A 101,808-nucleotide genomic window follows, 5' to 3' on the forward strand; every position below is an offset into this window, starting at 1 on the left:
TGTTAAATCGATGATTCTACGATATCATAGCGAAGCTCGTGAGTTTGGCTTGAGGCATCGTCGTGTCAAGAGGAGACGAGATGAGAGTGGTACAAAAATATAACATCGTCGCGCCTCTTTTCGCCGGCATTAATGCCTTCGGCCAATATTCCTAAACGATCCCGAGCCAATTCAGCGTAGTCGGGTTTCGTACGTGGTTGAAAAGTACACCTCCGGACCGCGCAACACGCGCCTCGCGACGAGAGTCGGCGCTTGATAAAAATTCCAAGTCAATGGTAATTTTATCGCTGAGCTTATACCCGCCTCATCCACCGCAATGTGTTTGCCTTGTTCCCGGCGACGATACGCGCCGTCCCCGTCCCCGTGTGCGTTCCTCACACCGTCAAAAGTTTCGTCAGCTCTCTCGCACCGCGCGCGCACTATCACTATTCAATGTAAAACGTTAAAAAGACGACGCGCGCGCGCGCGTACACGCACGGCGCCCGAGAGCCAAGTTTTACAACGTGTCCCACATATCCGAGAGAGAAATTGTGTGCACTCGGATAACGTTGTTCCCGCGAAACCCCCGCCAAGTCCGGCAAGAAAAATGCACAAGAGTCGAAGCGCATCGCACGGCGCGGTAGGCCGAATCCCATTGCGGTAAAGATGATCACGAATAATGCGATCCGATCACACAAAATCCTGAAGAGCCTTCGCGACGCTTTTACTTCGAAGGCACCGTTCGCGGGGGGGGGGGGGGGGGGGGGGGGCGATTCATCGGTGAAGCGAATCCGATGTAATCCGATAAGTCGCGAGAGTAGAAAAACTACAGGAAACTTTCGGCTTTGGATTCGCTCGACTCGCGCCGCCGATGAGCGCCACTCTTAGGACACTCGGTATTCGATCTACCGTGGATCTTTCGTGAACGTTGCGCGTGTGTAAAATACGATTGTAAAGTCTGCTGGGACCCATTGAGGAGGTCGATGCTGCGTGCAAAAGTCGGGAGAGCAATCGTGCGCGTATACCTGAAGCACGCACGATTTATCTCGCAGTGTAACGCGAACGCACGTTCATCGCGGTTATCTTTGAATTCTGATAGCCAGTTGAGCGTTGTAGACCCGAGTTGTGGAGCAGCTACGAAAAAACTGCGGCAAGGAATCCCCGTAAGCCGATATTTGCGAGGATTTTCGCCGAGAATTGTGAGGGAAAAAATGACAATTTGGTTTCCGGTTAAGTCCAGTTACGTTGGTCAGTAACGCGAGATTTTTTAGCTTCACCCGAGTCGACGGCTCTCGTGTGGGCTTTTCTAAGACTTTGCTCACGCACGTTACAATGATCCGGGCCGCAGCTGATCAAATACGCTGGAATTTGAAAAATGCTTTTCCCTCCGACTGCTGACTAAAAATCATTCGAATCGTCTTCAGAGATCGTCGTGGTAATTATACATTTTTTTTATTATCCGATCGTTGTTGTGCAATATTTTCACGGATTCACGAATTTGAAGTTCTTGCGAAGCCCGCGAGGACTGAAGAACTCGCGGAGAAAGTAAGAGGACCAAAAGAAAATCTTCTGTCTTTCTCCTGCTCGCGCGCTCGACCCTTACGTCCGACTATTACGTCGTAAGGCGAGCCTAAACTCTTGTTATCGGTCCCTCGCCTTCTCGCTCCCTCTCACTCTCGCCGTACTCCGACTCTATTATCAGTGACGTGGTCCCTTCGCGCTCCAGGAATCTCAGCGACGCTGGTTTTCGTTCCATCAGCATGTGTTTCAAATTCTATTCTACATTTAATGAAGAAAAATGCCGAGATTCGTGTGCCTTTTCTCGGAGCGTTCGACCATAAAAATTCATGAGATCGATCGATTTCGTGGGAAAGAAATTTTCTGCTGTCATTAAATATTCTCCGCTCAATTTCACTGCTAATTGAAGAGTTTTGAGGTGTATAACGACCTTTTCGAACGTTCCTGTACAAAATAATTCAGTAATTTCTTAATGAGAACGGTAAAATTACAACTTTCTTGAAGTTTCAGCGCGTTGCATAGATTTCGAGGGGTTTCGGAGTCAAATTTATCGATTCGAATGGAAAAATCAAAATTTTATGGACGATGATTAAAATTAATGAAAACGAATTTGTTTCCGAGGGAGCCGGCGCCTCGCGTTACGGTCCCGAAAATGCGATGCTATGGACGAATCGAAAAAAAGATTTTTTTACTAATTACACGTTTTGAGTAACGCAGAAATTTATATTTTGTTTGAGACCTTATATTTGTGGTGGGCGGAAAAATCGAAATTTTTTTATTCGATATCCTTCAAGTACAGTGTCCGAAGAATATTTTCACCAAATTTTATAAAGATCGGAGCATGAGATTCGTACTAAATTTATACCACTCATTTATCATGATAATAATTAGGACCTGGACGAGGGGTTTCGTATTTTCTTGGAGAAACAAAAATTCTAACAAAAAAACCGAAAATTGAGCACGTCGAGAAATGAATTTTTTGTTTAAACTGTCGCCATTTTTTTTTGAATCCAAATTTTTACAAATCCTTCGTCCAGGCCCAAGCTTTTGTTATAATAAATAAGTGGTATAAATTTGGTATGGATCGGATTAATAGTTTTTTAGTAATCGTGTTCACCGTAACTTGAAAAAAGGTGCTACTGGAATACAGCTGGAGTTGCGCCATTTTGAGAAATTTATTGATGAAAAAATGGTACACAAGTGCATGAACATCACAGTTTTTCAATAAACATTTATTTTCTTGTCGAAAAAAAATCAAGAAAATGACGCTTTGCGTTGGGAAGGTCGTTGCGTTTTAAAGTTGGCGGTATGAAAACTGCTCGCAAGGAGGCAACATGGGGGACAGAGTGTAGTTGGCAAGCCTCATTGGAATGGAGGTTCGTCGACACGCAGGCGCGACTGGCGCGATTCACGCGCAGTGCACACCGAAGCTAGCCGTGGCGGTGTGCTTGGCCCGTGTTGAAAAAAAAGAGGAAAAAAGAAACGGCTGGCCCGGAGTAGTTGTTTTGCGTGTAGGAACTTGGTGTGGGCCGTGTCAGGTGTAAGGTTATGTCGTTTCACGGCGACAATGATCGGATGGTGGATCGAGAAGTGATCAGGCCGTAGCGGTCGTGAAGAGTGAGTGGAAGAAAAACAGAGAGAGAGGCGAGAGAGAGGGAAAGAGATCCGTAAGTTCAGCCGGGAGAGTTCTAAGACGATTCCGTGTGTGAATTTTTTTCGTTGGTATTTCGTTGGTGTGTATGCGCGAGGTTGCGCGCACAGGTGTGTCACGCTCCCCCCGTGAGTGTTGCTGCTGTGTGTTTGCTGCATCAACCCTCTGCAGCGCAGTGCAAGCCCTTCGCGTTTCGATATCGTGGAAATATCGCAAATGCGATTGAGCGTGTCGCTCGTGACTCGCGGGAGCGAATTCGCGTGAGTTTTCACTCATTCAGCGGCGGCGTCGTCGTCGTCTCACGAGAAAATTGGTTCAAGGAAGGCCGGTTCCTTATAAACCTCTAGGCCGATGAAGAAATGTCGGTTCTCGCGCGTTCACGAAGCGCCATGGCATCTCGGTGTACAGCTTATGGTAAAAGTCTTTTTTTTTTTTTTTCATTTCCTCAGTGTTTCGATCCCTCACGGTGCTACGCGATTCGTCGAGTTGTCATAGGGCAGGTGTACCCGAGTGATGTGTGCTTTACGAGCGAGTCAGTAAAGGACAACGATAATGTTTATCCTCGTACTTTTTATCGATTGTCCAATAGCCATTTGTTATTATACCGCGAATAGGTGCGCGGGTTTGTTTAGCAATGGCCGCAGTAGCTGGCGGGCTCAAATCCTTCGTCTTTCTCCTCGACGTGTGTGCAGTTTCACGCAAATTCGTAGACGCCCCTCGCACGTATTTCGTCGCGTTCCACGGGGGCAAGTGTCGCTTTCAAAGATAGAATCCCCCGTCTCGTTTTCTTCGCGTTTGAATTCCTAGGATACGCTCCCCGACGTATTCGAGTTCACCACTCGACACACTATTCTCGTATGTATCCGAGTGTGAGCGCAGGCGATCAAGTTCGTACGATGTTTCTTCCTCCCGATCTATCGCACACATTCCAATTTCACTCTTGTATTTAAACCGCACTGATTAATTATTCACTTCGCTCTTCTCCGTCCGTGAATCATCAGCGGATCCCTCAAGTTTATTCTACCGAAAGGTACAACACACTCACGTCTGAAGCATTTCCTTCTCTTGAACTATTTCTAGTTATCCCGTGACTCGGTGCACGAGCCTCCTCACCGCATTTGATGCCTCTCCGACTTGTTTATTTGCGAGTGTGCGCGCGCGCGTGTGCTCTCGAGAACGAATTCTCTTGCATATAAATCATCGAACACAATGGAACAATAAAATCGACTGATTATTGTACAATTAGAGGCGATTAATAACGAGCTTATTTTCTTACAGGAGCAACAGCCAATCTAAAAATGTCACGACCGGGATAACGTACTTGGACGATGAATATGGAACGAATTATTATTAACAATCGTAAGTGGAAAAGCTTTGTTCGTCCGTGTGTGTGTGTGTGCGTGCGTCCAGCGCTCGTAACTTAACCTCACTTTGTTGAATTTTCATTAATCGTTTATGTTTTTCGAGACTAAGCTTCGGAATTGGGACTTTGATCTGCTGGGAGAGTATTGTTAGTTGGCTTGACTGAAACCTCAATAGAAACTGAGCCTCGTGCGCACTGTTAATCCTGTAACGCTACGCTTTTTTCTTGCAAACGAAAGAAAAAAAAAAAAAAAAAACGACAATTGGCTTGGGAAGCTATTATCCGCGTGCGGTTTAATTATAAACCCTTAACCTCCGGTACCTAAACTCAAAGTTCTAGAAATAGACTGGATCTCAAATAGGCCTTTCCAGGCGATCGGAAAACTTGAAACTTCGTGGCTAAGGCCGAGTGAAAGGTAATTAGATGGAGCTTCAAAAATCAACAATTCTAGTTATCTAACTGCGACTTGGTGAAACGTTCGTTCGTTTCAAATGTTTACAAAGCGTCGCGTGCTGTTCGAGGGGGCTCGGAGAGAGCCGATTGTGCGACATTAAACAACGGTACGCGTTTGCTGTATGTTATGTAATGCGGGGAAGACTCGTGCATTCATGAAATTCGAAGGTAAACAATGATTTATTCATGATTCAACTGCTAGCGTACGAGGCTAGCAGTTGTATCAGAATGCAATTAAAACTCGTGCGAAGTGTTCCGCGAGAGAAGGGCCACGCGGTTGAGATGCTCAGGATCGTACGGGGCGATGGGGAAAACGCCGGAACAACACTGGCCGATCGAGTATGAAACTTGTGCTCGAACCAAACGAATTTGCTCTAGTTTCAGGCCCTTCCAAAGCAATGAAGATGAGTTTCTCGTGTTCCTCGCTGCAACGCTCTAGCGACAGTCTAGAGGGTCCCGAGCATGCGAGGATGAGAGTAGACCGGCCGTACAACAGTCTGACGAAAAAAAGGTTCGATTTTAGTGGCTCAGCGAGGTCCGTTCGATTCCGGGGTTCGGTGGCCCAGCGATCGACGACGAGAACTAATCAGCTTCGCGTTGATTACAGGAAAGAACCGAAGCAGGAACACTGTCAACGGACGTGGGGAAGTCGCGATGATTGCAGAGATGATTTCTGGGCAGCGATACGCTCGAATTATCACTACATTATGGATACCGACCTCATTGACAGCTGCAAGGTGGGCGAAAAAAAACGTGGAACGAGAGCGAGTGAAGCACGCTTGCCTCAGGCCAGAAGAGTCAAATAACAGTAAGATTTTTGAGCAGGAAGCCAATGGAGAACTCGTTTGGGACGAGGGAGATGTGTCGACTCTATCCTGGGGCATAAAGGAAGTCAGTTGTCAGTTTTCCGAACTCTATTCTTGGCTCGGAGTACTTCAAGAAATGGTCTACTCGAAGGAAGAAAATTTGCTGGATAAAAGTCTTCGCGCGGTACGCGATAATTTGGTACCGATGAGAGACAGAGAGAGAGAGAGAGAGCTTAAAATAGCACGCGATGTTGCAACCGAGTCTCGACTTGGTCCTTCGGCAACTCGTTTCCATGAACCTTAGCGACGCGAGTTGCACGATTACGGCTATTTTCAAGCCATGCCTCCTCAAGCGTTGCCTGATTAGGCTCATTAATTTAGAATCTTGTTATCCTTTCTCGTTAATCCAGCACCTTCCAACTGTAATTTATCTGCACACAGGCTCACATGGAGGAGCTCCGTCGTAAGGCATACAGGAGAAGATTGTTCAACGAGCAGGCTGGCAAACTGGTATCCCGTGCACCATCATTGAAAGACGAAGTTGCATGGCGAGTTGATCATCTAAACGCTAAATGGGAACTGGTCGAGCAGATAATGGCACCGGTGGCACAGCCAACGTCCGATCAGCAGGACGTTTCCGCAGGTAATTCAATAACGCATTCGTCTCGCGTAGCGGGAGAAAAAAAACTCGAGATCCTGCGGGACGTTAGTCAACTTACCGATTGAGATGTTGGAGAAAACTTTGTGATCGACGCCCGTCGAGAGCGTGGCTAAAGACGCTCGTCTTGAGATCGGCCGTCGGTACAGAAGCTCCCTCGATCAGAGCTCGCGATAAATCCAATTTTTTTATTTCCCATTAGATTTCGAGCACGAAGTAAAATGCTTGCGAAAGTGGCTCCGCGAAATGGAATCCCGACTGCAGCCTCTCAGCTTTCGCGTTGACTGGACGAGATCCGAGCTCGAGGAAAAGGCTACCGAGCACATGGTAAGTTAGAATCAACGATAATTCTATTAATCGTCGACCAAGAGATTTCCAAAGCCCGCAGACAGGATTCAGCAGCATTTCGGTTGAGAATAACTCGCGCGATCAAGGGAGGGGGCTTGTAATGATGCTGTAAAGAAAGCACGACTCGGCTCTACGAGCGCAGAGAATCTCCGGGAGGCCGTTAGCTAAATGGCTTCCAAGGAGTTTCTATTCCAAAGATTTATACCCAATCGCTCGCGACTGACAAGCCTACATCTGTTAAATCCAAGTATCGAACAAAGAAACGTCAAAGTAGTAGCCGCGTGGAATAGAGCTCGATGGGCTGTTGTATCGCGAGTAGAATGTTATTTGATCGCTAACGTCGGACTTCAAGTACGTGCTCGGTGAGTTATCAAGGAGTCACGATCGTTTTCCCCATTTTTTGTTGTCCCCCCGTGTCCATACTTCGCGTCGCTTTTGTTTTTCGTACTCGTTGCGTCTATCGCGGTTACCGTAGATTAAGTACACTTCGAGAAAGTTGTACGAAGCTCGTTTGACGCGCGGGGCGAGGCTGGGAGCTCCTCCGTCCCTCGAGTTCCTCGTAGCGCCGAACAATACCGGGCCTGCCTTCTTGTCTACGGCGCAGGGGTTCCCTCGGATACGGCTCCCAAGCTCCCCGGAGCATTAGACGCCGTTGCAACGCGCGCGTACATCAAGCGAGAAAGCGCGCCCGGACGCTTTTAAGGCCCATTTTTCAACCTCCGAAGCAGCTTTCTTTCGTTGGAAATTTTTACAAACCCGCGCTCTCACTACCGAGCACAACCGCCAACGCTCCTAATCGAGCAAAAACTTGAATCGAATATGCGCCTACCTCGTCTGATATACCAAGTGCAGACGTATCATTATGAGAGGCGTTGTAAAAATGTCGAGAACATCGGAGCCGAGAGGCGTGTGTCTGTATAAATTCATTAGGAACGTATGCACACCGCATTATTTATAGTGGACCACCCCGGCGGTGTACAAACGAAGCAACATTTTCTTCGTGCGGCTGCTGCTCGCTACCGCGTACGTACTTGGAAAAGCGTGCAAAAAATATTGTTTACTTTGCATCCGTAACGCCGGGAGAACGGCGAATCTTTGCTGGCTCTGTTTACTTTGATCGTGACTGCATTTGTGCGAAGCGGACATTCGTACGGGCCCGGAGGGCAAAATCGTAAAACAGAAATCTTCGGAGTGCCACTTGGAATCGATCGTTGAATGTGACGAGAGCACTTTCGCCATGGAAGTAATAGAGGGACTCGTGACACGGATAAAAAATGATCCGTCAAGCTGTGTATCAATAATTTTCAAGCTGGCCAACTCTCGCGGTAGTTGGAGAGCATAACAGTCGTTCCATTGTTACCGCAGTCATCGATCACTTCCCTCTTCGCATTAGCATTCTTGGGTCAATGCCTGGTTTTGCATCGAATCTCAATCGACCTATCAGTTTGCCCAATATTTTTAATGCCCGATCTAATAATACGATTGTTGCGTAGTGCACGGTGTTTCCGGTGGAATTGCAAATGCCGAAGGATCCATGTTGTAACACGAGGCAGGAGAACAACGCAATAGGAAATTGAGGCTAACGCGATCGAAGCGTCGGGCGATTTGCGGTTTTATATTAGCTGCTGCGAAGGTTCGCTCGCGAATCAATTTCACAGAAGGAACATGCGAGGATAAATTCGTTACAACGAGGGACGTATGATTGCGCGTTGGCTCGGCCGAGAAAAGGAAAGAAAAGGAACGACGCTGCTGGAGAAGAAGCCGATGAGCGATCGCAGACTTCCTAGACACTTGGGATTTATTATCGCAAAAACAGGGAGATCCTCTCTCTCTCTCTCTCTCTCTCTCTCTCTTTTCCCTCGACGATGCGTGTCTCCCTCGCAGCTGAAGCTCTTACGAGTGCTATCGTTGTACGTGATGACGATGATCGCGTTCATAACTCTGCGAAAGGAGCTGCTCCGCGGGCACGCATTCGCGCATCATGCCAGGGGGGCAACGGTAGTTGCAACATCTGGGCCAGGCCGCGAGTCTAATTGTTTACTGAGAAGCAGACGGCGCGCGCGCCTGCCTTCGTCCTCCTTGAGTACGAGAACGCCCGCAGCGAAAACTTACTCTTAACGTCGCTTCGCAGTCGTCGTCGTCGTCGTCGTCGTCGTCGTCCTGTGGGGACGAATGAGACGAGGAATAACCTCGCGGCGGTACAACCTTAAAACGCCGTATCTCTTACGCGCGTGCTTCCTCTCTGTCTGTTGGTACCGCTACTCTCTCTCTCTCTCTGTGCAAAATCGTTATTCATCCGGCGGGTAGTGGGTCACAACGCGACTTTTCTCATCGCACGTGAATGCTTGTTACACGCACTTAATAAACTCGCGAGGATTAACGCCTCGCGCTACCGCTCGGCAAACTGGCCGACGACCTCTGGCCGTTTCCCTTGCCTTTTCCCCGCGTTCCTTACTTCGGTCATCTCGATCCTGATCCTATCTGACGAACGAGCTCATTTTCGAAATTACCCTCGCTGAGGAAGTCGGCTGTGTAACTACGGACAATTATTCTAACGAGTCTCGAGCATTCTAACTGTTTCTACAACATTTCAAATAATTCTTCTACCGATTACTTTTGATAATGATTGGGAAGGCTCCGCTGTGGACCCACTATTCATAATCGTTTGAGAAAATTATGCTCAAAGCTTTCTCATTCCGAGCGAGCACTTGGACTCTTTGTCCGTGCTTGATATGGATCTTGGCTGTCCGAGGCTCCCCGTCCGGATCGACAGATGAAATCGACGTCTTGCGTGCCTCGTAACAAAGACTCGACCCAAATCGAAGTTAGAAAAAACATCCTTGCTACGTAGGTTCTCGCACAAAATGATTGTCCAGGGGCGGGGGGACGTTGGGACGACGATCGAAGTCGAGTGCGGAGCAAGAAAATTTATAGCTTCGTTCCCCCCTTCCCGCTCGGGATTTCGTGGCAAGCCGCCGTAGCATTCGCACCGGAACACAAAGCATTTTTGAGCCTCGATTTCTTTTCGCTTCTCCGCCGTTATACAGCGCTCTCGATTAATTTTTACGAAAAAAACAACATTCGTTGGGGAGAATCTTCTTCCCGCGGGGGATTTCATGCTCGATAAGAAGCGCTCGAAATAACAATAATAAATATCTCGTTTAATTAAGCAGGACTGTCCACAAATCATCCGAGCCCCAGTAACGTTAGTGCGAGAAAACATTTCTGGGTCATAGCGCGACCAATCGTTAATTACCGAAATATCAATCACTCGATGGCTCTGCGTCGCTGGAATTAGCGCACGGGGAGCGTTAAATCGGCGTGTACCAACGTAGATTCCGAACGAGGGCTGGAGAAGAAGAGGGAGAAGCGCGGCAGCGAGTCAAATAAAAGACTGTGATCCAGCGAGTTGCAGGGGTCAAAGTTCACGGCGTGTGTTCCACGCTGAATCGCGAAGATCGCGTCCTTCCAACGGCACATATCCGATCGAGCACGAAATTAGTGTTGCCATTCGCAGTGTACGAGAAGTCAAAGGATTACAGTACAGCAAGGAGTGCGCGCACGCGCGGGTTTGTGTGCATATCCGAGATATGAAATAACGAAGGAGCGAGAGCCAGGACTACGATCGTTTCGACCATTCCAAGTGGCTTTATTCAAGAGAGACGACGCACAATACGACGAGCGGGTTTTGTACCCCGGCGTGGATGTTGTTGCGGTACTACACAACGCCGATTCTACAGATGTATGTTAATTATAGTGGAAGCTCATGCCGAGCGAGGACTCTTGTTCCGAACTCTCGCGCAGGCCCCTCGCCGTAACGATACTCAGTGCCATGGAACACAATCCTCTCGACACCCACACTTGCAGACACACGTACGCACACACCGGTTTCACCGATCGTTAATTTCGTTGGAAGACATAGACCTTCTATGAACATGGCGTCTAAGCAAGCTTGCGCTTATAATGCCATAGCGCTCGGGCCTGTGCCATTATTGTCTGGGTAAATACGTTCATCTTTACACTGCGGGTGTTCTGCTCCGAGGAAACCGTTTTATGTGCTTAAAGGTTCGAACTTGTTTGTAGAAATAGAAATAGACGAAAGTGAATCGGTCCTTTAGACGAATCGGGCCTCTTCTTCTGCCATTCTGAGACCCTTCGAGCAACGGCTAATTAATAGTTTTAGAATAATCGACGCTGACTTTGGAGCAGCGATTGACGGATTCCGAGGACGCGCATCGGTCCCTCGGCTGGCGGAATATTCTCAGGAAATTCGGGTACGTTCGGCGTGGAAAGTCCCGTGCTTATAATAAAGTTTGCCTCTCTCTTGTCCTTTTGTTCGTGAGCATACGAACGTAATGTCCGCTAAAACATGCTACGAGAATTTTGTCCCTTTGCGCTCGGTAACTTCGAACATCTTAAGATCTGCCAGGATAATTTCTCTTGGCTCTGCGCCCGTACGAGCTCTTAATACATTCGATTTTACACGTAGACGATCGAGACGTCGATATTTTCGATGTCACCGGACAAGAGCATTGCGGCACGGTTTATCGTACTGATACTCGATGAAAGTGCAGCAACAATGTACGCGGTGAAAATGTGCCTAACTTCTGAGAAGTCGCGGTTGTACAGGAAAAGCTTCTGCTTCTGCCATTTGTCCAACTTCTATGAGTTCGATAGCCCTTTATTTTAATCGTTGCTACGGATTCCTTAAATTTTTTTCTACCTGTGAGACACTTTGTACCAGGAATTTAGAATTATTTAGTACATGAATTATTGAATAGAAATGTTTCAATTCTTCATTAAATGTTCGATAGCCTGACTTGAAATTTGGCCAATCTATTCGCACGCACTTTAACTCGGCTGTTATTTAAAATCATTTGTTTGTAGAATATTCGGGTTCGTGAAAGGAGTACCTCAAGTTTTTGATCTATCGAAACGATCTTCGACGCAACGTTGCGTTTCGCGGTATCACCCTGAATGTTTCGTTGTTTTTAATACTCATCGAGTTTTCTTTCCAAGCAATATATTTAACGTTGCAATGAGTTATACGAGCCTGTGTTGTTATATACGAGCATCCTGTACGAGAGCGATGACTGCGTCCTCGGCGAGTATATAGAGAGATACAGGATCGTTGGAGGGCGAGATATCGATGGGCGATAAGGAGGCCCGATGTGTGTATTCCGCTCTATCGATCGATATCGTTCTCCTGTGCAGCAGCTTTGTCGTGCTGTTGCATAAGAGAGTCTGGGCTTCTTTGGTGCGTGTTAGATCGGGGCCTCAATCCCGCGTCGATGCCCGATCCTGCTCGTGTGCAGCTAGAAGAGTGAAAGTTTCGAGACTCGAAGCTAGCGGGCAATTCTTACGGAGGCGCAAACCCGAGGAGATGGCTACGTGACTCACGAAGAGACGAGAGGAAAAAATAGAGGGAGGGGAGGTGGAGTAACACAATGGGTGTAGAAGAATCCGTTAAAGGACCGGGGGCCTCTTGTGGCGACTCTGCGAGAGGAAGCGAGACGCGTGGAGAAAGGGGGGACCGCGCGCGGAGGGACAACCAATTGAAACAATTACCGGAGTTGCGAGAGTGGTGGATGCTGTGTGTCAAGAGTCGAGCTCAGGGAGACAAGAGAAAGATGAATTATTCACGTTGGATCGTTCATCCTTGTTCGCGTCCATGTGGATTTTTATTTCTTCTCGTTTACAGATCGAAGATGACGATTAATTTTCCATGAACGTATATCTCCCGGTAGATCTGATTTATCGCGCGTTCTCGCGAACCACGAGATTTTTATAGTTGCCTTTTGGTTGCAATTACGATTAGATAGTCACGCGATAGCGATGTATCCGACCTCGTACCTTGCGCTAGTGCAGCTCTGGTTCACCGGTGGCTCTTGTCAACTGATTTTCTTGAGTTTTACGATGCGACGACTGCTCCTACTTTGCCGCGGTCTTATGCAACCGGCAAACAGCGTTCAGTCTCCGTCTGAAACAGCAAAGACAAAGAAATGTGAAACTCACGGTCTAATGGCACGGGCATACGCGCACAGGCCTGAAGACAAATTCGCAGTACTGAGAGAGAAGCGCAGGCGAGTGAAAAAGAGGCACGCGATTGGTGAGAATCGACAGAATGAACGACGCGATAAGTATACAGAGGTTGGGAATGCTGGCGGGAGGAGAGAGGGAGACGGGAGATCTTGAGAGCAGCGGGGCATGGTCGGAGCTCGCGATTATTAGCTCGCGGAGAAGGGCTCCCTGCGGAACAGGCTAACCCCTTGAATAATGCGAAAGATATTACGACGAAATATTCAACGCGAAGTAACTCAATCTCGCTCCGTTTTGATGGCTCATTGAGCGTTGGTTAAAAGCTTTGTGAATATTGATTTAAATAGCTCAATGAACTTTGCTATTTGAAATACCTGGGATAAAGTTGATGAAGTCAACAATGCGAAACATTCCGAAGGAGTCAAACAAGAATTTATGGTTTCTTTGTGAAGGAGGCACACCACGCTCGGGAGGCGTCTTGTCGAGTAATCCAAGATAAGAATATACGAGTTTTCGTCGTGCTCGTTTTTCTCTTTCACTTGCGAAACTCTTAGACCATATGTAAAGCTAGATTTCCAGGAGAGGAAAGGTCCCTCACACGCGCGCAAACGTCCAATGGATTCTCGTACTCTTGGCCTTGACTCTCCGCTGACCCCGGAGCAGGAGAAGCGCGAGTCTCCTTGCGGCACGGTGCAACGTAAGATCGTCTATAACCGCCGCTAGACCTTGCGTTAAACTTGCACTAGGATGTCGAGAGCCACCCGCATAGCGTGCCAACGACATCAACGGGAGAGATGAGAAACCGAGGGAACATTAACGGTCGAGTGAAAGAAGCGAAAGAAGGAGAATATACCGTGCGGTAGAAAGAGGGCATCAGCGTCACTCAAGTCCGTGAATCTTCGGGCTGTCGCATTCGCGTTCCTTACAGTGGAGAGATACCGGCGTCTCTGTCGTCCGGTGAAAAGTATCGTCGACTCGGCCGGAACAGATAACATTCGACTAGCAACGAAGAGCATAGTGACTGCGTGATACCAACCCCATACAGTCGAGAGTCAAGTTGAACGTCAAAGACGATCAACGAGCCTTGCGGACTCGATGTAGTCAGCGAATATGTTGTTGGCAATCTAGCATGGAAAAGAGAGAGAAATCGTCGAGCAGAGGACTGAAACGTGGGCGTTTTTTGTCGGCGTCTATACTCGCAGACGAGACGCTCTCGTTGCGCTACTGTGGGAGAACGAACGAAGCGCGGCTGATGAGACTTCTCCGGTCTGTGCGCACCGAGCACATGCTAAACTGGCTCGGGTTGTCTCTTTGCGGTCCGTTCCAATCGCCCTTAGCATCTCTGCTTCTTTCCCCCCTCGCTCTTTCTCTCTCCTCGCCGCCCTTTTTCTCGCTGTACCGTTTCTTTAGGATCCTCCGGAGTTTCGTTCGTGTATCGAAGAGCGGCGTTGAGAAAGCCACGATGATAAAAACACGGGGACGTTGCGTTACTCTCGTTCTTGTCTAAGATCACATTCCGCCTGTGTGGGAACGTCAAAAAACGGTTTTTCAGCGGGTGCGATTCGGTGCAGGAAAAAACTCGAAGCAATTACAAGCCTTTCAGCTGTGTTCGTCGCGCGACGAGAAAAGTATATATTCAAGCATCGTTGGAGTTCGAGGCTTCGATTCACGTGTGAGAACACACGTGGCTCAGCCCCCGTCGAACATCTGCATTCGAATGAAGCAAAAAAGGTCGGGCATTTTTTTCCGAACGCCGCAACATCGAGGCGGTTATGATCAGCGAGCTGTTCGAGGCTGTCACGAAGACCAGAACTCTGTGTATGGCAATTGGCATGCAACTCGATCAACGTCCGCGCTCGGTCCGATGGGTTCGAGAAACGCAGAGCTTCATTGGAAAGTAGTTCTCTATGACGGGCTTTGAGCGAGACGGCAAAAGTTGACTGATGTCGAACTTGCACCGCACAAGCGCGTTTCCGACGATCCGCTCTCTCGTTGAGAGCAAGTGAGTCAAGATTCCGTGAACCACTTGCGGCCAAGTTTTTTTTCATCTTCTCCCCCATCGTCGGTACGAGCACACGCTGATTATCGAGGATGCGAGAGTTCAAGAGACTAATTAGAGCGTCGAGGGAACTGGGCTAGTGTCCAGGTCACGCGGTCGATCTGCTTCGCGTCTGGATCGTCGAGACACGTAAACGGATCTCTTCCGATAGATGTCCTTCGATCAGATAATACGTTACTCAATCGCGTTTGCACGAGCCTGTCACAGATCCTTTTGTAAATACGCATGCCCTAGAGATGTTTTCCCCGCTCTTTGCTACGAATTTCCAAGAAACCTCGGAGCGTATTGTTTCGCTGGCATAGATGCGGTCCCTGGGCGGAGTGCCACAAGGATAAAACGACCGCACACGTGTGTGTATATCAAAACGCGGCTCCTCGATCACCGTACACTTCTCCGTGCGTATCAACTTCGGGCGATCTCAGCTTGGTTCTCTCGGCACCGAGGCTAGAGCCGAGCGGAGTGAACGTCTGCGCGAATCCCGTTTTTCATAGTACGCGGCTTTTTTTTCTCTCGGAGTTTTGAAAACACAGCGCTTGAACGGAGCGCCCTTTGAAATTCGTTCTACAGGTGACTCAAGCTCCCAGAGTCCTTCGCGGAGTGTCCGTGTGTGCTGCTGCCCGTGCCACGGGTTTAATTCTTTAGCTGGTGTGCAAAGCGAGCACCCGACACAGGCCAGGCGAGTCCGAGGAGAAGGAACGATCGTGGCGCAAGGGACGTATATTCGCGTGTGCTGGCAGTTAACAGCCGACGAAACTATACTGTAGTTTGGCCCCGAAGGATCTCGTGTGGACAGGCAGCGCAAAAGATTCGGGGCTCGGGCAAGAGTCGCTGCTTGGCCACCACCGCATACGTCGCTCCGATTTAGCTGAGCTTTGTCTTTGAGGCAGCCCACTCCGGAGAGTATCACAATGTACATATGTCGAGTTGGCGCGTACGGTATTTCGAATGCGAACTGTACCAAACAAACCAGGACCTCGGAGGTTCGCTGAAGCGATGACAGAACCAGCGTGTGTAGAAAACTTTACCGCACCCACGCTCAGAAAAGGAGAATAAAAAAACAGAGAGCCGGTCCAGCCTAGTATCTATTGGTACACATTAATTTCACTCTCCTTTTCTTTCTCTCTCTCTCTCTCTCTCTCTCTCCACGACGTTCGCCGAGTTCTGTCTACCCACTGCTCCAGATCCTTGGCACATAGAGATTCTCGACAACGAGATACATCTTCGGACACGTTGAAAGAGAAAGATTCTCTCAACATAATGTTTGTAGTCCGTTGAAAAGGCTGTTTCCCAGCTGGCTACGGAGATCCGTGGAGATGTTTTTCGAGACGTGCCTCTTTTGTTTTCATAAACTGAATATAAAGAAATAGAAAGCCTCGCTCGTAGAGCAGCATAGCTCGCTGGCAATAATCTCCCTGCTTTTATCACTTGCCTCGTGTTGGGTTTAACCGCGCGGCGAAGAGAATATTCTCTTCGGCCACGGGAGAATGGCGAGGGGGAGCGAGGAGCAGCATGTGTCGAGGGTTCGGAGGCAAAGGGCCCAGCGATCGGACGAGCGTACGGTAACGGCCCTGCACCAAGTTTCTCCGCTTCGATCTCGCAAGCCAGTTGGCGATTGTAGCAGCCGAAGGGGGCTGCTGCTGCTGCTGTATACCGAGCGGAAGCTGCCGCGGATCGTCGTCGGGGTTGTCGGAGCAAAGTCTCCTTCGGAGCAAACGACGACTGCGCGAGTTCTTCGCGGCAAAGGGGAGAACAAGAGGAAGCGGAGAAACGATCATCACCACCACACGCCTCTTCTGGCCTCACCGATCTACAGACACTCGCATACGCGCGTATGAGGATACAGATATCCACGTATGCGCGCCAGTCTCTCTTACGTAGCAGTGCGAGCCCCGTGATCCGAGAAAACCGAAGTCCGCCGAACTCGAGCCTCGGCAAGGTTCGACTCGCTCGAGCGCGATTGTCGAGTTTGTGCAGGGCTGCCTCGCGCCTACCGGCCAGCCAGCCGGCTTGCCAGAGTTAGCCGTTCCACGGCCGTTGGTGGATCTAACCGACGCAGCCGTTCTCGATTCACCGACCGATACGCCGAGACTCGTTTCTTTTCTTTATCATTCCGCGCGCGCTAACTACACACGCAGCACGTAAATACAGCGGTGTGTATATGGCGTTTAATAAGTACGCGAACTCGACGCGACCGCAGCGATTACTTTGAGCGTGCCGAGCACACCGGTCCAGTGGTCCCCCTTTCAATCCTGTTTCTCCGATTTCGATGAGGAATTTGATTTTTTCTTGATCGACATCTCCCTCTCCGTCCGCAAAGCCCCGGGATGTGTGCTGCAAAAGCTGCGAATTTGGTGCCGTCATCGGAGAATAAATGTGGTCGAATCGTGATGAACGCGTTTCGACGAGCGGAGTAAAAAGGGCTTTGGAATCCGGCGGGCCTCGTCGAGTTTGTTTGGTTAAACAATCGGCCGATCGCGTTTAAATGTTGGTTAAATTAGTCACGATTTTCTCCATGTATTTTGCCCGTTACGGTTTTGTCGTCGGAGTAGCAAATTCGCTACGTGAAATCGTGATGCCGGCTGGACGCGTGTGTAAACGGGGGGCGATGACGGTGCGAGCTTAGAATTCTAGATCTCATCGTACATGCCGGGCCTCGAATCCTTCGCTCCCTGTGAGCTCTGAGCGATCTTGGCAAAAGCGGAGTGCGCGAACCACACTCGTACGAATAACAGCGATAAATAAAAGAGCGGCGCTCCGAGTTGTGCACCACCTCGGCCTCCACTTTCGTGATCACTTTCTTAGAAAACTTATCCAATGCCATCCTCGTACCATTGCCACCGACGCACTTGCTCCAGCGCAACTAGAAGAGGCTGCTGCAAACACTCGGCTTTCCACGAAAAACGAGAGGAATCTTCTCTTTTTCTCTCCTTCGCGTTCATTCGCTCGTTCTATTCTTGATTCACGGCGTTTTGCCGGCGCTGCTGCCGCTGCTAGTTCTGCGTACTACCGGAAGCTCTTCACTTCCTGCAACGGTGAAAAGGAATCTTTTGTCCGCCTCGACGGATTTGTGTGTACCTCGCGAGGAAAACAACATAATTGAGCAGTTTTCGTTCTCTGAAATATTTGTGCCTCTACGATCCTCGTATAATTCATCGTCTTTTCTTCAAGTGGATGAACACGATTCGATCGAATGGCACTTCACGCCTGTTGTCAAAACGCGCAATAAATTTTCTCTCTCTCTCTCTCTTCTGCTCCTTTGTCACAAGTGGGACTCGATTTTTTGTCTTGCTTCCCCGCTCTTTTTATTCGTTTCTTATCTCGCAACGATTACAACCGGAAAGTGCAGTCGAGCAACAACTTTTATCGATATCCTCATCGAGTTCTCCCCGCGCGGCTCCATGCTAAGCGATTTAACGCTCGCTGATCTCGCGCAATCTTCTCGCAAAAGAAGATAAATTCGATATTGCGTGCACGTAAGCTGATACGGTGCTAAATACGTATTTTAGTCGTCGCTATTGAGCGCCGCTGCAACCGATTCGTCCGAGAAGAAGAGACGGGCCGCGAAGAACCGTGCAGGGAGGAGAAAAACAAACACGAATCTACATATCTATATATACACTCGTGAAATTGCCGGCTTGTGTGTTTTCGGCATGCCGGCGGCATCGAATCTCAACGATCAAGTGCCACGATGACGTCTCCTATTCGCTGATTCTTTCACGACGAATTTTCCACTCGAAAGACGACAAGTGTCTCGTAAGCTGCGACATTTGCGGCAATTTAATTCGCAATTATTGGTTGGATTCTTGTGCGCGTTGTTTCGAGTGTATACGCTCATTATCTGGTGAATACGGTGCCGTCGTTTCTCGTGTAACGACGCTCAATGGACAACACATTTTGGTGAGTCACTCCATGTTCCATTTCGCTATAAAACAATCGTATTCACGCGATTCGTATTAGCGAACCTTGGCTCTAAGCGTAGCAATTGTCGCCCAATTGTCTCCGTGAGAACCTGACAGTCGGGCGGCGTGCTTATCTATCGATAGCGTAACTATTAGCTCGTGAGATGTAATGGCAATAATAGCTCTGGCAACGTGTCATCGGGGGGCCTCGTCGCACCGGGAAACATTGAAAGAAACAGGTGCGTTGAGAGCAGAGGACGGTGCAAAAAATCAAAGAACATCGTTACGATAAATATCGTTGAGTCGATACGAAAAAGAGTGAAAAAGGAATGAGGTGAACGGCCAGAAGTAACGAAACGTTCAAATAAGTCGGGCAACAACGAAAACTCCGCAGGGCCACCGAATAACCGCAGAGCCTGTAAAATAGAGGCACGACAAAGGGAAAACGAGTCATGTAGGAAAAAAATGGAAAAAGTATACACGAGCCGAAGAGCAGGGCATCGAAGTGTCAGGAACAATTCATTCGAGACCGTGTTCGCTGTCACATTATTTTTCCCCGTTTGATATATCCGCCGTAGAATCGATCGGCGTTCGGCATGATTGGACTATTGTGTAACTTCTTCTCCAACAAAGGATCGAATTTCCGGAAATATATTTGTGGCCGCGTGTACATTAATGTTTTGAGCAGCAGCACGAGGCGGAGACGCCATATTCATTAGATAGTTTACAAGCAGGTAATTTCGGCAGGCGATTTATCTCCGTCTGCTTAACGAGCGACGTTAGTGGGCAGTAAAATGGATTTTTCGAAAGTATGTTGATCGCGAGAGGCGCTCTAGTGCGAGAGCGGAAGGTGAGCGCGAGATCGTTCGTCAAACTTTTCCATCACGAGTCATCGCGTATATCATATTTAACGAATTACTTGATTACGGGAGGCTCTCGTCCGGGTCGAAAGGCGCGAGGGGGAAGCACACGAGCGGGTCTTCTTTCCATCACGCGCTCCTCTCTCGCGTCGGCTCATCCGGGATAAATGTCACGCAGTGCTCTTCGAGTCGTCTCTTTCTTTAGCTTACGGCACAGGCGCGCCGATGAGAAAGATCCGTAGCAAGGATATCGAGGTTGATCGCTCGTGCAGGGCGCACACACACGCGCCCGCGCGCCAGCGAGCAAGTGAAGATATACAAGCACGTGGAGTGGCGCGTTCTCTCTGTTGCGGGAAGAACTCGCGCGCGAGTCGTGCGACATTCGCGGTCGTTGAAGTCGGTCGCTCGAGGTCGAGCGAGTTCACGCGCGCGCATGCTGCGACAACCGAGACGATGACGACGACGCCGCCTCGTACATCGAGACATTGGCAAGACCGTGTACGAAGAGAAACGAGGGCTCTCCTGAGCTCTGCGCTCGCTCCGTCGTTCAAACGAGCGAGCATCCTGATGGAGCGCTCGAGTGAGCCTTTTTCGGGCTCACTTTTAAACTCACTGTGAATAACAGTCCGCGCGAGCCATTCTTCAATCCCCCATTCTTTAACTTCTCGCCTCCCCCCGCTCTGTTCTCGGTATTATGAGAAATTGAACTTGGAGAAATTGACCCTGAGACTTCTCGTGTCACGTATCCCCCCGCGGGAAAAGCGATTATTTCTACATGTTAAATTCCCGCAATGAATCTTCCCCCGCCGCGGTGACACATTTACGCCGAGCAAATCCCAAAGAGCGACACATACCGTTACAAAAGTAGGAGGAAAAAACAAGCGGCGAACCCATCGCAGCGCGCTTCTCGCGTCTCATTCCGTTGGCCATTATTAATAGCGATGCTCGCTGAATTTGTCACGTTCGGGCCTAAGTCTCGCCAATTTTATTCCTTAATTTCTGGAGCAAGTGGACGATTCCTCCGCGAGTGCCGAGCAGCTATGCACAATTTGCGAAATACATACCAATACAAACGAATTAAGTGCAATTTATATCTGCAAAGTGCCTTTCTCTCCGTTACCTCCGTCTCTGCAAACGTTTCTCTCATCCAGTTATGTATGCATGTATCTGTACGCATACATATTTACTCGCTTTACCGATGAATGTTATTTTTTATATATTTTTTTTAAAAACCGCACGGATCCGTTATAGGAGTATAAGCTTAATCCGTAAAACAGCTCACGATGCTGCTGCTGCTGCTGCTGCTGCTGTCGTTGATGCTGCTGTGGGGCGCATAAGTATTCTCTTGATGGAACGCGCTTGCTTATATCCTCAAGTCAGTCAAGTCAGTCCTTTTCCGCCTACGGACCTCCTGCGCTCCTGTCGCCCTTTCTCGTTCGACTCGCCTCTTCTTTCTCGCTTCATCGTTTTCTCGCTTCGTCTTGCGAGAGCTGCCTTGAATTATACGAGAAAGAAGAGAGTCTGCCACGAAGTCACGTGGGTCACGGGTCGACCACCCGCATAAATTACGTTCCCGGTACCCTTCTGCTGCTCCCTTATATACCATGCTCCACCACTTTTGTATATATAAACACACTTTTTTCGATTCCCATCTATCCTGGTACAGTATTAGTCGTTCCGATCGCTCTTGCACTCTCATAGTCTTGAACGCGCCCGCGCGTATCCTTCGTAGATGAAGAGAATTTCTAACAGTTTAACATCGTCGATTTCTCCGCACCTCTTTCTCTCGAAGGTTATCCGCGCCTCTGTCGTTTATTGCCTCGCGCATATCCGGCTCTATTTTCATCCGGCAACAGTCCGAAAGCCCATTACCAACAGTTTTACATGAAAAAGAGCTTGCACCGCCTCCGCGGGGTTCCTATCTCGGAGTTTCTCCTTTTTCTTCGAAATTTTCCATCTCCGGAGGGTCGTCGTTTCTCCAAGATAATCGATGGATTATCCCTCCAAATTTATCCTTCGTATCGCTTTTCTTGTTTTTCTTTCCAGAGAAAAAGGCATGCGGAGAGAGAGAGAGAGAGGCGCCGTTGTAAAGGGCGCTTCGTCCTCTCGTCAGTTTTTCACGCTCCGAATATGAAAGGAATTCGAAAATAAACGATACTTTTTTCACCGCAGGAACAAACGGACGAATTTATGTTTGTATCCGTACATACAACTCCGCATATTACACGTTAATATGGACACAAGCAAGCCCAATCGTACGATTCCTCGGTGCGACGTCTTTTCCAAAAATATCCGTCGCTTCGTGGGGTATGCGGGCAGCAGAGACGAGCACGCGTTGAACCGTCGACGACGTTCGTTGTCCTCGTAGAACATACTTCTTCGTACGATGTGACGACGAACCGAACGAGAGTTCTTTCCGCACGCGGAACTACTCGCCTGCTCCGCTCAACGAAATCTCGTAAAATCGCTCGTACGCTATTTCAACCGCGGCATATGATAATACTTGAGCATAGTTTTCGGACACCTGGCCGGGAGGAAATACTTGGCCGACAGGTTTTGAAGGAACGGGACCAGGCCAGCCGGCTTATTTTGGCTACCGCCTCGGATCTTTTTACACTACTGCTTGCTCCATTTTCCCCTTAATCCTGAGACTTTGTTCGGTCTCGTCGCGATTCATCGTTCGAGAAATCGCGTGGTTATGGCACTTTGAGAATGGAAAATACGAAATGGTCGTTGAAATGGAAAGTGAACGAAATGGTTCGTTTGCAAAGTCCAATTATATTTTTAATTGCGTTTCTTCCTTCTTCCATTACACCGACTGAAAGCTCTTGATAAAACTTCATCTTCGTATGGTACATGACGCCGCTCCGAATCCGGAAATCAATCAACTTTTTTTCGAGTTACGAGTTAGACAACCTGCTGCCACGGTTTTTCATACATTCTGGGCGTCGTGCGAATGCTCCGCTCCAGTGATAATGAGTTTGTACAAAAAACAAGTTCGCTGAATAAAGGTTTCATACTTCCCTCGAAATTCAATTATTCTCGGTCCATACGTGATGGCGATTAATGACGCATCATTTTGTAGAAACACGATTCCTTGCTCTGTTATATTGAAACCATGTCAATCCGAGGAATCGCCAGTTTTCTTCAGATCCTAACGAACACTCCTCCGGAGCGAATGAAAGTTTGAAAATTACCGTTAAGGCAATAGGTTCGATCTCGAATGTTTGGAATTTTTACAGTGCAAAGTCTAAATAAACGTGAAAAGAAAATAAAATTTTTGTTACTATGCGAAGAAGATTATACTTTTATTAAATTTTACACCCCTTACTCTAAAAATTCCAAACATTCGACTTCTGTTCTCGATTCTTATTGAAGTAACGGTAATTTTGATTTTTAGTACCCCCGAAAATAACGTACGAGATTCTAACGATGCTTATTTATCGAAGAGAAGTCTTTATTTATCAGGTCTCTTTTTCTCTCTCGATGATTACTCGGCTACTCGAGATCGAGCGCGTGCCATCGCCGCGAGGGACTCGTGTGCGTGTCTCTGGTAAACTCACTTCGGAGTAAGGTGAAGAAAGATGGAGAGAGAGAGAGAGAGGTTCATGGGTGCGTTACGTTTTCTCGATGCGCTCTGTATGTCGCGTGCCCACCGGGAATACAGGAGAGGCACACGAGTTACGAGATTGCCGTAGAATCTCTCGTACGAGGAACGACGAGGGAAGAGACGAGGACGGAGTAGCAGAAGTAGCAAGTAGCTCGTCATCGCCGCGCGTCTCGAGGCTCTTTTCTCGTATGTGAGTGCCCACTCATGAGCCAAAGACTCTCGCGTCACTATAAGTACTTTGCGAGCTCCCGACGAGAGAGAAAGAGAGAGAGAGGCTGCGTGCGGAAATTCCCTCCGAGTAAATTCAACGGGCGATGCAATGGGCTCGGTATTCGGTATACTTAGACTAGGGGAATAAACGATGCTGGCACAGACGCTTCCTATAAACTGCTTAAGGTATAAACCCGATACACGATCACAGTCGTCGAATCAAATTTATTTATTACCAATTCACTATTTTTTTCGACCTCTTCGACTTTTATGATTTGTTCCATCTTTAGGTCTACGGTCAGATGTTGGAACGAGCTGTAGAATAAAATTGAACGTTTGAAAGTCTAGTCTCTTCGTGTACGATTCTTTCAGGGCAGCAAAACATGTGTGATAAGCGTTTAAGAAATTTGAATTTTGCCCCTTTTTCGTGTTTATCAAGAGCATACAAGGGAAAAAAGGGACTCTTCAATAGCTCAAAAGAAAGAAAGATACTGTTCTCTATTAATTTTACGAAGACAAGTTATTTGAATTCGATGAAACATGATTATGTCCCGATCCTTTTTCGCATCGTGTCATTGCTAATCGAGACATTTGGACACCAATAAAATTCGTTCATAAAAATTTTGATGGTTAATAAAAATAATTGAAAGACTTGAAATTTCTCTTGTACGAAAGTCTAAAATACGTCGCGATGAGACACACGAGAATGCTAGATTTCCTCGATCGATTATTTGATTACACAAAATTATGGATATTCGTAATTGCGACTACTTCGAAAAAAATCGTTTCCTGCTACCTAATTTTCGCTCCCGCGAATCGATTTATGGTTCCAAAGAAAATGAGAGTTGTAGCCGTGATTGTTTTCACGAGTGATCATATACGAATCGAATTTTCTCTGATTCAGCCCACATCGAGCCAAATGCAAATAAAATGAGAGATAAAAAGTCGAGTGAGTGATAAAAAAAGCATTGGGAGAAAGACGCGGCGTGTGTGACTCACGCATCTTCGATAAGTAAAAGGTTTCTGGCGAGGAGAGTGCAGCTGCAGGTTGCACCGGTGCATAATGACGGTTTGCGCAAGTTCGCGGTGGCAAAAGAGGCAAAAGCGTGTGTGCGTTTGTGTGTTGGGCGAGTAACGTCGGTGTCTGCTGCTGGGATAGGTAAAAAAAAAAGAAATAAAGCCCTATGCAACGTTAAGTTATCTGCACGTGTATATAAAGTACACGTATTACATGCTATACACGGGAGTTGTGTATACCGATGTATGTGGCCGCTGCAGTTTGCACGTGGAGTGCGTGCACGTTGAATGCTCTTGGTAAAATGAATTGCAATGCTGGATTCTCCCAGCGGGAGAATGGCTTCCTACTTAGCAGGAAGAAGAAGTTCCCTGTTATTGCTCTCGGTGATTTTTCTTCGAGGTTTTTTCTTCTTCTTTCCTTCCATCTAATACCACGTGTGTACGAAGATTCGAATGATTGAGGGACAGCGAATCGAATGCAATTATTACAGGTTTATATGATTTTTCCTTCAATTTTCTAGCATCACTCCTATATTTTCCAGATTGAATTAAATCTTTTTTATTTCTTTTTATCGTTGCTGAATCATTACTCTCGATGGAGAGTGAATTCATATTATGCGATTATGAACGGTGCGATATTATGAGCGAATACAAACGCGTGTGTGAAAATTTGTTCCCAGGCACGCGCAATACAAATAAATTGAAACTGAAGGAAACAATTTTTGTAAAGCACCCATGAATACTGCGCGTTCGAGTCGATCAGTATCGATTTTTTGTCTTCGGAAACCCTAATTTTTTTCGTCCCCCCCCCCGCCACAAAGCCTTATCGCAAGAGCCATACGCGGCCGATTTTAAATGTTTTTTTCTCAGCTACTTTTAATCGCGTATCGAATTGCCTCGAACGATAAGACGAGTGAGCCTTCTGTTCGCGAGACCGTCACGAACGTCGATACGCATTTATTACGTAGATGGAGGTTAATACAAAAGCCACATCACCAAGTTATATGGCATGCTGCTGGCATTTGGCATACACAGGTATACACATTTATGGGAATGCGTATAGCTTTGGGAACGGTAGAGTGCACGTAATAATGTGAGCACATGCAACGTGCGGAACACCACGTCGGTCGGTGCGTAACGAATGTAAGCCACAGAACAGAAGTTGGAGAGGAAGAGAGAGAAACGACGAAAGGGCGGATCCCGTAACAATCTCTGGTTGTCATCGCAACATCATGCGTTTTCCGACTCCCCGTTCTCTATTCGCATGTTAGAAAGGGATTTCTCTTGATATCGTCGTTTTTTCGCTGTGCCCCCCCTCCTGCTTCTCCACTTAACAATTTCTCGGTTTCTCTCCAACTCCCCGAAGTATGTCTGGAAATAATTTCGCTCAGGTTGCGCACAAGTCCTTTTTTACAGAGTGCACGAAGCCTGCGGTGGCGCTACGTTTTCACATCGAAAAAACTACGAATTTGCCAAAAGGAGGGTAAACTTATTCGTTTCTTTGACAATCATAATTTCACTGATGACAGTGTTTATTCAGAAAAAAATTCGATTTATTCGTCGAGCGGAAATGAGCCCGGAAGTTCTTGAAAAGACACGATAAAGCAGACTGTACTTTTTGTCGTCAAGTATCGCTTCGAGCGTTACGGTTTAAAACGTCGGGACACGTCGCGTTCGAACGGCGAGTAGTGTTCGAGGGTCAGAGTTGCCAGAGATTGATGTCGGGCGGGATCGCTGGTTTAGGGTTATCACGAGCCTAGATAGCGTTCGAACAAGGCATGTCGGAGTGGAGCGCACTTTCTCCGCGCGCGCGCGAGCGCGCAGGGGGAAATGCTTTGATAAAGAAAAGGGAGATAGAAGTAAAGAAGGACACGGAAAGATTCTAGCGGCTTCCTACTGTTGAGATATATACATTCGTATATTTTTAAACTGCGTTTGTACGTACGGTGTTGGCATTTATAAATTTGTATCTGTGTCTACACTACGGGTATATGTGAATATGTGTGTAGTAGCTGCGCAGTAGGAGGTACAACGTCCAGAGTATGTACATCGGTAGATTTTAATCGGTAAATTTATCGAACAACGGAGAGAGAGAGAGAGAGAGAGAGAGAGAGAGAGAGGGAACGAGGGTTTGTACTCTCTCGAATCGAAATATCGCGCGGCTCACAAAAAGCCTCTCTAATTCGCGATCCGAGCGCAGTAAACTATTACCGTTTGTGCGGCTTACAGTGAAATCCTATTTATGGTAAATAAATGCTAATAAACGTTCAAGTGCGGATCGAGATTGTTCTCCGGTTAATTGCGCGCGCGCGCGGTGAGAGAAAAAGGAAAAATAGTTGTGCGGATGGGAAAAAATGTGCGTGTATATTCGTCGTGTACACGTGTATAAACGTATTCGGAGGGAAGCCGATTGAAATCGTTCGGACGTTTTAATAAATTAATGTCCGTGGGTATAATAAATTAGCGCGGAAATCAACGCTCCGTTTTGTTTAATTAATCGTTTTTTCCGGTGTTGTTATGGTCGCGGCTGCGGCAGGAGAGTCCCCCCCGCTCCCGTGAGCAGCCCACCTCGAATGTGTGCGGAAATTAATGTGTTTCGTTAATTGGAGAACGAGGCCGTTTCGTACGATTGTAGTGTGCTGCGGCAAACGCTCCGATCTTGTCTTCGGCCGTGCAACGCGGTGAAAGTAACGAGAAACTTGAGGAAGAAGCGAGGAAAACTCGCAAATGCGTTTGTGCTTAAAGAATATTAGGCGATAACGAGCTCCTCGTCTTCCGAGGCTCAGCAGCGTCACTTCGCTCCTCATTGTCTGCTCATTTTTTTCCTCATTTCGCACAGAGAAAACGGTCGTCCAATTCGCTCCAATCGAATCCTACAATCTCCCGGTAAATACTCTGCATAAAATTATCGTCCCGCAAGACGCTTTCGTGTTCGGAAAACTACCATGCTCGCTTCGCGCGCACGTCCAAACTTCGCGATATACAGAAACAAGCGAAAAAGGCACGAGGTGCGAGAGGTAAATCTATAATTGATCGCGCGAATAATACCGGATAATCGCTCGTTTGTTGAGGCTGCGCTGCGTTATCGTAGCAGTTTAATAAAATCCTCCGACGTTTCAGAGATGGTGTCGGCAATAACGAAACGAACGGGAGGAATATTTCTTAATCGTGATTAGGTGTCGCGTTGCACTTATTAACGCCAGTTTTCATTATCGTTTTACGAGATCCCGATGGAGAGGCTCGAGATTATAACACTGCTATATTTAATGACGATAAATAAAGTAACGTGAGAGTTACTCCAGCGATGTAGTGAGATACAGAGGCGAGATAATAACCGAACTGTATTGCGAATATGTACAATATAATACACTTCGGGAGCAGCTACGTGTATATACATCTCGCCGTTAGAGGATTAATACGACTCGAGAAAAGAGTTTGTGGACGTGGTGAGAAGACCAACGAGGAGCGTAGTTCGCGTCTCTTTTGCCGCGCGGCCACGAGAGCTGAGATAATTGTTGCTTTAATTAACGTCGTGCCGCGCTCCCGATGAGAGAGTGTTGCTCTCTTGTTGATTGTGGCCAGCAGTGAAAGTATAGGCATATATCACGCGAATAAAGCGAAAACGAAGCCAATTCCCTTGGCGTATTGCTATGTATGTATATACGCGAGACACGTCAAACTGTGCGAAAGTCGAAAATCCAGGGCAACGGGGGGACAGTTGAGTCGAAGGGACGAGCAAAGGGCCCGAGTCGTCGAGAAGAGCAGCTCGTAAAAAGGGGCAACCGAGAGAGTTAAACTTTCGAAAATAAATATATCGCTCGCTCTCTAGACGAGAAATTCTTTATGCAAATTTCAACATCGTTTTGAAAACTTGTGTTCTCGCGGTGTGATTAATTTATTGCGACTGCTGTGAATGAATAGCTGTTTACGGAGGAATTATATTGCCATCTCGAAACCGTCCAAATACAAATCGACTCCGAAATATCGACACGTGAGTCGAATTTAATGAGTTTTCAAGCCCAATCTCCACGAGCCGCAAAGGAAAGCCGTTTGTTCATCAACTTCGATGTTCCTACGATTCGCCTCCAGGTTTTTCCGGGTTCGAATAAATCCCGAGGAAAATTTATCGGCGGATGTTTTTTATCCTCGTAAATCTAGAAGGCTGCGGAGAAAGTGTGAGGGGCGCGCACCAAACGAAGCAAAAGAAACGGAGACTTTGACAATTCTGCGGGCAGATAAAGGCGACGCGGAGACACTGGCACGAAACCGCGTACAGGACTTCTGTCCATGTCCGCCTCTGTGTGTATTGAGAAAAAGCAATTACCCGGTTAAAGTTGCACAATGGAGGAAAGGCAGCGGAATAGAACTAACCGACGAGCTGCTCGTTAGAAGGCCGAAAGCGAACGAGAGAGACGAAACAACGTCGACTCACTAATACGCACGGAGGACGAAGTGAGTGAGAAAAAACGAGCAGAACTGTACACTAAATTACTGATAGCATGGCACTGATGCGAGAAGAGTTGTTCCCTCTATTACTCGATAGCAAGAATAAATTTCCTGTATACGAGGGAGTTTAACCTTGCATGACCCATTCACGGGCTCTCCACACACTGGCGCAACTTACCGACCGCGGCGAACGCCGCACTCTTTTCCCATGCGAGTCTCTCTGCTGTGTATACACCGACGAGCAGCAATGAGAGAGCAATATCCAGTAACAGCCGATTCTCTGTAATTGCGAGCACTCCGACAGTCCTGTAGCCCGGTTTAACGAGCTTACCGAACATCCAGTCGGTATCCTCGGAGCCCATTGAAATCCTAACAAAATTCATGATTCAACCACAATTATATGCTTTCGAAGTTCTTACGGATTTCAACGTAATTGATCATTTGTTTCGTTTTATTTGCACCTCACCAATTATACCACGAGGGATATGGGTTAATTACAGGCTTTATTATTCTGGTTTCACTCACGATTCATTTACATACGTCTTCTGAAACGCTCTATTTTTATAATATCGAAATGAAAACACTAAATTTGTTGTTTTACCGATTATTTTCATAGGCACGAACGAAATATATTCGTTTCTGTCTGCAATATTGGCTTGAAAATGCAGCCCGCGCAGGGTTTATATAACCAGAGTTTATTGCTGAGAGTTTAACAGTTGACGGCGTCGGAGATTTCATTGAATTACTTTGAAATCCAATGAAAACAATGATTTATTAATTCGATAAGATATTGCGGAGAACGGCGGAGAAGGAATTGGCGTCTCGATTAACTCGATGACATTATTTCGTACAGCTTAATCAGATTTTAATCGCGGTGTTACACGCGCGGAGAACGCTTTGAATAAACATGATTAAGGAAAAGCGTTCCCGGGTTCGGGCGGGCGGCGTCGGAGGGAGAGTAATTAGAGTTCGGTATGTGGCATCGTGAGCTAATTATGATGCTGTTTTTGCAGCAAGTATCGCACCGCCAAGTGAAATAATTGATTATCAGGTGCGTGTGCGCGCGCAGTGAAAGAAACAAAAGTTTATCACCGCGCCGCCGTCCTGAATACCGACGCGGTATCCCATAAATATTTCTGTTTTACACCCGCGGGGTGCGCGAATACGTCCACGCTCGAAGTAACGAAGTTTTGTGTCCGTTTGGCCGTGGTTCGCTAGCGCGCTGCAAACCGGCATGATTAAAGAGTTATCGAGTACGATATTAGTCTTATCTTTTATCTGAACGGAGGTCTGAACGCGTAAGTGTTCCATGAAGGCAGATCGTAGAGATCGCTCTTCCCCCGGCCCTGCGGAAGATGCTGCATCGACCCGTCGGTCTATTTTGCGGTTAAGCTGGGCTGGACGAGCTTCTCAATACTTCTGATGCTCTCCTTTTTCCCTCCTTCCCGACGCGATCTTCTCTTTTTCAAATCCATTTTCTGTATTTATTTCTAACCGATCACCGATAGTACTTATTACGAGAAGGCTATTAATCGTTCGAGAAAACCAGATCAAGAAAATTATTGCGTACGAGGCAAAAACCGAGAGCAATAAAAAATTGGAAGAACTGAAATTGTGGCGAGTGAGGAGTGACTGACAGGCTATATATTTGTCTCACTGGCCCACAAGACACCGAGCCTTTCGGCCCTTTCGCTTGTACTTTCTTCTCAGTCCTCGACTCCACCCATAACCAACGTTTCTTTTTTTCAACCTTTTATTCTCCTTATTTCTCTCTGTAATAACACGACGAGGACTAATGGCCCCTGAAGGCGTTTTCGTTCACCTTCTACTCCGAACTGTAATATACACATCAGGATATTCCTCGGAGGCACTTATTCCTGTCGCGCATTAATAGAGGCTAAAAAATGCGATAACGAATCGAGCATAAGCCATATTTTGTAGAGAAAATACCTCAGACAACGTGTCGTACAACAAAGTAGGCTTGTCATACTCCCCGAGAGAAACGGTAGGCTCAACTTTTGTTAGAAAGGACACAATGCCTCTTACGTCTGTATAATAATATAGTGTTGAAGATTGTGACCACGCTTTTCGTGTTCTTCCTGCACAGATTCAATCGTTTTCTCATGCGCAGAAGCTCCGGCGCGATGGTGAAAGCGGCAAACCCATCGGATATGGGCAATGATTTAGCAGGTGTTTTACTGTACCGGTGAACTTCGATGTGCAACGCGCTTCCATACGAACGTTATTATGCGCTCGAAGTCATTCGCTCGGAAAATCATTTTCAATGTGCAATAAGTATAAACCTGCTGAGCCCTTTTTTCTTATGCATTATTAGCCTGATTCGGTGAGGCTCGTCGTAAATGTTTCTGGACGAGTGTCATGAAGTTTATCGTCGGCTCGTTGCAATCGTCCTGTTAGAAAACGACTTTTCTTGTTCTACGTATTTCATGCACCTCTTCCAATGAATTCACATTCGTCTCCTGTTCGAATCGACCACCAGCTCACGGACAAAGATTCAATTTAATTGTTTTGTTTTCTTGAATCTCGTGTGCCTACTTATAGCAAGTAAACCTATATAATAAGCAGGCTAATATATCTATAATTTCTCGTAGACTATGTGCGGTTTCACCTCGATACTTTACCGCTAATCGCCAAAGGAAAATGTAATCCTTGGTGTTCCCGAGAACTCCAGTCATCTCGCGCTGCTCTCTTGCAATTTCATTCTCATTTGAGCCCCGCCGTGCTGATCGCGAGTGCGATGAAGAAATCACTCGGAATCGCGTTTCCATTGGGATTCAAAAATTCCGTATTAAATTTTTAAGGATTTCGGAGAAAATAATTTACGGTTTTACCGACGGTTACGTTACTCGTATTTTCGTGACGGAACACACTTTGAGAGGTAAATAAATCTGGAGTCGAACGAGAGTTACCTTATCAATAAAAGTCTTGTACGGTTTCCGGCACGTTCCCGACGATTTCAAATCTCACGGAATTATTCTCGAGTCAAATTTTTCCCACTCGACGTACTCTTACTTCGACTGAGGAAAGTGACGTGAAAAAACGAGCAGTAAAATAACCCGAGTAAAGAATTGTTGTCTATAAAATTCGAGAAAGTAAGTTGACCCAAGAAATTTCATTTTGCCGGGTCATTGGAGCAGTGATAAATAAAAGTGAATAATTTGCCTCCTGCTAATTCTCGAGCCTGGTATATATTTGCCAACGCGAAAAAGTCGTTCAACATCTTGAGAATAAAAACGTTGGTAGATTCAAGTTTTTATGGCTCGTTTGATATGAGCGAACGGTGAAAATTTCGCTAAACGTACGTGGTTTCACGAAGCATAAATTCTATATTCTGTATGCTCTCAGGTACTTCCTACTCAAGCAAGAAAAAAGGGATACACGTCTCCGTCAAATAGCCGGCTCTAGTTGGTGGTAACGTTAACCTCTGCGCTCGCGTGTGCACGCGAGCAGTCGAGGACGAAGTTTTCCGGTATAATATCCTCACGTCATTCACCCGAAGCGGCTCTTTTCCTCCCTCTGTGTTTAGCTTAAACGCCAATTCCGTAGGGAATTTCGCGAGCTCTTCGATCATTGATAAAAAAGAGATTGTGCGCGCGGTAGGTTGTATAAGAATTGGCACAAGGCGAGAGAGCGCCGCCGCGCGCGGCCAATGATTTTGAGCTCAAGCTTAAAGTTCACTCGACGAATAAGTGGAACGGTGATGAGCGGTGTTAAATTTTCACGAATCCATACACACTTTTACATATTCTTGTGTGTTGCTCGATCCTTTGAACGCGTGTGCGCGCCGCGGGGCGCACCTATGAGCCTCTCGTCTACTCGCGCGGTTGAAGAAATCCGCCCTCGCGAGAAAATCACCGGGAGATAGAAAGAAGCGTGAATTATCTTTCATCATTTGCCATTCTCTTCCTCTGATTCACGTCTTTCCTTCAACTTATACATTCGTTTCCTTCGTACATAGAGACACACATTCAAATGAAAAATCCAGCATCTATCCGCGGATACCTCAAGGTACACGCTGCTATACTCGAGCGTATGGAACTCCTTCGCTCGGTATAGCATGATATTACGAATGTAGGCTGTATTTATGTGTGCCCCAATGATTGATTAATAGGTCTCTCGGCGTAGAGATCGAGAAAGAGAGAAAAGTGCACTCGTGCAAGACGCGATATATCGAAGCGCCTTTTCTGTTGTACGTTCCACGCCCTGGCCTCTAACACGACGCTATCATTTTTGCCCCACATACATATACGCTTCTAAACATGCATTATAATACACGCGTACGTGTATAATAAACGGATAAAGTACCTTTTTATTTTCATCTATATGGCGCGATTAATCGCTCGAAATTCATTTATTCCAGGGCATTACCGTCTCGACCGTACCGTTCTTTCGAGCAGCCGAACACCGGTTTTTTACGATCCCAATTAATCGGCAATTCGTCGTTTAATCGAAATTGGACGGGGAGAATTATTGAAAAATCAAAAATAACGTTGGAGCGATGCAAACGGAGATTTCGGATGTTGGCAGTTTTTGCACGGAGAGAAAACAACATTTTTTTAATGCAAAAAATGTTATTGTATTCACGCCGCAAGTTTCCACTTCCATCGGTTTAACGGTAGCTTTGAACTTCGATTATCTCCGTGTGCAGTTTTAGGGAAAATAAAAATGTCCAATTACCTTTCCGGAGGGCAGTTCGATGCCGCATCTAATAAACTTAGGCTGTTACGAATAAGCGGGTGCTCATATGAGGATTGAAAGTCATGAATTTTAAGGGTTATTGACTGACGAGTTGCACTCGCATAAAAACTATGATTAGCGTTGAAAAAAAATAAAGTCTATAGTAAAATGTTGATTACTATGATTGCTCGATCAAAGTTTTTGTGTAACGATGCAATTGAATTTTTGTGAGTTCATAGAGGAGCCGTTATAACGGAATTGAATACGCCTCGATCACAATTGTTCGAGATACTCTGTGAATCGGCGTGGGGATTGAAAATGACTGTTGGAAGTTTCAATAAAAGGGGACGAACGTGCCCCGCTTTTATCAGTCCTTTTATCGCGAATCCCTCAAGTTCCTCATGCCAGACGACACGTTTGATCGATGCAAATAAATATGAGCGTTCCTCTCTTGCGCCGTTGAAATAGCTCGATGGGGGAGGAATCTCGGAATGATACAGGCGCGGGAGATGCGGGAAACCGCGGAATCGGCACGCGACTGACGAGACTCCGACACACGCTACGAGCTTTTGCTGAACGTGTGCTCGCTCGCCTTCTTTTCTTGTTTAATCGACATGGAAGACTCTTGTCGGGGGTCGCAAATCCGAGAGAGTTCACCAACTAGTACGATCCTCGTTCGACGTGAAAGTTCGCGATTGTTCAGGTTCTTATGGAAATCCATATCGGCCCGTGTACATTTTCGTATAATGAAATGAGCTAAACAAATTCAAAACCTTCAAATCGATGCTCGCGACAGCGCGATTGATTTGCACAAGATTTTCTTTATCATCGCGAACATCTTTTTCCCCCCGAGGTTTCTTCGCTTTTTTTCTCCTCTTGAGATAAGTAATCAGTGCCGCAGATAAGGCGAGAGACAGCTGTGCCAATCACCAAATTTTTCTTTCCTTTTGGCCTCTCTGCTTATGTAGGTGACCAATCACTGATACCGTTTATCGGTAAATCTACAGCACGCGGAGAGGCACTCGCTTAGATTGAATTACGGACGTGCGACCAGAGCGAGACGAGTTTTATGGGGAACGAGAGAGAGAGAGAGAGAGAAATAGAGATTAAAGTTAATAGACGAGCTTGAGGAGAGCTGCGGAGCGAGCGAAAGAGAAAGGTTGAGAGAGAGAGACATTAGGATCCCGATCAGAAGGAGATTCTTGATTACACGGCTCACACGGGAAAATCGTAGATCCTGCTGCTGCCGTTACCGCTGCTGCTGCTGCTGTGGAGTCTCTCGTCACGGCGAAGAGAAGCAGATCAGAAGCAAAGTAGATCCACTTGGCGAGTAAACCTATCCGATACGTAGTCAGGTTTTATCGATTTAATGTCGCTCACTCTCGATTCCACCATTTTCTCAAGAAAGCTCCTTTAATTACCTTTTTATTTGTTTATTTTCTTATCTCTTTATTTATATATCCATTTAATTTACTCATTCATCATTTTCTTCGGAGATTTATAGACTCGTTATATCAGTCGTTTCGCGTCTATTTAATGCGTTTCTCATCCATTTTTTTCGAGCCTGCAGAGTTGGAGGTGAAAAATCAGTGGCAGATTGCGAGTGCTGTTAGTTTGAGTTAGTCTTTAAGGAGGGAGGATCGCGACGATACAATGTTGCCATGCTAAACCATGTTAAAAATATTAAGAATTTCGAAATGATAAGAATTTCATAAAACTTGGTAAATGTATTCTTTAAAAATATAGAAGACAATATAAATTTTTTTAGATCTTTCTATCACATAGCTCTCGAGTAATTGAACACTAAAGTTCACGTGTATAAGCACAGAGTTTACATATATACAGTTATACATCTCGTGCATAAGAACTTCGATTTAACGCTCAATTATGGATAACCATGTGGCAAAAAAAGATTGGAAAAAAATGATATTTGTACACAAGATTCCACCAAAGAATGTTGTCACCAAATTATATAAAATTATGATTATTTTGATTTCGTGATCCACCCTCCTTAATCCTGTGTGGACGATGCGACTTTTTATCTTTTTAATGTTCGTTAAATGTATCGGGTCACGTGCCCAAGTGACCTGAGAATCATTGCTTTAAAAAAATGCACAAAATAAATAGCTGCACGTACGAGGAGTACCGAGAAAATGATGGTGCAAAATTTGCATCGGTCGTTAGCATAGGCACACACCGGGCTATCGTATTGCATCGACATCGACCTGGCCTGAGCACGAAGCCGAGATAGTGTGGGAGTGAAAAATTGGCAAACGTTCGTGAGGGAGAGAGAATATAAAATAAGGGAATAAAAGCAGAGAGGAGGCGAATGATCCCTATCCGGTTTGGCCAATCGCTCGTATCTTCGCGACCCTTTCTTTTCCATCATCCTCTCTCCCGCTCCTTTTTTTGATGCAATTCGCAATGTAGATTTGAGAGTGTATTCGCGAATAATATTTTCTTTGGGATAGTCTTGTTAGCGATGTGATTTGAATATAAACGATAGCGACGCTCGAATCGATAGTGGGAAACGATAACATTATTATCATAAAAGTTCGCTCCTCGCGTCGTGACATCTCAATTTGAATACGATTAACAAACATGAAGGGATACCGGAAACGAAGGGAAAGAAAATTTCTCTGCGATTAATCATATTGAGGTAGATCTTGCCCGAAGGATCGTATTTTATGGGTGTCTAAATTGGATCGATTTCTACTCCCTAATTTAAGATACAATTACTTTGAATTAATGTCAGAGTTATTAATTCGAAAGTGTAAAGAAATTTTTTCAACTTATTTTTTGACGAATTAAATTACAAGCCATTCATTAATCGGGGATCGATCACTGCGACCGAACCCGAAATTTCATTCGTCCCTGGCGAAAATACTATATAGTTTTTTGTGTTAAAAATCGCATTATAGAGAACGCAAAGAGAAAACATAAAAGCTGAATTTGTTCTACCTTAATTTGTTTTTACCACGAATGAAAACATCGAATAAAATTCGTTTACTAAATTAGTATCTTTCCGTTAGAATTTCCTTTGAATAAGGCAAAGTTTTTCAATCGATATTTTGATTGATTTTTTTCCCCTTCCTTACGCTTCTTCGAATATCCGATAACGAAAAATCGTCTCATTATTAGTCGAGTAATGACGTAAATTTCATTGGCACACACATAACGAGACAATGACATTTATCAAACGCCTGAGTGCGCCGGGTCTTAATCGACTGGCTAAAACTCGTAAGAAATTTCATTACAGATAAATGGTCACGAAGTCCATCGAAAAAATGTCAACTCTGCGAAACTCGTTCTCGATGAAAAAAATTGTAATGACCGATACGCGATCAAATGGTAATTATCATCAGTGTCCTTGCTCGTGAGGATTAGAGCTGAGAAAATTCATCGAGGATATTATTGTGATCGTTAATCGAGATAGTTAGAGAAGTCGTTAACGGAATTGTAAACGGTGGATCGATTATTGAATGTAACTTGTCTCTATATGAGTGTAATTACCGTGAATTAATCGTTACCTCATATAATTATGCGGAAGATATTATGAATCATGCATCGAATCCTACGGTCTAATGGAACGAGATATTCATTTGCACGTACATACGAGCCAAGTTACTTTCTTTGTTTGGCAGTCGCACGAATGAAAGTAACCCACACATTTGGAAGCTCGCGGAATGATGAGGGTTACGCCCTTCGGTTTTCTAGCAATCAGGCTCCGCGGTTTCATTCCTAGGAAACGAAAGAGCACAATGAATATGTACGTATTTATGCGAGGACAGCAGTTGGTGTGAATTTGAACCAGCAATTAAGTTTTCGTAAGATCTACCAAAGTGCGGATGATCCTCGCCTCGAAATGATTTAACGACGCACTCCGTGTGTTGTTACTTTCTAGACGTATTCAATGTGTTTTCTCACCCGAATCTCTTTGAGCCTCCGCGCACAAGACTTGAAAATAGGTGGAATGTTTCTTTCATTGCAAATGATTTTACATTCGGAGAATCTATCCGCATCCGCGGTGGTTACTTCATAAGGACACAAATAGAAAGCAACTCGGAATAAATGAAGCAATAAATATTTATCGTCGGATCGCAACGTGGAAGCAGCAGCGAGTGGTTCAAATTTGCACCCACTTTTCAGCGGCGATGGACATGAGACCGGGTACAATTGAGTTGATTAATTCATTCGCAGCAGCAGCAGCAGCAGCATCATCGATGAATCAGCTCGTCCGGTGAGAGAATTGTGAATGCCCCGTGGGGCGATCGCATCTTGAGAACATAGAGGAAGTGCGCGCGGAGAGAATAAAAAATTGTATGTCTATCTTTAGACGTAGACGTTCGAGGAAAGTCTCGTTACGAAGGAAAGTCGTTGTCGAGGTTTTCGAACATCTCGATTCGCTTCGCAGTATACTCAGCAACAATAACGATCTCATAGAAATTACATGAAAAATGATAATCTCGCGTTCCGCCTTGCAACTTTGTGCCGCACACTCGCTCTCGGAGTCATTTGTACCGACGAATTTTCCCATGTTGTTCGATGTGCGAATTTGAGACGTTAGAAAGTCGAATTTGTTTTAACGCGCCTCGAGCCATTCTGAAACGTCGTTGTCGTTAGCGCTCCGCAGCGGCGGAGTCTCTTTAATCACGTTATTTTATTCGCTCTGCCGAGAGAGACCTCTCAATATTTTTCCCGTACATTTTCAATTTCACTATTTCGCGCTCGCACATTTTCTCGATACCGCGTGGTACATGTCGTTCCCGAAGGCATGAACGAGACCAAACCGCGCGTGTACGAGTTCGTGTCGAGGTCGTCAGGCGCTCGCTGAATTCACTCAACTTGAACGAATTCAATCGCGAGATACTCGAGGCTATAATATATCTTTCTGTTTCTAACGTACGAGCACGCGAATATAGATGCACGTGTTTAAACGCAGATTTATTTATTCACGAAATATCGCTCGTTCTCGCTTCCTTTTTCCCCCTCGATCTCGCCTTACTTCCTTCGCGCTTTCGACGTGTATTTTCTCAGACAACCGGACTCTCGCTCAATTTTCGAGGTCTCTGCTTCGGGTGCAAATTAACTCGAACGTAAAATCGTCGCTACGTTTCGATGCTCATTGAGTTTCGGTCACCAAAAGGACGTAACTCTCGAAATTTTTGCACACCAAACTGACCAAACTGGTCTCTCTTCTGCTCAGCGTTGATACGTGGCTAAGCCGAGATCCCTGTGAATAACACATAATGGACGGTAAAAATGGCCGGCAGGTCGGCCAGCCTGTGTAGAATCGTTGGAAAAGAACCAGAAATTCCATGACGTCACACGAGCATATTTCGGAGCGAAAAAAAGCACGCGAAAAAGTGAATGGCCTCATAATTCTTTTTCGTCGTCTCTACTCCTTCGGCCCATTACATTTGTACGCAGATTTCACCGAATACTTTATTTTGTTATCGTCCCGAAAACGAGTCGGTCGAAACGCATGTATTATTAGCGCATCATTTGCGGAGCCAAGTGCCCCCGCAGGCGATTCTTGACATTTTTCTCCGTAGTTTCTTTTGTCTACCCGTACGAAACGTCTTCTATACCGAAAAGCATATTATTACATCTATAAAATTACACGCACTATAGAACATTGTGAGAACTCAAATATGATCTTCCGGCTCGCGCGGGGGGAAAAAAATTTCGGTCATTTCGTGTACTGCAGCGCACGCACACGCGTACGATGCCACCAAGTGCGATCAGCAGATCAGAACAAAGCAAACGAGACGTAATTTCACGTTGCCGGGAAATCGTCATTAAAGAAGCATAACAATGATTTCTAATTCTCAACGAATACGAATACACTATTTTTCAGCGTCCAATTACTCAACGCCTAGCGCCGCAACTTTTGCTTTGTTTTGTTTCATTGAAGTGGTGCGACGTGTCCTGCTGGAGTTAATATCTTTCAATGACTGTGCTCGTGAAGTTTTGTTGATTCATCAAAGGGATTTATCATCTTGATGAACTATTGTTGTCGAATTATATTTCGTTATTATTATCCAGAGTATTGTGAGGATTCGCATCGAATAATCGGGAGACGAGGACAGGGGTTCAGTCGTATGCATATAAAGACGTTTGGAAAGTTGCATGGGGTGAAAGTGTCGCATTTTTATGCCGGAATTATGTATATCTTTACGCTGCCTGAGTATTTATATACGTGAAGTGATTGTGCGTGAAGTACAGAGTGAGGGAACATTACTAGCAAAGAATCGACGAGATTTCAGAAGTTCCTTTGGTCTCGGCTATCCGCGAGGATTAATCGCTCGTCAGCAGTCCCTGAGAAGATATATCAAAGCGAGTGCCTGTCCGCGAGCCGATGAAAAAGCTTTTCATCCTGCACTCTCAAGAATGTCTACAGCAGCGTTCTAATACACCTGGCACAACAAATTTTCTAACGTCTTCAAAAGATCGCGCGTGATAATTATCAAACGCACTGTGCGGAGATGAGATTTCTCGATGTCGGTGGGCTCTCGTGAATTAATTAATCGAAGCTGCTTCGACTATCAAACGTCGCTTCTGCCATAACACCAATTACTTTCCATTGATCTTCGGCCTTTTTACCTCAGATATCGGCTGAGCTATCCTAGCGTGAAATCTCCGATAAAACTTTCGATTCGATCGCCTTGAGCTACGAGAGATTACAAACAAAAAAAAACAATCAGAGAAAAAGTTTATTCGGAGATCGATCATCGATGATTGTTCCACTCGCTCGTCTTCGGGAGGCGATTTTTTCGCTCGAAAAGATTTATTTCTATCAACGGTTACAAGTTTTTAACGACCTTTTCATTTTTTGACATTTCGAGCCTCCGCGCAACGGCCTTTATTTAGAAGAGGGAAATTTTCCGCGCTTTCGAAAACTCCGCGAGATACTCGCACGCCGGAGAGTATCTCTATTCTTAGTTCATCGTCCATCTCGAAAACTGGTCTCGCGTTCGAGAGCCTCGATCACAAGTATAATAAACTAAATCGGTGGGTAAAAAATGTGGGTCATGGCGAGCTGAATTCTGAAGCTGCACGGGGTCTCTGATCTCTCCGGAACTTTCGGAATCCTCGCCAACTCGTGTAGATTTCAATATTTTTTTTATTTCCAGATAACGCAGCATATAATTAATGTATCAGACAAAAGTATAAATAAGTCGGAATAGAATTTTTAATTTGAAAACCTTCCAGACCGTTTAAAATTCCACTGCGATGCTCTGTTTTAATTTATGCAAGATTCTCTGTTTCAATATTTCTCGGTGTCTAGATATTCAGGCAATAAAAAGTTCGTTTTCTATCATAACAAAATGTCCGCGTTAAATTGAGCTCGCCGGCTGTTGGAAAAATATTTTCTGAACGGCATTTTTATGGACGTGCGCTATGGAGCCCAATTTCCATGAAGTTGAAACGAAAAATCGAGCCTGTTCGAGTTCTTCAGCTCGCAGCGGAAAGTAAGTAACTGATTGATTCATCAACGTCTGTCTTCCCAGCAGGCGGCGAGAGAGGTTCACGAGTGACTCTGAATAAATAGGAGTGTGTATAATAAGTAAATTTGTTACAAAGTGACGTAGAAAATGAAACGGTTTTCACCGAGGCCTGAGAAAAAGAGAGATAGCAAGGGAGGGGAAAAAATGTGCGTAGATCTGACGCAGGGTTCGAGTTTGCTTTTCCCAGTGACAGAAAGAGCGACGGAAAAGAAATTGGAGTCAGGAAGAGAGAAGAGAACGAACGTCGCCTCGAGCGACACCGAGAATGAATAAACCGCGCGCGCGCGCGCGTCCGTACACTTTACCGAGAGGCGCGATATGTGCCGGACAACTCGAGGGCATACACGACGGCGGCTTGCTGTCTAGGAGTTACTCCCGCAACGTCGTCCGCGATCGTCATGAATATTCATGCTCGCCGGAGTGAGAAATTCACCGAGAAATCCTCGAGCAACGTCTTTCTGTGTATTACAAACGTTACGAATGGCATGTATACGACAATTTTATTGTATATATATCGCTCGTATATTTAACGGGTGTCTGAAAAAACGTGTTTTTAAATAGTGCTCCACTGCACGTTGTAAAATTGTAGGGAGGAAAGTCACTGGCCGTTAGTTTCTATGATGCGTGGTTTACGAGACGTTAAAAAACGACCGATGATGGTCAATTCGGAGCGGAATGAGCAGAGACACGAAGCGAGAGAGGCAGTGAAGCACGCCCCAGGAGCAGCAGAGATCGGCCTCGAGTTCTTTCGTTAAAAAATCTAATTAAGCGTCGCCCATAAAAGAAAAAGCTTCGGAAGAATCGTCTTCGATATTTCATAAACAAATAACTCTCCGAAGTTCCTGCATGACTTTTGCCATGCCCCATAGAAGTGCGTGCGCGACTTGCCCGTTGATTTACGATTGCATTGAACGTACACGTACGCACTAGTCGCGGGACGGCCGCCGCATGCACCAGGAGAAAGAGCAATAGAAGGAAGATTGCTCGAAGGCATTGAAGTCTGCGATATTGCTATGGTTTTGCCCCCGCCGGGCGAATACACATCGAGCCTCGTCACCTTATCAGCGCGAAAGTGTCGCTCTCACAAATAGCATTGACGCATGCCTCGCATCGTACAACTGGCTCGCGCGCTAATACAAGCTCGTTAATATCCAATATGTAACTCACCTTCCGATGTGTATTCGATACATTTTAATAAGGATATGTCAAAGCATCATTTTCCGCGTGATTTTAATCACCAATTAATATGGATTTATTGCTAAACCGGTTGTCCGCATTCGATCTCTCACCGAGCACACTCGATATTTTACTCTATTGCTCAGTGCGTCTGTTTGTTTTATTGATGATTTATCTACTCCTCGCACCATCCGCCTTCGTTTTGTGGCTCACGTGCGCGTACGTATCTTTGGTCAAATAAGTGGTGCATTCCTTGAATCGATTTCACTAATAGAGATCGATTAACCGACGGGCCATAAATAATGATCGTCTCGAGTGCGTGGGCTCCTGACATCGAAAACTATTGATTCGTTATCGAATGACCAATCAATTATGTTAATTCGTCTGAAAGCCTTATCCGTGAGGTGTCGTTTAAAAATGACCGAAATATCAAAGCTTTCTAAAAGTCGTTCGACTCGAGAGACAGTAATAAAAACACTGTTTTTATGCATTAATTAGCGATTCAGCCACTTCGACAACGACACTTCGGCAAGCACTTGAGCTACGAAGCAGGTTATCGATTTTGAGAGTTGCTCATTGAGCAGTTTTTCATTGAAGCACGGTGGTAAACACTCTCAGGTGGAAATAATCGACACCAAAGTGTTTCTTAGTTTCCGACGCTCGCGCGTCGAATTTTCCTCGGTTACGTCGTCCGGTTTTCGAACCCCCTGCGCGATGACGCGACAAATAAGCAGCGGGAGTTCAACGTCCCTCGGAGCAATGCTTTTGATTTTCTATCGATAAGAAAAAACAGGCGATAGAGATCTCGAGGGCCGACGCACACAAACGCAACTGGAAAGACTCGCGTATTATTTCGATCGACATGTTCGCGTACAACGAAAGTACGTGTTCCGCGCGTGACACTCTAAGACACGAAGATCCGTGATCTCCGGTGCGTTCACCCGAGCTCCACCGATCAGAGGCTACAAAAAAGTAATGGATACATAGACAAAAGTTCCTCGGCCAAGAGCAGAGCGCGCGCGCGCGATGAAAAACGTAGGCGTTAAAAAGGAATAAATAGTGTTTCGAAGAGCATGGCTTTTGTGGAGTGTGCGATAGCGCGGTTGAAGACTTTACAGCTAGGGAGTCTGGGACTCGAGGCGAGATGGTTGCTTCGTCGAAACGATTTAGAAGATCGAACGAGAGAGACAGAGGTGAAGTAACAGTGGCACGATCGCGTTCGCGTTTTGCGATATCGGAGCCGGGTCTCTTGCGGAATCCTTTCCTCCTTTTGTTTTGTCGGTTTTTTCGTTTTACCGCGTCGAGAAAGAACGGAGGGGAAGAAGCTGAAAAAATGAGAAGATGGAGAAAAAGTAGGGAATATACACGCCACGTCTCATCTGCACGGTTCATCTCTCGTCTCCCGCAACACCGCAAGAAGCAGAAGCTCCGTCTCGAAGCACACCATCGCGTTCCGTATCACCTTCGTCCTTTTTTCTTTCCGTCGCTTCTTTCTTTCCCTCAGCAATTTCTCGCTCGTGCCTGCGCGCGCCTTACGAATGCGAAAGAACCGCGGTGATATCTGGAGCTTGCCATAGCGGACGAGAGTCAACCCCCTCGATATGCCTGCACACGCTACACGCCATACATTCGATCACGTTTTCCTCTGCGCCCGCCGTTATATTCCACCACGACTATTATACCGCACAAATGCTTCTCTATGTGCTCGCATATATATATTTTGTATTGTAGTTCATTTACAAGGCCACAACTCGGACCTACATAAATTATAAAGCTTTGAAAGTCGATCCCCGATGGCTGTTTCTCCGATACACAAACCGAGCCTCCTCAAAAAGGAATTTTTTCTCGTGAATCACCTTCCAGCGTCAACTCAAAACCGATTAATTCTCTCGTCTGTGCTCTTCTCATCACGAAATTGCGTCGAGTTCCGCCCTCCCCTCGCGCATTAATCGGTTGCGCAATCTCCGAGGCAATAAAGGCCGCACACGGGAGATTTGAGAATCGGACGAGGCTGAAAAAACCCATGCCCGTCCATGTTCGTCTCTCTCCGTCGGCTGACATTGGCAGCTATTTTTATCCGTCGCGGAATAAAGAGAACCTGGAAGCTTTGAATAGGGACAACGATCTGTTGGAATATCGCAGCGTCCTCCCTCTCGAAATGGCCGGCGCAGCAGCCGAGGCTGGGAATGATTGACAAATGATAAAGAGCGTGTATTTCATGGCAATTTAACAGACGATGTCGTCGTTACGTCGCTTTACACGCTCCAATCTTTTCACTGTACACACTGCATTGGTGCGTACGCACCTGCTAGTGGCAAGTACATAATATCAATAGAGTAATTACGTCTCGTTGGACAATCAGAAGCTGTATAATGGCTCCGGTGCTAGCAGCCGCGGCGGAGAGACGAAAAGAGAGAAACGTCCGCGTAAATAGACGCGTTTACGGACGGTGTGTGTTCGTGAAAGACGAGGACGCGAATTCTCCGCGTTCACGTGTATCACTATACACATCGGAATACGACGGAGGACGTCGTGCAGCGCGAGAGCTAGCAAATCTCGCACCTGCTCTCGAATCACGCGAGCTCGTACGATACAAGTATACATAGCGAGAGATGCATGTTAATATACGTACAGAGAGAGCGAAACTTGGTCGAACTGCTAAAGGAGCGATCGCCGTTAATGCCGTACGTAGCTTTTATCGTTTGTACGCGTATGGGTCCAACAAGAGCAGCTTTTATACAGCGACACTGTTGCCACCGCGAGGGAGAGAGAGAGAGAGAGAGGGGCAAGTATCGCGAACAATGAATCGATAAATCAACGATCGAGCACTCGGGAGACTCTCTCATTGATCTCCGCGCATGTAGAGTCGTTCTCGGTCTATTCCTCGCTTTTCTTATATCTGTACGCATCAATATTTCTGAGCACAACCTCTCGGCGCATAGAGATTTCCGATCGTGCTCTCTCTCGCTGTTTCGCTGCGCGCAGATAAGACGCTTTGCTTACGGGGAATCTCGTTTCCCTTTGCTCTTTATTTGAAGAGTGCGTTTCTATGGTATCTCGTAAACTCGAATGAAGCCACAAAGTGGTTTATTATATTTTTCAGCTGTACGTATACCCACTTAATACACATGCGCGCGTGTATAAATTCAAAGAGCCATCTATACAGCCGTGTGTTTCTATTCGCATATATTTATAAGTTTGTAAAACAGAAATCACAGGGAGTACAAATCCCACGCTATATCCGTAATTCTCGAGTGAATTCAAGCGTGAATTATGTACTACTTAATGCGCGGACGGATAGGGGCCCTCCGCGCTCCTCGTAATCTTTTACTGGGAGAGCTCCATTCTCGCGTATATATACTTGCGCTAGGCCCGCACGCTTTTGTACCACCAACTATTGCATCTCGGTGCACGCCGAGGGATCGAAAGCTTTTACATTCTCTAACCGATATCAGGATTCAAGCACGTACGTAAAACGTGCTGTCTTCTGTTTCAACTCCGCACCGTTCGCGTACACACGATTTTTTTACGAGTGCGATCGTGCGTGCAGCATTTATATTTAGACTCGCACGGGGTTGTTTCCGATGAAATGGAAACCGCAATTTTATTTCTAGAAAGCGAGAATCGCCGCGAGTATCCGGGCGAGGCAATCATCACACCTGGGCTCATTAAATATTGATTCGTTCTCAAACGCGTTCGACTCGTCGAACTCTTCTCGTCGGAGGACGTCGAATTTTCATGGTTTTCTTATCCTCTGTTGCGCAATAAATACTCGTAGTCGATGGAAAAATAGTGATTCATTATCGGTGTGATCCGTCGATTTTCATTTCCCCAGAAACTCTCTCAAAAGCCATACTTTTCATGGCTCAATTACGGCCGCGCTCGTTTCCAATATTGTTTCTCCAATAAAACTATTTGAATTTCTAATTCTATCGAGCCACCGCGGTACTTCGTGCAAGGAAAGGCTTGAAAGATGCAGTTTGATACGAATCGACAGAAGCGATCGTGCCTCGATGTCAAGGAGCTTAAACTTATGCTTATTTGTTGTTATTTTTCGTATACACTCAACGACTCTTCTACGTGTAGAACGGTGTACGCGTGTTCATTCGGATGTAATACATGAACGCACATCGGTGTATCTATGATCGCTCGACTTTCTCACGAGATCGAGTCATCGCGCGTTGCTTTTCACGACGGGAGACATACTCGTGTATTTACGCACGAATGGCACAACCGTACGAGCGGGATAAAAGGCTCACACATTTATTAATCGAGAATCTCGAAACGAGAAGTCGCGCGCGCGCGCACGCGAGAGCACGCGCGCGGCGCTTGTTCGATTATCAAAGGAAAGTATCTGCGGTCTCTCGTCGATCGTTTATACATACGCATTCGTACCAACCTCCGCACTCGTATCTTGTATTCCAGAATACACGGAAATCAGTCATCATGCGTGTTTTCCATTATTATACTTTTACTCGTACAATCTCAACGCCACGGGGCGTGATTCCCAGGCATGCATTCGAACCAGCCAGTTTTCCCTACGTTATATCCCGTTTTCGTATCGAAATAAACGGGTTTATTAAACACCGCGCTGTGCTCGGGCTAAACGGTGCAAGTTGAGGAATTACAAGCACGAGCACTTATCAACGTATTATTTTACTCGCTACTATTTGTTCCATTTTTAAAATGCCTCGTGTACTCTTCTCTTTGAGGAATAAACGATTCTCGTTACGAGTGGTCCGATCGGTCTTCTTGAAATTCACAGGAAAGCGGAAACCGTTGAACGAGTGATTGACGAACAGGGGAAAAAATATTGCTTGCAATCACGAGAATTAAGGAGTTTCAGTACCCTCGATATAATGTCGTCATGCTAAGCCATGCAAAGAACAACAAATTTTAAAAAGTTCAGAATTTTATAAAAGTTTGGTGATCATTTTCTTTAATACCAAACTCGACGGGTACATATTTTTTTGAGATTTTTCTTCTGCGCAGTTATCGAGTAATTGAACACGAAAGATCACGTGCATAAAATTTTGAAAAAATGTGCTTTTGCGTTTTATGTTGAAGAACGTTATCACCAAATTTTTTCAATATCTTAACATTAATTAACATGTACCGAAATCTCTTAATTTGATTTATTTGAAACTCTCTAAATTCTACTCGTTCGCCAATCACTTTTCTCCCCAATCGCGGATTTTTTTCTGTCGAAACTGCTCAAATAGAGTGAGAATTTAAAAGATTTGTTCTCTCCCTCAATTATTTAATGAGGCGAAAGAAAGTTCGCGGCACGAGTTAAATAACAGACGGCGGAGAACGAGAAGCGTCAGTGAGGCTGAAACGTTTAGTTTTTTGTTTTCTCTGCACTCACACACTTCACTTTTCACCGCGGATTCAAGGAGGCATGGACACGTTTATATCACGCGCGCATATTTTCTAATTACGAACACGCGCTGTTACCACTCTCGATAATTGCGCCGCGCAGGATGTCTGCACGTGAGAAACGCGATTATTATGATCGGAGACGTTGATGAGGAAGAGTTCGGATTATTGTACTGAATAATAATCAGGAGATCAATCAACTCGGTCACTGAGATGCGGGAGATCGCCGAGTCGGTCGGGAAATTAGAAGACTCTGTATAAGCGTATAGCGAGCACCTTTGCTCTTGTTGAAGAAACACTGAACCTAATTATATACACATAAATATAGTCGTGGATTTATCATTTTAAACAATCGCCCGTCCTTCGACTCTCCGCACTCTCACTATCGCTTTTTTATATATTCTTTTATATTTTCGAGAGAAACAATATACCGAAAGCCGGTTGCACAACCACCAGCTAACAAGCTACTTTTTCAAGACAGACGACAGAGCTTATATTTAGAAAGGTAAAACTCATTAAAGCCTGTCATTAATGAGTTCTAACTTCATCGGGTCCAGAATGCTTCTGTAAATGCTGGTTAGGCGGACAACCCTTGTGCCGAGTGTTTTTCACCGCATCTCTTATTTTTCTTTTCGAATATGGAATTGTCCCGCGGATGTCGAATGAACGGAGAGCCGAGAAGAAATTCGATCGATGTACTCCGGTTAGGAGGAGGGGAATTACGTGCTTGAAGGAGCAAAAAATAGTGGAAATTTCGTCGGATCTCTCATGAGTGATGATTTACGACTGGAAAAGTTGGCGATCAGGCTTCAGGTATAGCCTCAACAAAATATCAATTAAGGAGAACTCTGGACTTTGAGGTTCGAAAAGATGGAATGTTCGATCTGGTGGAACGTTTCCGGCGTCCTCGAACGATTAAAACGGTTAGCATCGCTCCCTGATGTTATCCAGGATTAGCGTCTTTATGACTCCAGCCATATTTGAGGGTACTGCATACGTACGAGAGCGTTGAAAATATTTTTCCGGCTGTTGGGCCAGCCGATGGGTTTTTACGACTCGTCAATAGTGTTTTATTGGCCGCGCAATAAAATATTTATCGTTGATACGGAAGTGAGAACAAGTTGGAAAGTTTTCTTCCTTCTTTCTCTCGTTGACACAAAGGCGCCCTGCGCGACGGGTTAATGGGGGATTCTTATCGGCTCGGGAGAACATACGCGTCATCGTACATCAAGGGTACAAGTGCATGTTACCTTCGGAATATCCCTCCGAGCATTCTCCCCTGAGCTCTCGATTTTTAACTCTTGTTTCGCCGCGATGTTGTTTTCTCAACCTCGTTTTGCCGCTTCGAATAAGCTTCCGCGAAGGAAAGTGCTATCTGTCCATCTATCCTGTATCCCGTCGAGGTACAAAGAGACAGAGAGAGAGAGAGAAAGAGCGATGGAAAAATAGATAGAGAACGGCAGATATTACCGAGCGCAGAATAGATCGGAGCGCATATCACAAGTGGGGGACGCCGGCTGTTTCCGTGGTGGCGCATGTCGAATCGCTTGACCCTTTGCACTCGTGCCACGTTTATGCCACTTCTGTGAGCTCCCGCGGCTCGTTCATACGTTGACTCTTTCCTCGTGAGCGTTCGCGAGTCACCTCTCCGGGGGGTCTTCCATTCGGTAAAAAGCCTCTTCGTGATAGATAAAAACTTTCTCTCGTCCGACGCGGGTCGAGCGAGATGTAAAAAGAGGAGGGACACGAGAAAAAACCAAACTCTTTTATCACGCGTTTGAATGGCGCGAACAATCGCGCAAGGCTCGGTGTGTCATCGGGAGAAAAACATTACGAAACGACTCGTTTTTTCTCCCATTCCATAGTTCCCGCGGGCGCCCGATGTTTTTATCCCAATCGATCCACCACACCACCTGCGAGCGTGAATGCACGTACGAAACTTTTACGCTCTCATGGTGTTTCGATACGCCACGCGCGGAAAGCTTACGGACACTTTTATCGGTAGAAAAAACGAGATGCCGAATGGCCAACTCTCATTTCCGTGAAACACGCGTCTCTGAACCGGGGATAATGAAGCACGGCGATCAATACACGCCGCGCGCGCGAGAGTCGCCTTCTTTCTCGCCCGATACTTTTCCTCCGTGGTAAACGTATTAGTCAATGCCCTCTCGTTTAAATTCACCGAGATATCGAGAAACGCTGCACCGGAGAAAGAGTGAAAAGCTTCGATAATTATCCATCGAAATATCGAGGAGGAAATCGCTTCGCGGATAGAAGAGTTTCGGCCTCGTGCGTTACAGTCCCTCGAGATTTACACTTCGTACGAGCATATCCCCCACGTGAGATCCGCTTCATCCGGTAGATCGACGAAGAAGGAGCGAAAACCTAACGGGACTCTTGATTGAGCATTCTTCCTTTTTTGTTTTCCTTTCTTTTCATTTTGTCGTTATGTATTATTTATTTTCTTTATTCTCGCTCTCGATAAAACGTGGGTAGTCGCGATACTCGAAAGTTTGTGTACAGCGATACGTGTATAAGTATATTAAGAGGACGGATCGAAAGACTTGCGCACGCTTTCTGCTGCGTCATCTTACAATACTCTGTATATCCGTTACATTTAACGTGTACGTTATGTACACGATTCTTATGCATCTCTCCCGTGGATTTGTCTACATGTACGAAGATGATTTATCTTTGTCATTTTCTTACTTTTTTTCATCGCGGTACACAGATCTTTGTGACTCAGGTTTTAATAATTAACTGCGTCATTGCGACATCCTGCTCTTTCTTTATTCCCCGCGATTCGTTTCACCTTTCCGATCGTTTTTGTTACATCATGAAAGTCTCGGAAGGGTGGTGGGTAGTTGGAAAGAAATTGTCCCTCGCGTAATAACGTGCCTCGAGACACTTTTCGATTGATTCTATAATTTCTTTGATTTTTCGTCCCTCGTTGCGTGGCTCCATCGTACAAGTGCGAGTTTCGCCATTAGTAATCTAAAAATGGTGGGTTCGTCCACAAAGTAGGTTTTGCTGACGACGAATAATTGACGCTACAAAGTAGGAAAAAAGGGAAGAAGGATCGTTCGAGCTGGAGTTAAAAGTGGCAAAATTTATTTTACGGTTTGATTTGCGTTTCTGCAAAACATATAATCGGTGAAAATCTGTACCGGCGAGAAATCGCGAAGGAGAAAAAAGAAGAGACGAAGAAGAAAGGGGCAATAAAAGAATGAAACGGTCGAGCGCAAAGAGCAGCGGGGACTCGTCGTGATTTGCGGGTGTATCGTTCGTTTATCGGGCCATTTATCCGGCACTGTGAACACTTGAACTCTTCCATTCCTGGTACCGCGAGGTATCGGTAAAAAAGGCGCTAGACTCGTGTAGCTTCGCCCAACCAATAAACGTCCTACTTCTCACGCCTTTTGCAACGACGAAGCGAAGAATTCACGGGCGCAAAACTCGCTTCTGACTTATCCCAACGACTCGAGTTCAGGTTCGTAGATTTTTCCGGGCCCACTTATTCTTTTCGTTTATTAGACTAAAACGAGAGACAAAAGCTGGAGCACAAGTTTCGCGGCTAATCTCACTCGCGGCTTTTATATACACCGGATAACTTAATTGCCCGAGTCGCGCGCGGCGCAATGTCGCCGCGCACGGAGAACTCTCTCGCGATTATCCGCCACACGACATTTTCTTCAACGCGCTTCGTTTCTCCGAGCAATTTTAATTAAAATCATCGACTGGTGAAACAGGACGGGTACATTCGGAGATATCGCGTTGGTATCTGATGAAAAAACGCGGCGAAACTCGTCGCTGCTGCGATATCCGGAGCGCTCCGCGTTAACGTTAATCCCAACAATAAACCCTCATTACGATCGTTTGAATTTAGCTCGAAAAAGTTTTGAGAACCCTTCGCGGCACTTCGCGGAATTATTCACTATGAATCAACAGGATTGCTCGATCGTTTGGAGCGGAAGCAGGCTTTCAATTGTAGCTATTTAATTTCCACCGGAAAAAAACGGTCTCTCGGGGGGAAAAAGTGAAAACCATCGAGACAAATTAGGATTTATCGCTTTTCTTATTGAAACAAGGCTTCCTTATTGGAAATATTTTCCAAGAATATTTGTAATCTGCTTTACGGAGAGTTTTGTTTGTATACGGAGTGACTTTCCAAGTCTGTGAGATATCTCGAGCGCATTATTTACCCTCTTGTATTGTTTCACGCGATAACTTTGTTCCTTGGGTTTTTATTCCGCGATGGCGAAGCCTCGTGGAAGCATCGAGGACCTTAGAAATATTACCAGGACGTCTTTCGCTCGCTGCTGTTTCTTTGCGGTTGCTGCTGCGCGCGCGCGCGCAGTGGGTATATTTTTCTTTTTCATTTATTGACTAAGAAGGAGCGCGTGAAGCCACCGGTGTATTCGCTGCCAGGCGAAACGCAACTACGATAAATAAATCAAGATGTGCACGTGTTCAGCTCGGGCATATATGCATTTACCAACGAATATTTATCGCGACACCCGCAATTCGTTGCGCACGAGAAAGACCAATATCATGGGCATGTGAACGCGTGTATATACCTACATTTAAAATGCCCACTACGGTGAACCCCGCGTGCATATATTTTGCTCAAACATTAAAGGTAGTTCGCCTGCCAGCACCATCCACCGCAGTTAAATTACATCCTTATTTTTGTGCTACACAAACGCGCATTAGAGACGATTGTATCAAACGCTGCTTTTGATTTACTACCGAACTTTCCTGTCAGATAATTGATTTGTGTACAACAACATCATAACTTGAACAAAAACTGGAAATTTCATGGAAATTGTGGATGGGGAATCCCGGGCCTTGGATATGAGGAGTCGGTGGCAATTGACTGTCACGAATGTTCAAACTGCGGTGTCAGAATAGTGAAAAACAAAGGTCACCACTGATAGTTAACAATTTTTTTGTCGGGTCTCCATATAATTTTTATTCTATTTGGAGAGAAGTGAAGTTTGCAGGTTTCATTGTAGCGATTCAAAGTTAGAAAATGCAGAATATAGACATTTTCTCGGTTCAATTATCTCTGATATATAAAAACATTTTGGACATTGATAGTATTTTGGATGCGGTAAAAAATGTCTTTAGTACCAGGACCCTTTGAGCAGGCTAACTCAAGTGGGTACAGAAATCGTACTTCGAGGGAGTATTTTCGTCGAATTTTCGCGGAATGGCTCTCCCGCATGATCGTTTTCGCGAGTGTGTGGCACAGCAGCAAGAGCGCAGGAGCAGCTGAAAGTTCTTATGCATGCAAGGAGTGTGCGAGGTTTTGCGGGCGGCCAATCGATCCATTATAATCGCGATGAACCGTTCGAGGATATAATTCCACCAGGTCGTATTTCGCAAGAGATCTCCCGGCGATCACTCTCGATATATACACTATTCCTCTCGTCTTGGCGTCGACGAACGCGGCGAACCGAGGCCGAGGGATCTCTCGCTCACGACGTGCTCGTTAAAACGCCCAGATGCCTTTGCAATCGAGCGTAATAAAGCGCAAAAGAACGGTAAAGACGCCCGCGGCTTTCCTTACGCCCTTATATTTTCTCTCTCGCTCCCTCCCTCTTTCTCTCGGTACATCGCTTGCGCCTATATTTACAAGTTTCTATGATGTAAACATATATATGCGTGCACCGGACGCTCCCTGATTTCCGTGAAACTGATTCGCAGGTACCTTTTTACGCCAGGTGCGCCACAAGCCGGTAGATTGTATTCCCAGACTTTTTCTTCCCTCCCTCCCCGGCCGTCTCTCCCGCTTCTTTTTTGTTATATCAATTTTTTTAACTCAACCGCAAATCGATGTGCCCTCGTCCTGACACGAAAAATTTACTCACGTACACATCCGTCGGAGATCTCTCGTGCGTAATGACCGAGGAAAAACAAGTTATTATTAGCCAATAATAAAAAGGGGAGATCGGAAACCGAGAGATCGCGAATCAACGTGAAATATATCAACCGCGAAACATAACTGTTCACCAATTTCTCGACTTATCGACTTTTTCGCAGCTCGTGCATAGCCACTTCTCTATCGAAATACTTTTTGTAGGGCTCTTTATGAAAGGCGACAGCTTTATGAAACTTATTTATCAATGGTAAAATATATCAATGGTCTTGATAGAGTGCAGTCAATTTAGACTGGAAAAGAAAATCTCAAATTGATACTTTTTCGAATAATAAAAAAACTTCGCCGCATTTCTAGCGTGCGTACATATTATCGATGACGTGGCAAATCGACCTCCTGCTGTAACCCTCGGTGCCTATTGCGGTTTCCCTTTACTCCATGTACTACTTGAATCATCGTTATGTTTCTTTGAATTCATATCTTGTATTCCGAAGAGAGATGGAGAACAATCGCAGACCTGTTTGGAAAGACGAAAAAATTGCTGAGACGGTGGTCGGAAATAACGAGCCGATATTTAAGATTAGCGTTTGAAGTGGGCACGTTTCGTAAAGCGGATCGTCGAGATAGTGCGATTGCTGTTTCTCATTCCGTACGAACCGTGCGCTGTGTAATGATATTCTGAATAATTAAACGTTTCCGTTGTTCCTTTTCGAGGAAAAACGAGACGCGGAGAGACCGAGATAGACGAAGGTGAGAAAGAAATCTCGCGAACCGGAAGTGAGGTGGAATTAGTGCGAGACCGTTTTGTCCCGAGGCATTTCGGTGACATTAATTCCCATTTTATTTCCCTAAACTTTGCACTCGACTCGGGGCATTAAAAATTGTACAGTTTCACTAGTAAATTTGTGGCGGACTGTGACGAATGGCGAACGAGCGCGAACGGAAGTGAGAGTTGCTGGAAGTTTGTATAATTCAGCGCACAGAGAGAAAGACCGAGAGAAGCAATGGAATTGGGAGAACAAGAGCTCGCGAGAACTCCGGCCGGTCGTTGCCACCGAACAGCGACAGAAGCAAAATATACAATATCGCTTATATATAGCACACACATGTGCTACGTTCATACGCCACGCGAATATGCTCCTATCAACGTATGCCTGTACGAAGCCACATACATGAGTTGAAATGTTGGCTTTAGACCTTTTACTGAGGCTATAAATATTATATCATTCCGAGTGTGGGATGTGTACTTCGCTGGCCACGTGGACTCGCTCCGTTTATTCACCAAGTCCAGCGAATTTTCAGGAACGCGCGAGAGTGAACTTTGTGAATCGCTACGAAGTATCAAAACTGCGTGCGAATAATTCTTGTCTCTTTTATACGTATGGACGGATGGAATTTTTTTGGTTTTCAAACTCTCGAATGGTTGGAAAAGTCAGTGCGTCACATACAGGATACCAATGAGAATATCATTTTGTATATATGATAAGCCTGTGGAACGAGAAATGTGACGAAAATAGACGAGGTATTAGAAAATAGACGTAAAAGCGAGCTCGAAACGGCGGAGGCCGATCTCGTCCTGCTCGTTGTGTGTGTTCGACACGAATGATTCTTATCCACGATATTCATACGCGCAGACTTTGTTTTTCTCATCTCTTATTCTTCCTCTTTTTCTCTATCTTCATTTCCATCGCACCGCACACGTTGCATGCGTGCAATGAAGTTCTCGAGCGCTCGTTGCTTTCGGATCTATTCGAGGAAAAAGTCACAAGGATTTTTATACGTACGACCTTTCAAGATGCGTGATATTCGACTCGATACTTTTTCCCCCATCTCAAAAGTCCAAATTCACTATAAAATCAAATTCTTCATTTGTGATATCGTCAAAATCTTTTCTTCCGATGGACTGTTGATCTTTGCTCAAAATTTTCACCAATTTTCGTAGCCCCCGAAACTTCACACTTGTACTAGAATTGCTAACGAGAAAAGTTCGTTGCATTAAACCGATGTGAAATTCAACACCGTAAAGCCGCGAGCAGCGCAGTTGCCGTAGCCTGACGCCCCGACTATTTTTTCCATTTATTCGTCTTTTTTGCCTGACGAATGAAAGAATTATTTTCAATTTTCCCGTTGGCCAATAAACTCCTGTTTTCTTCCCCATTCTTTTTATATTTACTCGTTTTTGTTCAACGATCCTTAAAAACATGAATAAATAAGCAATGAGCGTTGATCGATGGAATAAAAGTATTCTCGGAGTTGTAATTTGATTAAATTGTCATAGAATGCCCCTTGCACAGTACACGGAATACGCGTCTATTATAATATACCTAATAGTTATTCTACGTCGTCCCACTCTCGACGTTAGCTGATCTCGAGTCTGCCGGAAGCATTATTCTCATTCTGCTGGCTCTCTTATCGCAGATCCCTCGTCGTCCCTGCATCTTTTCATTTCTCTCTATCTCGCGTCCTGCTCGTTCATGCTGCACATCCCAACAGTTCGTATACTCGCGTTCGTAAGAGAAATTTAACGTTGGAGAGTATTCTCTCTCCTAGAGAGAAACACGCACGCACACATGGACGCAGGTGATGTTTAGATGCATGTGTGTGCGGAGGTTTTTGTACGAGCGAGATGATCCTCCGCCCGCGACCGGCGAGAAAACGTTTAAACACGTCTTGTCGTCCGGTGTGCGAGAGGAACGTGTTGTACGTTGCACGTGGATCCATGCACGGGTAAAGAGGCTTCGGGCGTAGGCCAGCACCGAGAGCTCTTCGTTGCAATCACGAGGATGTATCTTGGCTTGAGCTAAATTGATCTCTATGGCTGTACCGAGACAGAAGGATGTTGAGAGACAGAGAAAGAGAGAGAGCGTACACGGTTCTAATCTCAAATTCTCATAAGCCAGAAATTGCTTGGGCACTATCGTCGAGTAGTTTTTGTAGTTTGCGCGGCGACGCGAGTCGTGCGGGCGGGGAGGGCAAATAAAAAGATAAATCCATGAATGGTATTGGCAACCCGGCGACTTAGCCTGCCCACGCGATCGGCTTGAATTTTCACTTCGGACTTTGTTGATATCTTTTCACTTTAATCCTAGATTGTGTCGTGCACGTAGACGTTCTCGCGGAGTCGTAATGTGCTTGATACGTTCGGGCGCACTGATCTATCAAAAAGGTTAGCACGATAATAATCGTATTAACATATTTATTAGAGAGAAATTGCGAGCGAGGGTTGTGCGCGGGAGCGAGAAAAATCACAGTCGTCTGACGACCCTGCGTGCGAGTGCGCCGGGACAAAGACAAAGAAACGGGGTCTATTTAGCACGAGTCGGACACGAGTTTGCGCGAGAAAGTGTGAGGATTTTTATCGGGAGATTGCGATTAAATGTATCGATCGCAAGACGATCGTCCGGCTCTCTTCACGCTTGGCTTAATGTTTACGCGATTTTTCTACTTTTTCACACACTCTTTCGCCTCCAGCCGGAAGTACTATCGCCGATTCTTCGTCTTTTCGAAGTATTATCTTACAGTATCTCAAATTTCAGTTATCTATTTCCTCGTGCTAATGCGCGAGCTTATTAGACTGTGCGAACCAACGCTAACGAGAGTCTTAATCCGCGTGTTTCAGGTCCTGCAACGAGACATCGAGGCGCACGGCCGTATCGTCAATTCAGTCGTGAAATTGGGTGAGAGGTTGGCCAGACAACAGCGCCAGCAGCAGAAGCAACAGGAGGATGAGCAGCCCCGCGATCGAGATAATAACCTTGAAAAACTCGCGTCCCAATTGACAGGTGAAAAAGAATTGGACGTTCCACCTGCCGGTCGAGTCGCCAGCTCCCTCGAGCGACGTTGGCATCTCTTGTTTCTCCGGGCTCTCGAGTGGCAGTGTCACATCGAGACTCTTGCGACTCGACTCTGCAACAAGGTGAGTTTCGTCGAGAGGCGGCAAATGGTTTGAAAGGTCCGAACGAAAGCTGCGCGAACACTTGAATCATGTCGGCAAGCTCCAAAGTTACTTTCTACTCGAAATTGTGTGAAAAAAATCTCTTGAAACCTGTGCATGTGATAAGAACGCGCCGCTGATCCGATAAGGTAGAACGAAAGCCGGAGAAGTGGGCGCGGAGCGACCGAAACTCGAAGGAAAGAATCGACGGAATGATAAACGTCGGAAAAAGACGGTTCATCCGTTCCATTCCGGGACGAAATCACAGCGCGTATCTCTTCGACAAATATTTTCGTGTCGGACTAGCGCCGCGGCGGGGATTAGCGAGGTGTTAGTTTTCCGATGAAGGATCATCGCGCGTCGCGGCTAAGCGGTTCAGCATCGAGCGGAAGAGATCAATAAAGCGTTGTTATAATTATTCCTAAATTTATAGTCGCGGCGTATTATGTCGGTGAAAAATATTTCACGTCGCCGATGCCGGATCTATAAATAGATCGATCCGCGTATGTGCATGCAGCGTGTTGTTGGGTACGGTTATGCTATCGGTTACTCGAGGGAGCCCTAAGGGCATCGTACCTTGCACCGTTCACTCGTTTACGAGTGTGCACTCGCATACGCCACGAGAGCCAACGAGATGGACGAGTTAGTTATGTGAGGGCGGCGATAGGAGAAAGAGAGAAAGCTACGTAATGAGAGAGAGAGAGAGAGAGAGAGAGAAAAATAGAAAGAGAAAGAGCAGAATGAAAAGTAAAAATTTCGAGGGAGAGAAAACGTGGGAGAGCAAAACTAAGGGAGTGTGTGTGCGTGCGTCTGCGTGTGTTTCGATGACACATTAAGTACATGCAATGTAGTCTGTACAGCATTAGCTATAAGTATGGAGTTGAGACACACATAAAGATTCACCACTCGTCATCGCGTATAGCCGTGTCTTTGCTGGAGTGCAGCGATCGTCGAGGCGAGAGGCTCGTTAACTTTGCTACTCTTGATAATAACGATGATCATAATCTCCGGGCAATAATAATAATAATAATAATAAAGTATCTGAGAGGGCTGGCACACTTGTATACAGACATAGAAACGTGGTAGGGGAAAAAGATTCGTTTGAATTATATACGTGTACGCATGTGACACGTAACTCTCGTTGTCAGTCATGAATCATGAATCGTATCAACTCACTCGTTAATCCTGCCGGGCTGTGTTCAATGTGAAAAACACACGAGCTTTCAAATTGGTCGTTAAAAGTTTTTGTTTGGCAATATTTAGTTGCTTTCATTGGATGGTGAAGCGGTATACGAGAATTATTGGCGTTTTTCCTCGTTTTTAAATGTTGCTGGAAAGTGTTACGGCCGGATTTATTGGGGATCTATCGCTCATTCGGTTCGACTCGCACCCACCGCGCGGAGTTCACATGCATCCTCTGTGAACTCTCGCGGTCAGGGTTAACGCGCGCAAACGTTTATAATCTTTACTCTCGCCTCTCTATTTTTATCGGTATCTCCAGTGCGGAGTTCTCTCTCAACGCGCGGTGGAAGACACTCGGGGAATATGGCGGTTCCACGCGGCAGCGACTGACCTGTCTGTAAATGCTTCCATCCGTGTGTAGGAAGCGAACAACACCCCTGCAATTAGCACCGGTTTACTCGGCAAATTCTCGAACCCCGATGCAATTTTCTTCTTATCTATCTCCCCCCTCTCTTTCACTAATCTTTTCGTCCTTTTTTCTGATAAATTTTTATCTTTTTTCGTATTTTTCCTCACGTACCGCCTCTAGCCGTTTTTTCTTTCTCTCTCCGGCTCACCTCTTCGGTTGTTTTTTACTCAATTACGTAGGTACTAATCACGGATGCGTGAGCAAGCTCTTCCTTCCTCTCTTTCATCCTTTTTTTCTTTCTCGCTCAACATTCCGATATATTTCTTCTGAGAATTTAAACTCTCCTACGGTTCACGTAATTCTCGACTCCCACCCTTTCAAATTAAATGGTAATCCTGCAAATTGATGCAGAAAGCCTTCCGGTCATGCGGGCCAAACGAACAAATCGTTTTTGAGACTTTGATCTCGAGGTGCACTAGCTCGCGGTTGCTTGTAATTCTGCCGAAAGCTCGCACTTAAACACGCGAATCGTCCGGAATCTGAGAGAATTTGAGTACCTTAAAATTGCATATTTTCACGCGATAAAAATGATCGGAGTTGGTGGAATTCTAGCCACGAAAAGTACGAAGACTTTCGATCGTCTCTCCTGTCATTAAACTCCTTCGATTTCTATAAATTTTGTCGTAACCCTCGGCGAAATTAATTCTAACAAATTTCATTTAATATCGTTCGTTGACGTAGATCAAAATTTACACAACTAAAATGGTGAACTCTGCTGCTGAAATGGAGTCTCGGCTTGCTTGATTTACGTTCGATCGTTAGCTTCGACAATATTTTCACAGACTCGTGTACGGATTGGTATATGCATTGAAAAGCAAACGCTCGATGGTAATTTTTTAGGCAGTTCTGTTCGATTGCCGTCACGCGATCGTGATTTATATTGGATTTTAACGTTTCGAATAAACGAGTCTTTCTCCCTCCAACCTCTCGTGTAAAGTTCACTTGTGTTTACCGTACTTGCAGAGCTCATAGAATCGAATTATTATTTTGCAGTCTCCCGTCGCGTGTTTTTTGCCCACTGTGAATATATAATGAATTAGTAAGGCGCGAGCGTTCGCTCAACGTTTCTATGCACTGAGCTCGCGCGGTGGCGCCTTTTATATTCCTGCTTTCGATCAAGTTGCGGAATTGCGTGCTGCTAATGCTTGCAAGAATGAAAATTGTGTTTGTCGTCACGTCGTCTACATGGGAAAAAATTGTGTTGATTTTGAAAGGCGTACGGAGCACGTTTAATAATTGTTTTATCGCGTGGATCAAATTTCTTTTTCATTCTCCGCGTGTCGTACCGCCCTCCGTGCGTCCGGTAAATTTGAATTTCGTACGCGAGCCTCCCCGTTAATTTATTGTCGAAATATCTCGAGAGTTTTGCGACAAAATTGTGCAGTTTACCGAAAAATTCTCGTTTTTAAATAAAAAAACTAAGTTATCTCTCCGCATTTAAGCGTTTAAGCATTTCAGAAGCAATTAAAGTGTCGCGTGAGAAAAGTCGGAAGTTTGACGTCTCGTCGGTGCCGTTTGAAATCGTTTGCGGAAGTGCAAGCTTCTATTTTTTTCCTAGTAAACGCGCGAGCAGATGGGCCGAGGTGGCATCGACTAGGCGCTCCTCGTTGGCCGCACGTCGATTGACCCTTTTGCCTTCGGTTATTACTTCTACCCTGGGCCGGCGAAGCCCTTGCGCTCACGCTGGGCTTTCACACGATAAACGAGGGACTATATTTTCCGGGAAGGAAAAAAGTTTGCACCGAGCTAGACTCGAGCTTTAAAAAGAATGCGCACGGCCTGAAAGAACCTCGATTATCGAGCTGTTAATCACTCGAACTGCACGTTCGAGCTTCACACGTTGACTCTTTTTCCCCATGGCAACACACATTCGTTGCTTCGACTGTCCGCGAGCTCACTGTTACCAGCACTGATGGACACAATATAAAGCTCCTCGCTCTCGGTGCACCATTGAAACGAGTCAACAACGAGGCGAACAAAGAGCCGACGAGCTTCCGGAAGCCGATTAGATTCTCGCTGCGGAGTCAACACACAACTGCAAGTTTTCATCGTCCCGGTCACGCGCGTCCGGAATGAATGAAAATGAAGAGTCTCTCTCGTTTTTCTTTTTATGTACGTTTAATATACTGCTCGGAAGCACGTGGTCGTTATCTGCAGCAAAGGAATCACCACCAGGGAACGAAAACGTTTCGAAAGACATTACGAAATTTGCATCAACTTTCTTATCCTATGAGCATTGCTGATATTTTTAACGGCGCTTTAACTTTACGAGAATCGATTTTCTTGCCGCGTAATGCCCTGAAATTTAGGCTGAACCGATAATAAAAAATTGACAGTACTCCTGAAATCGAGACCCACCGGTATTTTGTTTCATCGCGAAGGTTTACGACGACGTTCCCGAAGAACCAGAGCGTGACGTGACGAATAATGCTTTCTGCGAATTATGGAGCATCGCGCGACAGAGATTATTGGCCATTAATCGTGTCGAGTTTCGTCGAAAGAACGAGAATATAGTCTCCTGAATAATGTGGAGCAAGGGGTACAAACCGGTGAAAAAAAGCGCTGCAATATTGCGGAATTCGAGCGCAGGTATTTCGTTTCATTGGGGGTTTTATGGAGTTATCAGAGAATCAGAACGCGTGTCGGCGCGTGCGAATTCGACACCTCGTCACACATACACTTTTTGCTCTCTCACTCCCATGGCTCTCCTTCCCTATTTGCACTGAAAACCATCACCGTCTTCAAGTAGATGCGCGGCCTGGCCCTTTCCGAAACCTTTCAAGTTTACGTTCACGTGCTCTCGCACACACGCAAGAATTCTCGCCGTCATCCGCAGCGACTCGACGCACTTGCTCGCGGCCAGGAGCACATCAGCATAATAAAAGAAAAAATGCAAAATACCACCGCACAGGGTATATTACTTTCCATGAATGTTTCGCGGAGCAACTCGAGCCTGACGATCGCAAAAACGAGCGCGGCGCGGCATGTTAAATTTTCTCTCCGCCTGCTCCTTTTTTTACTCCCATGTTTCACGTTCCTCCAATGTCCCCCTTTTTTTTTATCCTCTCCCTGTTGACCTCATTTTCATCGAATATCGGATTCGCCATGGGGGTCAGAACTGAAAAATCTTGAAAAAAAAACGAGTCGAACCACGAGACATCCGATGGGACGAATGACACAGAAATTCGTCGAACAAAATCGAGCCGGTGTGAGCTGTTATCGTCGAAGGGGAAAAGAGAGTTTACTGAACTCTGAGAAAATTTGTTGTCGCACATGAACATTGAAGAAAGTTGGCTCGGTCCAAGCGACAAATTTTCGCTCGCTTTCTACGTCATTTTCTCTCGCTGCTTTTGCAATGTCGAAACACTCTCGAGGGTCGATATTTTTTCATTTATTTTCCCTTTTGTAGCACAGTCTTCGTACGAACGTTTTCAGTCGCAATGCCCTCGGTGTCGCACCGACCGAACGTGTTTATAAAATACTGAAAGTAAAATGGCGCTCGGTAACCCTATCGTTAAACGCATTAGTCCCGGTGCATGGTGCTTTTTGTTTTGTCGTGTGTGGCCTTCGAGCGTGTCCCGCCGCGTGCACATGCTCATCTGAATGTGGAGTCGAGGGGTGTGCTTTGTACATAAGGGCGCTCGTCGCTCTTACAAAATAGGGAGAGAAGGAAACTCGATGCAGTATCGCAGGCTCGGCAACACTCCCGAGGCAAGCTGCTCGCTGGGAGCAAAAAACCCAACAAAAATTTCCTCATTTTCGTTGCATCGTAATAATACGAAAATAATCACGTCACGTATACGAAGGGTCGTGAACAGGTGCTTATTTACATGTCACGTGTGCGCGCCCGTGTGCTCGAGCCTCCAATCCGAAAATTGTCGCGAGGGCGCCTCGAAAATCGAACCCCCATTTTCTCGTCGTTTTTCCTTTCTCTCCTTTTATAGAATTTCTATTTATCTTATATTTTTTCCTCGAAGCAGCACAGTCATTTTATCGTTTGTATCCAAACAGAATGCTCGCGGACGTATTCGGTCGTTTTCATTAATTATTCAAAAGGCTTTCTGACGTTCGACATTAATATATAATTTAGGGAATGGACTAGAATTAATTTAGAAACTCATTTCATCATTTTTAAATCGATGCCGTCAAGTTTTCATTAGAATCGATTATAAAATAAAGGTGTGGAAATTTTTGTGTTTCTCACCTTCATTTATCGTGTGCCCCTTTTCCAAGATTTGTTTTGTTCAAACAAGAGATAAATAATGAAATATAATTGCCGATTAGCCCTTCGGTATATATGACGTTTCAAAACACGGAGGGCTGTACACAAAGAAGCCTGGAGTATGTACATGCGGAGAATGTCCTTTTAGTGTCCACGAGGGAATCCGCCATTGAAAATAAATTGTTCCGCTTTGTTGTCGGAAGATCGCTTTGTACTTGCGAAAAAGGTCGGAACGAGCCGAGTGCGTATAGGTAATTTAAGTCATTTCGTTTCGGCTTTGTCGATGTTGGCCCCCGATAAGCTAGCTTCGGGGCGTATTCCTTATGGTCGAAAATATGAAATTGCACGGTGTGATCCGACCTTGTGAGTATGATGCACGGCTCCTGACTTTATGGATATTATGTTTTTTTGTGGCATTATGAAAAAGCGTTTTTCACTTTCGTAAAACTGCGATCGCTCCTCGTTTTTTGAAAAACAAGTTCTTAGAGGCTTGCTCCAATCTACTACCAGTTCGTTTAGTTCATCGCTGAAGAATTCTTTCGGGAGATAAATCGATGAAAGTGGCCAATGACTGGATCTCGCAAATCGAGCGCGACGATGAAAATTCTCTACACGCGAACATACAAAAAAATTGATGACATTGAACTTTCCGGAATGTCCCTCCGGGTGGTGGATATTCAAGAGGAAAATCGTCCGATCCGATGGCACTGTAAAGTTTGGACGGATGCGGAGCGAGTTCGCTTCGCTCCAATTTCGCATGAATAACGGGCACACCCGTTTTTCCTTGCTAAAATGACTCGATAAATGTGTTGCACGCTCCCATTGGGAATTAAAGACGAGAAAGATGCGTCGAAAAGTGGATCGGGAACGCGCACGCAACTTGTTAAAGACTCCGCGGTATGGAAGTTCCTCGAAGAAGGGAGACGGCGCCAGAGGAGCGGTGGAAAAACTGTAACCGAAAAACGTCCGATCATTCATACACTTCGCCAACTGTTATACTGCTTTATAAACGCCTGTGTGTATTTCACTGCGCATTAAGCCACGTGCGGTTTGTAACGAACATCTGCTCCCGATCTATTGTATTGTATATACACACACTCGGACAAAACGTTTGTACCATTGAGTCAAGGTGCAGACCGCCTCGTTTGTCAGTATAGAGAAACGAATGAAAAATATTTTCAGAGTGCGAGCGATACGTTGGGAAACAAAGAGAGATAAAGGAGGGGGAGAAAGATCGAGGCAACAATGTGCTCGAACTGAACAAAGAGCATTATTCAACGATCATCGATATCAAACGCGATTTATCGAACGTAAATACCGTCGTCCAGGGATCCTTTCATTGAAGTGAAATTAAATTAAAAACAGACACGCGAATGCCGAGCTAGCAAAACAACGAAAACACAACAACAAACTCCTCTTGGAGTTGACCGATTTTTTTTACGATTTGCATACTGCGTCGAGACAAATCTAAAAGGGCGGTGCATAGTACTAAAAGTTGGAATTCCCCAGGTGCCGCATCGGGGGTAGGCTCATAAAAATCGCTTATTATGTAGCGAATGAAGAAAGGTCAAAATTGAGAAACTTTCACGAAAGTGACATTGGGGCACGGTATATACACGAATGTTCGTTTGGAGTACTTAATGCTCGCCAGAAGCGGAGGGCCGAGGACGCTGATTATGTCGATTCATACCTGCAACCCCATTAACCGTCAACATACACCGGGCTGTTTCTCGGTGAACGAACAATAAAGTTTTCGTTCTCGTCAACAGAGACCGAGAGAGAGAGAGAGAGAGAGAGAGAGAGAGAGAGAGAGAATAAGGGGGAAAAAGAAAAGTAGTATACATTTCTGAGGGTTTAAAGATGGTTAGATAGAGTTGGAAAAGTGGAGAAGAGGAGGGCTAAGCCAGTATTAATCTTCAGTTACCCGGGGCGAGAGTGTACAATACAGAGGAACCGGGGACACAATCGTACGGCCCTTTTTTCGATCATTTATTGTCAAGTGCGCGAAAATATTCGAGGATTTTGGTGGTTTTTGATTTTGCATAGAAAGTCGAGAGCCCCGCGCAGACCCGGAGTGAGTACCTCGAGATGCGTAAACTACCGAAGATTATATTTTGGCGGAATAATATCCGGAAAGAGGACAGTCAAAGTGTAAAAGGCTTGAGGCGGTTACGACTTTCGAAAGACGCTCGGACCTTCGTGCTGCAAATGCCCTTTTGGTGCGGGCATTTTTTCTTGCTTTTCTCCTTTCTTTAGGCTCCGCTCTCTGCTCGCTGCATGTATGTGGTATTTATAGTGAGACAGTGCTGGCCCCGAAACCACCAAAGTGGCAGGTAAAGGGGAGTTTTGGTTCAGCTGTGTGCTCTTGGAAGGTTTTGCAGACCGAAAGAGCAGACTCGGTGTGCAGGTAGTCTCTTTAGGAGGACTCGGATTAGCAAGAAATTCTTTCAGCTCGTGCACGCTCGAGCTGCGCTTACACGCTTACGCGTGTGCATGTCGAAGGGCGTGTTTATACGTATACAGAGGTCCATAAATCGAACACGCAGCTTCGCTATTGGCTCTTTTGCCCATTGGAGATACGATTCACCTATATTTTGAGCGAACCGAAGCGCTCGCGGTTCAACCGATTCCCGGTAAGCTCGAAACAAATTTCTTCTTACCTCGGCTCATACGTCACGCGAGAAGCGGAGACACGGATTTAGAGATAAAAGTTTTACGGGAAAGCACAAGCGCACGCATTACACGGGGGTGTACGTGAGATCCGGAAAATTGCTTTCCATTTTGTCCTTCACTCTTCCTCCTATTCCCACTAACCACGTATTTTCTAAGCTACAGGGAATTCCGAGTGGGTCGTCGTGCCGGGGAATCTCCGTCTCGAAATCCAACGATTCAATTTTTTGCTCGAGATTCAACGATTTTTTATCTCAGAGAGAGCGCAGACTCCTCTGGAATGCTCTGATTTCTTAGATTCCAAGTCACTTACCATTTTGACAATTGAAACCTGGAAAAAGTGACGATAGAGAACTATTTCTGTGCACGGATAAACGACAAAGTGAACCGAGAGTTTGCCAATTTATCATTCTCTCCGTACAAACAAACGGGACTCGAATGACAGCCGTTAATAATGTGTCGGAAAAAGTGATGATGTTATGATTACAAGAACGACGTAATAAATTGACGGTGACGGCGGCAAGGAGTCGTGAGTTGTCAATTTAGGTTGGGACGTCTCGTATATAAATTTGCAACACGTGCAAAGCGTGTCCAGGCCCCGATCATCTCTCTCGCGGTATTATTGCATTCACTTTGGCGGGGGAGATTCGATCGTCGCGAGGAAACGTAATTCCGTGGCGAGTATTTCTCATGCTCGTGCAATTCGCGCTCTGTAACTGCTTCGACTGGTCAGTAATGTACCAAATAACCTATATATTTGCCTACTCTGTGCCTTTGTATATCCGTACAACAGTTAATATTTCATGTCTTGAGTTCACGATCTTTCAAAACAGCACGACCAAACTCCGGCAGCAATTTTCTTACCTCTTTTGCAAAATTATCTACCACCGAGGGACACTCGACTTATTATCAGATGACGTGGATAATGCACACTTTCTACTCGTTAAACGAGGAATGCAATAGCGTCAGTTGATCTTGTTATTTTTCGGTTTATCGAGCCAACGTGCGCTCGATGTTTGTTCGAATAAAGAAAACATCTTAGGATTAGGAAGTCGTTCTTCAATTATTATGACTCGTTCTAATTCGTTGTTCCTAATGACTCGATAAATCAACGAGAAAGAACGACTCATTTTATATTACAATTTATGGATGAGCTCAGATTTTCAGCCACGTTTGGATGCCTCGACCGTGCATTAGGCTGGACGAAATCCTACTGGATTTCATTTACCAGATAAGATCTTCCTTCCGCTGATCTAGCTGCAGCTTGAAACAACGAATTTCGTTAATCTTCTTCTAGCTCTTCACAACTCTGTGCGGTACAAAATCCGCTTTTAGTGAATCTTTGATGCACATTCGTTGGTGATGCATCTTTAAGTCTGTATGCAGAGGAGCAAGAAAATACGCTCGGTTTGTTCGGAATTTTTCATTTATTATTCTAGGTTTGCGGGACACTCGAGCCCCCTCCTTTAAATTCGACTTTAGATTTTCAAATAGGGTTTGACCTATTTCGATTCACCTTTCCGGGCAATGTGAAGTTCGGATGTTGACTGGAGCAAGGAAATTTGCATAATAAATTGAAAATCCCTCGGAAAATTTCAAGATTTTCGAATAATAGAGAGTCGTTTAAAACTCTCCGGGATTCGAGAATTTCGAAATTTTGTGTACGCTAGTAAATAATACCGTGCTGTATGGACGCATTCGTGCCCCCTCCCCCCTCCTAGTCATTCTTTCCAGCCGAATCTTTTGTCCTCGGGAGGTATATTTCTTTGAGAGATTATGACCTCAGACACCTTGCGTGGGTTCGCGTCCACAGGGAGTAGGCTACCGGTATTCTATTTCAAATTGAGGGAAAGTTCGATTGTGTGCGCGGTGGGAAACGCCAGCAGGACGACAAGTGTTTTTAGACCTCGATTATAAGCGAGCATGCAGGGCCAAGTTGAATTTGTTATTAATTGAACTCTTCGCATAAGCTGGATATGCCCTGTTTCGGAATTCCTTTTCAGGCGAAACGAGCCCAGTTTTCCACTCAATTTCATACATATTCGTTCGACTCGCGGTATCTAAGTTCGATAAAACTGCATTCGAACTGAAAAGTGGAAAGATAACTAATTGACGTGGAAAAACGAGGCAGAAAGACGGCGGTTATTAAGTATCACTGGCCAATCAATTGAACGAATAATTTTATGTCAAAAATAATCCTAATCGATAGGAACCCTCGCGAGGAGATATGGGTCAGTTAGAAACCAATTTCAACGGGTTTGTGTGTATGGTTAACAGGGGGGAAAAGTTCATGCTGAACGTGAAAGTCGACACTCCGTGTGACACTTTTCCTCCACGAATACAAGTTGAATTTCTTATTCGATTAGAATTACCACTGCGCTTACTACTATTTTTCTTGAAAACGAGCAGGGCTTTACGGTACGCGTATACCTGTGTGTATCCCCATCCATAAGCTTATATATACCTGTGTAAAGTGCACGCGAAGTTTGCTTACCTGCTAAGTACGTGCATACTCCCCACCAAAGAAGTATTTCAACTGGGAGCTCGCCGATTGGTTGAATTTGCAGCGAGGAGGATCGAAAATACACATAGAATCTGGTTATATGAAGAAGTGTACCTGAGGGAAAAGGGACATTCGGCAATGTAACGGTTTCCCGAGCTCGTCAGAGGAACTCCCGCGAATCCGGTCCTCCAGAAACCTTGCGATTTCTCTCAGTCTTCGAGCACTTTCTTTTCGGTTTAGTTCGATTTATGAAAAAAGAAAAAAACGAAAAAACAACAAACGGTTCGATGTCTTCGCCGTATAACCTCGAAGTGTCGTGGCACACGTGTTCGTCGAGCTCTTACAAGACTGTAATCACTCAAAGTTCAAGCTCATTCGATTCGTTTGTGCGTGTTTGTGTAAATCTCAGAAACTTATTTCAGTTCGTTCATCCAAATTTGACGGTTTTTTTCTCACTTTTTATTTTTCAGATCGTGTCATGTCGCTGCAGCAGTGACAGTGACGAAGAGCCGGTGACGAAGCAACCGCGGCTGAGCCGCAGACAGTCTTCTCGTGGCTCTGGCAAACTCCCCAGACGACTCGGATCATCCTTGTCAGGAATACGTGGCGGCCAACGCGATCATAATCCCGGCGCAACTTCGTACTCAAGCTGCTCCGAAAGCGATATGTCTTCGAAGAATCGTCTTATCGACGACGAGTCTTACTTCGAGGTTAGTCCAACCTCCGTTTTCACGAGTGACAGGTGTTTAACAATGAGGAATAGTTACGAGAGACTCTTTTACACTCGGAGATATTTCTTCGCGCTCGGTAATCGATTCTACGAACGAATTTCGGTGGATTTTGTCCCACTGATGTGCTCGAGTCTTGTTCTGTAAAAGAAACGTTTGTGAGGCAATTTTTGCTTTATTCGAAAACTTTTGAATCATTTTTCAAAGACCCATTGCAAAGTGCTTCACCGTCATGTTTGGGTTTTCACTTTAAAACTCAGCCGAAACGGAGCGAGGAGTATTAGGACGGCTTTCGAATTTGCGGACAGTTTTCGTCCGTTTTTTTCCTTCATTCTGTTTGTCGCGGATGTAACAAAAAAAAAACACTTTGTTCTCTGTCAATAACAGGACGATCTAGAGGAGCTTTGCGTGACAGAATCGATCGCTCGTGGAGGAGAGAATTTCGATAAGATCAGAAGTTCTCCGGTGATCGTTGATCAGGGCGAGGAAGGTGACATTGAAGAAGAAGGTATTTTGAGCGAGGAGGAACGCGAGTGTGAAGAAATGGCGCCTACTCCAGGACCGGGAAATTCCTCGATCGATCAGATCGACGGAATGGTCGAGAGATCGGCGAGTAACGGAATTCCCAACGGTACGGGCATTGTTCAAGAATCGCCAAAACGTCGCCGAACGTTGGACGAGTCCGCGAGTTTCAATACGTCCGACAGAAAATCCAAAAATTGTGCAACTTTTTACTTCAAACATTTGGATACCGATTCCGAGGCTGATTGTGGAGTGCGAGAAGAAGAGCTGCAAAACGGGGTTGACGATTCGTCCGAAGAGGAATGGACGTACACGGCGTCGCCTCCGGAAAATTATGAAACGCGCTATGAACAGAAAAAAGCGAACGTCGTTGTACGACTCGATTTCGGCGAACCGGCAACCGTCGAAAGAAACGACAACGTCAACTTTAAAACTATCGCCGCTAAACCGAATGACCAACTACTCAACGACAAAATCATACTCGAAGAAGATTCCAAATTTGACGAGGAAGATAATAACACAGGCACGAAAACTCCGACGATGAAGAAAAAGAAGAAACAAAAGAGCGAGGGAAATGAGAGCGAAAACGAGACCAAGAACGACATACAGAGACTCATTCTCGAGGTCGAAAAACTTGTTAGAGAAGAAGGACGCGCCGGTGCGACGAGAAATTTGACACCACTTATTTTCGAGGGTCATGGACACATCGAAAATTATCGTGCCAAATACGCCAGGATCAAGGAATGGCTCAAACTCAATTCGACCCACAATCATGAGGAAAGATCCGCTTCGCAGGTAAATTTACAATAATAATACAAATTTTCAAATTTTTAAAATGAATTTTATAAATTCACTTTTAGAGGCTAATTATTTTTTTCGTGCACTTTAATCGTGTGTCCTAGAACCGCAATTTGAAAAAATGATTTATCCTTAGAGTGTCAATCAAACAACTTAAATTTAACTCAAGTTATTAGAAAACTAAGAGAAATTTTTTTTTTTCATCATAAAAGTAGTCTAAATTAAATAAACTTTGATGTTTCGATTATTTTGAACATTAATCAGTGAATCGATTAATACGATTAAGTTTTAAACTCGACGGATTACAATTTCACTGTACAACCTAAAAATGATGAAAAATCTGATTTTGCAACAGTGGCTTCAGCCTTTAGACAGTTGCGACGCGAGTGGTGAATATACGACTGGGGAGTCTGACATCGAGAAGGAATCCGTATCCTCCGAAGATCTGCAGAGCAGCGTAGCGACTTATCGTCGTTTCGATGGTTGCGGAGATTTCGGTGGTTCGGTATCGCAGTCAGTCTCTCAAGAAATTTTCAACGACAACGACAAGACAATCATGAACGAGAGTCATTCATCGGCTACGATGATGGAAACGAGCACCCCTAAAGTGGTCATGAGAACCAAACGAAAGTCTGATGGACCACGACCCTGGAGCGTATCATGCGTTTTTCAAATTGCCGAAGCTGTTAAAATCAATTCAAACAACGACACCATTTCCCAATTCTCTATTTCCGAAACTGCTCTTCATCAGCTTGTTGCAACGCCACCCACTAAATCTGTCTCCCTTGATGCTACGTAAGTTTTTTCAGTTCCTTTTTTATGCCACGTTATCGATAAAAGTAAATGCTGAATGACAAGAAATCCAAAATCATCAAATAACAAGAGAATTTAAAAATTTGAGAAAAGCATTCAAAGACTGCGAACAAAAAATATTCACCAGCGAGTGAGGTAAACATACGAAATCCAACTTTAATTTTCTGAACGAAACCGTGTCAATTTATTTGTGAAAAAAATTCCAGCATGGTTTCGAGAATCGATAAATAATATTTTCATATTGCATTTTCAATACGTTGCCCTGCCATCTGAGTTCCCGTAGTACCCTGTGGAAAAATTTGATTTGATATTATCGATTGATATAAAAAGAAGATAAAAATATTTAATCTAATTCTATCTTGTTATCTTGTTATGTTGCTTATAGTGGCTCACGTGTGCCCTTCAATAATTCGACGTCGACGCTTCTTGAGGAAAATACGAGTGGACATGACGGTCGTGCGGTCGGTAGAGACAATTCGCTAAGGAAAAAGAAATCTCGACTGCGCAGAAAAACTGTGGTGAGAAAATGACTAAACTCTCTTGCAATTCCTTTAAATTCAATGTAAACGAAGAAAATTGCGAACATTGACAATACTTCAGGAGAGAATTAAAAAAAAAAAAAAAAACCAATCTCTGCTCTGAAAACAGAAAACGATGTAAAATGTTAGAAAAAAATGTCAATTTCAATAGAACTATACTTGACAATTTCAGTTATAGAACTATAGCATTGAAGATAGTAAAAAAGTGAATTTTTTTGCACAGAATGGAGGTAGTTCGATCGCTCATACTGGGAGTGACGGAAGTTCAAATCAGCAGCGTTCGGTTCGTCGTGGCAACAGAAGTCGAACCATTCGTACGATATCGCGTGATTGCAACGGCCGTCTAACAACCCTCGTTAAATCCGGCTCGTTTTCTGGGTGTACCGCCAAACCGGAAGTAGCGTCGGAGAAGTTGATTGTGAGCGATCCCACGTCACCGAATCCAAATTTGTCATACTGCAGGTCAGAGGCATCGACCGCTGATACGGAAGACAATACTTTTTCTCCTCGCACGAAAAATTGCTCCGTTTACGAGGAGAATCCTTTGGACATTGTGCCCATTGGTGTTGCTGTACTGAACGGCGATAGCGACGTCGAGAAAAATAGCCTTGGAAACAATTCTTTTTCTGAACAGGCTTGGGACAGTTATCAGGTGTGTGTCAGCCCATAAAATCACAGCTCAATGGGATTTTCTATCCATTAACAAAATTTGAAGAAATCATTGGTTTTATACATATTTTTCATACCCTAATTATTCACTAAAACTCGAAATGAAGTTTCACTTTCAATTGAAACAATTCTGAACCGATCGCTTTTTGAATAAGCGATCGAGTTCATTTTTTTCGTGATTCAAAATGTCGAATATTTAAAAATTGTCGAAACTCCTTTGATGGTTATTGTGATAATTCGATTTATTTTTTGAGTCATTTACGAACAATCAAAATCATTTTGCATGGTCTTTCAATAATCTCTTTCGTTTGAAAGTTGTCGATGAGCATATTATGAGTTCAGTCGTCCGATAAATGCCCCATGCAGCTCGTGTAATATGAGAACTCTGTCCCTCATTTTGTGCTTGTACGTTTTTTTTTTCATGGTGACGCAAGCGGCTATAAATTCTGTATTTTGACGTTAATAAAAAATGGTATCTTTTTTCTTGTAGGAGAAATACATGAGCGAGCCGTACAGTGAAACTGCGGACGTTGAAACGGCCCGAAGATTGTTGGATTTTGGTGACGACTACAGAAACTTCTTAGACAGTCAATCTGATTGTGCGTCCAGCATGAGCGCGGTTCGGAGCAGCTCCCCGCCTGCAGCGAGCAGTCGCATGCACTCGGTAAGCTCCACTTTGATTTATCGGTACAGAAATACAATCAAAACCCAAGATCTATTGATTTTTTTTTAAATAATGACAATTGGCCTAACAACTAATCAACTGCTCATGTCATCCGCAAAGGTTTGAGAATTTTCAACAAATTTTTTTATTCTACTTTTTCGGCTCCTTATTTTCTTCATCTCTGTCATTCTTAATTTATTTTCATGTGTTCACTGGCACGAACGTAATAAAGTTCCCATTGCTTTCCTTTCGTTCTTCCGTTTTTTAAAATTTATTTTTATATTCAATTTTTCGCATTTCTCACGTCAATGAGGATTTCATGACAGTTCAATGCTTTTGATTCTCTGTACATCCAGGATAACGTTGACAGTTCAGAGGAGAGTGACAGCGACATGGAAGACGTACGTCGAATAGTCGAGAGATCTCACAAGAAACTTGTTCTTATGGAAAATCATTTTTCACGATCCCCCAACGTACGTGGATCTCGCGATAATGTACGTATGAGTACTTTACAACTGAAAACATTTCAGGCACGTTCATTCTTCGCCGAGCTCTATCGCCTGCTTCTTCAAGCTGTTTCATTTGTTGCCACTCATGTTAAAAGATTTTTCCGCTGGATACGCTTTATGCTGTGATCAAGGATTTCTCGCTTTGTGATAACCCTGCTTTATTCATAAGAGTTAATCAGTAGTGCAGATGTATATACGAGTAAATCAGAGGAATTGGGAAACAAACTGAACTACAGTTGTCCTGTTTCTGATACATGCGATTTCAGTGTCGTCAGTAAATATGTAAATTTGATTGAAAAATTGTTGAATTCATCTCAAAAAAAGAATATTTAATTCATTTAAAAACACTAATAGCGTTAAGATAAAATTAATTTATCGTTACGGATCAACAGACCAATGGAGTTGCGGATCCTCCCAATATTTTCGTTAATTACACTCTGTAAATCGGTTCCAGATAAATCAGATATTTTCGGTTGCCTCGCCCATAGTTAGAGAAAATTATTATTAAAGCTCAACATAATGCCATAAATCAAGCCTTCGAAAAGTCTTCGATGAACACCGGTAACAAAATGCAACATCCGTGTAAACTCAATTAAAACAAAATGGAATTTCAACCGGGTCGTACTGAAACTGAAGCTTGGAATTCGATTAAAAATTAGGCTGAAAAGCGAATTTCGAAAAGTGACACAAGAATTATAATTTAATAACGCGATAGACGGATATATTTGTATATAAAAACCTAACCATGTTAGATAAAAATATATGTATTATTTGTACATGTGTATTCGTACATGTAAATAAAACAAAATTTTCTACAAATGTCAATTGCACATAATTAAAAAACTGTTGAAATTTCATACGTGATCGTCACTCATGAAAAGTAGCACTTAAAAACATTTAAGTTAATTCCCATTATAAATCCGATCCTAAAAGCATGAGTTGATTCGACGAAAAACTTTAGCTGTTATGCGAAATATTTCAATAAATCGCAATATTATTTCGAATAGAAAATATTTTTAAAAATTCACCAAAAACTAATAAAGAATAAATTACAATTTGACACCAAACTAAACGAAGCTTTCTACGAACGCAGTTCATTTCCAAGGACTTGAACGTTCACAACCTGCAACTAACAGCTGCAACTGGCCACTAACTAACTAACTTGAAATAACAAACCTGAATAACAATAGACTAAAAATTACGTAATAATAATAAATTTAACTAACGCACGTATATCATTGATGTAATTTCGACGTACCACAAACGCATTTTCCATGCGGAGACCTAAAATACAGAATTTATCAATGATTCATAAATAATAATAAAAAAATTGATAATAATCATCGCAGATAGAAATTGAGTTCGTTCCCCAGAGTCTCGTCATTCCGAAACTTTGATTCGAAATTTTATTTGGAAAAATCGCAAAGCCTTACCTAGAAAATTTCGTTCAGAGACTGCTCAATTGAAAAGTAAATTTTCCGCTGCATCAGAAGCGATAATTTTTTCTAAAATTTTTAATAATCAAGTTCATATCGATCGTGGAACGTCTTCCAAGCTGCAACGCAGTGGAAATGTCCAACGATAAAAAAAACGTAAAGTAGAGAAAGTCTTCAGCAGTGCTTGTTGCTCAATTAATCGTCGATCGAGTTAATTCGATTGAAATTAAATGTTTGACTTGGTTTTTACAGATGGAATTGGAGAGCGTCTGTAAAGAGAATATAAAGTGCCTGAAGACGTTGATGGATTCAAGCGGAAGTTGTATCAAAGGTGATAAGAGCGCGAAGCAAGTACGGGGTAAGTACGTCCATGAAAAAATAAACGGTCGATCGGCCATAGCGTTAGTATCTTACGCTACAGCTGTGCTAGTCACTGCGCTCAGCGGTCTCGTCTTTCTTTTTATGTCCTGACGTTGTTCCACGAGGTAGTATAACGATTAGAAAGAAGATCGTCAAGCTTCGAGTGTATTATCGAGTAGTGCCTCAGTACCGCGTACTTTTATCGAGTTTATTTCTCGCGAATGATTACGAGAGTGAGGGAGAGAGCAAGATATCGATCGATGATGCGAAGTGCAAGTTTAAATCGTTAGGAAGAACGAGTAACGTTGAATTAACGCAAAATTGATCGTGTGGAGTCGAGAAAAGTATAATTTGTGAAATGACGGCTTCAAATCGGGATGGAAAAAAGTTTAAGTACTTTTTTATACGTGGAATCTCCGTAATTCCTTTCCCGATGTACCGCCATTATACATTTTTCTGTTCGTCTGGCACATCGTTCAACGCAACATCGATTATAACCGTGATCGAACGCAAAATCCTTCGTCTTCCTGTGACTCCCTTCCAAAAAACGAGTATACTCGAGTGCTTTTTTCTGAAATTCATTATTATTTATTCGTCCGATCGTTTATCTATACATTGAATCATTTTATTTACATATTTATACGAAAGTTTTATTAAATCTTCGAGATTTTCGACGATGCTTTATTTCTGTGGCTATTCCACTCTTTTCGAAGCAACGTGACTTTCTTTTTTTTTCCTTTATTCTTTCTATCGAGTTCTGTTTATTTATCGATTTTTATAAGTGCATTGTACTCTATTGTTTGTATGATTTAATAAAACGCACATGATTTCTATCGCTGCTTCTTTTTCTTTCTACTAATGCTTTTCTACTTCATTTCTAAGCTTAAGTTATACGCATGGACATCGATGCACGTACACTTTGCATGCGGCTTTCAAGACCACAAGAATTCGCAAATGAATGCTCAACTTTGTCTATATACGTATGTACGCACATTAGCAATAGATTCGCTCACGCTGATAAGCATACACGTTTCATACTCTCTTTCCCTCCCTCCCGCCCCTTTTTTCTTTCCCTTTCTATCGCGAGTGGCTCAACGATTATTGCGATCCAGGATAAGTTACGTGCTATGTATGGTTTCTATTTTGCATACAGAGTGTCCTGAAATTCGCCAATGAAAATCGAAGTGCGAGTAGCCGATGGAATCCTGAGACTCTTCGACAGAGAAACCCTTCGTCGTTTTGTCCTTCGATGCTCCATCCAAAGAAAAAGTGGCTAAAAACTCTTCTTCAAATCGTCTTACGCAGCCTCGATCGTTTTGACGAAAGTTTCGAAACAAAGAAATGCAAACGTTACTGGAATTACCGATGTATAATGAATTATGCAGTCTATGTCGATTAAATACCTTCGGTTGTGGGGGCCGGTCGAGGACACCTGTACGACATGTGTCACACTATACCCACAACGTCTTTCGTAATATGAACTCATGAAAGTCGACACCGGTATTACAGAGTAATATATTTATCGTCCTCTCTTTTGCCTCCTTCTCTCACGTCGTTCAATCCAAACGTACAGAATTTCAGTGCTCTTCGCATAAGATCAGATTCTCCGTCTCTCTCACGGAGCAAGTTCAATGCTCATTTCGCTAGACACGTTTTATATGCCGAGGCAACGTGCGATAGAATTATATCCAGCGAGGGAGCAAACCTCCGAGTAAATTGCAACTTTATTCTTATCTGAATTACAACAATCCTACCTAATTGCTCACCGATATCTTCCCACCACCCACAGAGCCTCGCCACTCTCTCGTATCTCCTCCTTCCCCGGTAACTGTACAACTGTCGGGAATGAAAATTGCGAAAACCCATATAACTTTGACTCTCCAGTACAACATCGTAAATACATGATTTTCGTGATATAACGGCACTTCTGAAATGCAAAAATTCTCACCTTCTACATTTATGCACATTCAAACTGTTTCAAGTTCGTCGAACATCACTGAAGACAAAATCACAGAACGAAAGATGTTTGAAGACGAATTTCGAGTACGAATCAACTCCGCGATCGACTGATGAATTTTTATTTCTTTATCTGCCCAGTTTTATGGTTTTATGGTTTACTCTCCAGTCCACCAATTGCTTCTTCGCTTCGACGCTTAGCCAAAAAATCAAGAAGCAATAGACCCCGCCAGCACCGCGATTTGATAGAAGGGGAGAGCATAAACTGAACGAACTTGAGACCAGCAACCGACAGAGCTGTCAACTTGTCCCGGGGCTTTACCGGCTCTATATAGATGACGCTTGATTTCGCTTACGTGGAGTTTCTCGTATTCAAATGCGCAATTTCTCGTGCGACGAATTTTCCTGAAAAAAAGTCCGGGTACGGAGTCCGTTGGTCGTTTACTCGCTGTACTCGAGCGTGTATCGTCGTCGCGAGTTCTCTGATTGGGACAAACTGCGAACGCAAATCAATTAAAGACTCGAACGACAGGGTCGTGCCTCGGGAGTTGACCGCACGAGAAAGGAGCGACGAAGGAGGAGAAGATGGAAATCAGGAGAGAGAGGGAGAGAGAGAGAGAGATAAAATCCAAGCGTGTAGAAGTAACAAAGCGTGGGTGGAGGAACGACTGTGCAGAGTCGCGATTTGCAGTAACTGTCGCGAGGAGTAGTTTTCTCGCTCAGGCCTTATAAGCAACGTAAAGTCTCGACGTAAAGTGGAGTCGAGCGCGCGCGAGAGGATCGAACATCGAACAAACACTTGGCGAGGGTAAACGTTAGTGATCGCTCGCCACTGTTGCTCCTCGCGCGCATCGGATCGCTCCAAAACGATCTCATCTTTAGCCTCTTGCGGAGAGAATTTGTTGCGACGAGATCGTGTATCGAGAGTCGGACTGTGTACGTGTATATACTTTCACGATGTGCGCTGCGCCGGCGACGAGGGGTTAGGAGGGAGGGAGGGGGGGGGGGGGAGCGATCGTTTGCTCATTCGCGATCGTGCGAGTGGCACACAGTACGTTTTCGGCTGTCTCGCGGTCTGCAAGGTGATAAATCATCGGGATTTACCGTCTGGCATCGTTTTAGCCGCGCAAAAAGCAGCGAATTATTAAAAACCGTGAATTCCGCGGATACATTAATCGCCGATATTTCTTGTGGTCACTGCTATCTCAAGTTCACTCGAATTGGCGCGGTTCGTGCGAGGAAACCGCGTCGAAAGTTGAAAATGAAAGGCCCGGCGGAGGTGTCATGACGTATCGGGATTCGTCAAACGAAAAAAGCGATGTTTGTCCAAACTGACATCACCAGCGAGGATCTACCGGACACTCCTTTAACGGGTACTCGACCTCCAGGTACATCTTCATTTTTGCGCACGTGCGCCCGTCCGACTTTCCGATGATAAAATCTTTCGGTACGCCTGCTGGCGGTGTGCTCCTCGGAATTTAGGGGTCAAGAATGCGTGTAGGAGTCACGACTCTCGTGTTTCGTTGAACATCGGTACAAGCGTATATTCACATATTAATAAGGCTTCGAACAGGTGGGACACGTACACGCGTGATATCGAATGGAGCGGAATCGCGCGGAGATGCATCGGCGTGTAGGTCAGCGACCCGAATACCTTTCTCCGCTCATTAAGCGACAGGTTTTTACCGTGATTTTCTTACGCGCCTCTAATACGGTACATTCGCTACTGATAAATGGAGCAAAGATTAAAGAATTTTCCAGCAGGTATATTATCACGCGGACGAATCGTTTGTTCGATGAAGTCACGGAGCTCGGACCCGCTGCGGGCCGCGGCAAGGGGAGGAAAAGTGAGGGAGCCAAACGACCTTGGACCGGATCAACTCGATGTTTCCGTTCGCGTTTATATTTATCCGGGCACCTCTATTCATCTCACGTAATACCGAAACGAGTGTGCGTGCACCGAGCCGATGAACAACACAAACTTACTGCATACACCGCGCTCGACTCAATTTTACTCTCACCATCCAACTTCCCCTACATTAACGTGCCCCTCTGCCTCGGTATTTGCGAACCAGCTGGTCGCGTTACGTAAAACTCCGCGAGTTTGTCTTTCGGAACAGAGATAAAACGGCGCATACGTGTGTTCGTGTAGACGAGAAATACACCGAGGAATCTGCAAGCCCGAATACCATGCAACGAGCACGTGGCTTCGAATGTAAATAATTGACTTACGTGGCGAACGAGCACATAGAATATGAAAAGCTCGGGTTTTATCGGTTCGATACGCGAAAATACGTGCATTATGAGGTTATTCTAGCCATATGTAGAGAGAGAGAGAGAGAGAGAGAGAGGGGGGGGGGGGAACGGAGGATTATTTTTAAAGAGATTAACCGTTATGCGTTTCAAGCTTGACCCGTTGTATTCGAGGAAGTTCTTCAGAACGAGGTAAACGAAGAAATCGAAAAATAAAAAGCACCGGTCTGATTGCTGCTCCCTCGCGATGTTAGCGCAAAAAAAGTTACTTCGACGAGACGTCGAGCGAATCGAGATCGTTTTTGCTCAGCCTTTTCCCTCTGTCTACCATCTCTTTTCCTCTCGCACGATATTTCCTTTCACCGACTGTTGCTCCCAGACTTCTGTTTATAATTAAAATGTCGGGACTTTTTTCGGCCCGATCACCGAAGCTCCGCGGCTGATAAGCGAATTCGCTTTAGACCGGCGATCGAAAGAACGCAGGATAAGAATCTCGATAAAAATAAGAAATATGTTTGCCAGATAATCGAGTGAGTGGCTGTAGGTGTGAACGACACCAGTGTGGAATGCCATTTCTGTTCGCTGCTAATTTCGATGAAAATTTTATCGAACCAGGAAATCTGTGGCCTAACGAACATCAATTTTTTCAAGATTTTTTCATTTATTTTCGAATTTATGTTCGAGACTCGAAGTGAAGTTTAATAATAATCGCGAAATCACGAGTGCCAGTTCTTCAGCAAAATGTCATTCATTTTTTCATTCAACTACATTATTCCGTTGAGGATTGAGCTTCTTGAATCATGACTCTTGGCACACCCTTTGTGCTCGAACATGGGTGCATAAAATTGCAAATTTTCACTCACTTTCCATTCTTACGTCCCATATAGAAATCCCACAAGATAGTGCGACGGCAACGAGCGCTCGTGCATTCGCTGTTCGCGCATCTTCGAGACAGGGGAGTGAGAGAGAGCGCGCGCAAAAATGTAGTCCGATAGAATCTCGGAAAAAACTTTCTCCACGGATCTGAAGGTGCAACGTTGGTTCGCCATTTTTCTACAAGTTCAAAAGCGATATTCCCCTAGCAACATTTGAATCGTAAACGATTATTTTCATTTCACCCCGCGCGCTTATCGTCCATTCAATGGAAAAACTCGCTTTCATGTTGTCTGCCTTGTAAGAGTCGATCGGAAGATTCAATAAAGTAGAGAGAGCGCTCGATCTGGTTGAACTTGGCGAATCGTGAGAATCTTTTTTTTCAAGTCTACCTCGTCGATCGAAGCGTGAAGAGTTTAAAAAGGGAAGGGAGTAGCATACATGAAAAAAATAAGGAGGTCGATGAAGCCGTACGGCTATCGCATGAATATCGTGCACCGTCATAAACCATCGTACGTCTTATTTTTCTCTGCGGACGAATCCATACACGAATCCCCGATGAAAAATTCAGTTTTCATCCAACGTTTTTATTGTACCGAGCTGCTCATTTTCCTTCGTATTTTCCACTGTATTTTTATTAACGAAACTACCCTTTTTGTCTCCAGGGCTGACAGAACGGTGGGAAACTTTATCGTCTCGGGCTGAAGAGGCTCAACGTGCGAGTGCCCTTCAACGTGACATGGCTGCAATGCATCTCGAGTTCCGTGCAGCTCACGAGAGGCTAATAGCTCACGAAGTCGTCTTGGAACCTGCTCATGTTTTGGACGATCGTATTAATAAGATCACGGTAAGATTAACAAAAGTTCATGACCTAACATCCAATTCGAATCGAATGTAATTACGCGAACGAGATTTTCGAGCTAATTTTCAAAATGGAAATCCAAGTAAGAGGTTACTATCTCGTACATTCGAGTGTGAACGAAACGAGGAGAAAAAATGATGTTACATTTTTTCTGTGTGCACTGCAATAGTTACGAAGCTTGAGAGCAGTTTGGTTGACCTTCGCTCAATGTTTCAAAATAGACAGTGAAAATTTTACACTGAAACTTCATACTTTAGAGAACATTGCTATAAAAAGCCAAAAATTTATTACTTTTTTGTCGCCATTTTATTTTTTCCTATAAAAATTTAAAGTCATCGGTTCAACCTCTCGTTGCTGGGGTTTTCACGATAATTTTCCGCGTACAATTTTTCTTGTACAGTTATCTACGGTCGGTACGGAATACCCGAAGCCGACACGATATTCCGATCGATTTGTGAATTTACCCAAAGACGATACGAGCTCCGCTCGCACGGCGAGTGACCGACGGAGGAGTCGAAGCGTAAACTCTTTTATCGACTTGATTCGAAGCAACTTTTGGGAAGCCCTAAATATTTTTCCCCTCGGATAGAATGCACCACGCGTGCTGTCTCGAGCCCTGTCGATCCTCAAGTTTCCTCTCCAGTTTGAAGGGTGAAAATGGAGAAAAATGTCCCGTAGAAAGACGAGGAGGAAAGCTTTCGTATCCGAAATTTCGAAAAAGTTGGATTGGCAAGACTAAATAAGAAAAGAACTTGACCAATTCCCGTTCCACGTGGAAACGAGGTCGCTCGCTTCGGGTAGTGTCACGGAGAAAAATGAAAGCTCAGGACAGGATATATTTATAAAATAGCATTGGTGGAGAAAGAAATGAGGACGCGGATATAGAGAGGGTTGGCAAAGGGATACCGAGGGAAGGGGCTGTAGAAATGAGAGGGCGGAAAGTCGATGGAGCCATGGAGGAAAACGAAGGAAAATGCAGGAGGTTTGGGAGGGAATAAAGAGGGGAAATGGTGGAGCGGAGAGAGAGAGAGAGTAGCGTAAAAGCGTAGTCGTGTCGCACGTACGCTCGTCGGACGAAAACGTGCTCGGAATCTCAACTGCTGGCGACGAGAGAACTCCACGTAGGCAAAGAGAGAAAGAGAGAGGCGAATGAACGAGAACCCGGCCAACCCCCGGGAGCCCCCTGGTTTTCAGGGCCTCCAACCACCCCCGCAAAAATCCTCCTCCCCGCCCCGTCCGTCCCTTATTCTGCAATACTCACCCCCGCCACATCGAGCTCAACATATCTCCCTTCGCAAGCCTTCTCATCGCGAAGACCAAACACATGCTCCCTATCTATCATCAAGATGTATTAGCGTCCAACATTTGTTGGCTGAACTCGTTGCTCTTCCTGCATTATGCACGAGAAGCGAGTAGAGCATTGTGTCCGCGTATATACACTCGCACACCATAACGCATTCTCGTATTCATCCTTCTCTTAACTTCCTCGCCGCGCGCATTTCCCTTTTTATCGTCATTCAGCCCCGAGAATTTCGCTATTCTCGTCTACGATACTGGAACACACTCGATTGCTGGATTTCGACCTCATACGTGGGACACTTTTGCTTCGATGAGTGTGACAGTGGAGAATTCCTTTATTTATTTTCTAACGAGCCACGCAGAGCGGTATTAGGGGTGTGAAAAGTGATCAACACTCGTCACCGATTCCTCAACGGATAAAAATAATTGCTCAAGAGCTCCTTCATTCTCCACGATTGAACAGGCCAGAAAAAGTGAAACAGTAATTCGATAAACTTGCTGATCGTTTTAATGAAATATCAAAGGAACATATTTTTATCAATCGAATCACTGTAAGGAGATCGTGGATGCTGCAAGCTCTGAAATACAAATTAAAAAAAGTTCTACAATGGAAATGGAAACAATAAAGATCTCGGGAACGCTGGAGCCATCGGAGGAAGATCGTCGCTTGGCAATGTCGCTATTTGAAATGCACGACGGACGTTCGAAAGCGCGATCGAACGGGGAAACGTTAGGTAGTCGAGAGTCGCGCGCAAATGTATTATGCATTCGTAAGCACACGGGCGATCGGTACGAGATGCTCGCAGGATCGTTCGTTCGGGATTCTCCTGTTTTTTTCTCTCTCTCCTTCTCTCCGTCTCCCTCCCTCGCTCGCGAGGTGTGGCTCCCAAGGAAAACGAGGATTATGTTGTATCGTCGCTGTTGCGTTCGGACCATACTAATGCGGCCTGTATTTATTGCACCACCTAGCGCGAACACTCCCGATTTAAAGAACCCTTTACGACTTTCAGTTTGTACTACGGCTGTCGATACAAAACGACACGTAACGTGAATCAATGTCAGACTCGGTGTCAGTAGACTCGGAGCATTATATTTACATTATTACCGAGAAAACTGTCGAGCAACAGAAAGTTCTCGAGTTGATTGACTTTGAATCGAATCGAATTGAGAGTTAACTAACACTGAATATTAATTATGACGAAATTCAACCGAAGCGTGTATCGATGACCGGAAAAAAATCGTAGCTCTCACTGGCAAACTTTGGTGTGGAGTAAGAATTAAATTTCGAATATTGCCGAAGTACAGAAATTCACAATTTATTATTTCAGGCGCGAAGACAGTATCGAGGAATTCGATTTTTCTCCGGACTTTTCACGATAATGAATTGCACTGAAGTAAATCTGCAACGGAATCGATAATGACGAGGAGAAATCACAGCAACAATCACACGCTGGCTTGCTCACCTGAAAAAGTAATGAACCGAGCGGAATAATATCGAGAATAGAACGCGTGCGTGTACGCGTAATCGATCGTATTCGTCGTTTTTATCGGGCAGTCGGATCTTTTGATTACGACCGGTCCGAAAGTGTTTGCCTTTTGTATTCGATTAATTGTATCGCTAATTGCATTCATTCGTTCACGTTTCTCATCTGTATATGATCGCGGTACGGTGTGTCTCATTAGGAATTCCGAGTATTACGCGCTTCCCTGGTAAACCGCGCTTTGATCATTCGCGAACGATAGGCGAGACGATCGCTCGGCGATGATCGTCATCATCCTTCGCGCGCTCCACTTCCATATCGAACCTTTCAACGCGCCACGATCCTCGTCAGAAATCCTAATAAGAAAGCGCACCGAGTCGCTCGTTTTTCGCATTATCCTTCCACACTCCCCACACTCTCGGAGCGCGCATTCGTTTCTATATTATTTTCTCCGTTCCGAGAGAAAGGGGGATGATAAAAAAGCAACGTGGCACGGGACTCGACGCGGAAAAGCTCCCCTCCGCTGCCCTATCGCCCTTGCCTTTATTCGGGCGAGTCCGAGCACCGTTTGTACTTGTTCTTGTCCGCGTTGCGAGACGAACCCCCGAGGTGATACACCGGCTTCGTGTAATCGAGGACAATTAACATACTGTTCGTTCGAAGACGTACTAAAGCCAATCACAAATACGTGCAAACCGGCTGAAGTTATGGAGACACTTTTTAAAATCCATATCCGCAAATCATTGATCTGAGAAATTTCGTAATGTGCATTTCATTCTTGCCCGCCGACAGAAAGAATCCGCGTCACGTACATTCTCTTCACGGCCGTTCGATCACCACGGACACCTCGTAATGGAAGCGTGGAATTTTAATATCATGTGGAATAACTTTCGGTAGGATAACATTTGTTTATTAAAAATTTTGAAACAGTTTGGAATGATTTGAAGCGGATGTTAATTTTTACCAGATTTTTGGTGGATCGGAAAATAGTGGCAAGCAAAATGAAAATTGTTTACTTGAACAAAAATTTGGCCGATTCAAACACTCGAATTGTTGGCTCAAACAAACAGTCCTCGCTGGGACGAAAACATTGTGGAATCAGCAAAAGTTCTGTGGAACGAACGAATTTTATTTGTTCGACTAAAGGATCGAAAACATGATTGGTCCAATGTTCCTTCGATGAAAGTAAAAAAGCGTTGATTTCATATAGAAAATAATGTTTTCATCGATTGGACTGGCGTGTTTCTGGTCAAATTGTCCCAACAGATATTTTGTCATATAAGAGTGTATTAGAAAGCGAGTGAAAAAGGATAAAAAAATATGTTGAGCTTTTAGAGAAAGCGTATTTCTGCTGCTGGTTCTTCCGGTCCCACGTGACCTCTGTGCCACTATGTTACGAGAAGCTCGGGGAAGTGGTTGTACGCGCCACTAAAAGAGGAGACTTTGTCCTCATAGGCATTCAAGTCCCGGAATTCCGATGTTACGTTTGATGCTCTCGCACACTCTCACTCCCCCGTTTTCGGTCTGTATACCGAATTCGAATCAATTGATTGGCTGTTGATTGGAAATTGAATTAGATAGGAATGTTCTCTCTCGTTTTGTCGTGCCGTTTCGAACAACGGATCAAGGCGTGGTAAGCGAGAGAGAGAGAGAGAGAGAGAGCGAGAGAATGAATGTTCGATTTTCACATCGACAGCAGGAGGGGGCATGAGCGGGAAGAAGCATTGTGCGAGGGGCTTTGCCTCTCTTTTGCCTGTGCAATGTGCCTGGAATATCAATGCGTTTTCTCTTCCATTTTCTACGAAATACGTTATTATACAAGCTGTCCCAAAACTCGCACTTGCAAGCAGCGACAATGAAATTTTCGAGCGGAACACTGCGGAACAGTGTTGAAATAATTTCATCGTTAGCTCACGGTTGTCGGAGGAATCAACTAAATAATCGTGGCCAATGGGGTGAGCTGAGGAAACGAGGGCGTGGCAACTGACGAGCGATCGCTCAAGAGCCGACGTTCGCTTCCTCCTCTCGCTTTCCTATTTTACAGCCCACCCGATTGGCTGGATATCTTGAGTTGATTAATATCTGGAGACCGGTGGATCGGAGAGGAAAAAGTATGCGAATTCGTGGTCGAAGGGTATTCACAGCGGTTTCTACCTCTTAGGATGAATTTCGTAACACACTTTGTGTCTGTCGTATTCGACTGTAGGAACTGCGTGTCGTGTCATTTTAGTCTATAGAGACTCCGGTGCCTTAGCACTGACTAGCAATGTTACGACTACTGCGAATTCACCGACTGTTCCCTGTCACGTTCGCCTATCGGATGACTCTGCTAATACAACTTTTGCCTTACTATGTGTACGCCGGTTCTCGGATAGATACTATTATCGTAAAACAAACTCGTGGCACCTCGCTTGCAAAACCCTCGGCGTTACGTTTATACGCAGGTATTTATATCCAACAGCTCATTCCCAACGACATTCCCACTCTCCTCGCGTGAAAACCTGCTCTTTTTCCTCTCGTTTTTTCCTCGCCTCAGTGGCAGTCTTCTCTTTAAAAAGATAACGAAACAATTATCGACGCTTTAGCATATCGGGACACACATACGAAGAGCGTTATCCCCGGTGAAGGGTTTAGTTTGGTAAGAGATACTCACGCAAATGCGAAATATGCAAATTTCACCGGGGCGCAAATAAGGTTTTTTGTAGATCTTTTCCTTCGAGTAATGACCGATCGCGTTGTACCACATCGAGTGATACTTATATCTCATTCGCCTGTCGCTCGTTTTATTTATGTGTACACCTCACGGCGCTCTGATCCGCGGAGTTTCAACTCATTTTTTCCTTTTTTCATCGCGACTTTTTGCTCTTTGGCTTCGTTTCGCGCGAGCAGCCGAGCGCACTACGAGAGACGAAGCATTCCGATGGCGCTCTTCTCTACCTGCGCGACTCCTTCGATTTCGCGGAACTAAATTACTCCGCGCCTCTCGTCTTTCTGACCTCCCCTCTCGCTTTCTCTTCCCTCTCCCCTTTCACTCCTTTTCGAAAACTTATTTACGCGAGAGAAGAGTCTCGCGTGGTACTCCGGAATGACCGCGAGGATAAGCTTTACGAGCCCGACCGATACCTCACGGTCACGCGATCACAGAGACAAGGATAAATAGAGAAACGATAGTGCGGCGCTTCGCAGGGCTTGCACCTCGCTGCGTTCAACTTTTTCTTCTTTTTCCTCGTTCTTATATCTCTATGTCTATACGCATACATCATACTAGTTTTCTTCGCACACTTGAGCCCTTACGCTCGCGTCGTAAACCCCCACACGGGCTTATTTATGCGCCCCTCGTCGGCCACCTCAAGTAGGACGACGGGGACGTGACAACGTGACGCGGTTACTCCATCGTCCTCGTCCACCAAGTCCAAACTCGCATTCGTCCTGCTCTCTCTCTCTCTCTCTCTCTCATTCTCTCCATTTCATGCTTTCTACACTACTTACGTCCCTTACAACGTTCTACAGGGATGTAAACTGTGTTGCGTGGACACGGGACCTCATTCTATCCTACATCTTACACTCGTCTCATTTCCCTTGCGATCGCAGACCCTGAATTCTTGAGAGGGATTGCTGGACGAACCCTCGTACCGATTCCGATCTCGGTTGCGGGCTCATGATTTCTTACTTCGAAAAATGTACTCATGGAACAGCAGCTCGACGACAACTGACACGTTGATTATTCGCTGTTGAAACCCTCGAGGAAAAATTCGAGTTAATGCGTTTAGGAAAACGATTGAGTTCGACAGTTTCGATGAAATGGTTCTTACTGCGATCGTTTTTTGGCGCTTTTTGTCGTACTGTCTAACTGCAATGTGCTTTATTATGAACGTTCAATGCGGAGTTGAGGGAATTGGACACTTCGAACGGCGGTTTTTTTTGGGGGATCGACAACTTTTGAGATTCCCTCTTTTTGGAGCCCTGCTACTCTCTGCTTCGTGCACATAAATCTCGTTTTTTCCCTCTTAAATTATTATCAATCCGAGTTCCCGGCTGTTTTTTTTTGGCGAGCGCACCTACTCGTTCGAGTTAAGTCGTCCGGGTGACGTAGAACGAGGCAGTAAAGATACATATTTGATGTTTCAGAGCGAATTGGCAAGCCTGAGGGAACGCAAAGCGGCCATGCTCGCGCTCAATGTTTCGGCGCATCGACTGATCACCGATCTTGGCGTTGCCGCTACCTCCGTATCCGTCTCACTCAAGGACGCGGTCGCCGATCTTTATCGCGTTTGGGACGAGACTTTCCAAAGGTGAGTTATACCGCATCATTTTCATTCTTTTGGTTAAATTTCTCTCACAGTACATCGAGTTATTGGAAAATTTGTCATTTTCAGAGAAACTCGAATAATTATGTGATGAAAAAACTTCCTTTGCGGAGAAATCAAAATATTTTATACTCAAAACTTTCCGTTTCGTTTCGAACACAAGAATTTGGGCGATTTTTGATTCTGATGAAATTTTCTATTTCTTTGTGCGTTTTGCCCCACTGCATAATTAATTTGAAGCAATAAAATCGAAAATAGGACTCCACGACGAGGTGACGAGACCGTAAATGAACATTGTTGACGCTCCATAAATAAGAAACTGTCACGTATCAATCGAACGAGACGAGATTTATAGGCAATGAATGAAGTAGAAAAAACAGAGGGTTCGGTATATTACAATATTCCGTATTTCCTTGTATTTCGAGAGGGTGCAAAATAACGTAAGAAGTTTGATGGCAAAACGGCGGGTGGATTGCCGGAGGGCTAGAAAATCCGTGAATATAAACGAAAGCCTCGAGGAGTCGGTGGGAATGGATGATTCGAGGGAAGGGGGTCATTGGGTGACCGTCGAGATGGCCGTCATCGGGTCTCGTGACGTTGAGCAAATATTGTGAGAGGTAATGAAGCCTCTAAAGCAAACATCGTGGAAGCTTTGTGTACAGTATCGATGGCAGTTTTGGTCTGCGCTCAAGTGGAGCGGGGATTCGCATCGGGCTCACGTCACACGAACGAGAGAAACGCCGGGAAGGGACTCTTGCACCGTGGACCCGTGTCGACCAGGATTACCAGCTTTGCGCAAGGGATCAAGACGAGCTTTAATCATGATGTTGCATAACGCTGGACGACGTGCTATTCCCTGCTTCATACGTTTCCTCCCTCCTAATTAGTCGATCAAGATTGAACCTTGACCGAGTGGATTGATCGGTGGAAAAGCATCAAATTCGCTCAAAGTTTACGGACTATTTCCGGTGCGATCCTCCCGATCGGTTCGTTTTTTAAACGAACGCGAAAAGGGATTTTGCGTGCGCATAAATATCTCTCTCTCAAGACGTCAAAAATCCTGTTTCGTAGTGAAAATGATTTTCCACTTTTGTTTCATCCCTGTGAAGCTCATTCGTGCCGGGCATTAAGCGACCTTGTTTTATTTGCTGAGACTTGCGGTCACTCGCACTTTTGAGCCTCACTGAAATCAGACGGGGAATTTGCAAGAACGTAATACCGGATCCCCCGCATTGCGGGTCAGTTACGATGGTCAACCCCTGAACGAATACGAGGGCGTGAGTAAAGCCCTATCACCGAAGGGGATCAAGTCTGTTACAGGAGAATATAGAAATTAAAATGAGGATTAAACAGCGCATTATACCACTCAAACTTACCGCACGAACAAACCTTTAGGACTTTCAATTTAATCGAGCTTGTACAAAAAATGGTTCGAAAAAGTGGAAAAAAACATTTTAATTGTGATTCCCTTAATCGACTAACTGATTTGACGATGCTCGTAACGGAGCTTTTGAATTTTTCGAATTATCGTCGTAATATTTGTTCGGCAATTCGATTGCTGTAAATTTTCCTTAAAATTTCGGAGAAAGATAAAGTGGACTTTTTTTTAGAATCAAGCAGAATAACGATCGTTTCCCGTTGGAACTCATAAGTTTTTCGTAAATAGTGAGAAATCGTATAGTTGCTCTGTTATAAAATTTATTACGGTGCGTGTTTGACAAGGAAATTTCCGAGCAAAGAATCGAGAACGAGGTTGGTCAACATACGGAATTATCTCGTTACGGGAGCATTAATTTTAACGAGAATCAAGAAAGGTCACGCGTTTACGATCGTAAGGGATGTCATCCATAAAACACGTAGAGGAAGCCAGTTCGGTTTCATTGCTCTGCGTGGTCGCCATTAACGATCTCTTCTCATCTCACGAAGTTGGACATGGTACGTCGAACGTGTCAGAGTCACCCTCGTCGAAGGAAAAGGAAGAATCGAAAACATGCACATTCGCCTTTCTTTCAAAAGTGTAAATTCGTTCGAGCAACTCTCCCGATCGAACGTGGATTCGTTAAATCTTCCGACTTAGCGTTACAACTCGGACGTTTTGATAGAGAAGGTTCCTGATTGGATCTTCGGATCAAATGATTTCATTTGGAGCAAGATTTCTGTACATATGACAAGGAATATAAGAAGGAAAAAAGCTCTTTCGTCTTGCAGCAAGAGAAACAAAAATTCTCAGTTAAAATTCAACGAAATCGTGCAATTGCGTTACCTTAATCACAAATTTGTTCCCAATTCTATACCACGAAAAGCAGAACAGTCGAAAACAGTATTTTGCAACAAAAATAGGCGCATAACTTCGAGAATTAAGAACGTCCACTTTGGACGCTGCCGAACCGTGGCGTTTCTGTAAATTCTTTGCATTTACGTTTTTTTTTTTTTTTTAAATTCATCTGTTCCAGAGGAAATCAGCAGCTCTGTGCTCTTCAAGCTGTCCAACAGTTCAGCACTCGTTTGACGGAATTGCATTGTGCGTTACGCAGGGACAAAGACACCCTCGCGGTGTTGGATGCCGCCCTTCAAGCAGGTGCAACCACCGAAGTGGCATCTTCGGTTCGGGACGTTGCGAGATTGCTCTCCGAGAAGCAGGATGTTTGCCAGGTGAGTTTCCGCATATCGTGAATTTGTAAAAGATTATGACTTCGTAATAATGCCGCATCGAGGATTTTACCATAGCTAATGATACGTGCACCGCGATTTAATAAATTCATAGAAATCTTGCCTCAACGAGAAAGAAAGAGCAAGAGAGAGAAAGAAAAGATAAGAGGCATGAGAGCGGAAGAAAATATTGCTGTAGATAGTGGAACTAATACGTGGGGAAATTAGAGACGCGCTGTTCCCTTGCGGGTTAAAGTGTGGTCGACGGGATGGGAAAATAAGAGGAGACCATTCCCCGAGGGAACCTTTGGCCCCGGCTCACTCGGACGCCTCCATATACATAGCTAGTCACACTCTCTACACATATACATGTAAGTGCTCTACGCACAGAGATCAAGGGAGTGAGTTCGTAACCCCGGAGTCATTCGCAGTGGAGAACTCCACTGCGAGATACAGCGAAGAAAAGAGGGAGAGAGAAAGCATCTCGCTAATTCAAATCGTTCAACTATCATTTAGTCATGATCTATGACCGCTGCCAGGAAACTTATAAGAGGGAAAATAAGTTTGTGTTTGGCGCAAGTTCACGTAAAAATACACAATTTGAGCGAGTTCAATTATTGCCTCGAGGTCAAGAAAGAGCTCAAGTTCAAAATAATGCTCTGAATGCATTATCGAACATTTTTTTATCACTTTTTCTAGTGTGCTAAATTTCGCAAAATTTTATTTCACCATCGTGAAATTTTTCATGCCCAATCTACGGAATTTTTGTTTTTTCATTCAATTAAATTCGATTCGTGAGAGGTAAAACTGTGACGTTCCAAAGTTTTGTTACACAAAAATAGAATGGAAGTTCATGAAAAGTGAATTAAATTTCGAATCTGTTTTATTGAACAATTAAAAAAGTGAGGATTCGTTGAACATTTGAAGATAAAGTGGAAACTTGTAATTGTTTGGGAAAGTATAAAATAGCGAGGAGTTGGGCAACATTTCTGTGATTGGTTCGCTCCGTATTTTGTTACTCGTTTATTTTGCGACTTTCCTTCTCGATTTGCATATAAAGTAAACTCGCAGTTGAGTCGAACGGTCGACTGCTCACTCGGATCTCGAAAAAGAGTGCAGAGTATTACAGTGAAAAAAAATGTTTGAAATTGTGAGGGCCGTGGGGGAAAGAGGGGGAGAATGGGGTAAAAGTCTGCACAGTGAGTTCCGATTGCTCTTGTGCACCCTCTCTCATTTCGCACGTCACGAAGACGAACGGTCTTTGCTCAAGGTTCGTCTCAGAGCCCGTTTCCCTGATTCTCTTTTCTCCACGTTTCACTTCGACTTGGAGCAAACACACCCACGTGCTCGATTTTTCGTCCTGCAAAACGAAATAAGCTCGTGAAAGTGTCGCGCGAGCGCGGGCGGCTTGGAAAATCCGTTTACTCGATGCACGAGACGCTTGGGAATAATTTTATCCACTCGCGAAAAATACCGTCTCTCCGTTTCTCTTGTGCCGATCTAAAATTCTCTTATGCTCGTTTTCTCCCAGCCTTCATACCTTCCTGTAAGACAAATTTCCCACCTTTTTGTTATTTTTATTAAAACGATGTGTTCAGCCTTTTTTCGCTCGTTTCGTTCGTAAGTTATGCGAATGGCTGAGAAAAAGTATTTGGGTTGGAGCTTCGGGCCTGAAAATCTTGGCGAGTTTTCACGAGCATTGTTTGATGACCGATGGTTTTTCGCGATCGTACATATTGATAGCTGGTAAATAAAATATCAAGAGCGAGAGCGCACGGAGGCTTGGGTCAAGGGAAACAGCACATTTCGGTAGCACATACGTACGGCGTGTCGTAACAAGGTAGGGCGCGAGAGTCATGACCATTGCCGCCAGTGGACGTTGGTGCCTCTCGAGCTTTCGCCTCTCGAGAGCATGGCGGGAAACCAGGGGTGAAAAAACGGACGCTCGAGAGGGAGGCGAAAAGAAAAGCGTTTGGGCATCTGGGAACGAAGATCGTGTGCTTTGGACAACCTGCACCTTCCTCTCGGCCCGGAACCTCCCTCAGGGATTCTTGGATCGTTAATCGCCCGGACGATTTACTTTCGCCTCACGTATCCCTCTATGGCTCGTGGAATCAGCGTAAAAATACAAATTTAATATCTTCCCTCGGATCACACATACAGATACGACACACATAAAAAGATACCTGTGTAGCTCGCCCTCGTATACGTAGGTACGAGCTCGGGGAAACCGGGATCAAAACGTTTCCTTTTATCCAGCATGCACTCCCCCAAACTCTCTCTCTCTCTCTCTCTTATCCATATCCAGCTTTTCTTAATTCTTCTGACTCTTCTTCCTCGCACTTTTTGGTGCTCGATCTTGGCTGCAGGATCTTATTGGAATCGTAATTGAAGTTTAATTCACCGCAATTCATTCAATGACTGCGACTTTCATTCTTCGAATCTAGCGAAGCTGACGGTTTATTTCCACCAATTTCGTTTATCAAGTGGGCCAAAAGTATTCCCCCGAACCTACAGATGACCATTTTTTTATTCGCCTCTTACATGGACGGCACTTTTGAATTGAAAAAAATTCGGGAGAACGAAAACGAAAATGAATTTTGAGGAATAAAAATAACAAAGACAGAGTCGAGAATCGGCTACTCGGCGGGATGGGATTCCGTTGCCACGGATTTTCCAGACAAAGTCTGACCGGAAAAGGGTTTTACTACTTTTCCTTGTTTTTCTTCGTAGAGGCCAGTAGGGTTTTTCTCCGAATAGTACACGCGACGGTGTCTGACCCGACGAAGTTCGTTCCCACCTACTATCCGTTATATCAGCGTACCGGGATATATAGTGCCTACCTTATACGTACCGAGAGGAAAAGAGAGAGAGAGAGAGAGAGAGAGAGAGAGAGAGAGAGAGAGAGAGAGAGAGAGAGAAGTTCCAGGTTGGAGGTTGCTACTTGGTATGCGGATCGCGCTTTTCATTACCGGAGGCTCGTTCCCCGCGTCTCTACCGCCCGCTGCAAACAGCCTAAATCTACTCTCTTGCTCTCGCCTTCTCTCTCCTCATCTCATCTCTCGCTGCTCTCTCGGTACCGCATTCTATCGCGCTCTCTCTCTCTCTCTCTCGCTCCATCTTCTCTCCTCTCCTTCTCTGCCTTGAGTCAACTCGCCTCCACCTTCTGTCTGCTCTATATCATCGTCTTACGTACCTTCCGCTGGCCTGGGGCGACACTCGCGCCATTGGATTATACAATATTCGATATCATACTCGACTACAGACAGCAAGGCAAAGGGAAAAAGAGAGAGGCGAAGGAAGCGAGAAACGTACTTTCCCCTTTTTGCATCCTCCATGTACAATATCTAACAGGATTCCATCCACAAACCTTCCAAATCGTGAACAACCGCAGATGCTGCTCTGATACATGCCTCGATTCTTCACCGAGAGTTCAACCTCCTGCCGCTTCAATCTGATACTTTTTGTGACCCTTATTTCTTGATGAAATATGGATCCATCGCTGACGTCGATCAAATATTTAATTCTCATTTTAACAATTATCTTTCCACGAAAAAAGCTCGGTCAAAATATTTTAATCAGCCGGGAGCAAACTTTCTGTTTAATTTAGAAAATTATAAAATGTTTTAGTAGCTAGTCGAAAAAAATGAATTTTTTTATTATTCTGTTTTAGAATGGAAACGTAGTTACGCCGGAGGACGAGCTCGCTGGAAGCAGTGCTCTGAAATTCGGTGACGCTACTGTGATGAGTCTGACCCAAGAAGGCGGAACATTTTCCGACAGCGGAATCTCGGACAGCGGTAGCGAGCAAGAATTGAGCGAACGTGAGCGTCGTTTAGCGGCGCTGCGTCGTCTCACACGCACCCTCGAGAGTCAATTGGCACCAGGAAGCGATGCCCTCGTTGAACTCTGGAAAAGAGTCGAAGACGCAGAGGCCGAATTACGATGTCTACAAAAATTGTGTCGAGAGCTTATCGTCCGAACTGCGGCGAGCGTTGAAGCCCGAGCTGCCAAGAGAGACATCAGCAGTCAGGCCAAGTTCACATCCAGGTTTGTTCAACTTTGGAAATCATTCGTCACATTTCATCATTCCAATGCAGCTCAATTGAGCAACTTTTTTTATCAAAAAAACTTGCACTTACAATAATATTTTCAAAAGCTTTGAATAAAACGATAATAAAAATAAATTTATTGCCAAACCCCATAAAATAACTGAAAGCAAGATATTGAGATCCGAATATTTCGAAAAATTGATAATTTTCTACAAAATCGATCGTTTTCTTATGCCGCGAGAAATTTATCTAAAAGTGAACAAATTGATCGAAAGTAAGTCAGCACTTTCACAGGTTTTTTCCCTCAAGTTAATTTCCATAACTCCGAAATAAGTGAGGTACCAACGTATAGAAGCTTTCGGTCAATTTGAAGGAAGACGCCAGCTTTGCGGGGTGTGTTTCAGTCGCGTCAAGTCTCGACTCGTCTGTTCGTAAGGTCCACTAAAACGGGACGATTTTGCTAGCGCTCTTATTTGAATACGTAGTACAAGAATGAAAATGAAATATCTATAAGTCTCTGGGAAAGCCATTCCCCTGTGCAGTTTTTACATTGCTAGAAAATAGTACGTTCGTATATCACGGGAGTATGCAATACACGCGAGCGCCACTAACAGTCCTGAGAAGGCACACAACGGTCGGAGACTTCGGAAATGAGTTATAGCTTTTCATAAGCTCGACTTTCCTCCTTGTTTCTCCCTCATTCGCGTCATTTCAGAGTCGCAGCCACACCCTGGAATTCTCACTCGTCTTATTAACTGCCTAAGAATTTATCCAATTCTTTACTATTAATTTATTGGTGCGGCGACAATCGTAATTTAATAGTAATCGAGGAATGAACGTGGCCAGACGTATGAGAATGAGGTAGAAGTAGATTTACCATTTTCGTAGAAATCCCCATCCATTTTCATTATTTTGGAAAAATCCATTTAATCTAGTCCCTAAATATTGTAAGTCAGTAGTCCAGAAAAATTACGAATTAATGAGCAATCTGAAGAAAATAGTAATAATGTTTTTTTTACGCAGATCTCACTCGTCTTCTTGATTACGCTGGAATTTCTTCAATTTTTTTTCTTTTTTTTTCTCTTAATTTTGTGTTTATAAATGGCACTAATGAGAGTGGATTTTCATTGGTCGTTTATCGCAGTGCTTAGAAAAGGACCTCGAGAACGTTTCGAGGATCTCGTTTCTCGAATCGTGGAATTTCACAAGTCTCTTCAAAAGTATTAAGAAGCTGAGCTAGGAGCGATATTTTTTGGTAATTGTATTGTGAAAACGGTGGCATATTGGCCGTGAGGTATTCAGAATTCCCATTATCACCTGGCGGATCACCTCATTTAACTTTGTCCCGCGGAGCCGTCCCGCCTTTTCGCCATTACGTTCCGTAACAGTGCGAGGTTTTTTCTTTTCCTGCTCATTCTTCGTTTTTGTTTTTTTATAGTTAAGTTTAATCACTGGTCGGCGCGGGGCGGCGGTAAAAGGTTTAGTTGCAAAGGGGGGAACGGTAACTCGTTTTGCTTCTGGCTGGGGTGTGTTTGGGTATTGCGCGTCGTAAAAAAAAAGGTTATAAAAAGTCTCGTGTGGTAGTTTTCGTTCATCACTCTCGGCGGTTTTACGCGTGTGTCTCGTCATTCCTCCTTCGCGCCTTTTCGCGTTTGGCTCTCACGGGTTTTACGGGGCTTTTTTCGCTTCTATCTCACGCCTCCTGGCCAGCATCTGAATCCGCCTTGATCATAATAATTCTTCTCCCGTGCACTCGCTCCCATTTTCTCAATTATTTTCGTCCAACTTCAACTTTATTTTGAACTTTTCTGCTTTCAGCAAGCGCAAGAAGAGAGCAACCGGCGGTAACGAGATCGAGGGCAAGGCGAGAAAATCCAAGGGCGGTATGACCGACGCCGACGATCCTGAGGACGAACCGAACGTCCCGAAAAGTTGGGTATGGCGGATTTTACGAGCTGCTCTACCCTTCCAGCTGGCACTCGTCGCTTTATTCTGCGCCGCTTGCTTGCTCGAACCGCATTGCTGCGAAGCTGCCAATACTCTGAACCTTTCACTCACGCCTCAGCTTCGTTACGTTCGTGGCCCGCCACCCGTTTAAATCTTCGCGTTTCGAGGTCCGGCTCAGAGGACACTTTTCATGTGGAAAAACAAAGATGAGAAAGCAATTTGATTTTTGTTCGTGATGAACGACGGAATCCGAAATTCCCACTGAGAATTTCGACATTGCAGAAATGGCTTTGGGGCACTTTTTCTCGACGCCAGAAGTCGAGAATCAGACCAGATTGGCCTCGAGTCATCATCTCGTTGTCGATTCTTCGAACGATCGATTTGCCACCTCCGACACGGTAGACGTGTCCTTGGCGATTTAAACGACATTTTGCATTCGAAGAATCCACGAGAAAACGATCGACGATACCGTCCATGGTAAAAACTACCCTCGTCGGGTAGCAATGTTTTTTTCGTGGCACTACCGTTTTACGGATCAATGAATTCCGTATATGACACGAGCTATTGTATTCTTACACGAGAGCTACTTACACTGCCTTAAGTAGACAAATCGCTGCGAAGGTGAGTAAAACAACGTGGAAAACGTAAAAAGCAAAACAACGTAATGGGGAGGAAGGAGTATTTGAGTATCGGGACCTTCAGAATTTTTTACAATACCGTGATGCATTTGGATTCACTGCAATTAAGCTTCAGAGAGTCCCGACTGATGAGGCTGCTTTAAGATTGAAAAAATCTAAAAAAAAAAAACAAATTGGGAGTTTGACAGATGACGAAGATTTCCAACTCAACAATCTGACGGAATTGCAGCCCAATTTGTTTGGGTTTGTTTGGGTTTGTTTGGGTTTTCATATCGACAAAATTGTTTGAATAAATTGAAAGAACCATTCGATTAATGTTGCGTCGACAGGAAAAAGAACGTTGTTTCAAAGTCCCTTGAAACTGTAACTTTCTTGATTATTCCAACGAGGAGATTAATCCTGTGGTTTTTTGTTACTCGAACTTTTTCGATATTTTGAGGCCCTGCAAAGCCGAATCAACGTTCGGCGAGATGACGACGTAGGCAAAAAAAGATTTTGATACTTTGAACGAGCGTGCCAATAATATTGATCACATTGACCAGTGAATGAAAATTCTCTTAGTGCGTGCCTTCTATTCGCATCACATTAGAGAACAAAAGTTTCTCGTTGCCTATCCGACTTGGCTCTGTACACTGTGACAGCAGCAGAAGGAAAAAAGGGAACAGAGAATTGACGAGAGTTTCAAAACAATATTTGAAACGATCGATTCAAGATTACTTCTCAATTGTAAATATCGATGAATCATATATTATTTTTTGTTATATAAACAGAGTTTTTTATATTACGTTGCATGCGTTTTAGCAAATAGTCATTTCTGACTGAGAGGAAAGCTGAGAGTAGGAAAAAGCAGAAATAAATAAAAAATATATACGATTTCTCTCGTGCAGATAATAATATTATATAATATTTATATATGCAGCGATTGTTAGAGAATATTCTTTATGCTTTGTCATAATGGAGGCGTACAGTCGTGGAATGAAAACGCTCATCAGACTGATAGTTCGCTAATTTCAATGCGCGGTAACCACGCATTTCGGAAATAAAAACAAACAAACAAATTCGTTACATCATGACTCCAAGTATTTGAAAAAAGCTGCTACGAGATGAAGCACTGCTGCACTCTTCGTATACTCGAATGTGAGGTATTTGTCTTCATCTCAATTCCCACTTTTCGGATTTGCTCTAAAAGAAGATGAACCGAATTTTTTTTTTCGTAACACGAAACTCGACATGCTCGAATCAGGAATGGAGATCGTTCGAATCAATGAACAGCAAATTCATTAGGCATAATTATAAATCTGAAAATTTTACGATTCATCCATTTTGACAGGATTAACTGCTTAATTATCGTTTTCGGAATGCCTGCATGAAGAAAGACTGAAAAAATAGAAGACATTTTCACTCGAACGATGGCCACGTGTGATTCAAAACTGTTTGTTTTTTGTTGATTTTATTATTTCAATGCATCTTTAAACCAGTGAGAGTCGCAGCTAGCAAACTTTTGAAGATTTATCATTTCATGCACTCACGAATTAGAGACTAGTCATTGAACCCGGAGAAGTTTCAGTATATTCGCAGGTTGTGTGGTTACTGTGCGATCTTTTGAAACATTGTCAATAATGTGCCTTGTAAAATATGGAGGGGATAAAAAAATGAGAAAATATATACACATAGATTTGATTCGTTTTTTTTTTCGAATTTCACGGCTGTATTTGAATATTGTGCTGAAAAATTGGCGTAATATTTCCAATGGAAATACGAATTTGGTAAAAATTAAATTGGAAATAGTACAAAGATTTTTCAGTTTTTTAGCGTGTGTGCATTTTTCTACATGAATACAAATATATTTTTTATCAACAGACCGGTAAGGTGTAGTTGTGGGGGAGAACGTAATAGCAAGTGGAAAAAAAATGGAATGCAAACGAAAAAGCCTGATGCACAAATTTTCGAATAATCAACCAGAACTGTGTGCCTAATAGAAGAGATATAAATATTTATACATTTATACACAGTAGTTGGTGGAAAAGATTCTAGTTGAGCTCCAATCAGACGTTGAGAACTCTTCAAGAGAAAACGAAAAAGAGAATCGAGTACTTATTTCACAATGAATAACTGCGAAAAAAATGGGAGCTTAACAAGTGCCTCTGTAGAGAAGAAAGAAAATCTAAAACTTCGCATCTCACGAGCCCATTATTTAACATGATCGTGAAATCGAGAGTATTTTCAAGAGTATTTCAACGCGATTCGAAGCGTTCCGCATATCCCAGTGCGACTATAGTAATTTATGGTTTTATCATATGATAAGAGACGTAGCATTATCATGCGTAATTATACCGAGCTGAGCGTTATTGAGAATTTTGATTTTACTCCGAAACCAAAAGAAATACGAAATTATGAGAAAATGAGAGAGGAAAAGGAAAGTGGCGGTTGGTGGTTGGGAGTAAAACAAAAGGAACAATCGAGTGCGCGCCCCTGTTTTATTTAATCATGATGATGTGTAAAAAGTACCTGATAATATCAACATTTTAAGTTGTTTTCAAAACATATTTAAATATCTCAGAGTTTCCAATAAATCGCGGAAAATAGTTGACACGGATGTCAACGAGCTTGTGGAATTGAGCTTGCCGGACAGAATCCAACATTTTCCGTATGCTACGTATATTTTTTGCATGCAGTTGTTTCATTATTTTCTATCATACGAATATTGGAAGGGCGATTAAGAATGATCGGTGCCCGAGAAAAAGGAAGGAAAAAAATTGAAAAAAAAAAAAAACAGTACGATATATCGGTAGAGATAGCGATTTGTTTTCATCGGCGTATATGAGTAAGACCGTTGCGAGCCAGTACGAGGAAGGTTTTGCCTGCAGTATCGATTTAATAATCAGCAAGATTTTATACGTATCGACGTAGTCGAGAATACCGTCTAAGCGATTGATCGGCTTAGAATCTTATCTCATCCATATTTCTCGTTGTGCTTTAGATTTTAGCTCTGCATACAACTAAGATATTATTTCTTACTTATTTGCTCGAGCGAAATATTTGTACATAAATAAAATATTGGAGTGAAAAGAGAGAGAAAACAGGAAAAAAAAACAAACAAAAAACGATCGACCTACGAACTGCAGTAGAAACAGGGTCAACATTTTTTCAAACAATGAACTTTCGAATGAACTAAAAGGCCCCAATCATACGTTCATTTTTTCGATAATGATTCCTCGAAAATGTTCCCAATGTATGGGCCATAGATCTATAAAAAAACAAACAAAAAATTTGTTCGCAAAATTTGCTCGTGTACACAGAATTAAACCAGAGACTCGAATCACTTGCTCAAGTAAGACTGTACTTTGATGTAAGTCGATGATAACACTCATTTCGATCATCCTCAATAATTGCATGCTCTACATTATGATAAATTATCGTGGAATGTTCCGCAAAGTATTCCACCGTTAAATGATCGTGTCGAATCATTGAAACAATGAAAGAAAAAACGAATCCATCGCATTCTTCATCGAATCATATCCCGTTCATCTAATTAACCTCGTTCATTAGTATAATGGGTTTTTCTACTAACTGTACAAGATAGTCATGAACTATGTTGTTTCCGACGAAACAACGATCCTATGTATTTTTGGCAATTTATCAAATAAATCACATTTTTGGAAAATGACTAATTTTTATTTCTTGAATCGTTGCTGGCACATATCCTGAAATACTTTTCCTCAGTTCCTTCATTTTTTACTTGTTTTAGAAAACGACGCAAGTTGAAACCGTCCTTTAAGGACCGCAGATCCCGTTCGAGCGAAGACAAATTTCACAGCGTTAAAAAATCTTCTTCCCTGCTCAAATTTGTTAACGCCAACATTCGTTTTTCCCCGACAAAACATCGAGTCTGAAAATCCTTCGGTCAAAGTA

At 44.5% G+C, this 101,808-nt stretch overlaps 1 protein-coding gene and 1 long non-coding RNA gene across 5 annotated transcripts; one reads left to right on the forward strand and one right to left on the reverse strand.

Annotated features, from left to right (window-relative positions):
- The first annotated feature begins 1,395 nt into the window (after window positions 1–1,395).
- Window positions 1,396–101,560, forward strand: klar (klarsicht). 4 transcript variants are annotated; one of them, XM_043412838.1, is made up of 21 exons: window positions 1,396–1,414; window positions 4,427–4,507; window positions 5,343–5,499; window positions 5,572–5,701; window positions 5,790–5,954; window positions 6,212–6,413; window positions 6,631–6,755; window positions 57,181–57,477; window positions 69,012–69,251; window positions 69,657–70,586; window positions 70,945–71,384; window positions 71,788–71,920; window positions 72,165–72,593; window positions 73,101–73,274; window positions 73,631–73,768; window positions 75,472–75,577; window positions 81,327–81,508; window positions 88,432–88,595; window positions 91,064–91,262; window positions 94,933–95,309; window positions 97,130–101,560. In XM_043412838.1, the coding sequence occupies exons 2-21, from the start codon at window positions 4,477–4,479 to the stop codon at window positions 97,407–97,409; spliced, it is 4,899 nt and encodes a 1,632-aa protein (XP_043268773.1). In that variant the 5' UTR covers window positions 1,396–1,414; window positions 4,427–4,476; the 3' UTR covers window positions 97,410–101,560. The 4 variants fall into 4 exon arrangements, with proteins under 4 accessions (XP_043268773.1, XP_043268772.1, XP_043268775.1 ...); XM_043412837.1 differs by lacking the exon at window positions 1,396–1,414 and adding an exon at window positions 2,906–3,562; XM_043412840.1 differs by lacking the exon at window positions 1,396–1,414 and adding an exon at window positions 2,906–3,562 and having other exon boundaries at window positions 5,343–5,475.
- LOC122406968 (uncharacterized) lies at window positions 72,835–79,456 on the reverse strand. The gene is made up of 4 exons (XR_006260121.1): window positions 77,528–79,456; window positions 75,217–77,415; window positions 75,042–75,067; window positions 72,835–73,936 (listed from the first exon to the last, which is right to left on the reverse strand). It is a non-coding gene; the product is annotated as an uncharacterized lncRNA (long non-coding RNA).
- Window positions 101,561–101,808: the final 248 nt, after the last annotated feature.

This window comes from Venturia canescens, chromosome 2 (assembly GCF_019457755.1).
Source record: "Venturia canescens isolate UGA chromosome 2, ASM1945775v1, whole genome shotgun sequence".
In the NCBI taxonomy this organism is placed as follows: Eukaryota; Metazoa; Arthropoda; class Insecta; order Hymenoptera; family Ichneumonidae; genus Venturia; species Venturia canescens.

Bases quoted from the DNA above. Each gene is read 5' to 3' on its own strand.
- klar (XM_043412838.1), top strand. From the start codon at position 4,477: ATGAATATGGAACGAATTATTATTAACAATC. The intron at 6,414-6,630 runs GTAATTCAATAA...ATTTCCCATTAG, and splicing joins TCAGCAGGACGTTTCCGCAG to ATTTCGAGCACGAAGTAAAA. The intron at 71,921-72,164 runs GTGAGAAAATGA...TTTTTTGCACAG, and splicing joins GACTGCGCAGAAAAACTGTG to AATGGAGGTAGTTCGATCGC.